General features: G+C 47.1%; 2 protein-coding genes, 1 long non-coding RNA gene and 1 other non-coding gene across 5 annotated transcripts; 2 read left to right on the forward strand and 2 right to left on the reverse strand.

Moving 5' to 3' along the window:
* Positions 1-12,297: 12,297 nt before the first annotated feature.
* On the forward strand, positions 12,298-35,592 carry ALDH9A1 (aldehyde dehydrogenase 9 family member A1). The gene is made up of 11 exons (XM_043568645.1): positions 12,298-12,549; positions 15,173-15,318; positions 21,041-21,170; positions 22,121-22,255; positions 23,796-23,992; positions 24,888-25,028; positions 26,946-27,134; positions 27,591-27,678; positions 30,148-30,289; positions 33,025-33,137; positions 34,909-35,592. Exons 1-11 carry the CDS (start codon positions 12,369-12,371, stop codon positions 35,001-35,003), a joined length of 1,557 nt encoding a protein of 518 aa, XP_043424580.1. The 5' UTR covers positions 12,298-12,368; the 3' UTR covers positions 35,004-35,592.
* Positions 35,593-42,517: 6,925 nt separating this feature from the next.
* On the reverse strand, positions 42,518-67,135 carry MGST3 (microsomal glutathione S-transferase 3). Of its 2 annotated transcripts, none has more exons than XM_043568646.1 (6): positions 67,008-67,135; positions 49,275-49,398; positions 46,878-46,951; positions 46,049-46,106; positions 43,676-43,748; positions 42,518-42,768 (listed from the first exon to the last, which is right to left on the reverse strand). In XM_043568646.1, the coding sequence occupies exons 2-6, from the start codon at positions 49,389-49,391 to the stop codon at positions 42,632-42,634; spliced, it is 459 nt and encodes a 152-aa protein (XP_043424581.1). In that variant the 5' UTR covers positions 49,392-49,398; positions 67,008-67,135; the 3' UTR covers positions 42,518-42,631. The 2 variants fall into 2 exon arrangements, with proteins under 2 accessions (XP_043424581.1, XP_043424582.1); XM_043568647.1 differs by lacking the exon at positions 67,008-67,135 and adding an exon at positions 51,793-52,027.
* Positions 60,420-60,505, reverse strand: TRNAQ-UUG. Its single transcript has one exon. It is a non-coding gene; the product is annotated as a tRNA-Gln (tRNA).
* A 130-nt stretch (positions 67,136-67,265) lies between the features above and the next one.
* LOC122476216 lies at positions 67,266-79,651 on the forward strand. The gene is made up of 3 exons (XR_006295420.1): positions 67,266-67,492; positions 67,983-68,067; positions 78,931-79,651. It is a non-coding gene; the product is annotated as an uncharacterized LOC122476216 (long non-coding RNA).
* The last annotated feature ends 43,524 nt before the right edge of the window (positions 79,652-123,175 follow it).

Consider the following 123,175-nt stretch of genomic DNA (forward strand, 5'->3'; position numbering starts at 1 on the left):
ATTATTAAATACCTCTATAGATAGAAACTTCCCCTCCATCTATGGGTTAGTTACATACAGAGTAGTAAACTTTTTTAGGAAAGGCAGAATAAAAGTTGACTGATTTTCAAAATAATGAGTTGTTCACTAGTATCCTATGGTGAACAGTTTCTGTGTGTGTGTGCGTGTGTGTGTGTGTGCTTAGCAGTTCATTGACTTAAACATACTTGATTCACTTTAATCCCCTGTAGTTATTTTTCTTGTGAATGCCGAGATCGTACCATTTCTAGCCAACGAAGAGACTTTCTAAGTTGGCTCCTGGGTCCATTTAGCATGACTCTGGTTGTCATTGGTGGCTTCCTTGCTAAGTGATATGACGAGATGTTTCTGAGCCATTTTGCATTTCCTACCTGACTTGACTGCAACGCTTTCGCCAAAGAGGCCTGGTTCTTTTTACTGGGAAATGGTATTTGGAGACTGTAATCAGAGCACTAAGGTTGTGCACTGAAACCGGGTTGCTCGGCTTCTAGGCTTTTTGTTTTTTTTTAATTTTTTAAATATTTATTTTTGAGAGAGACACACAGAGTGTGTGCAGGGGAAGAGCAGAGAGAGAGGGAGACACAGAATCCGAAGCAGGCTCCAGGCTCCGAGCTGTCAGCACAGAGCCCAACCCGGGGCTCAAACCCATGAACTGCGAGATCATGACCTGAGCCGAAGTCGGATGCCCAACCGACTGAGCCACTCAGGTGCCCCGGTTTCTAGGCCTTTTTTGTGGACTAAGATGGGTAATATGTTTTGTTGTTGTCATTTTAAGATAAAATACATCATGAATTTATACCGATGCCCTCCCCCCTACTTAAATTTAGGGCTTCACGGTTTTTACCTAATTTCTTTAATCTGTGTCTCTTTTATCCACATCCTAAGAATTCCAGTTTTGAGTACCAGAAATGATAGACTATCATGTCATTCATTAGCATAATCCTATAATATCTGCCAAAAGTCTCAGAATATCAGTACTAATATCACTTTTATCAATATGATTACTGGAAATAGTTTAAGCTTTTTTTTTTTTTTGTAAGGGTGGAATTCTTTCTTTTTTTCCTTTTCAAAATTTTATTTAAATTCTAGTTGGTTAACATATAGTGTAACATTGTTTTCGGGGGTAGAACTTAATGATTCATCACTTATATACAACACCCAGTGCTCATCACAAGTGCCCTCCTTAATGCCCCCGCTCACTTGTCTGTCCCATCCCCCACCCACCTCCCTCCGTCAACCCTCAGTTTATTCTCTATTGTAAAGAGTCTCTTACGGTTTATTTCGCAAGGGTGGAATTCTTTAAGATACATACCACTCTGGGTTCATAGACCACTGAGATTTCAAATCACGTGCCATAGTTTATGCCACCAACTGGATATACATTTGTATTCATTTATTTGATTTTCTTTTCAACTTTTAGGGCATGCTTTTTCATTTTACCTTATAATTATAAAAATGACATCTAATGTTTTAGTAGGTTTCTAGCCTCGCCCAAAAAAGCATATTTAACCTCCGTAGAGAGGGGGCACCTAACTCCCATCACCATTCTTCTTTTATGGCTGCAACCCCACTCATAAGCCACCACATGCATGGCAAGTGGGTAGGTAGAGAATATTGCCAGAAACAATTGTATTTAAGCCAGTGGTGGGGATGGCAGAAACAGCAGCAGCACGTATTTTTGCTCCCTTATTTTTGCCCGCACTTGCTGGGCAAAGCGAGGAGGTGTTTTGGGAAGAGAACACCATGTGCGGACGTGGCCAGCACTGACTCCTGCAGGTTCCTATCTCTGGCCCCCGGGCCCCCCTCCCAGGGAGTCTCCTTTACCCTGGCCCGTCCATCCTCCATCATCTGGCAGTAATCTTCCTAAAATACAAATCTAATTGTGAAATTGAGAAGTTGAATTTCTCCAAGGAAAGTGGTCCAGTGGCTCTAAGTAAACTTAAACTAATTGCCACGGAACCCGCCCCCCACCCCCCGCCCCTGGAGTCTGGGTCCCCAAGCACCCCCCACCTGATGCCCCTGGGCTCCAAACAGATTTATTTGGAAAATTCTTTATTTTTCACAATCGTTTTGGACTTTATTTCCTTTGTTTTCTCTGCCTGGAATGTTTTCTCCCTACTTCTATTACCTTCTAGACTCAGCTCAAGCATTACCTCCTCGTAAGTTTTCTTTGACCTTTACGTGGTTCGGTTGTTTCCCTTTGCTGTATCTCTGTTTGAGGTTTTCATGTATGAATCACTTATTAAAAATGGGCAAATGTCTGAACTTTCTAAGCCTTGGTTGCCTCATCTGGAAAATGGGGTTAATACTCCATTCACAATTCCCTTATCCAGCGTCCTCTCGTCCAAAGCATGCTGACTGATGCCCACAGCACACCGAATGCCCTTAGCCAGGCTTATGCGTCTCAGCTCCCGCTTGCAAATTGTAGCACGTTATTTGTTTTGTTCATTTTAATCATATAAATTGACAAAATATGCAAATTAGTGAAATATCAATGCAAAAACAATTGCATCTATGAAAACAATGGTTTGGAATGACTCAATAAAAGTTGTTCAAAATAATTGCTTTGACTTATTTGTGGGTGAAATAGCTGAGACTGAAAAAAGTAACAAAATTTTACAAATATTCAGTCCTTTTATATCCTTTCTTAGTGTTTCAGTTTGTATTCACATTAAAGAAATCAAAACTGGAAATCAAAGGTGATAGGTTTTGGTTTTAAAACATTTTATCTTAGGCGGGGCGCCTGGGTGGCTCAGTCCGTGGAGCATCTTGATCTCAGGGTCATGAGTTCAAGCTCTGCTTTGGGTGTGGAGCCTACTTAAGAACATTCTACCTGAGGAAAGCATCCACCATAAAGCTTGGGATTTTCATCATTACAAATTCTGTTTAAATTCTTCCAATTGTTAAAAACTTTGAGTTGCAAATGTTTGCTTCTATTGTATTACTGCTAAAAAAAGGTTGCATGGAAAAGAAAGATAATGATTCTTTGAAATAAATGAGGCAGGCATGATCAAAACAAAACCAAAACAACCAAACAAACCAAAGAAAAAACCCAATAGGATTCCAAACAATAGACTCATACTGAAGGAAAAGGCCATGGCCATACCTCAGGAATAAATGGGTACATGGGGTCCCTGGGTGGCTCCGTAGGTTGAGCGTCCTACTTTGGCTCAGGTCATGATCTCACGGTTTGTTAGTTCAAGCCCTTGTGCTGATGGCTAGGAGCCTGGATCCTGCTTTGGATTCTGGGTCTCCCTCTCTTTCTGCCCCTCCCCAGCTTGTGCTCTGTCTCTCCCCCACCCCCTACCCCCGCCCCAAACAAACAAAAATTGTTAAAGAAACAAATGGGTATTTATTTGTATATTTCAAGTTAAAAACTGCCTTAAGTATATATAATACTTTCTTTTGTGATTCCACTCCATATTTGACATTTTAGTCAAGTCAGAGCAACTCAACAGCACCATACTGGGTGCAGGGATTAATAATACATAGTATCCTCTAGAAGGATGAGCGGCACTAACGATTGTGTTGTATATTGCAATGGAGGTAGCAACTCAGAGAGAAAGAAACCACTGGTTGTTTTGGGGGAGGATTTGGGGTACTGGTCAGCAAAAAATTAGTCAAATAAAAACCCTTGCCTTTAAGGAGCTTGGAATATAGACAGGGCAGCAAAGTATGGTAAGTATTAGGAACATTACGTGTTTTAGGAGCTTAGAGGAGGCTGCCCGACAGATCCAAGAAACGTTTCTGAAAGAGGCGACAGGAGCCAAATTGTGAAGGATTTCTTGGCGTTGGCGGAGAAAAGACTGGAAGAAAAGCACTGGAGACAGAATAATGAACAAGACAGCAAGCAGGCGAGGAACAGAAAGCAGGAAAAGACGAGCATTAGGGGCAAGTGCAGAATTGACCAGCGATGAGGCCTCTTCATGGTAAGCTAAGGGATTTAGTTTGAAATCTCCAAGAAGCCTGTGATTACAAGCAGAGAAGTAACATAAGCAGATTTACATTATACGATCACTCTGGTGGCAGGGTGGGCATAGATCAGAAAAGGCAAGCCTTTGGACGGGTTAGGAAGCCAACCACTCGTCAAATATTTACTAAGCACCTACTAAGCACCTACAGATATTTACTAAGCACGGGATACTGGGGTCACTGAAAATACACAGTCACACTTTCATGAGTTCCAGTCTGGTGAGGGAAGTACATGTCCAGCGAATTGTCAGACAAGTTACCAAAATTAATTATTCTAAGTGATCACTGTGAATCGCTGTGAATCTGGCAGTGTGACTGGAGTGTATGTCTGCGGTCATTGCCCGGTATTCCTTCTTCTGATAAGTTTCCTGTAGGGAGCCATAGCTCCCCTACTCCATGTAGTGTGCCATGTCAGAAACGGCGTCCCTTGAAGATGGGCATAGGACCAAGGCCAGCCAAGTAGAGTACCCGATCCTCCTGGCCCCGGTGATTGGGCTCCAGACTGGGCATATGGGCCAAACAAAACCAATCAGGAACTACTCCGATATTTGACGGGTGGATCAAAGAAGAGAGAAGGCCTCTCACTCTTTTGGATCGCGAGCTGTAAGGGTACACGCTTGACCCATTCCCCATCATTTCTGATGAATGTAGAGAAGCAGAGAATGAATCCAATAGACATACAGAAGTAGAGCAGAGGTGGGGGGAAAGGGGGACCCTGACAACATTGTTTGAGCCCTAACTCAATTGTTTAGGTCTAACCACCTAAAGCTGAAGCCACATCTGAACGTCCGAGGTACACTGAAAGGAATATAGGAGGAACAGCAGCACACCTAGGGGAAAACAATGAATCCAATTTTGGGAGAAACAGAAGCTTGTGGGATAGCTAGATGGGAATGCCTAATGGCGTCTGGATCTAGGTTTCTGGCACTCAGGAGGGAAATCAAAGATGGAATCAGGGACCTGGGAGTCATCAAAATGCCAGTGAACGTTGAAGTCATTGGTTTGGGTGTGATCTATAAGGAGAATCTATAGATTGTGGAGGAAGAAGACCAAATTCTGGGGAACATTATCATTTAAAGGAAAAACAGACACAGAGATGTCGACAAAAAAAAATAAGAATAGTCAGGAGAAAGAGAGGCTCCACAAGCTGAAGATGAGGAACATTAAGATGTGGGCACCCTGGGGCGCCTGGGTGGCTCAGTCTGTTAAGCTTCTGACTTCGGCTCAGGTCACGATCTCACGGTTCGTGAGTTCAAGCCCCGCGTCGGGCTCTGCGCTGACGGCTCGGAGCCTGGAGCCCGCTGCGGATTCTGTGTCTCCCTCTCTCAATGCCCCTCCCGTGCTCACGCTGTGTCTGTCTGTCTCTCAAAAATAAATAAGCATTAAAAAATTTTTACAGGATGCGGGCACCCTTGGTTCTTACACACACTCCCCACATCCAATCAAATCAGCGTATTCTCTTGGCTTTGCTTTTCTCATTTCCTCTCCCCGGACTACCCACCTTGCTCCCCATCACCTCCCCCCAGGTTATTACATTTGCATCCTAACTGGTTCATTTGATTGCACTCTTTGTAACATGGCAACAATGCGAGATTCCTTTAAAAGTCAGCCAGGTTGTGTAACTCTTCTGCTCAAAACTGGCTCCCTGTGGTCGTTTACTAGAGCTCCTGTAATAAAGTACCGCAAACTGAATGGCTTAACCAACAGCAATGAATGTTTTTAAGAGTCGGAAATCTTTTCCTAGGAGATGCCTCTCCGGTGCTCACCGGCTGGACCTGGGTCACATGCCCACCCCCAGACCCACCAATGCCAAGGGGGATAAGACAACCCTGGCTGGCTCAGTCTACTCATCATTTGCCCTAGTTATGTGAGCTAGACTCTGGAGCAAAATTGGGGCTCTGCAAGTCTGGAAAAAGGGAGAAATGGCCTGTGCCTAGGTTGCGAATATTAGGCAGTATGGATGCTGATGTGGAGAGGCCATTCAAGGTAGAAATGGGCTGCCTGTGCGGGGCAATCAGGTCCTCGCTGGGCTGTCAGCCTCTTTGTATCTTGCTGGTTGCTGCCACCTGGCGCAGGGATATTTCTATCATGACAAATATCCACCCAGCCTTCAAGTTTTGGGGCACAGGATAAAAGCAGCTTGGTGGTCAAGATTTCAAAAAGGCAACAGCTATTTGAATCCGTTAACCACGTTCTTGAATTCCTTCTTTGTTATATGGGTTTGCTTTTTCTACTTTTCTAACTTTTATGCCCGGGCCACTCAACTTCCTGCTTGTGTGCGTGCGCCACCTTGTGACGATAACGCGCTCTGCGAGCTCGTTAAGGGAAGGACTGCTTTGCTCTTGGAGCCACCTGCCCGCTGTCCCCGGCAAGGGAGGCCGTGGGAATGGACCACACACACTGAGAGGATCGGTGAAGCATAAGACAGAGGCCTCGTAGATGCACGGCAGGTATATTTTCCAATTCTAGAACCTCCCCTCAAGCCTTTCAATATCCTTCCATGAAAAAAGAAAACCCGAAAACTATAAACAGGTTGGTTCCTCCCTTGACATGACAACCAGCCTTCAAAATAGGAGAGAAAGAGAGCAGTGGACCCAGGAGGGTCCCCCTCACCCTGCTGGTCACCTCGGTGTCTTTCTTCCTGTTTACATGTTCTCCATCCAGCCTAGCTCTGCCTTCTCTCTGTCACCTTCTTTCTGCTGCACGATTGTCTCCGCCGGGTCCTCTGCAGCCTTTGGTGCATCCGACAAAGGCTGTTCTTTCCCGACGCTCGACTACATCCTCAGTTTTATCATAGGGATGCCACTTTAACTAAATACTTCTTCGTGACAGAAATATAAGTATAATTGCATACATTTCTCTGATAACACGTGGTGACGCACACCCCTCTCGAGCAGAGGCTGCCGTTTCCCTGACTCTCCTACCTGGGGACCAGGAGGCCGGGTTGACAAGCCCTTAGCTACGCATGGCCCCATCCTTCTTTTCCCAAAAAGTCTACCTTCCTTCCAGCCTTACATCATCCGTCTACAACATTTTATCTCCTTTCGGAGAAATACCAATTCAAAACGTAGAACGTGGGTAAACATTTATAAAAAATAAAATGTATTTTTGTAAAAGGCAAGTGTCTCATGATTTCACTTGAATACGGAATCTAAAGAACAAAACGAACACCAGCGGAAACAGATCCGTTAAGCGTAGAGAAGGCTGTGGCTGGTTGTCAGAGGGGAGAGGGGTGGGGGCTGGGCAAAATGGGTGAAGGGGAACGGGAGGTACAGGCTTCCAGTTATGGAATGAAGAAGTCGACTGGGATGAAAGGCACAGCACAGGGAATACAGTCAACGGTATTGTGAGAGCATTGTGTGGTGACGGATGGTTGCTGCACTTGGCAGCCCCCAAATCAAATGTTTATAAAGATAGCAAAAATCTAGGCTCCCCCTGCTGCTGTCCTCCTATCCCTTCCTTTACTGCCTATTCCGAAATAACCGCTGTTAATACTTGTGTATCTGTGATGGTTTATTTTATGTGTCAGCTTGGCGAGGCTACGGTGCCCGGGGGTTGGGTCAAACACCAGTCTAGAAGTTGCCGTGCGGATATTTCTTAGATGTGATAAACACGTGCGATCAGTAGACTTTGAGTAAAGCAGATGATCCTTCATAGTATAAAGGGAGCAGGTGAGCACCTCATCAAGGCAGGTGAAGGCCTTAAAAGCAGACTCAGGTTTCCCAAATAAGAGGGAATATTCCTCAAGGGCACAACATAGAAATTCTTTCCCAAGCTTTCAGCTTGCTGCCCTGCAGAATTTGGATTCGAGACTTGCAACATCAACTCTTTTGTTTTTGTTTTTGAGAGAGGGCAAGTGAGTGAGGGGCACAGAGAGAGAGAGAGAGAGAGAGAGAGAACCCCACGAGGAGCAGAGAGAGACGGGAGAAAGAGAGAGAAGTGGGGCTCATGTTCACCTGAAGTGGGGCTTGAGCTGCCCTGATGAGGGACTTGAACTCAGGAGCCATGAGATCACAGACCTGAGCCAAAGTCAGATGCTTAACCAACTGAGCCTCCCAGGTGCCCTGCAACATCACCTCTTACCTGAATCTCCAGCCTGTCAGCCTGACCTGTGACTTTCAGACTTGCCAGCCTCCAGAACTGCGTAAGCCAATTCCTTAACCACCAACCCCCCCACCCCCGCTCTCTCTCTCTCCCTCTTTCTCTCTCTCTCCTATTGATTCTGCTTCTCTGGGAACCCTGACTAATAGAACACCTGTGGTGGGGATGGATAGCTGTCTCCCCAAATCCACGCTTTGCTCTCCTAGTTAACTATGAGCTGCAGTTCGCTGTGGCCATGCAGCTAAGTTCTCCCCACCGGTATGGAAAGAGAAGTGATATGAACCATTTCCATGCCTGATCCATCATTACACCTCCTTGCTCTTCCTCTTTTCTGGATGACTGACCGGGTGACACTGAAAGCATCCTTGGCACCCATGTGTTGAAGATGGCATCCTGGATCCTTTAATAACTGTGTGGAGCAGAGCCCCCTCCTTCCCACCCCGGCCCCACAGATCTTGAATGTTCTCACCTACGCGTCTCCGGACTGTTTGGTAAGTGGTAAATAAATTTCTACAGCTTTCAAGTTATTGCATTTTGGATGTGTTTACTAAGCTAGTTTCACATATCCTGACTAATTCAGAAGTTGGTCCCTTGGAGTGGAGTGCTGTGTAAAATAAACACCTAAAACATAGGCACTGGCTTCGTAGATGCACAGCAGAAGGTTAGGAACTGGTGTCACTGGCTGACCAGCTGGCGTATCCTCTGGTGTTTGGCAAAACAGTGGCAGGACCGTTGCTGTGGTGACTTGAGCAGATACAGTTCCTATGGCACCAGGCCTTTCTAGAGCAGGTGGTCGGAATGAGCCAGAATGTGTGAAGTGGCTGCCTCTTGCTGGGTATTACCAGAAGGAGAGGAGCTCAGACCAGAATCTACTGGTTTTGAAGCAGAAGAAGGGAGTGAAGAGTCCCGAAAGTTGGGGACCCTGTAGATATTGGAAAGCCAACTGCTTCAGTAGCATAAATGGCAAGAGGCAAGACTTGCTGGCCTGGTCTCAGAGGCGTCTCATTAAGCCATCTCAGGCCAACAAAGATCTCATTTCAGTCTTACCCAATTGTTCCGGGGGTTTTCAAGGCAGCTGCCACTAAATTGACAACAGAGGAGCTCAGGGGCCAGGAATTCCCTAAGTTATGAAACAGGTTAAAGGACTCCATCTGGAAAGGAACTCTGGGCGTGGCTCCTGACACGTGGACTGGACCGAAGCAAAGTAATGCCTTGTAAGTTTCCGAAGTAAGCTAGTCCTGAAAAACCCACCGGGACCTGGGCCTAAAAAAAGTCTTTGTTAAAATAAAACAAATCTTGCGCTCCCAAATTTGCAGACATCAGGCTGTGAAAGCTGAATAGTCCTCCAAGAGGGCTACTCTTGACCACCTACTTTAGATTTCTGCCCATCACAGGTTTTTAGTATTTTGATTAAGATGTGTTTTGGTGTAGTTTTTTTAGGGTTTCTTCTGCTTGGAGCTCATTGAACTTCTTGGATTGATAAATTTATACTTTTCATGAAATTTGGAAAAATGTTGACCATTATTTCTTCGAATATTTTTCTTTCCACCTCCCCCCCCACCAACTTCTGAGACTTCAGTTACATATATGTTAGGTCACTAGATATTGTCCCACAGCCCAGCAATGCTCTGTTTATTGTGTTTTCTGGTCCTTTTCCTCTGTTTCATTTTATTTATAAAAAAAAGTTTTTTTAATGTTTATTTATTTTTGAAAGAGTGCAGGCGGGGGAGGGGCAGACAGAGAGGGAGACACAGAATCCCAAGCAGGTTCCAGGTCTGAGCTGTCAGCACAGAGCCCAACATGGGACTTGAACCCACGAACCGTGAGATCATGACCTGAGCCGAAGTCAGATGCTGAGATACCCAGGTGGCCCTGTATGTTTTTCATTTTAGAGAGTTTCTACTGCTATGTCTCCAAATCCACTAATCTTTTCTTCTGAAGCATCTATTAATCTGTTAACTCCATATGGTAGATTAAAAATGTTCGGATGTTTTTCTTATATCTTTTTTTAATGTTTTTTTTTAAAGTTTTTTTTTTTAAATTTATTTTTGAGACAGAGAGAGACAGAGCATGAACGGGGGAGGGGCAGAGAGAGAGGGAGACACAGAATCGGAAGCAGGCTCCAGGCTCCGAGCCGTCAGCCCAGAGCCCGATGTGGGGCTTGAACTCACAGACCGCGAGATCGTGACCTGAGCTGAAGCCGGACGCCCAACCGACTGAGGCACCCAGGCACCCCTCTTTTTTTTTTAATGTTTTATTTATTTTTGAGAGAGAGAGCATGTTAGGGAAGGAGGGGCAAAGAGAGAGGGAGACAGAGGATCTGAAGCGGCCTCTGAGCTGACAGTAGAGAACCCGACTCTGGGCTCCAACTCAAAAGTTGCAAGATCATGGCCTCAGCCAAAATCAACAGTTTGACGCTTAACTGGGTCACCCAGGTACCCCTGTGGATTTTTCTTTTGATTGATTTTTCTCCTGGGGGTTGGCATGCATGATAATTTTTTATTGGCTCTGGACATTCTGGATTATACTTTTTTAGATGCTAGACTTTGTTGTATTCCTTTAAATATTTGGGGGTTTTGTTCTGGGGCACAGGTGATTTACTTGGAATTGATTAGATCCTTCTGAGGTTGGCTGTTTAGCATTGTTATGGCAGGCCCAGAGCAGCCACGAGCCTAAGGCTAATGTGACCCCACTATTGAGGCAATATGCTTCTGAGGACCCCGCACAACGCCCTGTATTATATATTTTAAATGTTTATTTATTTTTGAGAGAGAGAGAGAGAGTGGGAGAGGGGCAGAGAGAGATGGAGACAGAGAATCCCAAGCAGGCTGCGTGCTGTCTGCTCAGATGTGGGGCTCGAACTCACAAATCCTGAGATCATGACCTGACCGAAATGGAGAGTCGGATGCTTTACTGACTTAGCCACCCAGGCGCTCCCACGATGCCCTATATTATAAGGTCTGGCTGGAACACAAACAATGCTCAGTCCTGTAAGAGCTCAAGGGATTTTTCTGCTTATTATTTTTTGGGGGGGTTCCCTTGGTCCTGAGTAGTCTCCTCACTATTGAGTGATTACTATACACATCATTACTCAGCCTTCAAATCCAGGGCACTCCCTGCGGATCTCCGAAGCTCTCCCTTTGTATAGCTCGGTCCTTTTTAGCCGCCTTCACCCTCTTGAACTCTGCATTCTGTCTCCTCAGTTCAGGAAGGTGGCTGGGCCCCGTGTGGGTTTTCTCTCCCTGCACTGTGGCCTGGAAACTCTTTTTAGGCAGAGAGCTGGGAAACTTGAAGGGCTCGCTGCAGACCATTATTCTCCGTTGCCTGTCCTCCCCTATCTGTAAGTTGTTGTTTCCTGTATTTTGCCCAGTTTTCTAGTTGTTTAAGGCAGGAAGATAAATCTGGCTCCGTTATTCCGTCATCACTGGAAACAGGAGTCTCAACACCCACTTCAGATGAGGACCTGGAAGAGAGCAGGTAAGAAAGTACCACAGTCAGGGACTTAACGTTCTCCGGGCTCTGCCGACCTTCTTTTTTTCCCCCCCTTCTTATCTTTATTGAGGTAAAATTGACAAATAAAAATTGTATATATTTAAGGGGTTTTCACATATCCCTTGATGTTTTATGTATATACATATACACTGTGACATAATCACAAGCAAGCTAATTCACATGTGCATCTCACATAGTTAACATTTTCTGTGTGTGTGTGTGCAGGACACTGGTGTGTGGCCCTTCTGGCTAAGCAAGGGCCTGACCTGGTCCGCCCAGGAGCCTGCTGACCCCCTGCAAGTCTCCCAGATCCCGCTCCTCACCTGGGGTTCCGCCGGAAGGCCACCAGCTGCAGCTCGCCCCGCCTGCCCGCGGCCCCGCCCGCCCGCGGCCCCGCCCCTCCTCGGCCGACCCGCCTTTCGCCCTGCCTCCCGGCGGTCCGACCCCGCCCCTCCACCTCCCCGAGGGCCCCGCCTCTCGCCAGGCCTCCCGAGGCCCCGCCCCCCCAGGTCGGCCCCGTCCCTTCCTGTCGCTCTCCCGCCTTCCCCGAGACCCCGCCCCTCCCCGCCCCGCGTCCTGCTTCCCGGCGGTCCGACCCCGCCCCTCCACTTCCCCGAGGGCCCCGCCCCTCGACAGCCCTCCCGCGGCCCTGCCCCCGCAGGCGGCCCCGCCCCTCCCTGCCCCTCTCCAGCCTTCCCCGAGGCCCCGCCCCTCCCCGCCCCTCGTCCTGCCTCTCCGCCCCGGCGTGGCCCTGAGCTTTGGTTCCCGCGCCCCGCCAGTCCCGTATGTTTTTCCGAGGGGGCCTGGTCGCCTTCTCGCCTTGTGTGCGCGCCCTTCGGCCTGGTCCTGTCGCGGCCATGAACACTGGCAGTTTCGTTGTGTCGCAGCCGCTCAATTACCGTGGCGGGGCCCGCGTGGAACCGGTGGACGCCTCCGGCACCGAGAAGGCGTTCGAGCCTGCAACCGGTAACGGCATGGAGACCGGGCGGCGGGGTCGGGGGTGTTGCGGCGGGGGACCCGCGGGGGTCATGGGAGGGGACCGGTGGGGGGACGCGGCGGCGGGCCCAGGGGATCGTGGCGGGGGGAGGCTGGGGGGAAGCGGTGGGGTCCCGGTGCGGGTTGGCGCCTCCCCGTCCCACTCGTGGACGGACGTGTTCTACTGCCCTGAATCTTCATTTAGTGCTTTCTGCAAACGTTTGCCGTGACAGATGAGTGACGGTGTGGAAAATAGAGTTGTCTGTGCAGGCAGCTGAGGACTCCGTGCAAACACGAATGCATCTGCACAGGGACCCGGGGCGGGGGGGGGGGGGTAGGTGTGTGAGGTTGTGCCCCTGTTTGTTATTAACTTTTATTAAAACGTTTTTTAAAATGTTTAGTTATTTTTGAGAGACAGAGACAGGGCACGAGCGAGGGAGGGGCAGAGAGAGAGGGAGGCACAGAATCCGAAGCAGGCTCCAGCCTCTGAGCCCTCAGCACAGAGCCGGCCGCGGGGCTCGAACTCACAGACCGTGAGATCGTGACCTGAGCCCAAGTTGGCGCTTAACCACCTGAGCCACCCGGGCGCCCTGAAGACTAAATTTTTATTTTACTTTATATATTTTGAGAGAGAGCAAATGGGGAAGGAGCAGAGAGAGAAGGAGAGAGAATCCTAAGCAGGCTCCCTGGCGTCAGCCTGGAGCCCGACATGGGGTTTGAACTCACAAACCGTGAGATTACGCCCTGAGCTGAAACCCAAGAGTTGGTGGTTTAACCAACTGAGTCACCCAGGTGCCCCTGTTTTTTTTTTTTTTTTTTTTAAGTTAGAACTACAGTAATGTCTTCACGTGCACAGAAGAGGATTGGGATTTCTTGAAGGACGTTGGTGAAAACATGAGTGCTGAGAACAGAGGAGCTTGCACAGATGGCTCTAATGAGTGTGAATGAGAACTCTGTTGCCATCTCAGCCTTAAAATACTCCTGTGGGTGCATCAGACTTGGGAAAGGGAGGGGTGTCTGGGTGGCTCAACTGGTTAAGCATCCGACTTGGGCTCAGGTTACAATCTGGTTGTTGGTGAGTTTGCTTTGGGCTCTGTGCTGACAGCTCAGAGCCTGGAGCCTGGAGCCTGGTTCAGATTCTGTCTCTGTCTCCACCCCTCCCCCCGATCACACTTTGTCTCGGTCTCTCTCTCTCTCTCTCTCAAAAATAAATATTCAAACGAAGGAGAATTGGGAAAGGGGGGAAAAGCCCTGCTTTTATCCAGTGCTTCAAGTTGCCAAGCACAGTGCTGGGCCCTGGATTTGCTCTGAGAATTCTGAAGGTAACACAGCTAACGAGGAAGAGGTTTTGGTTTTGGTTTATGTTTGCTCTGCTGGGCTGTGTGGGATATTTGTGGGGAGAAAAATGTGAATGTTTTGTGCAAACCAGAATGGCGGGTAGCCAGAGACAAAACCGGGTTGCAAAGGACTGGAGAATTTAAGATCAACTAATGGCACTAAACCACAGAGCAGCAGTTAGTCTGAGCAGGAAGGAGCCACGGGGGTCCTCAGACTCTCCTGGGGGAGACCGCCTCTCCACCCCCATCCCCACACTTAAGAAGGGAAAAGAAAATTTGCTCTGTATTTTAATTGCCTACAGTGTATGTGAACTTTAGCCACTGCCTTTACCAACTAGCTATTCACGTTCTAACAGAAATTGCAGGCTTGCCAAAGGTCTCTGGACAGAGTCCCAGAGGTTCTTAGAGGGGGAGGGAGAAGGAACTGCTGATTGGTGTACTTCAAGAATTCAATGGGAGAGTCCGTCACAACCCTTGGCCTGTGGGGTCATGTTGCATGGAAATAGGGAATGACTTTAGAGTGATAAAAGGAGAGACGGGACTTTGCTATATTTGGGGGAAACTTTTTCTGGCGTTTAGGGTTATGTCTTCCTGATAACTGTTTGTTGATCGTATTCATCAAGCATCAGCAGGATGATACGATTTCTACAGAACAGAGCTTTTATTTTTTTTAATTTTTATTTATTTATTTAAAAAATTTTTTTTTCGACGTTTATTTATTTTTGGGACAGAGAGAGACAGAGCATGAACGGGGGAGGGGCATCAGCCCAGAGCCTGATGCGGGGCTCGAACTCACGGACCGCGAGATCGTGACCTGGCTGAAGTCGGACGCTTAACCGACTGCGCCACCCAGGCGCCCCGAACAGAGCTTTTAAATGAGAGTTCATAACCCCAGAAACCGAGTGCTTGCAGCCTCGATTTCACAAGACCTCGGAGATTCTCAAGTACTGTTAAAGAGAGGTGGCAAAACCCAGCTGCAAAATAGAGGACAGAGGTTCTCAACCCGGAGGCCATGCTGTGCTTAGGGCAAGGCGCCTGGTCTCTCTGGAATTCTGTGGTGTGGTCAAGTACTTTTTCCTGGACCGTAGTTTGCAACTTTTGTTAGATTCCTAAAGGATTCAGTCACCTCAAGATAAAGGAAAGAACTGCCTGGGGGGGTGGGGGGAGGTCATTAAATCCGACCACACTTACCAGCAAGAAGGGTCACTTACAGGGAATTTGGATACACAGTACTTTGAATGTGAGGCCACGTTGGCGTTACTGTCCTGTCCTCCTAGGCCGAGTGATCGCTACCTTCGCGTGCTCAGGAGAGAAGGAAGTAAACTTGGCTGTCCAGGATGCAAAGGCTGCCTTTAAAATATGGAGTCAGAAATCTGGCATGGAGCGTTGTCGAGTTCTTTTGGAGGCTGCCAGGATAATAAGGGTATGTTTCGTTAGTTTTTTTCTCTTTCACAAATGTCCCCTTGTGTTGCTCTGAGGGTTCTTTGTGATGCTTTGCACTTAGACTTTGATGCTCTGTTAGGTTAGGCCTTTTTTACAAAATGGAAACACCTTTTCTTTCTCTTTCTTTTTTCTTTTCTTTCTTTCCCTTTTTTTTTTTTTTCCCCATGGAGAGAGAGAGGGCGCAGGTGAGAGAGCAGTGGGGCTCACCCGGGTCTCCTACTCCCTGGAAGTGGCTTGAACTCATGAACGGTGAGACCATGACCTGAGCCGAAGCCAGATGCTTAATCAATTGAGCCACGGAGGAGCCAGGAAAAAACATTTTCATTTGATCACCTGGGTATATAAAGGACATGCTTTGGTTGATTAATTGCTTTCTGGACCTTGGCTCTCTGTGACCTCTCCCTTGTCAGGTTGTTTTCTCCATCTTTGTTACAATGTATCCTTTGCAGCTTGCCTCCTTTTCTTTTTAACTCTGTGTACTGGTTTCCTGTTTACTTTTTCCTCTGATGACGCTTAAGTTTTCTTTTTCAGATGCATTTTCTACCTTAATTGCCTGGGAAGATTTCATAGATTTATAGGTATCCCCCCCCCTTTTTTCCCCCAATTTTAGAGCATGGGAAGGGGAGAGGGGTGGGGGTGGGGGTGGGTGGGAGAGAGAGAGAATATCTTAAGCAGGCTCCACACTCAGAGCCCGCTGTGCGGCTCAATCGCATGACCCTGGGATCATGACCTGAGCCAAAACCAAGAGGTGAACCCTCAACCGAGTGAGCGTCCCAGGCACCCCTAGATACTCTGTTCTTAAAAAAACAAAGTTAAACGTTTTATAGTCTTTATAAGATAATTTTATTTAAGTTATCTTTAGGCTCAACATTGGGCTCGAACTCATGACCCCGAGATCAGGCATTGCATGCTCCGCTGTTTGAGCCCCTACACTTTTCACAGCCTTTAAAAGCAAAAGGACTAGGTGCTTATTACAGAAAATTAGAAAATTCAGAAGGATGTACACCAAAGTATGAATCGTGGTTATCTCTGAGCTGTAGAACTTGGGGTGATTTTTATTCTCATGAGTGTGTTAAGTCTTAAAAGCTGCGATGTGTCTGAGAATTCCCCTACTTGCAAAGATATGTTGCATATAGGGATACAGTAAAGTTTGGGTTTGCAAGCACAATTTGTTCCGGAAACATGACTGTAATCCAAAGCGCTTGTACATCAAGGTGAATTTCAAGAACCGTGGGCTCAGTTGTGATCATGTGTCATGTAGTACTCGAATTGCAAGACATCGCTGGTTTATCAAGTTGAAGTCTTTGGAGGTGTTTACTTGTCTTGCGGAACACTCACAGAATAAGTTATTCACGATCCAAAGCTTTAATTTGTTTTAGGAAATTAAGAAGAAAAGTGTGTGTGTGTGTGTGTGTGTGTGTGTGTGTGTATAGTGATGGAAGACTTGAGAGTTGCTGGGTCAGAGAAAGATACAGGTGATCACTCACAATAAAATGCAGTAGCCAGAGCGGTGCCTTAGCTCTAGTTTTCTGAGCCACAGTCCCCACAGGGAAATGCATTGAGCCAAACATCACTCTCTTGCATGCAGTGGGTTGCCCCATAGGACGGGAACCCTAAAGTTATGAGATTCCGTTGATATAGGAGCTGCTCTCACGTCAGTGCGTGTGTTCTTCTCTGAAGCGAGAGAGATTACTCTTTGTTAAACAGATCTCCAGGGTTAAGGGGGAAGGGGTTACTGGGTTTATTTCTCTGGAAAGTAAGCAGATGTCTCCAAAAAGGGGAAGCAGAGAGCCTTCTATCTCCTCACCCCTCCAGGCACCTCTATCTTTAGGGAAACACTGTGTCTGTTTTTCAAAGGCCTTTGCTTCTCAGTCAGCTTGCCAGGGTCATTTGCTCAGAAAGCCGGGGCCACAGAGATGTCAAAATGTTCATGGAGCATTTTCTCCCAACTAAGTATTTTCCCCTATTATTAAAAAATTAATTTTGGGGTGCCTGGGTGGCTCGGTCAGTTGAACATCTGACTCTTGATCTTGGCTCAAGTCATGATCTCCTAGTTTGTGAGGTTCAAGCCTGCGTTGGGCTCTGTGCTGACGGTGCGGAGCCTGCTTGGGATTCTTTCTGCCCCTTTCTTCTCCCCTGTCTTTCCCCTCCCCCCACTTCTCTCAAAATAAATAAATAAAAACATAAGTATTTTAAATTAGACCAAAAGCAATAAAGCAGATGATTTATTATTTTAGTTTTTCACCTTTTCTTAGCACATAAGCATTTAGGGTTGTGGTGTCCTCTTAAGAATTGACCCCTGGGGTGCTTGGGTGGCTCAGGTTAAGCATTCGACTTTGGCTCGGGTCATGATACCGTGGTTTGTGGGTTCGAGCCCCATGTTGGGCTCTGTGTGGACAGCCCAGAGCCTGGAGCCTGCTTCGGATTCTGTGTCTCCCTCTCTCTCAGCCCTCCCCTACTCATGCTCTATCTCTCCCTTTCTCTCAAAAATAAACAAACATTAAAAAAAAAAATTGGCCCCTTTATCATTATTAAGTGACTCTTTTTTTTTTATCCTGAATAATATCTAATAATATTCTTTTGCTCTGAAATGGACTCTGTTTGATATTAGTTTTCTTTTCCTTTTAACCTCTCCCCCTTTCCATTAATATCTGTGTTACTGTGTTAGTCAAAAATATATTGCTATCTTTTTGTAATGCTCCTGTCTGATGCTCATGCCCTATGCCTGCCTTTACCCAAAATTATCCTGTAACTGAACAGATTCCACCCTCTAATCATAACCTATAATCATAACCTTCCATTGTTTATTAGTTCTTCCCTTTCTTTTTTTTTAAGATTTTACTTTTGGGGCACCTAGGTGGCTCAGTCGGTTGAGTGTCTGACTTTGGCTCAGGTCATGATCTCACAGCACGTGGGTTCGAGCCCCATGTCAGGCTCTGTGCTGACAGCTCGGAACCTGGAACCTGCTTCAGATTCTGTGCCTCCCTCTCTCTCTGGCCCAACCCACTCACATTCTGTCTCTATGTCTCTCAAAAATAAATAAACATTAAAAAAAATTTTTAAGATTTTACTTTTTACTTTTTTAAAGTTTATTTATTTTGAGAGGTGGAGAGCATGACTGGGGGGTCGGGGGGAGAGGCGGGCGAGAGAATCCCAAGCAGGCCCCACACTGTCAGCCGACTGTCAGCCGCCGACGTGGGGCTCAAACTCGCAAACTGTCAGATCTTGCCCTCAGCCGAAATCGAGTCAGACGCTTAACCAACAGAGCCACGCAGGTGCCCCAAGGTAAAAATATTTTATATTTACCCACATTTTTACCATTTCCAGTGCTCTTCATTTCATTCCTTTGTGTAGGCCCAGATTTCCATCTGGTGTCATACTTTTTCTGCTTGAAGAAATTTCTTTAGCATTCCTTGTAGCACAGTTTTGCTAGTGATGTTCTTTCAGCTCTTGTGAGTCTGAAAGTCTTCATTTTGCTTTCACTTTTGAAAGAATTACAGGTATCTAATTCTAGGTTGACAGGTTTTTTTTGTTTTGTTTTGTTTTAGTTCTTTTTTTTTTTTATTTTATATTTTTTTAACGTTTTATTTATTTTTGAGAGAGGGAGAGGGACAGAGTGTGATTGGGGGAGGGGCAGAGGGAGAGGGAGACACAGAATCCGAAGCAGGCTCCAGGCTCCGAGCTGTCAGCACAGAGCCTGACGTGGGGCTCGAACTCATGAACTGTGAGATCATGACCTGAGCCGAAGCCGGATGCTCAACCAACTCAGCCGCCCAGGAGCCCTTGTTGTTTTAGTTCTTTAAATTAGGAAGTTCTAACTAAATTTCTGCTCATCTCTTCTCCTCGGGGCCTCCAATTACACATAGCCTCAGTGGCTTGAAGCTCTCTCCTGGTTACTGATGCTGTTTGGGTTTTTCCTGTTTTTTTCTCTCTGTGTGTTTTAGTTTGGATTATTTTCCAGTGTAACCAGTACTTTAAAACCTACTAACTGCAAGGGCACCTGGGTGGCTCAGTCAGTTGAGCCACTGACTTCGGCTCGGGTCATGATCTCTCGGTTCGTGAGTTCAAGCCGCGCGTCGGGCTCTGTGCAGACAGCTCAGAGCCTGGAGCCTGCTTCTGATTCTGTGTCTCCCTCTTTCTCTCTCTCTGCCCCTCCCCCACTCATGCTCTGTCTCTGTCTCAAAAATAAACATAAAAAAAAAATACTAACTGCAGAAAACCTGTCTCGGTGCCCACAAATCGCAGTGTCAGGCCTGCCCAGAGTATTTTCTGATCTTACTAGCATGCACTGGGCGGGACACCGTAGGTAGTGGCATAGAGGTCTGCAGTATACTTTGAAAATGTGCGGAGAAGGGAGAACACTCAGAGGGATGACCGCAGCCTGCTGGTGTTGGGCCCCGTGGAGACAGACGTCGTCTGTGTCCGAGAGCACAGGGTCTGGGCTAATTTATTTAGAACTTACCAGCTTCCTGTTTTAGAAATAGGTTTCGTGAAGGCAGAGAATGGATCTCTGTATTTTTTCTTAGTAATGAAGGTAGAATGACTCAGTCAAAAGTCTTTATTTCTCACGTCTTTATAGAAATATGACACGTTCAGATCTCACTGTCAGGACTTCCCTTTCCTGTGTTTCCTCTTGATTTTGATATTCCTGCTCCCTCTTCTCTGATATTTGTACTGTTGACACATGGCTTGGGATTAATTTCAGTTGCCATTTCATTTGCTTCTGGTCTGGCTCACTGCTTACCCATTTTAATAAGACAGTGCTACATCTTGTCATTTGTTTGATTCACCTTTTACGTGTGTTCACATATCACCCTCTCATGTATTTTACATCTGGTCCATGAGAGCAAATGTGTATTTCTTACATGCTCCATTCATTCGGTTCTCTCACCTTTGGGACAAAGAAAGGGGAAATTAGCTTATCTCTTGAGGTCAGTTTCCCAAACCTTTCCAGGCATCCCTGGACCATCTCCAGCATCTCTCAGCCACATAGGCTACACCTGGAACAGTATTTCGTAAGAGAATTGATGAGTACTGACCATTAGAAAATAATTATCTTGGGGCGCCTGGGTGGCTCAGGCGGTTAAGCGTCCGAGTTCGGCCCAGGTCATGGTATCATGGTTTGTGGGTTCGAGTCCCACATCGGGCTCTGTGCCAACAGCTCAGAGCCTGGAGCCTGCTTCAGATTCTGTGTCTCCGGCGCTCTGTTCCCCTCCCTCCCTCACTCCCTCTCAAAAATAAATAAACATTGAAAAAAAATTATCTCGTGATTTTCACCTGCTGCATGTCTTGGGGTGAATTAAAGCTGTGCGTGTAATATAACTTCTCACCTGCCAGTTGTGTGCGTAGCCATCGTGTGTCATTGGCTGTCGTAGTGATGGTTGTCCCTCACTCTATACGTGCAAACGTATATGTGCGCACATATACGTATTTATACACGTACACACATATGCTTGCTTCTCAAACCATACCTTTTCTAATTGATCTGGAAAGGGGGTATTGGTCTTAAATCTGTGACGATTAACTTGAGGGGGGCACAGGGCTGCTGTTGAGCGGTAAGCTTTCTCTCCCAGAATTCGTAGTGCCACTCCTTCTAAAGCGTGAGCTGTTTCTGTTTTTGGAAATTGGGCAGCATATTCTGAGTGTTGAATCTGTTGGGGCATATAAGAAGTCTTAAGTCTAGTCTTCCATTTTACCCAAAGGAACGGAGGGATGAAATCGCCACCATGGAGACCATCAACAATGGAAAGTCCATCTTCGAGGCCCGCTGGGACATCGACACCTCCTGGCAGTGCCTGGAGTACTACGCGGGCTTGGCTGGATCCATGGCTGGTAAGCCCCAGCTGGGCCTTTCGGGAGCCACTGACCGGGAGGCAGAAACAGATCCTAGTGGCGAAGGGGAGACGTTTGGGGCTTGAGACAGACCTGGCTTAAAATCCTGGGTTTAGCCACTCTCTGCATGGGTGACCCCGAGAATTACTTTACCTTTCCTTGTTGAAACTGGAGATGATAATCCCTGTTTTCTTGGGTTATCACAAGGGTTAAATGAGAAAATACATGGAAGGCACTGAGCATGGTGTCTGAGCTTCCGGCCAAGTTGTTGAAAAACCAAGAGTCAGTCAGTGTTCTCAACATTTACTAGTTCTACCTAGTTAGCAAAAAAGATTTTCTCGATTCTTCGTGAAGTTTACAGTAGTGGGTGTTGGATGGCTTCCCAGGACCCAGGAGGGCTGTGGGGAGCCAGAAGTCTGACATGTGGGTCCTGCTCTGGAGGGTCCCCTTATTTCCATCATTTAAAAAAAAAGTTTTTTTTTTAATGTTTATTTATTTTTGAGAGAGACGAGTGTGAGTGGGGGAGGGAGAGGCTGAGAGAGAGGGAGACACAGAATCGGAAGCGGGCTCCAGGCTCTGTGCTGACAGCTCAGAGCCTGACGTGGGGCTCGAACCCATGAACAGTGAGATCATGACCTGAGCCGAAGTCGGACGCTCAACCGACGGAGCCCCCCAGGCGCCCCCCCCCATCTCACTTCTTCAAGTTACTATCTGTTAGGTACTCTCCGGTTGTAGAGAATTATATGAAGTTGAGTGAACACGGGTTTGGAGGATGGAAAGGATTCTTCACTGGAGCGACTATGCAGAGGCAGCGTCCGCCCGGCGAGAATGAACAGAAGAGCGGAGACGGGGAGGAGGCCGGCGCAGTGGAGCACGGCTGAGCACGGCTGTGGGCGGAGTCTTGGGAAAGCAGTCCTGCATTCTCCGTGACGCCTCTGTTTTCCCCTCAGGTGAACACATCCAGCTCCCAGGCGGATCCTTTGGTTATACCAGAAGAGAACCACTTGGCGTATGCGTGGGAATAGGCGCCTGGAACTACCCCTTCCAGATCGCCTGCTGGAAGTCTGCTCCCGCGTTAGCGTGTGGTAAGAGTGAACAGTTCTTCCACCCATGAGCTGTCCATTCTGTCCCTCACCTTTTCGTGTGCGCGTGCACACACACTCCTTTGCACACTCACGCTCCACATCATAAGGGGCCTGCGTTGGGGCACCCGAGGCCCCAAGGACCTGCGTCTGCTCCCGCCCGGCCTCGTCGGGGCTTCTAGTGTATGTTATGCGTGTGGGTTACATCCATATTATTCCCACTTTTGTTTTTATTTTGTTTTTAAATTTTTTTTAAACTTTATTTATTTTTGAGAGAGAGAGAGAGACAGAGTGCGAGCAGGGGAGGACAGAGAGAGAAACACACACAGAATCGGAAGCAGGCTCCAGGCTCCGAGCAGCCAGCACAGAGCCCGACGCGGGGCTCGAACCCACAAACCATGAGATCATGACCTGAGCCAAAGTTGGACGCTCAATTGACTGAGCCACCCAGGCGCCCCTATTCCCACTTTTATATATCTTATTTTTGTTATGGAAAGGAAGAGTGTTCATTTTGGTCCTGGAAGTCTTCTATTTTACTGTGGAATTGATTTCGATTTGTGCTACTTGTAAGCTCTCTTCCTTTCTGGACAAGGATTGTGAAATGAACCTTTGTGTAGGAAGAGGCACTCGGGGGGCGCCTGCGTGGCTCAGTCGGTTAAGCGTCCGACTTCGGCTCAGGTCATGATCTCGCCGTCCGTGAGTTCGAGCCCCGTGTCGGGCTCTGTGCTGATAGCTCAGAGCTTGGAGCCTGCTTCAGATTCTGTCTTTCCTTCTCTCTCTGCCCCTCCCCTGCTCATGCTCTGTCTCTCTCTGTCTCAAAAATAAGTAAAACATTAAAAAAAGAGAAAAAAAGGAAGAGGCACTTGGGAGTCTGACTTAAGCAGAAGATACACTTGCTCCTTCCTTCGTGTCTTAAGAGAAATGGTAAGACTTCCTTCTCAGTGACTGGCAGGCTGACTTAGAAAGTTTTTCATACTGTTTAAAGAGGAATTGATGGGAAAAGAGGATTTATGGCATCTTAGAAAAATACAAGGTGTAAAAAAAGCGTTACTGAAAAAAAAGTTACTATTAGAACATTGTGTTGAAGTCGCAGCTTTTCTGGTGTTGCTGCCTCGTGTTCTTCTGCTTTTTGCATGTTCTCTTCTGAGCTGGAGCTTCCGTTTCGCGGGACGACTACAGCTAAGCCACTGGTTTGGAGACTCTCAACAAATTAACCCTTTCTGGTCTTCAGTTTCTACTTGTAAAGATTTTTCTTTCAGTTTGTTTTTGAGAAAGTGCGCGCACGTGAGCAGGGGAGAGGCAGAGAGAGAGGGAGGGAGAATATCAAGGAGGCTCTGTGCCGTCTGTGCAGAGCCTGACTCCGGGCTCAAACTCACGAACCGTGAGATCATGACCTGAGCCGAAACCAAGAGCCGGGCGCTCAACCAGCTGCGCCACCAGGCACCTGTGGAGTTGTTCTGGACTCGTCCTCCTGTCCCATCCTGTCCTCGGAGGATCACCAGTATTAAAAAACCTTTTGTTCTTGTGTCTTGGGTTTGTGCAGGTAACGCCATGGTCTTCAAACCCTCTCCCTTCACGCCGGTGTCTGTGCTGCTGCTGGCTGAAATCTACACGGAGGCCGGCGTGCCCCCTGGGCTCTTCAACGTGGTGCAAGGAGGGGCCGCCACGGGCCAGTTTCTGTGTCTGCATCGTGATGTGGCCAAAGTCTCCTTCACTGGGAGTGTGCCCACTGGCTCGAAGGTGAAGATAAAACCAGCATCGGTTCACACACACACACACGGCAGTGCCCGGCCGGCGTGGAATAGATGTCGGAGGCTCGTCTTCTGATCTGACCTGGCTTGAACTGGGAGGGGGCTGCCGCAGGGATTGGGGGCAGAGATCTGAAGTGTGTTCCGAAGGTGTGAAGCAGGGAGGGAAGTTCGTGGGACGATGAGGACCGCCGACCAGAGGGGGCCCCGCGGGGACGGAAGCCCTCACCTCCCGCCCGCGTCTGAGAGCGCAGGGTCTGGGCCGCCGCTGTGTCTTTGGTGTCTTAACTCATCAGTAGCAGCCACCTCAGGAGGGGTAGCTGCTCAGTTTATTTCAGATGTGTTGTTTTGACCTTAATTGAGTGTTAGCCTTGAACATAGTAACAGCATTAGGAGTTTCTACCCATGGCATGCAAATGAACAGTATTTTAAAAAAAAAATGTTTATGTTTATTTTATCTTTGAAAGAGAGACAGAGCGTGAGCAGGGGAGGGGCAGAGAGAGAGAAAGAGAGAGAGAGAGGGAGACACAGAATCCGAAGCAGGCTCCAGGCTGAGCTGTCAGCACAGAGCCGCATGTGGGACCCGACCCCACAAACCATGAGATCATGACCTGAGCCGAAGTTGGACGCCCAACAGACTGAGCCACCCAGGCCCCCCCGAATGAACAGTATTTTTAAAATGAATTCCCTCTTCAGAATGTCAGCTGCAGTCCTGTGGTTCTTTTCAGGTGTTCTGGAAAAGACTGTTCTAAACGGGTGAAGGGCAGAGTCATCAACCGGAACAAGGCTGGAGGTCCCGTGTAGTTGTCCCGGAGGCTCAGCTTCTGGTGGGCTTAGCCTGCAGTTTTATCTGTGCTAAGCTTCTGAATGTGTTTGTTCTTGTTAAGATCATGGAGACGGTAGCTAAAGGAATCAAACCCATTACCTTGGAGCTGGGAGGCAAATCTCCCCTGATCATCTTCTCCGATTGTGACCTGGAGAACGCCGTGAAGGGAGCGCTGATGGCCAACTTCCTCACGCAAGGCGAGGTGAGCACTTGTCCCCAGCCGAGGGGTGAAAGGAATCTCTTTCCTTCTCTAGCAGCATGTTTTGAAGCTGTCTGTTTCGAAGTAATTGCAGATGGACAGACAGTTGCACAGAGTGGAAAGAATTCCCAGGCACCCCTGACCCACGGTTCTCAGATGTTAACATTTTATCACGTTTCCTTTATCATTGTGTTTACCTCTGTACACCCGAAGGCTGGTTATTTTTTCCTGTTTGCTGAACGGTTTGAAAGTTTGCAGACGCAAGACTCATAACTTCTGTGGGCCTCTGTGCATTTCCTAGAAACAAGTGTGCTCTCTTGCGCAAGCACAGTGCTCTCAGCAAAATCAGTAACCTCACGTAGACGGTCTTCAGTCCACAGCCCCTCGTCAGATGTTGTCATTTGTTTGCCGGGAGTCCTTTTAGCGAAGAAACAGACCCCACACAACCTCTTCTCTGGTCCAAGACCTAATTCAGGAAGGTGTGTTGCATTTAGTTGTTGTGTTTCCATAATCTTTAGTCTGGAACAGTTAGCTCTTGGGTTATTCTCCTCTTTCCAGGACCTTAACATTTTTGGGGAGTATGAACTGTTTATTTTGTGTAGAATGTCCCTCGTGATGGTGGGGAGTCCGTCTGGTGTTTCCTTTTGAGTAGATTTAGGTTCTGCATTTTGGGCAGAAGCCACCACAAAAAGTGATGTTGGGTCCTCTTCGAAGGGCGGTTGACTTTGCCGAAGGCGTGTCTTCCTGGGAAGTTGCCGTGTCCTCCTCTGTGGTTCAGTCGAATCACACAGGAGACGGTGGCAGAGGCCTCTCTGCCTTCCCAAGCTGTCCCCCACTCATCTTAACACCCTTTGGTGATTTTTCCTGGAAGCAGTTTCTATTATGGTGGTCCCCAAATGGTGATTTTCCAATTCTGTTGTTCTTTCTACATTTATTAGTTCCAAGTCTCTACTGTAAGAGGGAACTTTTCCTTCTCCTGTGTTTTTCTTTTTTTCTTTCCCACTCATTTATCATTATGGACCATGGATTCTTTCTTCTGTGGATTATAGTCCATTCCTGTCATTATTTATTTTGATGCTCAAATGACTGTAGATCTGGCTTGTGGCAGCCCATTTCTGTGACCTTTCTTCATTATTCCGTGAGCATGAGTGCTTGGTGTATTTTTGGACATCAGGATCTACGGTTCTGATGGCATTGGAAGAGTATTCATGCTCATGTCTACAGGAGGGTCTAAATAGTCAGAATTGATTTGTGATTTTAGAGCCAGACATTGACTGTGAAATGCTTCAGGTTTTTATTAGGCTCATGCCCTTAGTTCTTGGTCGGTTTTCACTCTTCGTCCCCTTCTGCTCTTAAAATACGTGGCCCCATTCAGCCGCTGACAGGAGGCCGTAGGAGAAGTTATGTGGCTCATGGCACTATGAATGGCATTGAGGAAATGTAGACAGACAAAGAGACCTGACTTTCAGCTCAAAGCGCAGGCAGGTTTTTTGCTGATAGGGTGGTATGTGTGGTCCTGTTCAGTATGGGGATAATTTTTAGAGCTGGAACTAACCTTTTGAAAAGGTCTGCTGTCTCCTTTTAAGTTAAAAAAAATTTTTTTTAACGTTTATTTATTTTTGAGACAGAGAGAGACAGAGTATGAACGGGGGAGGGGCAGGGAGACAGGGAGACACAGAATCGGAAGCAGGCTCCAGGCTCTGAGCCTTCAGCCCAGAGCCCGAACTCACGGACCACGAGATCGTGACCTGAGCTGAAGTCGGACGCTTAACCGACTGAGCCCCCCAGGCGCCCCCCAGTGCTGTTTAATTCTTACCCTGGCCATTGAGGTAGTGGATTGTGAGTTTAAAACTGCCGGATTCTTCCCCCTTTTCCTTTTTCTTTCCTTAACACACATACACATTCATGCCTGTCTTTTAGGTTTGTTGTAATGGCACAAGAGTATTTGTGCAAAAGGAAATTCTCGAGAAATTTACAAAGGAAGTGGTGAAACGGACGCAGGGGATAAAAATTGGAGATCCCCTTCTGGAAGGTACAAGGATGGGCCCCCTCATCAACCGCCCACACCTGGAGCGAGTCCTTGGGTTTATTAAGCTGGCAAAAGAGCAGGTGAGGAACAAGCGGAGATGGCATGGGGCAGGGGGAGGGGAATTAGTCCGAGCTGCACGTTATGTGTGTCGCTCTCCTGCTGGCTCGCGAGGCCTCAGCAGTGCTGTGCTCAGTACCTGCAGTGGAGTGACCGTGCGTCTGTTCAGGACACACGTACCACTTCAGGACTGCGTGTCGGGGTTGTAAGTTTAACGTGAAATGTGGGGCGCCTGGGGGGCTCAGTCGGTTAGCGTCAGACTTCAGCTCGGGTCATGATCTCACGGCTCGTGGGTTCGAGCCCCGCGTTGGCTCTGTGCTGACAGCTCCGAGCCTGGAGCCTGCTTCGGATTCTGGGTCTCCCTCTCTCTCTGCCCTTCCCATGCTCATTCTCTGTTTCTCTGACTTTCAATAATAAATAAACGTTAAAAAAAAAAACAAAACACCATGAAACGTGCATTCTTTTTTCTTCTCCGGCAGGGTGCTAAAGTGCTGTGCGGTGGAGACGTCTACGTACCTGAAGATCCCAAGTTAAAGGATGGTTATTACATGAGACCTTGCGTGTTGAGTATGTCCTTTTCTTGTTGGCTTTTAAACAGTTTGAATTAAATATCAGCTAGAAAAGGAGATTTATAAAATACGTGTGTGGTATAAAGCAGGCATTGGCAAACCGTGTCCCCGCTGCTCAGATTTAAGGAGTAGAAGTTCTCCGTTACCTCCCGTGTGCCCTCCCTCTTGGACAGTCGTGTGCGTTGCTTTACCTGAGACTCAACTGGGTCTGAACCTGTTGTTCTGGAAGCAAGAAGCTCAAAAAAAAAAAAAAAAAAAAAAAAAAATGGAAGTGCATGTTTGATAAAAAACTAATGAGTTTCATTTTCTCAAGAAAGTTGATGAAGAGTAGGTTTTTCTTTAACTATATGTGTCATTAACAAGCCCAGTTTGTCAGTATGGCAATATTTTAAAATTAATGCGATTTAATAATTTTTAGCATCTCCTTTCAGTCTTCAACATCTCGTGGCGTGGACAGTCGATTGTAGGGTCATCCCGCTGTCCTCAAATCCACTTATTTCTTCCCACCTCAGAGGTGACCACTGCCCTGGGTACCGCTGTTCTTATACCTTCTTCTGTCCTTTTGCAGTATACGTTAGGATCCACGAATAAATGCCCGTATGTAAAAACGGTGGTAGTATAATAGGCTTTAAAAAACTATATTCAGGTTGAATTACATTGTGTGATTTCTTACGTCTTGTCTAGAGGATAGATTCAGCTTACTGTTGCCCTAAGGTAGACAGTGGGGTCATTTTGCAGCACTCAGTCATCTGATGGATTTTCAACCTTGAGCCCTTGCTAAAAAAAGAACCACTGAGGTTTGAAAGCTGTGAACCTAACATCTATAACATGGATTAGCTGGTCGTTATTAAGTGAACGGGAAAAGCTTAACAATATGTTTTTAACCGTCAAGGTTTAGGATATTGTTTCCAGTTGTAGCTGTTGTAAGTAAAACTGTTAAACGATACTATGTGTGGGATTAACCCAAATGTGTTAAGTATGCATTTCAGAAAAAGAAGGAACAGAGTATACATCAAACTGTAAGTAGTGCAAATAGTGTAGTATAAGATAGTATAAATATTCATAAATAGTATAAGTATTTCTCTGGTGGCGTGGATTAAAGATGACTTTTATTATAGCTTGTACATTTCTGAAGACTACAGACTTTTCCACAGATAACATGTATTTGACAATTAGGCAAAAAATAATTGGTTTAAAGGTTATTTTAAGAGAGGGAGAAAGAGTGTGAAGGGGGGAGGGCCAGAGAGACAATCCCGTGCTGACAGCATGGAGCCTGACACAGGGTTTGATCTCACAAACTGTGAGCCAAAATCAAGAGTCCGGCACTTAAGTGACTTAACCGCCCAGGCGCCCTTGGGACAAAATTACTCTTTTCTTTTTTTTTTTTTAAATTTTTTTTGTTTGTTTATTTTAGAGAGAGAGAGAGACAGAGACAGAGCATGAGTGGGGGAGGGGAAGAGAGAGGGAGACCCAGAATCCGAAGCAGGCTCCAGGCTCCGAGCTGTCAGCACAGAGCCTGACCCGGGGCCCAAACTCACGAACTGCAAGATCGTGACCTGAGCCTAAGTCGGACGCTCAACCCACTGAGCCACCCAGGGGCCCCAGGGACAAAATTATTCTTAAACAGGCTGTGAACCTAGGCAAAGAACAGGGAGCTGACCATACTGAACTTTATTCTAGTGCTTGCCAAAAGCCTGGTTTGTGGTCCATGATGTCGGTGCCACTTGGAAAACTTGTTAAAGAGGCAGATTTCCTGGCTCCTGCTCTAGACCGCTGAATGTAACTCTCAGGGACGGGGCCTCATGATCTGCTTTTCAATGAGCTCCCGATTCATTTTTACTCACATTAAAGTTTGAGAGTGACTCCAGAGTCTAGATTAACTTTACTTAAGGTTTGGGAGTTAAAATCTGGTAAGTGTTGTGTTTCAGGCAGGAACCTTGCCTTTCCTGTATGTCAGTTATCACTTCATCTTTGCATCTCCTTTGACTTTCCAACATAGAATTCACTGCAAACAGAGACCTATGGGGTTCTCAACTTGCAGGAGATAAGAAAATATTTTCTGGGACTGCTGGGTGATGCATTGTCCTGAGCCCTTTTCTGGCTAACGGTTTCCCTAAAAATTGTACGCGGATTACTGGTCTTCAAGGAATTAGGACCTAGTGAACCATCCTTACACACGGTACTAAGAATTATCTAATACATCCTTGAAGATAGTTCGGGTGTCCCCAAAGTACCGTGTGTCCAGAGTACTTTCCCTCCTTTGTTATACACAAGCTCTAAACCAGCTCTTAAGAGATTGTAGACTTGTCTTCTTTGCACATGTGTGAGGAGCTGGTTTTCACACTTCGGCTAATACAAAGCTGATGTTCACAGTAGGGTTCTTGAGCTGTCCTTACTGCCGTGTATTCGAGCATAATCACCCCCCCCCCCCAGACCATTGACGTTGGTTTTATCACCCTGTTTGCAGCCGATTGCAGAGACGATATGACCTGTGTGAGAGAAGAGATCTTTGGACCAGTTATGTCCATTTTATCATTTGACACTGAAGCTGAGGTTCTGGAAAGAGCCAACAATACCACTTTTGGCCTGGCGGCTGGTGTCTTTACCAGGTATGTGGGGAAGCCACCTCCGGCAGCACTGCAGGAACAGGGGCCCGCTCGGTCTGCTCAGAGACCGTTACTCTCATTTCCTCCCTGGAGTTCACGTTGTCGTCGGCGTTTTCTGTTTGCTTCAGGTGGAGTCAGAAGGTGCCAGAGTGGCATTTTGTAGTTGGTCCTGAATGGCCAGAGAACTGCTGCCGTTGAGTTTAAAGTGAGGTGCAAACATTGTTGATGAAAATTCTATCCCATGTCATTCATTTCATCGGACAGATATTTAAGGTTCCGATCTATGTGTCTGTGTGTCTATGTAAAGCATCGGGTCGGGTGCCTATTGAAAATGTACACGTCAGGGAATGTAGAAACCCGTAAGCATTTAAACGCTGGGCAGGAGTCTTCAAAAACGTGATTTTCAGCCTCTTGATAGTAGTTCCTAATCGGAATGCATTGTAAAATAGGTAGGCATTTTTTTGGTTGTTGTGTATTTAGGATATTGTTTCCAGTTGTCGCTGTCGTAAGTAAAATTGTGATTAATCTCTCTGTACATAAACTGTAACCACGATAACAAAAGAAAGAAGTGATTTGGGAGCCAGAATCTCCTTCAAAATGATGGCAGGTTGCTCGATTACATACAGACTTTGATTAGTCTTTGGTAGCGGTAGGAAGTTTTCTAAGACTACTTTACACTTGGAATCACGCTCTTTCTTTGGTGACAGTCGAGGTTAAGTGTTCTTTGTAGCTTCGTGGCGAGCAACCTGGGGAGGAAGACCGAGGTCCCCCCTTGAGGACCTGATGGGATAGCTTCTGTGTGAGCTCTGAAGAAAAGATCGAGGGGCTGCTGCTTTCTCGTGTGCCTGGTTTTGGGTAGGCTTTATTTTTTAGAGTAATTTCAGGGTCACTGCAAAACTGAGTGGAAGGCACAGAGGTTTCCCATGCACCCCCTCCCCCCAGCCACCTCCACTATCAGCGGCCCCCCACCCCCCAGAGCAGCCCGCTGGTTGTAACTGGTAAACCTACTTGGATAGATCGCCATCACCCAAAGACCACAGTCACCCTAGGGTTCACGGTTGGAGTGGTGCATTCTGTGGGTTTGGACGATGGATCCGCTGTTACAGCATCACACGGAGTAGTTTCACTGCCCTGTAAACCCCCTCTGCGGACCTGCTTTCGTGGTGTGAGGAGTGAGTGGGTTAAGTCACCCCAGCACAGAGCAAGGCAGTCATGAGGGGGGCGACTCCAGTGTGCTGCCACTTCCCTCACAGCCTTGCAGGTCGGTTCACGCACCATGCAGCATGTCCGCCTAAAGCGTACGATTCAGTGGTTTTTAGTGTATTTGTAGAGTCGCACAACCGTCGCCGTAATCTGATTTTAGAACTGTGAACCTCCCAGGAACACAGGGAACGTTCCCCGCCCCTCCCCGCGCCCCGGCCCCCCGGCAACCACTAATCAACCTCCTTGTTATCTGTGTAGATTTGCTTACTTTGAATGTTTTCTATAAATATGGCATCATACAGCATGTGACCTTCTGTGACTGGCTTCTTTGACTTGGAATAATGTTTTCAAGGTTCCTTTATGTCATGGCAGCTGTCAGTACTTGGTGACGAATGGTCCATGGTGGGATTCGTTTTGTTCATCCGTTCACCTGTTGATGGACATTGGGATTGTTTCTACTTTTCTCTTACTATGAATAATGTCTCCGCGAACACTCCTATCTTTGTGTGGAAATGTGCGATTTGTGCCGGGTGTATACCTAGAGGAGGGATGGGTGGGTGATTCTGCTCAACTCCGAGGCACCGCTAAACTGTTTTCCCATGTGGGGGCACCGTCTGGCGTGCCCACCGGCCACGCGGGAGGGTTCCAGTTTCTCCACATCCTGGGCAGCCCTTGTTACTGTCTGTCCTTTTTTTTTTTTTTTTTAAATGTTTGTTTATTACTGAGAAACAGAGAGAGAGAGAGCATGAGCAGGGGAGGGACAGAGAGAGAGAGAGAGGGAGACCCAGAATCCGAAGCAGGCTCCAGGCTCCGAGCTGTCAGCACAGAGCCCGACGCCGGGCTCGAACTCACGAACCGAGAGATCGTGACCTGAGCCAAAGTCCGGATGCTTAAACCACTGAGCCACCCAGACACCCCACTGTCTGTCCTTTTGACTTCAGCCGGTGGGTGGGAAATGGTGCCTCACTGTGGTTTTGATTTGGGTTTCTGGCAGTTGTCTTTAACACTTTCTTGATACTCTCCTTTACAGCACAAAAATTTTGAATTTTGACAAAGCCTGATGCTTTTATCTTTTTGTCTGTTACTTTTGGTAGCCTGTCTGAGAAGGCTTTGTCAGACCCAAGATTATGAAGATTTATTCCTGTTTTCTTTGAAAAGTTTTATGGTTTTTGCTCTGATGTTTTCAGGCCTGTGATCCATCTGAGTTAATTTCTATATACAGTGTAAGAAAGGGGTCTCCCTTCATTCTTTGTGGAAATGTGGGTAGCCTGTTATTCTAGCCCTGTTTGTGACAATGTCCCTTCTCCCCATTTGAACTTGCTGCTGCTACGTGTTTTATAGATGCTTTTGGATGAGACCATGAAACTCAAATCCTTATATCTATTTTTGCCTGGATGACGCAAGATTTAAAACACATCTTGAAGAAACAAGAATCCGCAAGGATCTCAAAACCTTCAGACCTGGCAGTCTACCTTTTCCGTGGAAGTCGCAGAATGAACTGCTTCGCAATAATACAATACACTGTGTCTTCACAGGGACATCCAGCGTGCCCACAGGGTGGTGGCCGGGCTGCAGGCAGGGATGTGCTTCATTAACAACTACAACGTCAGCCCGGTGGAGCTGCCCTTCGGTGGATACAAGAAGTCAGGTGAGGAGCCGGAAAGTGTGGATGCAAACCCAGCCTTTAGGGATACGGGTTGTAATTCAGACGGCACTGACCAGGTTTCTGAACATTCGTGTCTCAGAATCACCTGGGAAAGTATACAGATTCTGGTCCTCCCCCGACCTGCTGCAATGATCTCTGGGAATGGGAACCAGGCGTCTTCTTATTTTCCTTTTCTTTCCCCCAAAGCTCTCCAGAAGGTTCTAATGTGTATATAGCCTGGCTTGTGAACTGCTAGTAGGCATCTCAGAAGGGTTTCTCTTGTGGGTAGAATTACTCTTTCTTCACGGGCTCTGGTCGCTGGTGGCATAAAACCGTTCCTGGAGGCTCCAGACTTGGGACATTTGTTGTCGTCCACTGTGGGGGGTTTTTAGGTGGAAAGTGTCTCTGAGCACCTCAGAAAGCATACGTTAATTTGTTTTCTTTATTCTGCCAAATCACTAAAGAGCCCTCAGTCTAACATTGAACAGTTCGTTGTGGCTATCCTGGTTGTCCCGGACGCTGCACAGGGACGTCCCCCCCCCCCCTGCCCAGTGTTCCTGGTGACGCAGTCAGTCTGGCCCCCCTGACGGTGACACGGTGACCGTGCAAGTCCGGTGTGTGGAGGGGGTGTGGGGGGCCAGGACAGGCTCTCTGGAGCTTGTCGCCTGTAAATATTCGCTGGCTGCCCTTCCCTTTCTCTGGAAAGTGGTGTGGACGTTGCGGGGGCACCAGTCTGGGCGCCCGCCCCCAGCCTCTGGGCAGGTGTGTGTGTGGCTGTCCCAGCAGACACGTGAACCCCGATGGGCGCTCGTGAGATGCCGGGTGTTCGCTCGACCGTCTGTTTGGCACCTGGCTTGGAAGTGTCCCGGCACGCCCAGGGCCTGCCCGCCGACCGGCCTCGTCCCTGCACGGGCGCCACTGCGGCCTGGGAGTCCGGCCGCTGCTCTGCCAGTACGTGCTCTCGGCCGACTCCCCCCTCGGATCGGAACCCCTGGGTCGGTGCCCTCCGGCTTGTCTCCCTGGGCTGAGGTGAGAAGCAAAGGGGGCACACACACCTACCTAGCTCTGTGCTCAGAGGATAAGGGAGGGAGCCAGAGACAGTGAGGCCTTGCCGGGGCCGAGCACCTTTTCTTTTGAAGAGCGCCCCGCCCCCCCCGGAGACGTGTATTCTGGGGGACTGGGCCTTGCCCTTTGGAGGCAGAGCCTCCCGAAGTCAGAGGCAGAGCCTCCCGAAGTCAGAGGCAGGGGAAGGCCAAGCACAGGGTGCCGTCCTTTGAATGGGTGACCTTGTAACAGGGCAGGACTGGGGCTCTGAGCTGCCGAGCCACCTGAAGAGGCCCCCACCCCCGTGAGTCGGCAGGGTGTAAACAGCAAGCTGCTCTTAACAGATTTCACAAAAGGAGGGGTTAAAAGGCCTGTTGTGTAGAGTTCGGTTCTCAGCGAGCACCAACTATTGGTTGTCGTAGAGACTTTCACACTCGATAGGAAGGTCCGAGCGCTTTCACATCCCAACCCGGAGTAGTCGGTGCCTAAAATAAAGTTCTGTTGTAGGACCAAGATGCGGGTATTTCCCTGTCCCCGTCCCCGTCCCGAAGGCCAGTGGGTCACTTCTCCCGTGCCTAGCTGTACAGCTGATGACGTGCACTTGGGAACTTTGTCCCAAACCTTGTCAGTTCTGTGTTCTTCCCCTGAGGGGGTGACTGACTTTGGAGGTCCCCGTGACTTTTCCGGCCACCACAGTGGTGGCTCTTCCTCAACCTTCTCTTCCTTCCAGGGTTCGGCAGGGAGAATGGCCGCGTGACAATTGAGTACTATTCACAGCTGAAGACCGTGTGTGTGGAAATGGGTGACGTGGAATCTGCCTTTTGAACATACGTGGCGAGCCCCGTCCGCGTGGCCACGCGTGGAATGGGCGCTGGATCTCCAGGGGGCCACACGGCTGCCTCGGTTTCACACCCAGAATTGTGTCCCTCGGGATAAGAGAACGGCTTGGTGTTCTTCCTTCCTCACCTCTCAGTCCCCTTCCTGATGGAAAATTTGCCCAAGCGCCTTTAAGACAATCAAGAAAGTGGCGATTTTCTCAAAGCAGATTCCTGCAAAGTCTTTAACACGCTTCTGGAGAACAGGGAGAGGGACCAGGATTATACTTCGTCCCCGGGTTTGACCCGACAGCGCTCCTCCTCCGGCTTGCTTCAAAGTAGAGCTCGTTTCTTGCTCCCTGACAGTTTTGAGCTCTGGCCCCGTCGTGGATTGCATTGCGAGAGCTGACAGTCGGGATGGAGATAATAGCCAGGGTCACGTTCTGTGTGACGGTTCACTTGCCAAAGTAAGCCCTTTGTTTCCGCTCGGTGCTGGTGTCCAGTCCTTGAACTACAGCTTTCTCCCTTGATAAATGCAAAATAGTTGGAGGCTCCTGGGGCACGCTGCAGTTAAATAAATCACACCGCGAATCCTTTCAGCTTTGGGGCGCCTGGGTGGCTCAGTCGGTTAAGTATCTGACTCTGGCTCAGGTCATGATCTTGCAGTTCCTGGGTTTGGGTCCCACCTAGGCCTCTGTGCCCACAGCTCAGAGCCTGGAGTCTGGTTTGGATTCTGTGTCTCCCTGTTTCTCTGTGCCCTCCACCCCCACCCCCTGCTCGCACTCTGTCTCTTTCTCAAAAATAAACATTGAAAAAATCCCTTCAGCTTCATGTTTTAAAACTAAGCACATCTCAGGGTGATAGTAGTTCACAGAATAGGGGCCAAGGTTCAGTGTGGTAGGCAGGGGCTTTGTCCTTTGCACTGAGTTCACAAGGTCGGGCTGTACTTGCTGTAATGAAGGTTGGCGGCCTGTGGGAGCTTTTAGGCTCCATGTTCTTTGCACCCTGACGAGCAGAGGCTTGCGGAGCTTCTGACCACGGTGACTTCTCCCCCTGCCCCTTTCTCTTCCTTTGAGGGAAATAGTTGAAGTCTGATAGCTGCATTAGTCAGGGTTGTCTGGGAAAAGAGCACCGTAGAATAGAGTAACGGGACAGATAGGTGTATGGAAGGGAAGATTCAGTCAGAATCGGCTCATGTGACTGTGGAGGCTGAGAAGGTGCGCGGTCTGCCGTCGGCAAGGTGGAGACCCAGGGACGCCGGTGATGTGATCCGGTCCGAGTGTGAGGGCCTGAGAACCAGGGAGCAGAGGGTGTCCGTCGGGAGTCCCAAGGCCCAAGAACCAGGACGGCTCGTGTCCGAGGGCAGGAGGAGACGGACGTCTCAGCTCGAGCAGAGACGGGATTCACCTTCTCTCTCCACCTTTTTGTTCCGTTCGGGCCCTGAACAGATTGGGTGTCGCCCACCCGCGTTGGGGAGAGCCATCTGGCGTTGGGGAGAGCCATCTGCTTTACTCAGTTCACCAGTGCAGTTGCCAAAAACTTCTGGACAGATCCTCCCAGGGACACCTGGAAATAATGTTCTGCCAGCCGTCTGGGCATCCCTCAGCCCAGTCACGCTGCCGCGTAAAGGAGCCATCACGGTGGCCACTTTGGCGTAGCGAAGGGGTGGTGTTCCTCGCCAGGCCCGCGTCCGACTGTGTGTTGTGATGGGGAAGTGCCGCCGTCGTCTTGCAGGGTGAGGACAACTGATCAGCCTCTCGGTGGTTATTTGCACAGACGGCATGTCCGGGATACGGGCCAGGCCGCGTGAGCTCATGTCCTGACGGCCTTTCCGCAGTAGGAGCTGCCCGGGCGAAGACGGTTTCCTCTGTTCCTCGACGGCGAAAACAGCGGGGAAGGGGGAACCGGTATCTGAATCCTCGCTGTGTTCCTGCTGCCACGCCCTTCTCACTTAGCTACCAGCCCTGATGTTCCGATGAAGAAACCGAACTGGAGAAGCCTTGGTGGTCACCACCAGGTTGAGGAGCAGGACTCTGAGCCAGGTGGGTGGGAGTTCGATTCTTGGGGTTCCCGCTAACCTTCCCCGAGTCGTGGGACATACGTCCTGTGACAGATCACCACTGACTTCGAGACTTGGAGTCCCACGTGGTGTTGCTGAGGAACCAAGGTGTTGGCAGGGGCCACACCTCCCTCCGGAGGCCGCAGGAGAGAATCCTTCGCCTCGCCTCTTCCACGGCGTTCCTTGCTTGGCATGGCCCTAGTCCCTTCCTCCCTCCTGGGCCAACAGCTTAGCAACCCTCTACCTCCCTCTGCTTGCTTCTTACAAGGTCGCGTGCGACGGCCTTCAGAGCCCATGGAGCGTCCGGGGTCCTCACTCAGCTCAGGCTCCTTCCCTCAGTCACCTCTGCAGAGTCTCCGGCCTCAGGAGGGAATGTTCACAGGTTTCAGGAATTAGGACTGGGGGGAGCCTTACTCAGCTGCTGCACACCCTGCACCGTCCCAGGCGTGTTCCAGGATGTTCCCCAGCTATGGTAGTTGCCACAGTTGCCAGAACAGTAACACTATGTACAGAACACACTTCAGGCAACATGAAACCAGGAGGCCAGGCCTTCCTCTGATTTGGAAGAAGTCCCTTCCTCTAGTTAAAGTCCCCTGGACTCGTCTGTTTTCTCTATTATTTTGATTCACTTTTGAAAGTTCTGCAGAAAGCACCCTTCTTTCTCCTTCCCCATCTGCTCTTCTCTCCCGGGGGGGAGAGGGGGGGAGCTACTGTTAACATCTGGGTGTGTGTATCCTATGATTTTCTTTCTTTCTTCTTTTTTTTTTTTTAATGTTTATTTATTCTTGAGACAGCGTGAACAGGGGAGGGGCAGAGAGAGAGGGAGACACAGAATCCAAAACAGGCTCTAGGCTCTGAGCTATCAGCACAGAGCTCTATGTGGGGCTCGAACCCACAAACCGTGAGATCATGACCTGAGCTGAAGTCGGACGCTTAACTGACTGAGCCACCCAGGCGCCCGTCTCCTAGGATTTTCTTAAAGGGGTAACAGCAGACTAATCCTGTGTCCGCACGACCCTCTGAGCTGTCTGCTGCTTGGGACACGGCTGCAGCTTCTCGCCCAGTGCAGGGGTCCTGCCCAGTCCAGGAGCTCGTCAGCCACTGGTTTTACAATGGAGAGTGGAGCTTTTCCCAAAACGCGACTGCTCCTATCCAGAAGTTGTCTACAATTCCATAGACGCGAACTCTCAGAGCCCGAACTGTCACACCACCGAGCTCTTGGGAGGGACTGTGCGTAAGTGACCGGATCAGCAGGGCCGGGTTCACCTTTGCTGCTTAGTGTGGCCCAGGGACCAGCAGGCTCTGCTCCTTAGACCCGAGAATCTCTGTCCCCCCTCTCAGACCTAAGCATCAGAATCTGCATTTGAACGAGGCCCCCAGGGGATCCTTACGCACAGTAGTTGGCCAGCTGCTGCTCTGAGAGCAGTGGTTCTCCACTTGTGCACGTTAGAAGCGCCCCGAGAAAGCTTGAATCCGTCTGGGCTGTGGCCTGGCCATCTAGATTCTCCGAGGTCCCTGCCAAGGTGAATTCAGCAGACAGCTTGAGAACCACTGCTTTGCTGTTGTGCGGTGTGAGTACAGTAGCCCCTGGCCACGTGTGGTGACAACATTTTTTTTTAATTACAAACATTTTTTAAGTTTATTTATTTTGAGAGCGAGAGTGAGCAGAGGAGGGGCAGAGAGAGAGGGGGAGAGAGAATCCTGAGCAGGCTCCAAACTGTCAGCACAGAGCCCGACGTGGGGCTTGAACTCACCGCGAGACCATGATCTGAGCTTGAACCAAGAGTCAGAGACGCTTAACCGACTGAGCCACTCAGTGCCCCTACTTAAGTTTCATTAAATAAAAATTCAGTTTGTTAGCTGCTATAGCCACATCGCGAGGACTTAATGCCACGCACGGGTAGTGGATGCCGTACCCGGCGCGATGCAGGTGTGGGGTCTCTCCTTGGTGTCAGAAAGTTCTGTCGGACGGCGCTGCATACGAGGGAAAGAACCGAGACACCGTTCAGTGTTCGAGTGAGTTAGGAGACCACCTGTGGGGGCAGGTGCCGTGAGGGATGAAGAGAGAAACAGGGCCAACACCAGAGCGGGGACTCCTCAGACCCACTCCTAGAACTCAGGGCAGGTAACCTGGTTGCTGCCCTGATGAATGAAGCTTCACCAGCAGGTGGCTCCCTCGCTTCCCACACCTTGTGCAGCAGCATGCGGGGCACCGGCTCGTAACTGTCCTTAGACCCTCAAGGACTTTATGTGGTTAAGTGTTCTTATCCCCAACTTAGAGCTGGGAGAGCTGAGGCTCAGGGAGGCCAATAAACCTGCCCAAGGGCACACGGCCACCCGCGGCGGGGACACTGAGGTGCGGCGTGGAGAATCAGGTGTGGCTGTCTAGTTTCCATCTACCACGGAGCCCAGAATGTGTTGTCTGCAGAAATACACCAACTCTTGGGGCCCCTGGGGGGCTCAGTCGGTTGAGCGTTGGACTCTTGATCGCAGCTCAGGTCTTGATCCGAGGGTTGTGAGTTCAAGCCCCATGTTGGGCTCTGTAGAGTAGGAGTAGAGGCTACTTCAAAAAACAAAAAACAAAAACAGACTTTGCAGCAGTGAGTGGCAGTACTCAGACCAGATTTTCTTTTCGCCACAAGACAAAGGAATTTTACAGGAAGTAGCTTGCCAGACGTGGTCATTCACTCGCTCTCTTTTAAAATATAATTTATTGTCGGGGCGCCTGGGTGACTTGGTTGGTTAAGCGTCCGACTTCGGCTCAGGTCGTGATCTCACGGTCCGTGAGTTCGAGCCCCGTGTCGGGCTCTGTGCTGACAGCTCAGAGCCTGGAGCCTGCTTCCGATTCTGTGTCTCCCTCTCTCTCTGCCCCTCCCCTGTTCATGCTCTGTCTCTCTCTGTCTCAAAAATAAAAATTAAAAAAAAAAAATTAAAAAATATATATATAATTTATTGTCTGGCTAACCTACAGTGTGTAAAGTGTGCTCTTGGTTTTTGAGGTAGATTCCTGTGGTTCATCACTTACAGCACCCAGTGCTCATCCCAACAAGCGCCCTTCTCAATGCCCATCACCCATTTTCCCCTCCCCTCCCCCCCATCAATCCTCAGATTGTTCTCTGTATTTGAGAGAACAATGGTTTGCCTTCCTCGCTCTCTGTTTGTAACTATTTTTTCCCCTTCCCTCTCCCCCATGGCCACCTGTTAAGTTTCTCAAGATCCACGTATGAGTGAAAACATGATATCTGTCCTTCTCTGACTGACTTATTTCACTCAGCATAATACCTTCCAGTTCCATCCACACTGCTGCAAATGGCATGATTTCATTCTCGTTGCCAAGTAGTATTCCATTGTATATATAAACCACATCTTCTTTATCCATTCATAGGTTGATGGACATTTAGGCTCTTTCCATACTTTGGCTATTGTCGAAAGTGCTGCTATAAACGTTGGGGTACATGTGCCCCTATGAATCCGCACTCCTGTATCCTTTGGATAAATTGCTAGTAGTGCTATTAACGGGTCATAGGATAGTTCTATCTTTAATTTTTTGGGGAACCTCCACACTGTTTTCCAGAGTGGCTGAACCAGTTTGCATTCCCACCAACAGGGCAAGAAGGTTCCCATTTCTCCACATCCTCTCCAGCATCTATGGTCTCCTGATTTGTTCACTTTAGCCACTCTGACTGGCGTGAGGTGGTATCTGAGTGTGGTTTTGGTTTGTATTTCCCTGATGATGAGTGATGTTGAGCATCTTTCCTTGTGTCTGGTAGCCATTTGGATGTCTTCTTTGGAAAAGTGCCTATTCATGTCTTCTGCCCATTTCTTCACCTGAGTATTTTTCAGGTGTTGAGTTTGGTAAGTTCTTTATAGATTTTGGATACTAACCCTTTATCTGATAAGACATGGTCATTCTCCAGGGCAGTGATCTATAGGCTGGATTCTGCCAAGCCCTAGGTGCTGTTGGTGGGGGGCCTGGGGAAAGGCAAAGGCAGAGCTGTGGGCCCCCTACTCAATCACAGCACCATTTTACCTGGTGGGTTCCTTCTAAAACTTCATTGAGCCCATTCAAAGGCAGCAAAATGACTGAGATGGACCACATGATTTGAAAAGCCTCCCCTGTGCAGACTTCAAACAAAGGTGAAAATGCCACGTCGCCCCCAGGTCTCCCCTGTGCTGCTTCCCTGGCGCCTGGACTCGGTGACGAGAAAGGAAACCACCACGAGTTCTCCAAGCTGCGGTGCATCTTATTTAAAAACCAGAAAACAAAACCAAACAAAAAGCCAGAGTAGCCTATTCTAAATTCTTAATGCGTTATTTTTTTCCAAGTCAGGACCGAAAAAGAAACTCTGCCACTCATCATCATCATCATTTTCTAAATGACGTTTTAATGTAAAAACACAAGTTTCAGCTTTATGAAAACAGCCCTCATTTTTCTTATTTCGCTCCATGCTGGGGCAATCGTCTCATGAACTACGGTGGGCTATATGCCGGGACGGCCCAGTCTCCTCACCAGATGGCCGGATGGCCCCGGGGCGGGGCATGTGGCCATGGCTGACCAGAGCATTCCAGCCTGAAGGGACGCAGGAGTGCAATGGAAGAAGCATGGATCTTAGAGCCGGGCCTGGGTTCAGATCCCATCTCTGATCCTCGTGGGCTATGGAGCGCTTGAAATGTGGCGAGAGCAACTACAGAACTGAGTTTTGTTTTATTTACAGTTTATTAATTTGAGGGGCGCCTGGGTGGCTCAGCTGGGCATCCAACTCTTGATCTTGGCTCAGGCGATAGCTCACGGTTCGTGGGTTCGAGCCCCACATCGGGCTCTGCACAGACCGTACGGAGCCTGCTTGGGATTCTCTGTCTCTGCCCCTCGCTCCCGCTCTCTCTCAAATAAGCGTTTTTAAAAAAAGTATTAATTTGAATGTAAGTAGCCATGTCGCTCACAGCTACTACACTGAACAGCACAGGTGGAGACACTGTCCTGTTAGTGGCGTTCACGGCCATGTTCGCTCGGGGGACACCCTCTTGTTCTACCAACTGGCATCCCTCTCCAAGTCAACTAAACCTTCGAATTTTCCCCATTTTCTTGTAAGGTGTCTTTCTGCCTTTGGACCTATGCAATCAGATCTTATATTAAGTTTCATACTCTTAGTCGTAAATAGCTTCTCAGCAATAGAAGCAATATTGAATAGAAATTTTAAAAAATCCTTGTTCCCATACGTATTAGCAAGTGATAAGATAATCTTACATCCTTAGGCTAGAAGACTTCCCTTCCTTGAGCCCCAGCTTTTCACGGCTGTGGCAGGATTATGAACGTATTACCACAAGCAGACGTTTTCCTAACTTCACATAAACAAACCCCCTCTGGGGGCATGAGGAGGGGCGCTTACTATCCGTCACCTCTCTCGTCTAGTAGGAACGGGCTACTTCTTTTAGATAAAGACTCAAAAGGAAGCGATGGAGTCAGGTTTAGGTATGAGGCTGATGCCAGGTAGGTTTTTATTATATTTAGAAAAAAAAAAAGTAACTGAAAATAAAAGTCACTCAAAATGAACGAGAGTTTTTAAACAGCCTATGATTCTTCAATGGCAGCATTTGGACCCCCCGCCCAAGCCGGTTTTAACCCAACCAAGATGCTGGAAGGCAGAACACACGGTTGTGCCCAGCAGGCCAAGGAGGGCTATGGAGCCGATGGCGCCCCGACTCCGCTTGCTGGGTTCTGTAACAGAAGAAAGGGAAGTGACTGGGGGTGTCCCCGAAAGGACAGTGCTTCCAATATCCACACGCCACCCTACCTGAGGCCTCTCGGGTTGCACCTCAACTGTCTGGTCTCACGAGGTCAACCAACCTCTGGCCGAAAGCTGTCAGGATGTCAGATACTACATGCAAAGAAACATGCCACACAACTGGGGCCCCTGGGTGGCTCAGTCGGTGAAGCCTCCGACTTCGGCTCAGGTCATGATCTCACGGTTCGTGGGTTCGAGCCCCACGTCAGGCTCTGTGCTGACAGCTCGGAGCCTGGAGCTGCTTCAGATTCTGTGTCTCCCTCTCTCTCTGCCCCTCCCCCACCCCCCCACTTGCGCGCGCTCTCAAAAATAAATAGAAACATTTAAAAAATGTCACAAAAGTATTATTTGGACCTTAAAAAAACGATGGGATAATAATCAGAGCAACTTTGCTCCAGGACCTTTGGGAGTGTTCCCCCTTTCAAAAGCACAGCCAAAGGAATCTTCCTCCCCCTTCTCTCTCGGGCACACTACTGACAGGGAATTAGGAGCGGGGGCTCTGGAGTCAGGCTGCCTGGGTGTGAATCTGGCTAACTAGTGGGCACTGGTAAGCGCTGAGCCTCAGTTTCCCCATCTATACAACAGGATAATATCATCTATATCCTAGAATTGCCATAAGGTTCGACACCATACACAAAGGTCTTAGAGCAGCAAGTGACACAGAAAACGCTCAGTAAAAACAAGTTTTGTTACTCTTGAAAACTTAGCAAAAAGAAGATACCAGACCTTTCACCTAAATATCAAGTTACTTCCCCTTTTCTTAAAGCCCTGCTAAGAAGCAAACTAGAGTCGCATAAGATTTGAAATTTGTTTCCCTGGCAGACGGCCGTGCGCACTTACCTCCTGTGTAATAACCATACGCGTAGAGAACTCGTCCCACGATCCAGGCCAAGCCCAAGCCGGAAGCTACACGCTAAAATAGAAGGGCTGTGTTAGGATCAGCATTCAAGAAACAGCCACATGTTCTTTAACATCTAGGGTTTTGATGGCACAGTGTGTTAAGAAAATAGTACTTTCCCGGTTATGGGAAGATACCAAACTTCGCGTGAGAGGGATGTTATTTGTTTCGGGAACATCAGAGATTTGTGATCCCTCTACGAACCCCTCACGGACAGGGGAGAGGAGTGCCGGCCTCGATGGAAAGAGCCCCCCCCCCCCCGGCTTGCCCTGGGGCACACACGTGCTGGAGCACAAGAGAGGGAGAGGCAGGCCTGGGGCTCGAAGGGTGAACCCCAAGCCCGGTCGTCTCCCATGGGGCTGTGAACAGGAGGCAGCCTGGGACCCCTGCCCCCGCATCGCTCCGTGAGGCTCCCCGCCGGGGTCGGGGGGGTTGGAAGGGGGCTGTGCTGCGGCCGCACAGGGGCGAGGGGCTCCGCTAGAAAAGGTGGACGTGACGTGTGGTGCCGTCACCCCAGCACAGGAGGTGTTGGGAGGGGGAGGTCTTCCCCTTCCCATTACGCCTGAGAGAGTAAAACTCCTGCAAGATGAACAGTCCTACTGGGCACCATCCTGGGGTGACCATTAGGTCAGAAGGAGTCTGGACAAAAAGGGAGGCTGTGCGGGAACGTGCAACATCGCTCGTCACGGTCTCCAAGTGCGTCACTGGGGGCAAGGTTAGTAGCTTAGGACTTTGTTTGTTTAGTTGATTTGGGGTAAAGTTCGCGATCAGGTGCGTGAAACCACTAAAAACACAAACCCCAGGCCCGTAAGTCACCACGTGCAAGCTGGTCTCTGCCAGGTCGTGCCAGACTGTAAGGCTGCAGAGTTACCATCAACTTGGGACCCACGTACTCGTCGTCCTAGCAGTTCTCAGAGTATTTTAAAGACCGAAGCACCGGGAATGGCGTCTGGGGAAGAGGGACGGGAAAGGGGATGCGGGTGACAGCGGGTGACGCCTAGCTGGAGAGACCAGCTACTCTATTTAGACGGGCTCGTCCAGGCACGTGCAAGGATTGGGGCCCCTTAGAGGCACAGGAAGAAGTGTCTTCTCTAAGACAGCAGACGTGTCTCTGAAAACAATGAACTTCAAGGCCACGGACTACAGGTGTGCCATTCTGGGAGCTTCTAACAAAAGCACAAGGCCCTTCAGGTACTGACCAGAGGCTCACGGAAGGCTGAGGACCAGAAATGCAAAGTGTCAGCATTCTGGTCAGAATTAAGGGGAAACTAGGGGCGCCTGGGTGGCTCAGTCTGTTGAGGGTCCGACTTCAGCTCAGGTCACGATCTCACGGCTCGCGGGTTCGAGCCCCGCCTTGGGCTCTGTGCTGACAGCTCGGAGCCTGGAGCTGCTTCGGATTCTGGGTCTCCCTCCCTCTCTGCCCCTCCCCTGCTCACTCGCATGCTCTCTCTCTCTCTCTCTCTCTCAAAAATAAACATTAAAAAAAAAAAAAAGAATTCAGCGGAAATTGGTCCCTGAAAGGGAACCTCGTTCTGTCCAGGGCAAGACCCACTGGCACCTAATCGGGCATAGACACACCTGCTTTATTTAGGTTAAGGTGAAGTGCGGAGCGTTTCTCTGGCCGACAAGGCTCCGCTCGCCCCTGACGCCACCTGCCCTTCTCCCTGTTCACCAGACAGACCCAGTGGGCTCCTGCCTCAGGGCCTCGCCCTCGCTCTTTGTCTGGAAGGTATCTAAACACCTGCAGCACCTACTCCCTCACCTTCTTAACGTTTTGCTTGACTCTCACTTCCTTTGCTTAAATGTCACCTCCGCAAGCAGCACGATCCTCACGTGACCACCCTGGTGACAGGTGTCTCCCGTCAGCATCACCTTCTAGCCTAATCACATGCTGTACCCATTTGATTTCTGTCTGTGACCCCAACTAACAGTAAACCAGGGACCTTTGCCTGTTTTGTTCACTGTTGTAACCCCAGGGGACCAGTAAATGCTTGTGGCCAATAACAACTTCGGACACGAACCCTCCAGAATCAGACAGACCTGGGTTCAAATTCGGATTCTTCTATTCTGCAGGTAGCTCTTTGCCCCGTGACAGTTACACAGTCCCCAAGAGGTTTCTCCTCACCTGTCAAAAGTGGGGAAAATTCGCCCTACTTTAAAGATTAGCTTTGTAAGAAGCAGCTGAATGCAATTCTTTTAAATAGACGTCGGTGATGTTCAGTACGCGTTCCTTTCCTGCTGTCTCTTCCTTAAATAGCGCAGCGAACTAAATCCAAACAGATGAAACCCCCCCCCCCCACCCCGGAAAAACTTACCGGGTGGTAAACACCTCCAACAGCTAGGAAAAATAAGAAAGGAGGATACACTTCCAACCTGGAATAGACAGAGAACTTTTTTAGAAGGGGCCCCCCTGACTTACGTCCTATAAAACGAAGAGCCCCTTACTAACTTGCCAAGTTAGAAACCTGAGAGTAATACTGAACATGGAGGAGAGAGAGCAGCCCCACCACCAGGATCTACCCTCTCTTCTCTGCGTGGGAGTAAGGGTAACTCAGAACACCCTGGGCAAAAGCCCTGGCTCTAACACGCCCACGAGGAAGGTCTTGGAGAATTTCAGTAGATTTCCTTCCCAAGCCCACAGCTGCCCCCTCCCCAGGGCTGGGAGATTCAAGCTCATCTCTGATAGGACAGCTTCCAAATGCTCTAGATGGACAATGCGATGCAAAAGACATTTTTGAAAAGATCATCCAGAACCTCGCTATGCTAACAACTCACAATATTTAATCTGCTCACATACATATTTTTACGAGTCTTTAATAGTTTTTATTTTTTTAATTTAGTTATTTTGGGGGGCGGGGGCAGAGAGAGAGAATCCCAAGCAGGGATTCTCCACACGGTCAGCCTGGAGCCCGATGCGAGGGCTCAAACTCACAAACTGTGAGATCATGACCTGAGCTGAGATCGAGAGTCGGATGCTTAACTAAACCACCCAAGCGCCCCTTTTTACGACACTTTCAGCGAGGTGCCTTACTATGATCGTTCTCACAGCTGCTACTCAGCACACAGTGGAAAGGCCGAGGCGCTGGGCAGAAAGCACGTACTCTACAGACACCCCCCCCAGCACCCGGCAGGGCCAGCACTCACGTGTTCTGGTGGGCGCGCTGAATGCAGTTGAAAAGGTGCCCGTTTTCAGGGTCCGTGCTGTACATGGTCGGATACTGTGAAGACAAAGTCCGTGTGGATCAAGTGGTCAAGAGTAGCACTCGGTGTTGAGTTACAATCAACCCTAAAAGATAACCTATCCTCAAGCAGCTTCTATTATGCCCTTGACAGCTGATCGCTTTCTGCTTAAATATCTGCAGGGAGAAGGGTCTCAACTCCCAGAAGCAGATCCGATGCATTTCTGTTAATACCCGGTGCGAGGAATGTAGGTCTGTGCCGTTAGTTGCACAAGGGACGGAGGCAGCGCGTGTTGCAAACTCCGTGCTCTTGACATGGTGCCATCACGGGTGAGTTTCCAGTACCTCACAAAGACACCACAGGGAAATAGCTCCTTCCCCAGAGTGATCCAACGCCACAAGCTTTTAAGTTTCCTTAATGGGGGAACAGTAAGTGTGTGAGCATTTTCATGGACATGTCCATTAAAAAAAAAAACAAATGAAAATCAATATATGAAAACTTTAAAAGAAGCTCTAGTCAGAGAGTCTAATTATAAGTTGCTAAACAGAAATAGACGTTTAAATGTGCTCACCAGGGACAACCTCGGTAATTATCCCTTTTAGATCATCTGGAACTACATAAAGGGAGCATTTAATAGAGCTCCTTTTTATGTCCAGTGTCTGAGCTCAGGCTAACCTCCGCAACACATGCTTCTTCACTATTTGGGAAACAAAATCACCTTAAGACATCACTTTTATTTATTTTATTAAAAAAAAATTTTTTTTAATGTGTATTTATTATTGAGAAACAGAGACAGAGCATGAGCCATGGGAGGGGGAGAGAGAAGGGGAGACATAGAATCCGAAGCAGGCTCCAGGCTCCGAGCTGTCAGCACAGAGCCTGACGCGGGGCTCAAACCTACAAACCGCGAGATCATGACCTGAGCTGAAGTCAGACGCTTAACCAACTGAGCCACCCAGGCGCCCCAAGACATCACTTTTAAAGTGGCACACCAGGAAGTACTGTTGCCATTCAGCCCTCTCTAGCTTATTTTATTATTTATGTAAAAAAAAACACCCAGGTATGATGGACATACCTTATATTAGTTTCAGGTGTATGATGTAACGATTCGATGTATGAATGTATTGTGAAACGATCACCATAGTAAGTCTAGTTACTGTCTGTCACCCCACAGAGTTGCAGATTTGTTTTTCTTTTGATGAGAACACTTAAGAGTCGCTTTCTTAGCGACTTTCAAACATGCGATATAGAAAAATTAATTATAGCCACCATGCTGTACATTTTAGCTTTTTTTAGGTTCCATATGTAAGTGAGATCATACAGTGTTTATCTTTCATTTATTTCACTTAGCATAATGCTCTCAACGTCCATCCATGTCACAAATGGCAAGATCTCATTCTTTTTCACGCCTGAGTGGTCCACTGTGTATATATACCACATCGTCTTTACCCACACATCCACCGATGGACACTTGGGTTACTTCTGAATCTTGGCTATTAGAGATAGTGCTGCAGTGAGCATGGGGGTGCACATATCTTTTCGAGTTCATGTTTTCACTTTCTCTGGATAACTCCCCAGAATGGAATAGCTGGATCATACGGCAGTTCTATTTTTAATTTTTTTTGCGGACCCCCCATACTGTTTTCCACAGTGGCTGAGCCAATTTACGTTCTCACCAACGGTGCGTTCCCTTTTCTCCCCGTCTTCACCAGCTGTGGTCATGTCTTGTCTTTTTGAACACAGCCATTCCAACAGGTGTGAGGGTGACAGCTCCTTGTGGTTTTGATTTGCATCTCCCTGATGATTAGTGATGATGTCGGGTACCCTTTGATGTACCTATTGGCCACTGGTATATTTTCTTTGGACAGATGTTTGTTCAGGTCCTCTGCCCGATTTTAAATTGTGTTGCTTGGTTTTTTTGCTATGGGCTTGTGTGAATTATGTATCTTGGAAATTAACCCCTTATGGGATGTATGATTTGCAAATAGTTCCTCTCATTTAGTAGGTCGCCTTTTCAGTTTGTTGGCAGTTTCCTTTCCTGCACCGAAGCTTTTTGTTTTGATGAAGTTCCCCCTTGTTGAACCCTCTTTAGAAAATAACTCTTCCCGGCACCTAGCTCCAGCCAAAAGCATCCTGTTCTTGTCCCAGCACACCTGGTCTTCCAACAGGAAAGACAAAGCACAAACAAGATGGAAATTCTCCCCAGCAGGGCCCCTCGGTTCCCCGCCTTCCTCCTGCCAGAAAGGGGCAGCGTTTCCAACGGGTGTAGTTCAACTGCCACTGCTGACTGCTGGCGTCGCCCCTCTCCCTCCACAACTGAAAACAAGCTCTAGCCCCAGACAAGTCTACGTTCCCACTCACCTCCACTTTGTACTTCTTTCGGGCCTTGGAAACGTTGATGGCTAGATGAGCTACCATGATAAAGCTGGCGGCACCGGTTAGAACCACAAAACCATACTCCTTAGAGAGGACGGCCATGTTGGCTCTGTGGAAAGAAGAAGACATTAGGATACCAGCCGGCACGGTAGACCCCCACAGAGGGAGGCCTGGAGCCGTGCGCGTCATTACCTGCAAAGGTATACCTAGACCACCAAGGTGTGAGTAAACAAGATGTTCCTAAGAGGCAGATGGAGACGTTCCTGTGTATCACACAACAGAATTTACAAGTTATTCAGGTCTGGGGTGTCTGGGTGGCTCAGTCAATTAAGCGTCTGGCTCTTGATTTCAGCTCAGGCCACGATCTCACGATTCCTGAAAGTCCGGCCACCCCCCTCTGCCACGGGGCTCCGTGCTGATAGCTGGGAGCCTTCTTGGGATTCTCTCTCTCTCTCTCTCTCTCTCTCTCTCTCTTTCTCTCTCTCTCTCTCTCTCTCTCTCTGCCCCTCCACCCCAAGATAAATAAACAGACTTAAAAAGTATACGATCACAACATGTTCCCTTCTGATGAACGTTACATTTACGAGATGTAGCTATACCTCTGCAGTAGTCATTGCTATAGAAAGATATAGCTGCTAAAAATTATGTTTTTGAAAAAAAAGCTTAACATGGCAAAATCCTAAAGGATATATTCAACTGTAGAGAGGGGGTATGGAGGGAGGGAGGAGCAGAGGGGGAGAGAGGGGAAAGGAGGGAGACAGAAGCAGGATATGAAACAGGAAGTATACCACGATTCCAAGTTCTTTGTTGGTATGTCTGTTGGCATGGGGGACACTGTGAGGGCAGGGGGTCGGGACTCCCTTTGATCCTGGGGCACACTCTGGTATAGCAGCGGAGGCATCACAGGTAGGAGACCCAGATCTAGTGCTTTGAAAGCAGAGCATGGCTTTGGAGCCTGTCACGCTGCGAAGAGACCCAGCTCTGGGAGGCTCAGGGGAGCCCAGGCTGTTCATCGAATCCTCACTCCAAAACTAGCCTGTGACATGTTCTGCTGCCTGCAACTCCTCTTGAAATGCATCAAGAGGGGCGCCTGGGTGGCGCAGTCGGTTAAGCGTCCGACTTCAGCCAGGTCACGATCTTGCGGTCCGTGAGTTCGAGCCCCGCATCGGGCTCTGGGCTGATGGCTCAGAGCCTGGAGCCTGTTTCCAATTCTGTGTCTCCCTCTCTCTCTGCCCCTCCCCCGTTCATGCTCTGTCTCTCTCTGTCCCAAAAATAAATAAACGTTGAAAAAAAAAAATTTAAAAAAAAAAAAAAAAGAAATGCATCAAGAAATGACAATATAAACCAACAGAGCTAAATGTTAACTATGGAACCCAGGTGGTGGCTATAAGGATGTTCAGTGTATAATTCTTCCAACGTTTCTGTGTATTTGGAAAATCTCCCCATGGAATGCTTGGAGAAAAAGCGAATCTCAGCATTTTCAGTGTTCTGCAGTCTTAGCTGTGTTAGCCACTGTTTTGCCCCAGAAGAAGAGAGAAGAAACAGACTGGCCGTCAAGGAGAAGAAAACTTGGCAGCTGGGAGGAAACCCTCATCATCTCAAGGTAAACTCGTGCTGCCCCCCAACCTCTCTGAGTTTTGGTCACGGGATGGAGACGGGCGAGGACAGGCAGGACACAGGGAAGAGGCAGTGCTTCCTGGGACCCTTACTGCCCACCCACCGTGCACGAGGCTGTCCCAGGCAAGCAGCTCCTGTGTGTTCTGCACTCAGTTTACGACGTCCATCTCGATGACAGGCTCGCTGCAATCTCGCCTGTAAGCCCGGGAGGGGCTACCGAGCCCCCAAGGTGTTTCCAGTCACCCTGACCATACGGTGAGTTACCCCCGTGTCCAGAGAGTACCCAGAGGTGAAATCATGTGCCCAAGGTCTGAAATGGAAAGCATCAGAGCTGGGTTTCAAATTTAGATTCCAATTTGGTTCCAATGTCCCCTTTTAAGCCCATTTGCAAACTGAGAAGTGTCCCAGCACTTTCCTCAGTGTGGGATTTGGGGGCGCCTCAGTGGCTCCGTCGGTTAAGAGTCCAGCTTTAGCTCAGGTCACGATCTCGCAGTTCGTGGGTTCGAGCCCCATGTGGGGCTCGGTGCTGACAGCTCAGAGCCTGGAGCCTGCTTGGGATTCTGTCTGTGTGTGGCTCTCTCTCTGCCCCTCCCCTGCTTACATGCTATCTGTCTTGATCCCTCTCTCTCTCAAAAATAAACAAACATTAAAAAAAAAAAACAACGTTTTGCTTAGGTCTGAAAAATGACATTTGGGGCTGAAGTCCCCAAAAGTCTGTCCCCCACCTGCCACGATCCACGGTTCTTACCAGTGTCCCCCTCCTGCTCTCTTCACGGAGCTGCTCCGGAGGGGCGCCCACCCCACCTCACCCGGGTGGGGGACACACCCCCAAAAGCCGTCTGCATGACTCAGCATAGGAAGGGCCTCCTGGCCACCATGTCCCCACCACCAGGTATGGCAGCAGCAAGCAGTCAGGCTGCCCTCCAAACTTCCCTGCTCTCATTCTCTTGAAAATTAGTTGCTTCCGAAATTCAGAGTCAGCTTGCGGAGGAAGCTTCTGTACTAGTTATTAAAATAAAAACACAGGGCGAATTCCAAACGCCTCTCTGAAGATAAAAATGACCGAGCCTTCCAATCTATCTGATGTCCGTTGAGTTCAACACACTGAGGCCAAACAGGTCACTGAAAATGAAGCTGTCACTCGCTCTGTCAGAAGCCACCTGTTTAAGGACAATGAAGGAAGCACACTTGGCTTAGGTCACAGTTTGCAAGCTGAGAGGCCTGGACCGAGAACCCCATCTCCAGAGCCTTTTCACTTGGCAGAAAAGGAAATCGAGGTTCAGGTGGATGAGAAGAGAATGAAGACCAGAGCAGGTTTTGGAATTCTTCTCCGAATGCTCAGGCACAGGCAAAACGGTAGAATTTCATGGCTTAGTCACTGACCTTGGAGTTTCTGGTTTGCAAGGGCTTGGGATACAAGCGGCTGAGTGGCAGGACAGATAAGCACCTCTTGGCTGAATGCTTCTGTGGCAAAGCAAGGAACACTCAGGCGACTGCTCAAAAATTCACAATTAGGAATTAATATTTACTACTGAGGTCCTCTTGCAAAGGATACGTGCAATCTGGGAGTTTAAACCTAGTAGGCTTTCACACTCTAGTGAAAGTTACCTTCCCCCCCACCTTGCTACGCTGACTGTGGTATTAGGGAAAAGGGGGCAGGCAGAGCCGGGAACACAAAGTACCTCCGAAGGGCAGAGAACGTACAGGAAGGGGGACCCAGAGTCCAATGCTAGAGTGGGTGGCTCGCAAAAGACCACATGATCAGCTGTGGGACAGTGAGTGTGTCAGACGGGAGGAGAGTGCCTCCCCTCCCTGAGCCTCTCCCTGCAGGAGCCCTGGACACACCTGCAAAGGCGCAAAAGCAAAGTCCAGGAAGCCGCCTGTGGGAGGGGCCCTCCTGACACCGCCTCACGCTCCCACGGAGTGAGGACCCCCGCTTCATACAGCCTGGCAGTCAGCACTTCCAGCACCAGCTGGTGTGATCGGGGCTAGACCAGACAGCAGCCAGTTACAAGCTCCCATGCGGGGCGACTGTGTTTGTCTGGCCTCTCCACACCGGGCACAGCCTGTGACTATTGACACCTGCAGAATAAACAAAGCAAGCCGCAACTCCAGGTGGCTTTTGGGAATCATGCCTCCAACTCACATAATGCTCGTCGCCTAGCACAGAGCCAGGCATCCAGTAGGCGCTTAAGCAATTCAAGTTTCCTTTTGTTCCCCTCACAAGTATCTACCGAAACCTCTGAAGCAGAGAAAGAGGAGGTCAGAACACAGAAAAAGGCTCTGTCCCCACTGCGGTTTGAAAACAGAAATCCAGTAGGGACTGGAAAATGGGTAAGGCTTGTCCTTTAAGGAGAGAATCAGCTTAATTCACTTAGGGTTCAAAAAAAAAACAAACCAACCCCGATCTTTTGCTGAATCCTTCTATTCGGAGGACTCGAGGGCAGAGACGGACGTTCCCACCCCTTAAAGATTGGCCTCTGTGGGCTCAGGTGCAGGTGTGCGCACTGGTGAAGTGGAGGCAGCTCAGTTCACAGTGGCCACACCCCAGGCAGCGGCAGCCACGCCCGAGGCTGTCCCAGCCTGGAGCCAGCAGATAGCCCCAGGGCAGTGGCTTTGTGCGAACATTCAACATTTTGTTGATTACATGCCTGCTCTGTGTCACCAGCAACCCTTCTTTTTTTTTTTTTTTTAATTTATTTATTAAAAAAAATTTAAAAAAAAAATTTTTTTTCAACGTTTTTTATTTATTTTTGGGACAGAGAGAGACAGAGCATGAACGGGGGAGGGGCAGAGAGAGAGGGAGACACAGAATCAGAAACAGGCTCCAGGCTCTGAGCCATCAGCCCAGAGCCTGACGTGGGGCTCGAACTCACGGACTGGACCGCGAGATCGTGACCTGGCTGAAGTCAGACACTTAACTGACGGCGCCACCCAGGCGCCCCTAAATTTTTTTTTTTAACATTTATTTATTTTTGAGACAGAGACAGAGCATGAATGGGGGGAGGGCCAGAGAGAGAGGGAGACACAGAATCTGAAGCAGGCTCCAGGCTCTGAGCTGTCGGCACAGAGCCTGATGCGGGGCTCGAACTCACGGACCGTGAGATCGTGACCTGAGCAAAGTCGGACGCTCAACCGACTGAGCCACCCAGGCGCCCCGAACCAGCAACCCTTCTATTGAGGCAAGAAGATGAGGTTGTCTTGGGAGTGGGAGCTCTGCCCTAGATTTGGGTCTTTGTGGCACCAGATACACGGCACGTGGTGCCCAACCACCAACGCAGGTATGGGTTCCTTTGCAACCCACTTAGCTGTGTAATGGCATTTGTTAATTGTCACCCTCCAGCTGAATACATTAAAAGTTATGATTTGTATAAATAGAAATTTACTTAGGTACGTATTTAAAGGTACCTAGTTTGCACTATTACACAGAGGGGGAAGTGTAAAATAGAACCATCTGGAGAGCAGCCTAACAACGGGCATGTTCTTGACATCGTTTGTGCCTTTTGATTCATGAACTCCACTGGGAACGTAGCTGGAGGTGACAATCAGAAACTCAGACAGATTTGGTTCAAAGGCATTCACCTGAACAGTATTTATAACAGCAGCGACAGAAATGGCACAATGACCAAGCAGAGAGGACTAATTAATGCACCCATAATATAGAATATTGTAGAACCATTAAAAACGGTGCACACACAAGTAAAGATGTTGAAACAGGCTTAACATACAGCATGTTACGTTAAAAAAAAAAAAAACAAAAAACCTCAGAAAGTGTATACAGGAGCGCCTGGGTGGCTCAGTTGGTTATGTGTCTGATTTTCGCTCAGGTCATAATCTCAGGGTTTGTGAGTTTGAGCCCCGCATTGGGCTCTGCGCTGGCAGTATGGAGCCCCCCTGGGATTCTCTCTCTCTGTCTCAAAATAAAGGGGTAAACTTAAAAAAAATTATTAAAAAGAAGTGTATGTAGTATATAATCTTAGTTTTCTCAATAACAGAAAATATCAAAATCATAAGCATAATTATTTCTAGATGCGTAAATTACAGATTTCCCTTTGTACTTTTCTATCATTTCCAAAATGAGCAGACACGTACCAAAAAAATTCTACAGAAAGTGGCCTGACAATTAGGAATTGAGAAAGCAGAGGAACAGGCAATATGTTACGAATCCCGTCATACCGTCCTATGTGGCTTCTAGGCTGACCCTTGTCACTTACCTGCTCTGTGCAATGCACGGGACAGGGCTGCAGTTGTGGAGGGACACTGAACTCAACCTGATTCTCACCTTCCTAGCTGTTGTGTCCTTGGGAACATTCCTCCCTGCACTTCAGCAACCCGGGCTTCCTTCTTCCTTAGAGGGAGACAAGGGTGGTGCCCACCCACCTCTGTGGGTGTCTCCAGGAGGAAATGGGGAAGCCATTAACGCTCAGCAGGATGCCTGACACGTGGTAAACTCTCAAGAAGTGTTCCGCATCGGGTTATATCACATATGTTAATGTTAATTTTGCCCTGATTCAGTTAGGAAAGGGGATGCTTAACTAAGTGGCAATATATGTTTAAGAGTTTATAATTTAGGGCTGCTATTTTAAAACAGCAAACTACACTTAAAGCGATATACGTTCACTTCTTGTTCTGAGCTCTTAGACAGCTGTGTTAAAATCTCGGAAAAGCAGGAGGTATTCAGGAGGAAGTAGGTTTGCAGCGCTGACCGACCGACCGTGGAAATCAGCAAACCGTAGTCATGGAAACCCTCATCGCAGCAGCGGGAGAGGCTCATCCCTGTGTGGGTGTGAGCGGGCACTCACTTACTTATTCAAGTTTACCACTCACAGGTCCAGTGCTGGAGATGAAGAGATGAACACACCAGACTTTGGTCCCTGCCCTCATGAGGCTCATGTTCTACTGGGGGAAAAGGCAAATATAACACGTACCCAATTCCAGATTCCCCCCTTCCTAGCAGTGATCGGAAACTGGGGACGAAGGGGCTCCTGGGTGGCTCAGTCAGTTAAGCGGCTGACTTCGGCTCAGGTCATGATCAACACCGCTCGTGAGTCCGAGCCCCTTGTCCGGCTCTGTGCTGACAGCTCGGAGCCTGGAGCCTGCTTCCGATTCTGTGTCTCCCTCGCTCTCTGCCCCTCCCCCACTCGCGCTCTGTCTCTGTCTCTCTCTCAAAAATAAACATTAAAAAAAATTAAAACAATAAAGAAACCGGGTACAAAAATACCCTTCAAAATGAAAGTGAACGTCTTGGAGAAAGGCAGAAATAGGACAGAAGCGTTTCTGTTCTTCCCTCCCTTATGAGTGTTTCAGAGGTGTAAGCTTTCAGTTAACTGTTTCCGGAGAGTTCTGGAGATGAGTCAAAAGAGTTTTTGAAAGAATATTAACTTGAAGGCTTAAAAGAAACCAGATTTTATTTTTAATGGAATTACTTATCACTCATGTAAAAGCAGAGATCCTTTCGGAACTTTACTCCTAACAGACTGTTTTCTGATTTGTCTGTTCCTATGGGAAAATCCACAGGAGCAGAGACAGCAGGAATTCTGGAGTCAGATGGATGTGTGTTCAGACACTGGCTCTGCGAGCTTGGGAATGTTATCTAATTTCTCTACAAAACGGAATACTAACTACGTACTTCACAGGATGGTTTGAGGAATTAACTGAAATGAACTAGGTAAGCATCTGGTATGAGCATTTAATAAACATGGGTCCAAATACGGAGGCATCTTGTAAACACTGCTAACTGTGCACGTCTGCCCACGTAAGTAACACTTCCTAACTAAGGAGATACTGATTTTTCTACAAATCAGTTAAGGTACTCCGACTTAGAAACTAGTGCTGGGGCGCCTGGGGGGCTCAGTCGGTTAAGCGTCCGACTTCGGCTCAGGTCATGATCTCACGGTGTGTGAGTTTGAGCCCCGCGTCGGGCTCTGTGCTGACAGCTCAGAGCCTCGAGCTTGCTTTGGATTCTGTGTCTCCCTCTCTCTCTCTCTGCTGCCCCCCACTCATGCTCTGCCTCTCTCTCTCTGTCTCTCTCTCAGAAATAAAAATAAACCTTAAAAAAAATTAAAAAAAAAATTAGTTCTGAGACCATTTGAAATAGATTCGAATTTGGCAAAAGGCTGTTCTCTGTAGATTCCCAGTGTGGACAGCATAATGTGTCTAAGAACACTTAATTCACTTAGTCACAACATGGAAAGCACTCACTATATGCCAGCACTGCAGAAGTGTGGGGGACACAGCAGTGGACAAGATGGGGTCCCCCTCTCCTTTAAGGAACCGACATTCTAAGGAGGACAGAAGACTGACCGGAAACATGCCAAGGGGTCAATAAATATTTGAGACATTTAAACTTACACAATCTCATATGTCAATTATATCTCAGTTAAGACCAGGAAGACCTCCTTGCTAGGGCACCATTTGCAGTGACGCAGGAATGAGGAAGAAACACCAACAGGACATTTCGGGGGTGGGGGGGCAGGGAGAATATTCAAATCAGAGAAAGCAGCCAGTGGGCGCCTGGATGGCTCAGTCCGTTAAGTGTCCGACTTTGGCTCAGGTCATGATCTCAAGGTTCGTGAGTTGGAGCCCCGCAACAGGCTCTCTGCTGTCAGCACAGAGCCCGCTTCGGATCCTCTGTCCCCACCCCGCCCCCCCACCGCTCCTCCCTACTTGCGCACTCTCTCTCAAAAATAAATATTAAAAAACTAAATAAATTTATTAACAAAAAGAAAAAGCGGCAAGTGCAAAGGCCCTAGATGAGGGAAAGCCCGGCACACTGGTGGGCCAGGAAGGCAGCCGGTATGGCCGGGCCCCAGGAGCTGATGGGAGTGGTAGGAGATGGGGTTAGAGAGGACAGACAGGTCTGGATTATGAGATGGACTCTACGAGCAGAGTTAACAGCCATCACCTGCTGGCTCTCCCTCCAGGGACTAAGCTGAGAGGCAGAGAGGAGGAAAGGTGTGAGGGAGCCTGTTATGTGTTAACAGAGGAAGTGTCACCTCCCAAATGCTCTTGGCTTTGGTGAGTGGGACCCCTTGACAGCCAGGTTTTTGTTTTTGTTTTTTAAGTTTACTTATTTATTTTGAGAATGAAAGAGAGTGTGAGTGGGCAAGGGGCAGACAGAGAGGGAGAGAAAATTCCGGCGCAGAATTCCCGTGCTGTCAGCGCAGAGCCCGACATGGGGCTCGATCTCACGAATCGTGACATCATGACCTGAGCCGAGGTCCAGTCAGACACCCAGCCGAGCCCCTCAGGCGCCCCGACAGCCAGGTTTCAGGGCAATGGTAGAAAGTGGATGCCCATGTGTCGAGGGTTAAGAAGCAGTCTGTGAGGCAATACATCTCCGGCAGCCCTGCTCCTAAATTTGTTCCCGCTGCCCGATCCTGGTCCAGTGTTAAGTACTCCCCCCTCCTCCATGACACCTGCACTCCTGACCGACCCGCATGGGCTGCAGGCTTGCCTTTGAATGTTTGCACATTTGTTGCGCGCTCATCAGTGAGCTATTATAACATGTACCTTGCATACTGATCAATGAAAATAGTACACATTTCCAAATATGCTCCTTGAGGGCACAGAATCTGTCTCCTGCTGACGTCTTCTACAGTTACTTCCATGAAGACGGAAACTCGATACAGTGCTGTCTTATGTTCTAGGTCAGTGGTTCTCAAACTTTAGCAGCATCAACGTCACCTGAAGCGTTTGTTAAAACACGCCCCACCCGCAGGTGGGGTCTCAGATCCCGCGGGGCTTAATGGGGCCTGGGGATCTACATTTCCAACAAGTCCCTAGACGATCATGCTGGTCAGGGACCACATTTTATGAACCACTGTTCTAGGCAAAGATACAGTTTTCGGGAGGTGTTGATTTTATCCAATCCGAAAACCACTGGTAGAGTTCTGTCTTGGCGATCCTATCTTGGCGGTCCACATTCTACCAACATCCTCGGAGGCTCGTGAGGGGCCCCCTTCTCTACAGCATCCTTAAGAACCCGACGGGCTGATGAGACCAGAGGATGTTCACAATCACACACGGAGGATGTGCCTGTCAGGAGACTGCTTTCTTCTTTCAGCTTGAACAGAGGGCTCAGACCAAACCAACACAGGTAGGGAAGACAGCTCAGTCTCTTCTGAGACTTCTCTTGTGAGCCTAACCTGGGACAGCTCGTAGATTCCCAGATCTCTCTTTCATGGTCATGATCGCTTGCCCGACCAGATTTTCCCACCAGGCAAACGAGTCAGAGTTGAACCCTCTTCATCTTTCGAGAGTGGTGGTCATTATGGTCCAGGATGAGCTCTTCAGATGATCGCTTCCAATGTCACGGGTCAAGCGTCCCGCAAATTCTAAACAATCGGCAACATGACTTCAGATGAAAGGCCTATTTAAGGATCCAGTGGGACCTCCATCTAACTCCCCATGGAATTCTTCATCCCATATGGCCGAAATAGCAAAACGGGGAATAATATGATCACTGCATCCTGAACGTCTACTTTAAGACCTACTGCTTCTCCTCTGTCAGGCCCATAATAGAGTTAACATAAATTAACAATGTCCGTAATGATCCTACGTGGTCGTTACTGTCATCATCCCCGTTTTACAGATGGGGAGACTGAGGCAAAGAAGAGTTCAGCAACTTGTCCAAGGTCCCATAGCCAGTGAGTACGGAGCTGAGGTCTGAACATAAGCAGACGGACAGCGAGGTCTAGCTCTTTGCTACTACAGCCCTCTGCTGGGTTTGCTCCTTACCAAGGAGTTCGATTGCTCTCTCCCCCAGCCAGGGAGCAATGAGGAGGGTCACTTCTGCAGAACTCCCGCTCAGGGGCAGGACTGGAGCTGCACTGCAGGAGCAGAGCTGGGGAACAGAGCCAGGGCACGAGAGCCCAGGAGAAGGGAGAGGTAGATCCACGATCTTTGTCATACTTAACAGACAGGATGGTGTTAGCTGCGAAGACAGTTTTACTTCTTCCCTTTCCATTATGGAAGCCTTTTTCTTTCTTTTGCTTGCTTGCTCTAATTAGTGGCTTTTTTTTTTTTTTAAAGTTTATTTATTTACGTTAAGAGAGAGAAAGCAAACTGAGAGGGGTGGAGAGAGGGGAGAGAGAGAGAATCCCAGGCAGGCCCCACACTGCCAGCATGGGGCTCGAACCCACGAACCGTGCGATCATGACCTGAGCCCAAATCCTGAGTCAGACACAACCGACTGAGCCACCCAGACGCCCCGGAACCAGGACAGTGTTGAACAGAAGTGACATCTTTATCTTGATCCCTGTCTTAGAGGGGGAAGCATTCCAGCCCTTCATCATTAAATATGTTAGCTGTGAGTTTTCCATAGATGCCCTTTTTGAGAATACTGCAGAAACCTAATTATTTCTAGAATATATTAAAAAAAATTTTAATGTTTATTTATTTTTGAGAGAGACAGAGAGAGAGAGAGTGAGTGTGTGTGAGCAGGGGAGGAGCACAGGGAGACGGGAGACACGGAATCCAAAGCAGGCTCCAGGCTCTGAGCTGTCAGCGCAGAGCCCGAACGTGGGGCTCGAACCCACGAACCGTGAGATCACGACCTGAGCCAAAGTCAGACACTCAACCGACTGAGCCACCCAGGCGTCCCTAGAATATATATATATTTAAAACAGCAACACTTGTATTTGTAGCTATTTTAATCTATCAGAGTATTTAATAGGTGAACATGGTTTTTTGAGGACATATCAAGGAGAGGAAAGAAAACTGGGAACAGTATTTTAAGCAGGTGGGGTATGGGCCATGAGGCAGCAGAAAAGCCCAGGGGGAGATTAGAGAACAAGGGTGCCCAGCGCCCTGGTAACTGGTGGGGCCACGGGACAGTGGGGGGCAGGAGCAGGGGCAGCACTGGGGCAACAATGATCAGTGCAGCCAGTGAGCGGGCACCCAGGCGACTTTAAGAAAGCCACAAGGCACCCCTGCAAAGGCTCCCCTGGGAAGGGGATCAAGCTTGGGTTTAGAGGAGAAGACGCGCTCCATGCTAGTGCCTGAGTTAAGCAACACGGATTTTCATTAGGACATCTGCCCGAGGTGGTCCCTTGAGGAATTTCCCAACAGACTCGCTGGAAACCTCACCACCCCAGTGCTTACACGCGGTTCGACCTTCCTTCCAGTCCCTGCTGCCGCCACCCTTCCTGCCTTATCTCACTGGGGCAGGGGTTCCTCCAGTTACAAGGATTACCCAGAACACGTCCTGAACCACATTCATCAGAAGGCTCCTGGGGTAGAGCTCTCTTTCACTACTTACTCAAGTCCCTCTGGGCGGCCAGCGAAAATCCCCCAGGGCGCAATCAACACGGTACAAATGGGGCAAAAGGCAGGCTTTACAGATTTGGGAACCTGCCTCAAATTATTGCTTCTGAGCCATGAAGTTACATTAACTTATCTTTGCTTAAATTAAAAAAAATGTTTTTTAATGTTTATTTATTTTTTAGAGAGGGAGAGATAGAGCTTGAGCGGGGGAGGGGGAAAACACAGAATCTGAAGTAGGCTGTAGGCTCTGTCAGCACAGAGCCCGACTTGGGGCTCGAACTCACAAACCATGAGATCGTGACCTGTGCCAAAGTCGGAGGCTTAACTAATTGAACCACCCTTAATTGCGGCTCTTAATTTTTTTTTTTTTTACTTTACAGAGAGAGAGAGAGAGAGAGAGAGAGAGAGTGAGTGTAAGAAGGGAGAGGGGCACAGGGAGGGAGGGAGAGGGGGAGGAGGAGGGGGGGAAAGAGAGAGAGAGAGAGAGAGAGAGAGAGAGAGAGAGAGAATCTGGACGTGAAGCCTGACATGGGGCTCCATCCGACAACTCTGGGATCATGACCTGAGCTGAAATCAAGAGTCGGACACTCAACCGAGCCACATGATCTTTAGCTAAATGAAATTAATTAGATTTAAAAAAGGTTTTTTTTAATGTTTATTTATTTATGAGAGAGAGAGAGAGAGACTGAGAGAGAAAGAGAGAGAGCAGCATGGAGTGAGAATCCCAAGCAGGCTCCCTGCTGTCAGCCCAGAGCCCGATGCGGAGCTCGATCTCCCGAACCGTGAGATCATGACCTGAGCCGAAATCAAGAGCCGGACGCTTAACCAACTGGGCCACCCACGTGCCCCTAACTGTCTTTTTTAAGGGAGAAAGGATTTCACCTTTCAGCTTTCTCTTTGCCCTCAAACGAGCAGATAAAAGCCAGCCTGGACCATGGTAACCCCTACTTCCATTCGCAAGACCCTTCTCCTCAAATTGTACTGTAACTTCTCAGTGGTGTTCTTTTTTCTACACGCACGAATGGGACGAAGATAAAGCACTCCCAGACTGACTTGGAGCTGTTCCCCAGCCTTTCCTTACAATTCTCATTTGGCTCCCTGTGCTATTAATCCAATCTTCCTTACATATGGCCCCCTATCTAATGTGGCAAAGGGCACCATTTTCACAAGACTAACCCCAAAGACGGTGACTTTAAGGGCTGGTCTGATCGTCCCAAATGGACTTCCGTAAGTCCCCGATGCCGGAAGGTGGTTCAGAAACCTCTGAGGCCGCGCTGGGTGTCTGCTTAGCCTGCTTCAAGTTCCCCCGGGTAGCTGCCCGGCCTCCCCTCTGCCTCTAGGTGTTTCTACAAATGAACGGTTCTCCAAATCATCTCAGGCAGGGCAGCTGACCCCTCCTGAACCCATATAAAGCTCAAGAACCCGGAGGGAAACAACACAAAAGGCATCTCCTGTTTCCACGATGGGAGAGAAAAGAGTCACAGGATTTCTTTTCGTCCATCCTACACTTTCAAAGTGCCAGTTCTGGACGCTTCTACGTTAAACAGATGATAAGGTCTGCGGGAGTGTCTAAGTTTCACAAGATGGCTAGATTTTTTTTTTTAAGTGCATGGACGTTTAAGAGAAGGAATAATAACCCAGGTGAGGAAAAATACTGCCCACGGCTGCATTGCACATTTGGTAGATAGGTCTCCGAGGGCTAAACGTGAAGTTAGCTGAACGGGCATACCATTACGTATCCAGCACTCGGTCATTAACTCAGTGAGGGGAACAGCAGAGGCAGGTCAGAGTGGTACTTCCCCAGCATCTCATGTTCTTCGATTCCTCGTCAATGTTCCTGGGTGGACATTTGGAAAGTGGAAGCTAGCTATCAGTGAGCAGGGTAGAAGATCTGTGCCCTTTAAGAGATAAATGTGTTATAATCCAAATGTATTCAGCTTTATAGTTAAACGGCCACTGTCGGTGCTGAAAATAATTAATACCTAACTGTGCCGACCGGGAGTGGGGGAGGGCGGGATCAGCGTGATGGCCAAGTTCCCGGGAAGAGTTCTGTGTGGGGCGAGTCTGCACGGACACAAATAAACCCCAGTAAGGCCAAGTGGGCTAATTATCCACTGTCTTCTCTGGAGTCTGACTTCTGTACAAAAAGACACTAAAGACACATGACTGAATGGAACTGAATCTCCCCTGGAAGAAAAAACTGTTACTTCAGCTCCTCAGGAATCTAAGAAGAGTAGACTGTAACAAGACAGGGCAAATTCTAGGTAAGCCTGCTGGTGTGATGGCAAACCTTCTCAGATTCTTGACACAAAAGGCTCTATGGGGCGAGCGTTCCTTGATGTGTCGGCACCTCACCCAGAAGCCCTGGGTCATGCCGGCCCATCTGGAGCAGAGCCCCCTGGGAGACGTCATCCCAGCGACAGGCTGCGGGACATTTCCCATGGTCTGAAGGCACCGACTTCAGAGGACAAGGGAAAGAATGAGGAGAAGCCATGGGACACACAAGAAAATAAAAATCTCGTAGCAACTCATTGTGGAGCTGATTTGATTAAAGTCAATGTAGGACAAACCATTTCACCTAAATGGAACGCTTGCCTTAAGCCCACACCTACCACCTTCTTCAGTATTGCTTTGGAATGATTCCTTCCCTGAATTATCCCCCACTACATACTGACAATGCGTGAGGTGCGCAGGGCTACGAGGGCAATCGAGACTCAGAGAGAAGGTCTTGACCTTCTAGAAGACACAGTGAATGGATGGAGACCCCATAGAAAGGACCATGAAGCAGGAGGGTAACAGATTGAGAGCAAGGCTCTGAGGACATAAACTGTGACGTACGAGAGAGAACACAGGGAAGGAAAACAGCAAGTACACAACAGACAGAAGGGGAAGCTGAGCATCAGAGAGGTTAAGTAATCTTGCCCAAGGTCACACAGCCATCGCAGAGGAAGCCTGACCTCATACACAGCCAGACAGCCTGGCTCCTGAGTCTGTGCTCTCAACCCTTGCCTATACTGCCTCTTAATGAGAATGGAGAGCAAGTTTGACCGCACCTGATCTCTTTTGCAATTTTTCTATCTCCCCCAAACTGTCTCCGGAGCATAAAATATATTCATAGGAATAGAGAGCTAATAATTAACTCCAAGTCTTTGACTGATTAAAGCCTCAGAACTTTCTAATTGGAAGGAAAAAAAAAAAAAAACTTGGAAAAGATCCAAAAAGTTACTTGTTTTTAAATTTCTTTTAATGAACGCAGGCACTGCCGGATGACAAGAGGAGAGATTACAGGAAGGGAAAACTTCCTCCGCTTTCAGGTGCACAGGTTTGCAAAGGAGCAAATCAACAGCGATTGGCACTTTTCATATCATGATTTCTACGTAACCTGTGCCTTAACTGGCATTACATAGGAACTGAATGGAGGTCATGGGGAAACTAAGCCCTGACTTCCACAAGAGGAAAACAAAAATCTCGAATGAGTCACCATGACACCAGTTGGATTTTCCATCACAAAAAAACTGGGCAGACTGTAGTTAATTCCTAGCAGCTGCTGGGCCCTTGCTAGGGTACCAGACGTTCTGGATGAAGGAACCCACCTGGGCTGCTGGCTCCTGCCTCAGACGGGAGTCTACCTCTTTGTACCTAACAGTACTTAGAATGAAGCTTGTGCCCAAACCATCCACGTTGCTCCGGCTGGAGAAGTAAAATACCACTTATCAAAAAAAGAGTGAGCTAAGGCACCGACGTATTAGAACCCGAGTTCCAGTTAATGAACAGCTCAGCTCTGGAAAGAGCTCAGAGGGTAAACGGGGACTTAAAATCTCAAATGCAGCAATCCCTTAAAGGTATTTGCAAATGTTATTTGGAAGGTCATGTAATTTTCCCGTCTCCTCGTTGCTGTTTTTCTCTTCACCAAGACGGATAGGTAGGTAGACGCTGCAAGAGACAGTGAGGGAAGGAATTCTTCCACAGTAGTATCCTAGCCTTACTGCTGAACTCTTCTCTTTCAGGAGGATGGTATACTCATAAGTAGTATTAATGAATTCGGCTGCGTAACTGTAGCAATATGGAGATTCTTTTAAACATTGCTAAAAAATGGTTCGTGGTCGATTGTGGTTCGCAGCGGTATTCTGTATACAGATTCAGAATATTTAAATATAAATATAGGGAACAATATGTTTAAATACAGCTACCTGTGCATGCAGTAGGCGCTAACTGCATTTTGACAGCTTGGTCATCCACTTCATTCCAGATTGTTCCAGGGGCTTTTCAGCATGTCTCTGGATAATGGGGTAAAGCCCTTTCTTTCATGGATGTTCAGTCCCTTTGCTGTCCTCCAGGTTAGGAAATTCCCTTTCATGACTGTGTCTCTTCAGGACTCTAGGCCAGCAGGAGGAAATCTAAATTAGGGGGAAGACTGTCGTTCTCCAATTTTGTTCCCTCATCTAAAGCAGCCCCTGGCGTGCACTTTCTATAGCTGGCCACAGTATCCCTCTAGCAGATCTGTTTTATATATAGTAACATCGGTTCAGGGAAAAAAAAAAAAATTGCTCGACAATGTTCTATTTCTGTAACACTGTGTCACTTTGGAAGCTTAACAGAACGTCCTCCCAGGGGTAAAAGTACTTCTTTGGATTTCAGGTGTTAGTTTTAGTTAATTTAGTTACATTGAACTGCGGTGAGAATAAACATTCTTGAATCCCTGACTAGGATACTGTGCTCTTAATTACTGAATTCATTAAACTAAAACAGCCTTGGAACTCTGACCAGTAACCTTGGGTGAAACTGCAGGCTCCCGGTGACCTACAGATTTCCCAAGAGAAGCCCTCGCTGCAGCTCCCACGCACAGAGGAAATCTCAAACCTGCGGCATTCCCACACGACCACGCCTAGGACCACAGCACCCGCAAAGAGCCATACGTCTGCACAGCAGTTGTGTCCTTCCCTCCAGGACTCCTTTTCTCCAGTCGAGGGATTAAAGCCCCAACTCCTTTCCTACATACCCTCTGGTCTCAGCTTTTCCTTTACCTCCTGTCCCCACACCCACTTGTCTCAGAAGCTACAAAGTAGCTTGTAAACTCGTGGCCCGAAAAGAGGGATAGCACAAGCCACAACTTCGGGGAATGACTCACTAGTGAATTCTCCAGCCCCCTTTTCACCGCCCTGTAGCTGCCCCACCGCAGTGGCTCTGGGGCTCCCTGCAGTGACACAGATAAGGAGGAAAATGCTCTGAAACCCAGTGCAGAACCGTCCATAAAGAGTCCTCTTCCCCTGCGGAGTCTCCTGCTCTCAGGCAGCGGTAGGAAATGACCCACTTAAGGGTTCCAGTACTAATGGCCAAACGTTTCGATGAGGCAGAGCGAAAACAAACTCAATTCCCTGGGAGGCTCTCCCCGAGGGTTCCTAGCAACACATCCGCAGCAGGCGCAGGGCTCCCGGGGCACTTGTTACCGATCGGGCCTGCACCGCCCACCGCCCCTGCAGTGTCCTGTCCGCCCAACCTCTGCACCAGAGGGGCACTTGGCAAGGTCAGGTGGGCTCTGGGAGGCAGAAACAAGGAGCGCCGGGTCTGCACAGCCCCGGGAGAGGAGGAGAGGAAAGGAAGGAACTGAAGGGCTGACCTTGAGAATCTCCCTGCCTGACAGCGAGGTGGGCCCCATTTCGACGCTCCAAACCTATTCCACCAGGGGGGAGGATGCAGGGATGGTGGAAGGCAAGGGGAATGGAAAGGTAGACAGAGGTGTACAGACCAGAAGGGGGAAAAGGAGGGCGTCCCTAGTCAGCTCGGGATGGCAGAGGGGGCCGGCGCTCCTCGCTGTCCGTTGGTGTCGGCACTCACCTGGATCACCTTCGCTCGGCTGGTGCAGACCTGGTGCAGACCGCAGCTTTGCAGCGAAGTGAAAGCGCCGCGCCCTTGGCCACTGGCAAGGAGGGGCGTGGCCGGGACCAGGCCCCGCCCCCGCCAGAGCCCCCGCGAAACCACGCCCCCAGGGCGGGGCATCCGGCGCACCTTCTGAGTGTGGGCTCCCAGCCCCAGTTCAGTGCTTAGGCCGCGGAGACTGAATTTTCTGTCTCCTTACGCCTGTCCACGCATTTACCCCACCTACTCCCCAAGCCGTTTATTAGTCCCCTTCCGCAAATGGCTCCGTGGCCGCGTTCCCAAACTGTCCCGGCCAATGTACACTCTTCGGATTGGGGTTGCAGAACAGTAGCACGTGAATAATTTGTCCTCAGCAGAGCCACCGTAGCTTGCTTCTAGGCGCGTGCGCGGCCTGTGCGGCGAGTACGCGGCGAGTGGTAGCGCCCCCGCGCCGGGGTCCCGAGGTGGGTTGGCGGTGCCCGGCCACAGTTCTGGGACGCGGCAGGCGCTCAGTTGCTACACTCGCCGATGAGAGGATTTAGGGATGTCGGGGCCTGTACGTTTCCCTCGCTAATAAGTATTGCTGTAGTCAACTTTGCGGAGGGCGGAACGGAGCCCAGCCCGCGTGGCGGCCGCATCCGCCCTCGCCCGCGGCTCCCGCCAGCCGGCTCGCCTGGGCCCGCCTGGCGGGTCCGCCTCTGGGAGCGTCATTGCACCGCCTCGGGGACCCACAGCCCTTCGGGAGTGTGCACGGGCCCCTGTTACGCTCTCGTGCGCAGCCCTGGAGCGGGCTCGAGGCGGTGAGACCCCGACAGGCCTGCAGGCGGGGTCGGCCCAAAGGGGTAGAACTTGCTTCTGAGTGCTGTGAACTCAGCCGTAAGAGCCAACCCCACGAGGCACCAGGGTCTCCAGTTCTCGCGTGTTTTAAGTGCGTCCCTCTCCCCTTTCCTCTAGATGCCCCACATATCACCAGTGGCCACCACCTCTGCGTCTCCCCTTTAGGAGAGTGTGCTTGGGAGCCGAAGGATTCCAAGCCAAGGTATGGAAAGGCTGGAATCTAGGTTGGTTTTTTTTTTTCCTTTCTTTGTTTTTCCTTTTTATTGTGTCGTCATGTCCTTAGAGCTCGAAGTCTTCTGAGGGCTCCTAAAATCTTCATTGGTGTTTCACCGATTTCCATTCTCATGCTTTCAACGTCTTAGGTACAAGAAGGCCTTATGTTTTAAAAGTTTCTGGGGGCGCCTGGGTGGCGCAGCCGGTTAAGCGTCCGACTTCAGCCAGGTCACGATCTCGCGGTCCGTGAGTTCGAGCCCCGCGTCGGGCTCTGGGCTGATGGCTCAGAGCCTGGAGCCTGTTTCCGATTCTGTGTCTCCCTCTCTCTCTGCCCCTTCCCCGTTCATGCTCTGTCTCTCTCTGTCCCAAAAATAAATAAACGTTGAAAAAAAAAATTAAAAAAAAAAAAGTTTCTGGTATGTTGGGTGTAAAGGGCTTGTTTTGGTTGAACTTTGAAAAGAAGAAAGTCGGAAAGCAGTGGTGGGTTAGTAAGGGAAAATTTCCCCCCTTGCTGGTATAGACTGTGTTTTTCCCAATTTCTGTATTGAAACCTAGTCCCTAGAGTGAGTGTTTGGAGATAGAACCTTTGGGAGGTGATTAGGCCATGAGGGTGGGGTCCTGGTGAATGGGATTAGCGCCTTCATAGAAGACCCTAGAGAGCTCCCTTGGCCCTTCTGCTGTATGTGAGGACAGAGCAGACCTCACATATGAGAGAGTGAAGTCTGTGAACCAGGAAGCAGGCTTTCATCAGACACTCAATCTGTTGGCACCTTAATCTTGACCTTCTCTGCCTGGAGAACTTAGAAAAATAAGTTTTCCATGTAAGCCATCCAGCCTATGGTATTTTTGTTACAGCAGCTGAAACTCAGTAAGTTGCTGTTGATGGTTCTGTAAGCAGAGGCAGCCTGAGGTGGTAAAAAGAGTGAAGAACCAGAAGCATTCATTCTGGCCCCTTCCTTTCTCACTTATCTCTGACCACAGACAAGTACTTCACTGCTGAGGACCTTCTTTTAAAAAATCTCATTATAGGGGTGCCTGGATGGCTCAGTGGGTTAAGCATCCAACTCAGGTCCTGATCTCAGGGTTCATGGGTTCAAGCCCCACATCAGGCTTTCTGCTGTCAGTGCAGAGACCACTTTGGATCCTCTGCGCGCGCGCGCGCGCTCTCTCTCTCTCTCTCTCTCTCTCTCTCTCTCTCTCTCCCCCCGCCCTTCCTCTTGTTCTCTCTCTCAAAAAATAAATGAGCATTTTAAAATATTTAAAAAAAATCTCATGACAGGTGAGGCTTTGGTAAGGGGGAGGAGGTAGAGCTGGCTTAACCAGACTTTGTCGAAAACAGAAAACCAGTGGAACCAAAGATTACAAACAGGAGTGGGGACTGTAGCAAAACAGAACAAAAAGGGAGGGGAGAGGAGTGTCAGAAGAATGCATGAATGACTCATTCCTGTGGCCCAGCTCTCTGGAAGTCCCCTGGGTTCCTGACCTTTTTATGAAGCCTGTATCTGCAGGCCGTCACTGACTCTGTGAGCCCCCACAGCCTTCTAAGAACTGTCCTATTCAGCAAGTTAGCCAGTGGCCGTTTCTGTTTTCATGAAGAACCACTTAACTGCGCTATGGGCTTCTCACAGGGTCTCCAAAGCTGCGGTCAAACCTTTATGCATTTCAGCAAAGGACATTATCTAAATAATGACCTTAACTAGAAACGTGGCTTCATTTCTTGCACGTGGGGATTGGCTAGAATCCCAGAATAGCCATTTATTTAATGGCTATGTGATTCTGGGGGAAATTATACAAGTTCTCCGAAATTCGTTTTGCCCTTGTAGATAGATACAAAACTGGTATAGTAACACCTATTTTGCTTGGCTTGTTAGGAAGATAGCACAGAGTCTGGGAGTACTGTAGGCGCTTAATAAATGTTGTTACTGCTACTGATTCTTGATGCAGGCACCCCAGACAGTCTTCTTACTAGTCCCTCTGCCTCAGTTTGGGCCTTAAGTATCCTCTGAGCTGGACAATTACAGTAACCTTTGATGACTGACCAGTGCCTGTAGAATGAAAGTGCAGACTCTCAAACAGGGCATTTCAAGATCCTTAACAGCCTAGACGCAAACTACTTTCCCAGAATGCTCTCGTTTAACATGAATTTAACAAACCTCTAAGTGCCTAGTAGAGGCCAGGCACTAATAGAACTTACATCCTAATAGGGGAAACTGTCAATAAAACCAGTATAATTACAGATGGTGACTGCAGTTTCAATGAGGCATGGGAAATTGCTCTCTCTTTTGTGCTGCTGCCCCTCCCACCACGAAAACAGAGCGTGTTCCAGGAATCCCTTGTTTCTTCCCTCTGAGTCTCAGAATGAGAAGCATGGCTTGCAGACCCAAACCTGCGTTGCAGTCCGGAGCCAAACTGGGCTGAACTCAACCAAAGTTAGCGAAGCCCAGCTCAGTCACAGACGTGTGTGAGCCATAAATATTGTGAATCACTGCGAGCTTGGGTTTGTTATTGTAGTCAAACTGAAATAATACAGAGAGAACCAAGAGCCCTTGCTTGTGGACTCAACGTGTGGGTAAGGAAAGGAGAGAAGTCAAGGCTTCTGTTCTGAGCAATAGAATGGAGAAAGGCATCACTTACCAAGGAATTACCACAGTAGGTAGAGGAGATGGGTGGGGGCAGGAATTTGGGTAGGAGAGTCAGGTTCAGTTTTGGACCTCTAGCCCGGGTAGGCTAACAGCTGCTGGACAAATAGCTTTAAAATAGGAATGGCTGAACACAATAGATTTTTCTTTTCTTGTTCACAAAGCAGTTCAATGCGGGTATTCAGAGAGTAATGTTTTATGCATTTATTCATGAATCTAAGCCCTTTCTATCTTGTGATCTGCTAGGCTCTATGCCTTCATCTAGCATCATGGGAAGCCAGGAAATGCTTAGTTGGGTGCATAAGATGAGGATTTAGGAACAATTAGCCAGTCTCTCTAACTGCATTTTATCCTGAGATGCCTCTTAGATATTTATTCAGATATTTATTAGGTATTTATTCAGAAGATAAAGAGTTGCTAGAAGAGTTTAGCTGTCAGGTCTGAGCTTTTGGAAATCAAAGATCTATGCATGGGTTTTATAGTCACATGTAGAGAGAATAGAATGAAGTTCAGGACAGATCAGAGGTCCCTACTATTGGGTTTTCCAACATTTAGAGGTTGGTAAAGGAGGAACAGCAAGTAATATATCTAATGGCTTCCTCTTCTGTTCATATTCCTCACGCACCACACTGGCTCTCATTTCACCGTCCTCCAGATTTACCCAAAAATCATGCGCTGCCCTTAACAGATGATCACTGGTCCCCCCTCTTCCATTTCTGCCATATTTTATATCCCTAAAAATCCCAAAGAACAATCTAGCCAGACTTGTTCGTGGCTAGAATGAGCGTGCTCAGGAATGTTTGGCTCTTCATTAATGGTAGCTGGTAAGGATTCTCGGGCTACCCTACATTCCTTAAATTCTCTCGTAGTTAGGTGTGGCTATCTCCAGGTGACAGTTCTCCCTCGAGGAATGTTTTAGGTGAGTTCTCTCAAGCTGGTGGTGAGCAGGTGGAGGCCAGAGTAACCTCGGGGGCCAGAGCTGTCAGCCTGGGTCCCTGGATGACCACGCAGAAGACAGCTTCTCACCGACGGGGAATCGCTTCCCCCCAAACGGGGAATCGCTTCCCCCCAAACGTCACGTGAACGTAAAGGTTTGCTTTGCTTGAGCCGTTTCATTTGGTGTCGTATTGATGATAGCAGTTTAGACTATTCTAAATACATAGAAATTAGAACCAGGAGTGGAGGGCTGCCATAATAAAGATCCAAAATAATGTATCATCAACTTGGTATCTGGGCACCAGCCAGTGAGGCAGATCCTTGTCATGCTGGGGAAATAGAGTTGGCAAAACACTGCCCGAGAGAGCCAGGAAGGCAGATACAGATTCCTCTTGAGCCTATAACAATGGGAATGGAAGTTGGAAAGAACCAGAATTTTAGGGTGAGTTAGCAGCACGTTGCTGCTTTTAGCAAGGTACAGGTCCAAACCCTTTGGAGCCAGATGCTGTTGAGAATTCAAAATTTTTCTAAATTTAGGAAGTTAAGAGGGCAGATACTATAGAGTGTAGCACAAAACTCCCCAGCAGAGTCTGGGATAGCACCCCATAATCAAGCATATTCTTATTTCTGCAGTGAGATGCATGGTTATTCACACGAGCAAGGATAAATAGAGATTAAAAATAACCCACGCCAATTTAGGTCGAGTTTCACCGCCATGGAGTTACAGGAATGAGCTACAGTAAAACTTATTTTTCAGAGCTTTTTGGGTTTCACATTTGTGGATAAGGGGTTGTAGATCTGAATTCTTTTTTTAAATGTTTATTTTTGAGAGGGAGAGAGAGAGTGTGAGCAGGGGAGGAGCAGAGAAAGACGGAGTCAGATCCTGAAGCAGGCTCCAGGCTCTGAGCTGTCAGCACAGAGCCCCATGTGGGGCTTGAATTCACGAGCTTGAATTCAGATCATGACCTGAGCCGAAGTCAGATACTTAACTGACTGAGCCACCCAAGCTCCCCTGTGGACCTGAATTATGAGATGTGTCCAGGCAGGAGCTGACTCATTTTCAAGCAGAAAAGGACCAGATGGGGTAGGAAAAGTCCAGAATTGGAGGCATCTCTGGATTATACCTCAAACTGCAAGAGACAAAACTGTCCTTCCTCAAAGGCCACCGCATTAAAGCTTTTCAGTCCAAAGGAACCCAGCTCTGAGGGAAAGATCAGAATACGGGTATCGCCTTCCTCCTATGTTTGTTTCAGATGGTTTTGAAGTAGCCTCCATAAATTAGAAAAAAAAAAAAAGTCTATGAGTAGCTGCAAATCTGTATTTCTCTCTCTTTTTTAAGTTTATTAATTTATTTTGAGAGAGAAGTGGAGGGAGGGAGGGAGATTCAGAGAGAAAGGGAGAGCGAGAATCCCAAGCAGGCTCCATACTGTCAGTGCAGAGCCTGACGTGGGGCTCAAACCCACAAACCGTGAGATCATGACCTGAGCCGAAGTCAGACACTTAACTGACTGAGCCTCCCGGGTGCCCCTGTGTTGATCTCTTTATATAAAATTTTGTTAATACAAAGGGGTTTCTCCTATACTCACAGTAGTTAGCTTTAAAAAAAAAAACAATATAAAGTCTTCATAAACCTTTTCATATCAGCACTTAGAGCACTAGCTCATTCTCTTTAAAGGTCGCATTTTACTTCAGAGGATGGATGTACCTATACTTTGTTTAGCCAGCTCCTTGTGTAGTTGGTTCCATTTTTTTTCTCTCATTATGAAAAAGGCTGCAGTCAACATCCTAGAAGAGTTGAAGAGACACCTGGCGACTTTTGCCAGTATATTCTTAGGGTAAATTCTTAGTGTTGGGATGGTTGGGTTAATAGGTCTGTACATTTTATTTATTTAAAAAAAATTAAAATATTTATTTTGCGAGAGAGAGAGTGTGAGCAGGGGAGGGGCAGAGAGAGAGAGAGTGACAGAGAGAGAGAGAGAGAGAGAGAGAGAGAGAGAGAATCCCAAGCAGGCTCTGTGCTGACAGCACAGAGTGATGTGGGGCTCGAACCCACGAACCGAGAGATCAGGACCTGAACTGAAATCCAGAGTCAGACACTTAACAGACTGAGCCACCCGGGCGCCCCAGGTCGGTACATTTTAAATATCGAAATCAATTGCCAAATTTTCTTGCAGAAAGAACTCATGAATTTGCACTTTGAGTCCACGACAGCAGGCAAGAATGCGCATGCTCAACCAGACAGGTGAGGTGTGGGGCAGTGGTGTGGAGAGTGTCCCAGCCTCTGTGGCTCCGATCAGCAGCCCTGCTTTCCGTTCTCATGGGAGAAGCACTGCATCGCTTTGTCTTGGTTCTCATTTTTCTTGCTTTGGTGCAAGCCTGGGAAGGATTACCCATCCACCTTTTTATTTTCTTGAAGCTGCCGGCATATCTTTTGCTTATTCTTCTATTTTGCACTTGTTATTTGAAATTATTTTGTCAGCCCCAGTGAATTTTAGGCCGTATTGATTGATTGAAGAGAAATTTCATAAATGTACAATTTTGTGTGGTTACATTTATCAGACTTCTGCCTTACAGCCCCTTGGCTTTGCTTTCCTTCTGGGAAAAGCCTTTTCCACTCCAAGATCGAATATGTAAATTATTCACGCTTTATTCACAAATTATGTGGATATATTTTATTCAAAATCTTTGATCCATCTGTAATTAATGTTGGTATAAACAATAAATTATAAGCCCAGCCTCATATTTTTTTAACAGTTCTTCAATTTCCCCAACACTATTTTATTTATGCCACTGACTAGATTACCTGTAAATCCACTAATCAGAAATGACACCTTTAGTATGAACTAAAATGCATGCATATTTAGGTCTGTTTCTGGATTCTTTATTCCGTTCCACTGAGGTCTTTTTCTTCTCTAGTAATAATCAATTTTTTAAACGTTTATTTTTGAGAGAGAGGAGGGGGAGGGACAGAGAGAGAGGGAGACAGAGGATCCGAAGTGACCTCTGGGCTGAGAGCAGAGAGTCCTCTGCTGGGCTTGAACCCACAAAGCATGAGATCATGACCTGAGCTGAAATCAAGAGTTGGACGCTTAACTGACTGAGCCATCCAGGTGCCCCACCAGCAATAAACAATTTTAATCATGGCAGCACTCTCTGGGTTTTTAAAAAAGTCATCTCTGGCACCCTCAACAAGGTCTGTAGAATTGGGGATGGGGAATCGGCTGGCAAGACTGGTGGTGCCCATGCCAAAGAATTAGCCAGTCAGGACAGCTAGGGTTGAGGATTCGACCTTTGTGGTTGGTGTGTTTGGTGAGACCAGGGCCAATGGCTCAGCCAACGTGGCTGGGGCTGCCAGGGCCACGGCCAAAGGAGACTGTGCGAGTGGTCAGGAGATTGGTTACCACTGGGGAATTGGCCAAAAAAGTAAAGATTGAGAACAGTGGAATCCAGTTTCTCATGATCTGAGAAGGAAATTACAAAACGTGGAAAAGCAGAGGCTGGAGAAACCCCTGTGGTGATGGTTTGGAGTTGGAAATGTTTGTGAACCCATGGTTGTCAGTATGTGTAGATAGACTGACATAAACACACATTTATAGGCAATGTGTATGTGTGTTCACGTATTTTTAGTTCTGTCTCCTGCGAGGGTGTAGAAGCAATAATATCCCAGTAGCAATGAGCATAACCAGTGCCCAGATCTTGGTTTCTATTTTCTTTAATGTTTATTTATTTATTTTGAGAGAGGGGTTATGGGTGGGGGAGTGGCAGAGAGAGAGAGAGAGAGAGAGAGAGAGAGAGAGAGAGAGAGAATCCCAAGCAGGCTCCACACTGTCAGTGCAGAACCAAAGGTGGGGCTCAAACTCACAAACCTTGAGATCATGACCTGAGCTGAAATCAAGAGTGGGATACTTAACTGACTGAGCCACCCAGGTGACCCCCAGATCTTGGTTTCTAAATACCATTTTCCACTAAAAAGAACCAGGGGTCTTTGGGTAAATGGCTGATTCAAGATATGGAAAAAACAAGTACAGTTTGAGCCTCAAAGATATATTTGTGCCAGAAAGTAAAAATTGTTCAAAGAGTAATACGGGGTATGTCATAAGGACGTAAGAATCAGCTTAAGGGAGCTTCCACTGGCTAAGTCTGGGAAAATTCAAGCAACAAACAAATAGTAATAGTAACAAATATAATCCACCCAATAAAGTAGAAACCCATGAGTCCATACTGAATCAGTCAATCAATAAGAAGGGAAAACTGCACAGTATGATACTAATTAATAAGTGCAGAGGGAATGATAGAACTAGAAGCATTTTGCAATCGTTATAGTAATAATTGATTCAGGTCAGATTCATTAATGGATGCTAAATCCAGTGGGTGAATGTTTGACGAGGGACCGAATATTTGCCTAATTTCAAAGTTGTCTCCACACAGACGACGCGTTAAGTGTTTATTAATTAATGGCAAAGACTTCCCAGTTAATTTTACCATAGAGAATTCTGACAGACACTATCTTATAAATGTTAAAATACCACCAGTATTGGGATAAATAGACAGTGTGGACTTGCTGATAGGCTGCCGTTAGAAGAACATAGCATCACTTTTGGGGTATTTCTACCAAGAATATATGGTTTGCATGTAATTAGAAGGCAATATCAGATAAATCCAAACTGTGGGACTATCTTACTCAGCTAGGCTGCCATAACAAAATACCGTAGACTGAGTGGCTGAAGCAACAGACACTTATTTCACGGTTCTGGAGGCTGAGATCACAGTGAAGACTTCCTGACTCGCAGACGGCCATCTTGTCACTTTGTCCTCACATGACAGACAGAGAGAGAGACAGAGAGAAAGAGATCGAGACAGAGACAGGCAGAAGGAGAGAGGGATTTCCCCCTCTTCTTATAAAGGTACTAATCCCATAATGAGGTCCCCCCCCCATGACCTCATCTAAACCTAATTACCTCCCAAAAGCCCCATCTCCCAATACCATCACAATGTGGGTTAGGGTTTCGACATACGTGTTTAGGGAGCATACAAACATCCAATCTATTAACAGGGATTTTCTACAAAGTAACTGGCCTGTTCTCATTAAAAATGGTCAAGGCCACAAAAGATAAGGAAACACTGAGGAACTAGAGGCTAAAGACACATGACAACTAAGTGTTAGGTGTGATCTTGAATGAGATCCTAGACCTATAGTAGATACTATTAGGATGATTGACAAAATTTGAGTGGGATCTGTGGATTAGATCAAATCAGGCGAGCTCTGTTTCTAGAGGCACTTTCCTGTTAGCCTGGACCAAAGCCAACAGCCGAGCCTGTGGTAGATGGCTTATGGAGGGCCCACCTGGCTGACCCCTGAGGGTGGGCTGCAGGAGCCCCGAGTGATCCCCAGCTGGCAGCCAGCAAGAAAACAGGGACCTTGGTCCTGCAATGGAAAGGAGCTGAATTCTGCCCCAACCTGGATGAACTTGGAAGAGGACCCCAAGCTCCAGATGGGTCTGCAGCCTGGTCAACACCTTGCTTTAGCCTCGTGGGAAAAGAAATTTCCGTTGTTTAAGCCACCGGGCTGTGATGTTCTCTTATGGCAGCTCGAGCAGATTAATACAGTGGTGTACCCAGTGACGCGTTGACTGGTCAGTCTTCTCTAAATAGTTCAAGTGCGATCAAAGTGTGAGAATCTAGTTTGCAGTGACTGTATAGACAGCGGCCTGGCTTCAGAAGGAAGGAGGGACTGGGTGGAGTAGGGAAAAAAAAAATTTTTTTTTAACACATCCAAAGAATGAGTCACTCCAAACAGCTCAGTTTTCTGAAAAGCTGAATGCATAAAAGCACTTAATATCCTTTAAAAAAATTATTTTGAATGGGCAGTTATTTTTACAGTCTTTGTTTTCTTTTTAGTTTTAAGCTTTTGTAAACAGAGTCAATGCACATTATTAAAGTCAAATGGGGGGAGGGGAGAGAGGGATGGAGAAAGGGTTATCATGAAAATGCTGATTCATCTATGAGGTTGTCTCCTGCCTCAACTCGTCCGGTCCCCAGATACAACTTTAAACCTTTCTATTTTTTTCCCCTGTGGTGGTATCTCCATATTTCCCAACAAGAACCTTACACCATTTTTTAACTGTGTCCACTTTACGCCTTGCCATCCTAGTAGGAGAGGAGTTAGTTCACCTCCATCACCTTTAAAATGTGTTCACCACTTACCCACCTTCCAAAATGGCTCTAACTCCCGTCTCAGTTCCTCCACTGTAATCGAGCGTCTTTAAGAGAAACATTGAAATCTCGACCTCTTGGTGCACAAACAAGAGACAGTGTTTAATTTCCCATTGTGAACCTTGATGCCTCTACTGCCTTCTGCCCCTCTTTACTCCATTTTCATCCCCCCGCTTTTTTTTTTTTTTTTTTTTGAGACAGAGACAGAGCATGAACGGGGGAGGGGCAGAGAGAGAGGGAGACACAGAATCGGAAGCAGGCTCCAGGCTCTGAGCCATCAGCCCAGAGCCCGACGCGGGGCACGAACCCACGGACCGCGAGATCGTGACTTGAGCTGAAGTTGGACGCCCAACCGACTGGGCCACCCAGGCGCCCCCTTCCTCCCGCTTTTGACAGCTATAGATTTATTTGACAAAATCCAGATTAATAACATTCTCATTTTGTTTTGAAACTACGATTTTCCCATAATTTATCTATAGTTCAGTTCTACAAGTCGAAAGTCAATAACTGGTGTTAATATTATGATGGTGTAAATTCTGTTTATGACAGAAGCAAATACTGTGTTGGGCTTCCTCTCTCTATTTCACGTCATGACCTCTCTACCTCTTAACGATAATGGTGTTAAACTGGAATATAATGAACGTGTGTTAGCATTCCTTCATAAGTCAGCATCATAATTGTGAACCCAGGGGTGCCTGGGTGGCTCATTCGGCTGAGTGTCTGACTTCGGCTCAGGTCATGATCTCACGGTTTGTGAGTTCGAACCCCATGTCGGGCTCTATGCTGACAGCTCAGAGCTTGGAGCCTGCTTTGGATTCCGTGTCTCCCTCTCTCTCTGCCCCTCCCCTGCTCACACTCTATCTCTGTCTCAAAAATGAATACACATTAAAAAAAGTAAAAAATAATTGTGAACCCCAAATACTTTGCTTGCCATAATCTAGTGATGTCTTTCTTCCACTATAAATAATAACTACTATTTATTGAATACCTACTATCAGGCATTCTGATGTGCAATATTCTTGTTTTATCTTAATAACAATCCTGTATTACTCCTATTTTTACAGATGAGAAAACACAAGATAAGTAGCTGAGAGGACTGAATTTGAATGACAGACTGATACCAGGTTGGGTTGACCAACTCATCCCTGTTTGCCTGGGACTTTCCAGTGTTAGCATTCAAAATCCTGTGCCTTGGGGATCACCTCGGGCTCAGGGCACCTGGGATCATTGGTCATCCTACAAGTCCAGACACTCTTTCTCTTTCTTCTTTTGAAATTATTAACCACCACCACCACAACAACAATATTAGTAATCAGTCATTTCCATGGCTTGGGGTTCACGGCTCTTCTGCTAATGGCTTGTCTGAACTGGGAGTTGCTACCAAAGCCTGGATTGATGTCAAGACTGGAAGCATCTGCAGGGCTGCATGCCACTTATTTTTCAACATATTGAAAGATATTCTTCTCTGTCAGGCTCTATTAGGATGGTAATTTTTCTGTATGGAGCATGCTTTAGGGGCTCCCTTTGCTGGTTCCCCCTCACGTTCATACCTCCACTACAGGAGCACCTCAGAATTCACCCCTCAAACTGCTTTTCTGTCTGCATGCTTGTATGGTGTCTCATCTACTCCCATGACTTTAAATCTCATCCATTTGAGCTTATGAATCCTAAATATACATTGTCAATTGGGTTCTCCCCTGAACTCCTGACACAGATGACCTATTGGACATCTCTTCTTAAAGATGGAATAGTCACCTTAAAGTTAAAACATCTCTAAGTGACGGGCGCCTGGGTGGCTCAGTCAGAATCAAGTGTCTGACTCTTGATTTCAGGTCATGATCTCACGGTCTGTGAGTTCGAGTCCTGCATTGGGCTCTGCACTGGCAGTGGGGAGCCTGCTTGGGATCTTCTCTCTTCCTCTTTTCCTGCCCCTCCCCTCCTCATGCTCGCTCTCTCTCTCTCTCTCTCTCTCAAAAAATAAATAAACTTAAAAAAAAAATCTCTAAGTGGATTCCTCACATTCCCTGGAAAATTTGCTTCTCTCACGGTCTTGCGCATTCCCAAATCCTTCCAGTTGTTCAGGCCAACTTTAGAGCATCATTGACTCTTCTTTTCAACTCTCACACTGTGTAAAATCTAGCAAATGCTCCAAAATGCACCCAGAATCTGACTACTTCTCACTACCTTTGCACTAAGAGCACTCTGGTCCAAGCCATGTCCAATGTCATTTAGGGCAATAACAGCCTCTGAACTGGTCACCTTAATCCCACTCCTGCCCATCTGTCTTACGTAGTCTCAGTAAAAGTCCAGAGTAATCATTTTCTTATTTTTATTTTTTATATTATTTTATTTTTTAAAGTTTTATTTATTAATTTTTTTTATTGTTTACTTTTGAGAGCGAGAGAGAGAGACAGAGACAGAGCAAGAGCAGGGGAGGGGCAGAGAGAGAGAGGGAGACACAATCTAAAGCAGGCTCCAGGCTCTGTGTTGTCAGCACAGAGCCCAGCGCAGGGCTTGAACTCCTGAACTGTGAGATCTTGACCCGAGCTGAAGTCGGATGCTTAACCAACTAAACCACCTAGGTGCCCCCAAAGTTTTTATTTAAGTCATCTCTATACCCCACTTGGGGCTCGAACTCACAACCCTGAGATCAAGAGTCGCATGCTCCAAGCAGGCTCCAGCCGGGCACCCCCAGAGTAATCCTTTTAAAACACGTGTTTTGTCACCCCCTGCCCAAAGCCCACAGATTGCTCTCTGTCTCACCCAGAGGGCGAGCCCAGCGCTCAGGATGGTCTCGTGTTATGTGGTGCATCAGCCTGTCGCTGTCCTGACTCCCATCTCCAGTCACCTGGCGTCCTTACTCCTTGAAACTCCAGGTATGGTGTTTGCCATTCTCTTTGCATGGACAGGTACTCCCCAGATTATCTGGAAGCAGGCCTAGCTACATACACTGCAGTGCCCAGTACAAAATGCAAACGTGGGGCTTCTTATTTGAACTTCATTAAGATTTTCACGACTGTGACAGCAGAGCCCAAGCCCAGGCACAGGGCCCTTCTGGGCAGAGTCTGGAAGTTTCCCTCCTTCAACAGCTTCAGGACTTTGTTCAAAAACCATCATCATCATTTTTTTTTAAGCTATTTTTTTTAATGTTTATTTATTTATTTTGAGAGAGAGCAAGCCCGAGCAGGGGAGGGGCAGAGAGAGAGGAAGAGAGAGAATCCTAAGCAGGCTCCACACTGTCAGCGCAAAGCCCGATGTGGGGTTTGATCCCATGCACCGTGAAATCATGACCTGAGTTGAAGTCAAGAGTCAGACGCTTGACCGACTGAGCCACCCAGATGCTCCCAAAACTCATCTTCTTATTGAAGCCTCTCGCCCTGATCACCGTGTTTAAAACCTTAGTACCTACCTCTGCACCTAAAACTCCTTATATACCCTCCGTGATGTCCTCTTCCTCGTGGGTGTTTCTTTTTTTTTTTTTTTTTAATGTTTATTTATTTATTTATTTATTAAAAAAAATTTTTTTTTTCAACGTTTATTTATTTTTGGGACAGAGAGAGACAGAGCATGAACGGGGAAGGGGCAGAGAGAGAGGGAGACACAGAATCGGAAACAGGCTCCAGGCTCTGAGCCATCAGCCCAGAGCCCGACGCGGGGCTCGAACTCACGGGCCGCGAGATCGTGACCTGGCTGAAGTCGGACGCTTAACCGACTGCGCCACCCAGGCGCCCCGAATGTTTATTTATTTTTGAGACAGAGAGAGACAGAGCATGAACGGGGGAGGGGCAGAGAGAGAGGGAGACACAGAATCGGAAGCAGGCTCCAGGCTCTGAGCCATCAGCACAGAGACCGACGCGGGGCTTGAACTCACAGACCGCGAGATCGTGACCTGAGCTGAAGTCGGACGCTTGACCGACTGAGCCACCCAGATGCTCCCAAAACTCATCTTCTTATTGAAGCCTCTCGCCTTGATCACCCTGTTTAAAACCTTAGTACCTACCTCTGCACCTAAAACTCCTTATATACCCTCCGTGATGTCCTCTTCCTCGTGGGTGTTTCTTACCCTCTAACACACTATAGTTTACTCACTTCTTTTGCATTTTTTCTGACCTCTCCCTGGATTGGAATAGATGAGACCCAGGGTTTTGTCTTGGTCAAAGCTGTTTCCCCTGCACCTAGAACAGCGCCTGAAAGAAAGAAAGAATGGGGGCGCCTGGGTGACTCAGTCAGTTAAGCCTCTGACTCTTGATTTCAGCTCAGGTCATGATCTCAACAGATTGTGAGATTGAGCCCTGCATCAGGGTCTGGGCTCACATTGCAGACCCTGCGTGGGATTCTCCCTCTCTCTCTGCCCCTCCCCCCACTCACATACTCTCCCTCTCAAAATAAGTAAATTAAGAAAAAAAAATGAATGAATGAATACGTTGATTTTGCAGTCCTCTGGTAGAAAAAGCCAAGCTTTGAAATCCGTCCTTTAGAGGGAAAATTCCGTGGACTTGCAATAGTTGTATAAAAATAACACAAGTCGCTTCCATTTACTTCCTTTTTTTTACCCCAGGACATGCTCGGACCACAGAACAGCTGGGCCATCTTGCCTTCTAGAATTCAGGCTCTCCACACAAGCTTTGTCCTAAGCACTTCTGCCTCTCCTTTTAAGGTTCTAAAGTTGCCATTGTTTTGAATCCTTCTCTCTTTTTCCCTTTGAAAAGTAGTGTTATTGATAATATTATGGTTTGGAATTCACAAGTTATGAAAGTGAAAAGCCTTCTGTCCTTGTTTGTCCAGTCACCTTGCCCGATCCCTTCCTTGGAAAAAACCAATTATCTTTCAAGCCCCCTGTGAATCCTCCCAGAGATATTCTATGCAGACACTGTACTAATAAATGCTAGTGTGATGTGTAGGTATGCTGCCTTCATTTTTCATGAAATGGTTCGAGAATAGCGTATGAGAACGGGGCCATTTCTGTCTGTCTCCATTTTGATTGAGGCTCCAAGACCCTGGTTTTGAATACTCCTTGTTTCTCAGCAAGATGGCAGGGGGCCTTTGCAGTCCTTGGAAAAGAGTCCTGAAAACTGGTTTTGCAAACTTGGAACCTTCACCATTTAGGCTATAAGAGAATCTGGAAAGGTCAAGGTGGAGTCAAGATTGATTAAGAGCTTTTGCCTTGGACTTTGAGTCCGAGGTGAGTCACGCCTATTCCCACAGGGAAGCACGCTTTTCCCTGAAGGTGGTTCTTCAATGGAGGGGAGTGGCTTCCACACACAGGGGGCGATGGCCATGTCTGGAGACATTTGGAGTTGTCCTGACTGCAGAGAGGCTACAGGTATCCACTGGAGAGAGGCCAGAGATGATGCTAAATATCCTGCAGGGCACAGGACAGTCCCCACAAGGAACACCAAGTACACAGCCTCAAATGTCACTGGTGTCAAGGTTGAGGAACACTGACCCAAGGAGAGGAGCTGCTTTGGGACCACTTGAGGAGTGGGGAGATGTCTCTTGCAGTTGGTGAACACAGGGAACCACTGTTTGGCCCATATGTGTAGGCGCTGAGGCTGCCTTGCTGTGTTCCTGGTGCAGAGGTGAAGTGAGGCTGCTGAGTGGAGAGGGCAGCCTGTGCTCCCGGCACGTTTGATAAGAGGGAGCGTCAGGGGTTCTTGTGGAACGAGATAAGGACTGTGATGGCAGAGCAGGACTGCTACGTGGAGGGAAGAGTGAGCTCAGCCGGGGCTATGGAGGGAGGAAGCCGTCATAAGTACTAACCTGTGCCAAGGGAGCCACGGGGGAGATACATCCAGTTGGGATGGGGAGAGGGGAGATGTGTGTGGTTGTCTTTGAAACACCTCCCAAAGTGCTTCAGGAGAGAATGCGTTTGGCTCAAACCCCTGGAAAGCCCAGCAAGCGTCACATAAAAGTTTGGCTGTCACTGCGATGGCACACAGAAAATAAAATGCTCACAAGAAAGACCCTATTTGATTTGGCCCCTCTGACCTCCCTAATTTCATTTTCTCTTATTATTTTGAGCCATGGTGGACTTCAGGCCTTTCCTCAAACGCACTGGGCCTGCTGTGACCGCAGGGCCTTTAGGCTTGCTTTCCTTACCACCTAGCATCCTCCCCCCACCCCCCATTTTTGCATCATTGTTTCCTCTCTTTGAGTCTCTGTGCACAAGTCCCCATCTCAGAGAGGCCTTTCTTGAACAGTCTATCTGAAACAGGCAAATCTCTGGTTAATGTCTCCTGTGTTTGCTTAATTCTTAATCCCTAACCTTTTATGATAACGTATCCACTTACTGTGTCTCTTCTCCATTATGATGTAATAGCCCAACAGGAAGACACTTGATCTGTATGTTCCCAGGGTCTAGGGCCATCTCAGCGTTTGGTAGGTGTCCAATAGATATTTAGCTAGTAAGTGAATGAATGAATATTTGAGCAATGCTGTTGTGGTTTGCTGAGCTGTTTGATTTGGCTTCTGATCTGTGAGTGAGTGGAGTCTCAGCCCTGCCCAAAGACAGGCTCTGGGCCTGCCCCCTCTCTGACTTGTTCTCCGCTGTCAAATTCCCTGGCCCTGGAGCAAAAGACAGTCATGCAGGGGAATAGAAAGACCAGGCCGCCCACTTCACACAGCTTTTCAGATAAAAAGCTAGTTAGGACCCTAGCTGTAGTCACCCCTCCCTGTTTAAAGACCCAAGTGAAAAGTTGTGAATGAAAAAGGGAGTAATGACCACCTGTGTCCTTTTATTTTTTTTTTTAAGTCAAGTATGTCTGTTTTGTTTATATTTTAATTCGATACAGGCATATTTTAAAATAAAAAATATTGTTGCTGTTTTGGGAAACCTAAACGAGGGGCACAATGGAGTAAGATTGTCCCCAATTCTGTTAGCAGGCATTATTATTTTAACATTTGTGGTACACTATTGCCATCTTTTTTATCCCATGAATATAGAAGAAAATATATTTTTAAATGATATATTAAACAACTTATCAAAATGGCATATACTCCCAAGTAATGTCATATTTTATGGATGTATATTGCAATGTTGTATGATGGTGACCCCTGTTAATTGTCTTCTAATTCCCTCCCCAGTCCCAACAAACAAAAGCTGCACACACGAATCCTAACTGTTATCTGTGGGTCTATCCACTTATCTATCACTGCATCTACGTATCTATGAGTTAATATATCTGTTATTTATTACCTTTGTATGTTTTATGTTTTTATCATTCTATGTTATCCTTGTATCGATATACTCGTCTTTCTGTCTATCTATCATCTATCTATGTATGGGTCTTTCTCTATGCATTTATCTCCCTAGGTATCCATATAGGTATCTGGGTATCAAAGTATCTATCTATCTTTCTATTTATACGTCTATCATATATCAGTGCTTTTATGAATCAACCAGTTATCTATATATTTATCAATCTGTTATCTATCTTTGTATCACTATATATGATATATGATAGTGATATTTGATATATATAGTGATATATGATATCACTATATCATACCTGTTTATTTATACATAAACGTGTGTATATATATATATATATATATATATGCATATCCGTTATCTGTTGCTTATCTCTGTGCCATTCTTTCAGTTTTATTTACAGGACTTTCTTTCTGCCATGCATGCTTTGGCACCTTGCTTCTTTCACTTAGTGCATCTTAGAGATCTTCTGCGCGAGCACTTCAAGAGCTATCTTCGTCTCTTCTTTGATGATGCCATTGTATTCATCATAAGGATGTTCCAATAATATGTTTAGAATTTCTTTTATCCTTATTTTATTGTGCTATATGGTGTACACACACACACACACACACACACACACACACACACGACTTAGATCCTGCTCAGGTCAAAAAATAGAACATTGCTACCACCCAAAGGCCCCCAGTAGACTTCTACTCAATTACAGCCTTATCCTTACCTAGTAGAAGTCACTCTATCTTGATTATTGTGATAATAATTTTCTTGCATTTAAAAAAAAATTTACCGTTACGGATGCATTTCCATAGAAGGTGGTTTACTTTTCTGTTTATGAGCTTTAGTTGGATGGAACCGTACTTCATGAGTTTTGTTGTTTCTTGCTTCTTTTGCTCAATGTTATATTTACGAGATTGACATATGTTGTGGCAGGTAGCTGAATGTATTCATTTTCATTATTCTATAGTAGAATTCCATTGTGTAACTTAATCCCACTTAAAAAAAAACCCAATTCTAATGATGGTGGACATTTGGATTGTTTCCGCTTTTGGGCCTATTGTGGAAAATGCTTTTATGAACATGTTTATTGAAGTATTTTGATGCTCATGTGTACCAATTTTTAAAGATATATCTCTAGGACTTGAATTTCTGGGTCAGGGGTGCATCAACTTCACTAGGTAGTACCAGACTGTTTCTAAACATTAGCACCCATTCTCCCCACACCCCCAAGAAGAGGACACTTCCCATTTGCTCAACAACCTTGCCAACATTTGGCTTCGTCAGACATTCAATTATTCTTACAAGTTTCTTGCTGATGGACAGTCTAGTCTCTCTCTCTCCTTTTCTCCCCCTTAAAATTTTTCTTTTCTTCTCCTCCTCCTCCTTCTTCTTCCTCCTCCTCCTCCTCCTCCTGCTCTTCCTCTCCTTCTCCTTTTTTTTTTTTTTTTTTTTTGCTATTACAAACAGTATAAGGAACCCAACCTCATAGACTCTCCTGGCAAGCTTTTGTAAATATGCCTAGAGTATATCTCTTTCTTGGTGGAAATGCTAAGTCAAGGGGCTGTAAATATTGATAGCTATGGTCAAATATTCCTCCCCATGTTTATATCCCTCACTTTATGTTCCCACAATAGGACACGAGAGCCTAGTTCCCCCACATCTTCAACAACATTGGCTGTCCTTAAATATTAAGTGTCTGCCAATTTTACAGCTCTTTCGTTTTGTGTTGATTTGCACCTGTCTAGTTATTAGTAAGTTTTAATATCTATTCATTTGGATTTCATGGCTGAAACTCCTTTTCTTTAAAAACTGCCGGTTCTTATCTTTTGCCCGTTTTCATACCGTTTTGTCATTTTTGTCTTACCAGCTCATACATACTTTTTATCAGTTGAGGACATAAGCCCTTTGCTGCCAGATATTGTTGTAGCTGTCTTTTCTCGTTTAACACTGGTCTTTGGACTTTGTTTGGGCTACTTTTAGTCCATAAAAAACACTGTGTATTTAAATTTAACCAATTGTTTACCTTATGGCCTCTCTGTTTTTATATCCTTCTTAGGAAGACCTTTCCGAACGTGCACTCGTGCTTTCTTTTTGAAATTTTGTGGTTTATTTTATGTTCAGCTCCTTGACACGTGCTACATCTTTGATAATTTGGATTTAAATCTTTGAGGCGCCAGAAAGGGAAGGATGCGGCAGGAATCCAGCTTTTCCTTGCTAACAATTTGTCAGCGGATCCGTGTTTTTCCCCCTCCTTGTTTAAAATGTCACCTTTACCAGAAACTAAAATGCCATATGTATTTGGGTCTATTTTTGGATTCTCTATTTTGTTTCACGGATGTCTGTTTTTTTTCCCCCCAGCATTAAAACAGTTTTACATTTTGCTCACTGCCTGAGTTTTACTAAGCAGAAGCATTCTTTTTCCTCAACCAAAGAGTCAAAGCTAAACTCAGGCACAAAGCATACAGGCAGTGGAGTGCATCCGAGCAGGGCTGTGTGGAAGGAAGGTGAATGTGTGGCCACTGGCAAAGGGTAATGGGTTGTAGGTGCCAGGCGTACAAAGGTGTAATGTTCTTGTAGATTCTTGGTTGGGAAGGAATGCTCTGTGCACACATAAAACTGCATGTTAGGCAAATAATACATAACCGGCCCAGTATCTTGGGGCAAAGTCTGATTTCATTTGAAAGAAGTCGTGTACCTAGTGACTCGCTGATTAATTATTCTTAATTTAAGTGGTTAACAGTGCAACCAAGCTGCAGGCATCTGGTTTCCCGTGGCTGCGGGAAGGAGGCGAGCAGTGACCTGCTTCACAGACATGGGAACTGATGTCGTGAATCTGGCTGCCTTCCGCCTTGGAGAAGTGGCTCTGTTTTCTGGAAAGAACAAGGCCTTTAAATAACCCAATATGCTTTAATTTTACTATTTTGGATGGTTAGCTCTCTCACAGGCACGGCAGCCATCCTTCTCTCATTTGTAAAATGTTCATGACCGTAGTTCAGGCACGGTTGTTAAATAAATGAGGTAGTACAGGCAAGCCACAGTCCCGGGGCCACCTGATCCTTCTGGCCTGTCTTGGAGCAGCCACTCTCGGACTCTTTTTATATTTGATTTTTCTCATGGTTGCCTCCTTACCTCTGTGTATCATATGTGTGCTGCTCCTTGATACATCAATTTTAATTATTATTATTTTTTATATTTTTTAAGAGAGGGAAAGGGGCAGAGGGCAAGGAAGAGAATCTTTTTTTTTTCTTCCAATATTTGTTTATTTATTTATTTATTTATTTATTTATTTAGAGACAGAGAGTGTGAGCAGGGGAGAGGCAGAGAGAGAGGGAGAGCGAGAATCCCAAGCAGACTCTGCACTAGTGGAACCCCAATGCGGGCTCTATCCCATGAACCATGAGACCATGACCTGAGCTGAAATCAAGAGCTGAAGGTTTAAGTGACTGAGCCACCCAGGTGCCCCGAGAGAATCTTAAGCAGGCTCCACGCTCAGTGCTGAGGCCAGTGTGGGGGCCCGATCTCACAAACCGTGAGGTCATGACCTGAGCTGAAATCAAGAGTCAGATGATGCTTAACCGACTGAGGCACCCAGGCGCCCCTGGACATTGCTTCTTGACTGTATGGTATGACAGTTGACCTTCATCATCCTGAACCCAGGCCCTCCCCACACTGTACAGTTAAATAACCTTCATCCTTCTTCCATGAAGAAGCCTGTGTGCTGTGTGCTCCAACCCTCTTTGCTGGGATGCCTTGTGCCCTTTGTTACATGCCCCTCTTCGGAATCCTGGCTTTCCATGACACTCTTTCCCAGGGCTTAGCCTTGATGGTCCTAGGACATTCATGGAAGTTCAGCCATGGTCCATCTGCAAGTCCTCGGTGCCTCTCCCCTACCCTGCTGAGTGCTCCACGGCGCTGGGGCCTGACCTGCTCCGACTTCTCTCTCTCCCTCATTGCTGGTGCCCTTACTTCATCAGTGACCCTCTTTTCACAGCAGCCACTTACTCAGGCTCTGGGCCAGAGATATTCTCCTAACCTTTGTCCCCAAGGCTCTGTGGTTGGCCTTAATAAGATCCATTTTGAACATGCCTAGACCCTTCCAGTGCCCACAGCCTGGGAAGTGATCTCATCCCAGGAGGTGTCTGCTTTGCTCACTTAGCATCATGCCCAGCTGTGTGAGGTGTGAGCTGCTGGAGCAGCACCCCAGGTGACCCTGGTGACACTGGACCATCCATCAGTCTTGTGGGAACACCTGTGAGAGGGAGGGAGGTGGATCGCTGTGAGAAAACAGACTGATGGGCGGATTATTGACCGATTATACTAAGCTGCAGCTTAGTGGTGCGGGGTCCTAAGTTAGAAGTAGGAGGGGCACCAGGCAGGGTTTTCAAGGGGAGCTCCCAGGGCACACCTCCTTTCTAGGGGCCAGCATGCGGGCTCTGAAGGCCATGGTGAGCCACTCCCAGAGATATGGACGGATCAGAAGAAGGTGATGCTGTCACAGGGCCAAGGGGAGCCCATGCGGTCCCCCAAGAGACTTACCGTTCAGGAGGGAAGAGAGACTCGTAAATAGGTAATGACAACACAGGTAGTAAATGTTCTGGAACGATGCCTTGAGAGTGTAGGCATGGGACTCAAGGCACCCTGCCAGCTCTCTCTCCCCACTTTCTCATCCCTCAGGTGTTGAAAGCCCACGGGTTGCAAACCCAGTTTTCAGGAACCTCTTTTCTGGGCCAGCATCAAGATGTGGGAGTGGTTGGTTCGAGGTGAAAAGACTAGTGACATCTATTGCCTCCCGGAGGACCTGGTGGCTGGAAGGCAGGGGTGCAAGGAGAGTCTTTCTACCTGTGAAGGTTTTGAACTGGAAGCTTCTATTGCTTACCCGTAAGTGTAAATTTACTTAAAAATACAGCCACAAATTACCAAAAACCCCTTTGAAAGTGCCAGGTAGGGGACCTCAAAAGGGGAGGCAGGGTTGCATAAAGGAGGAGCTGAGTGAATCGATTCAGGGTCTGGACACATTGCAAGATTATCAGGGAGACCAGTACCTGCAGGCACATGCACGTCCCGGGGCGAAAACCAAACCAGATTGCAGAAACTTGTGCTGTTTTCACACAGATGTGGCAAGTCCCTGGGATTGGCCTTTAAAACCGGAAGCTCTTCTCACCCAGCGACGGGTCCTAAAGTTGGTGTCATACTAAATTTTCCACACCAATGTAGACAGGATGGGAAGGGTCTGATTGGCTGTTTCCCAAGACATGTGGTCTGCAGCATTGCAGGTCCACACTGTTCTGAAGGCCGTCGGGGCTCGGGTATCTGCTGATCTCAACGTAGCAATCGTATACTTGATCAAGACTAATGAAACCTAATCTGTGAAAACAGCTGGGGTTATACATCCAATCTTTTTGGACCACTTTCTCATGAGAAGAAATAGATTTTACATTGCAACTCAATATACATGTTCATACACAGATAGACATGAAATAAATTTTCATAAAATCATACTTCATTTAATTATGTCGGATGGACTAAATTTTCTGTTCTATTCTTTCCTATTTGATATTTTTATGTTTTTGTTTGTTTGTTTGTTTTTTACTTTTTTTATTTTAGAAAGAGAGAGAGCATGAGTGGGAGAGAGGGGCAGGTAGAGAGAGAGAATCTTAAGCAGGCTCTACATTCAGCATGATCCTGACACAGAGCTCGATCCCATGACCTTGGGATCATGACTGAGTCAAAATCAAGAGTCAGATGCTCAAGTAACTGAGCCACCCAGGTGCCCCTCCTGTTTGATATTTTTAAAAGCTGGTCACAGCCCCCTAAACTGACTTCATGGTCTATTCCGAAAAGTTTGGAAAATCCTGAGCTGGGACAGGTACATGTATACTGATTCGTGATATAAGAGATATATTTTCTGTTAGGTCCCTGTCAATAAAAGTTTGAAAAACATCACTAAGTCATGTCCCTAATATTTAAATTTGATCTTGTCAAGATCTCTTCCATTTTGTTTGTTTGTTTGCATTCAAGGGACTCAGTCTTAGGGACCTGGGTGGCTCAGTAGGTTGAGCATCTGACTTTGGCTCAGGTCATGATCTCATGGTTTGTGGGTTCGAGCCCCGTGTCAGGCTCTGTGCTGACAGCTCGGAGCCTGGAGCCTGCTTCGGATTCTGTGTCTCTCTCTCTCTCTGCCCCTCCTCTTCTCACGCTCTGTCTCTCTCTGCCCCTCCTCTTCTCATGCTCTGTCTCTCTCTCTCCAAAATAAATAAACATTAAAAAAGTTTTTTTAATAAAAAGTAAAGGGACTCAGTCTTAGAAATATTACAAAAAATGCAGACTCTTCCAGTGCTTTATAAAAATTTGTTTCATCCTGAGTTTTATGGATACTACAACTTTGCTTTTTTAGAAAAAGTTTTATGACCCATGTGTGCATCCCTGAACACTAGAGTTTAGTTGTTTCAGTTTAAAAAAATGATGTCTTTTAAATCTCTTTTAATCTATAACTTTTCCCCCACCTTTTTCTCCCACCTTGCATTCTATTTATTGAATAAACTGGATTGCTTGACTGATAGAGATTCTTATAGTCTAGATTTTGCTCCTTCCATCCCATGGTACACTTTAGCATGCTCTCTTGTCATCTGTCTTTCCTGTAAATTGGTAGTTAGATTCAGAGTTTTGATCGGGTTCAGGTTTTATTATTATTATATTTTTGGTTAGAGCACTTTGTAGATGCTATAGTGTTCTTCCATCAGCCAGCACATAAAATGTTTACTGTTTGTGTGCATGTGTGAAGTGCGTGCATGTGTGTGCACGGGTGTACATGTGTAGGTCTGTGCATGTGTACGTGTGTAGGTGTGTGTGTGTGTGTGTGTGTGTGTGTGTGTGTGTGAGGTTAACTACCACCGATGCTCAGTGTACGTCAGGAGTCACAAAAGGTTATTCTAATCTAATCACTCCTTCACTTATTAGTTCAAATACATCTATTAAAAGAACTCCCTTCTACTATTTGGTTACCTAATAATACAGTTCACATAGGAAAGGCAGAACAAACATCCAGTTCTTTCCCTTTATTAACCATTTCTCAATAATATGTTGCTCCCTTATCATCCATCAAAGATGATCAAATAAGGGAATTTTAATTTATTTATTGTTAAAGTTTATCCATTTATTTTGAGAAAGAGAGTGAGCAGAGGAGGGGTAGAGAGAGAGGAGAGAGAGAGAATCCTGAACAGGCTCTGTGCTGTCACTGCAGAGCCGGGCACAGGGCTCGATCTCACAAACCGTGAGATCATGACCTGAGCTGAAATCAAGAGTCAGATGCTTGCTTAACCTATGGAGCCACCCAGGCGCCCCATCATATAGGGTTTTTTAAAAAGTAATTTAAACCCATGGATCTAAACATATCTGATGCATTTCAGTTGATTGCAATTATTTTTTTCTTGATGCACCAATTATTCCTTCTTTACCAATGAGTGGCTCCTGAATCCTGTTTAAACCACTCTAATGGGCATTCATAGCTTCCTTCTTTTCTTCTTTTTTTAAACTTTTTAAAAGTTTTTTATTTTTTGGAGAGACAGAGAGACAGAGCGCGAGCAGGGGAGGGGCAGAGAGAGAGGGAGACACAGAATCTGAAGCAGGCTCCAGGTTCTGAGCTGTCAGCACAGAGCCTGATGTGGGTCTCAAACCCATGAACATGACATTTTGACCTGAGCGGAAGTGGGATGCTCAACAGACTGAGCCACCCAGGTGCCCCTATAACTTCCTCATTTTCTTTTTTCTTTTTTAAACTTTTAAAATGTTTATTTTTGAGAGAGAGAAAGAAAGAGACCCAGAATCCAAAGCAGGCTCAAGGCTCTGAGCCATCAGCACAGAGCCTGATGCGGGACCTGAACTCAGGAACCGAGGGATCGTGGCTAGAGCTGAAGTTGGACACCCAACCGACTGAGCCCCCCAGGTACCCTGTAACTTCCTCATTTTCTATGAGGTGTTCCAGACTCATCTTTATCTTTCCTGCCTCAGACCCGGAATCAGCCATTTTTTTCCAGAAGCCATGTTTTTTTTTTTTTTGTTTTAGTAGTAAATATATTTCAGGACCACAATATTGGCACTAGGAATGTTCACTGATACTGAGTTGACCATTTTTATTGTGGACTTTTCAGTGGACAGAGCTAGGGAATATTTTAGATAAAATAGCTCACAAGTTAATACTGACACTTCTCTATTTCTTTTTTTTAAGGTTTATTTATTTTGAGACAGAGAGAGCGCACCAGCAGGGGAGAGGCAGAGAGAGAGGGAGAGACAGAATCCCAAGCAGGCTCTGCACTATCACCGCAGAGCCCGACGCAGGGCTCGAACTTACAAACCAAACTGCGAGATCATGACCTGAGCTGAAATCCAGAGTCAGAAGCTTAACCGACTGAGCCACTCAGGTGCCCTGATACTTCTCTATTTCAAACTCAGCATCACAGCGTTTTAACTTTGTCTTTTATATTTGTGTCACCTTTCTTTGTGACCAAGAACCTCGGTTCTCAAGAATGGGGGTGGGGGTGGGGGATAATAGGATCATGTGACGTAATCCCTCATTTGTCTTTCATATGCTTCATACACAACAGTCTCGCTGTCAGTAAAGTTCTATCAAATATTTCAGCCTGGTCTCAAAGATGCTGTATGGGATTAAGGGAGGGATCTTTATTCATGCTACTGACACAGTAGAGACATTCCTGCCTCCCTGAGGCCAGTATGTTGGCCGTGTCCTGGGATTCAGGGAAATGGTTTGGAACCATAGAAAGTGGCCGGTGGCAAGGCTGGGACAGCCCATGAAGGAATGGAGATGGTTGGCCTGGAATTGGGTGACACAGGAAATGAGACAAAACTTCCCAATTCTACTCTATGGAAACTTTATATTATGTAGGTGAGGGCCCCTGAGCCAGGAGACATTTTATTACAGTTACTGCCAAGTATTTGACCAAGGCTCTCGGTGTCTGCTGAACAACCACAGACACGGTATCTTGCTGAGCCCTGATACCCGAGTGGGATTGAGGTTCTCTGCGTCTCTGCTGCTTGATCTGCACAAAGCACTTTTGACTTCTGTTCTCTCATTCCAGGGTCACGTTCTATCACAGGAATAACACGAGGTTACGATGAAATCAATTTAGCGTATTTATTTCTCTGGACGTAAAATCTGCTTTCATATTTCCATGTCTCTGCTTGTCTGGTTTTCTTGAAGAAAATCTCTTTTCCCGTCCTGTTGCCATGTCTGAGCTCCTATTAGTCCCCGAATCTCTCACAGAGGGGGCTCCCTGCCCCTTTCCTCGGGGGTGGGTGTGCATGCAAGCAGCACCTGCCTGGAGAGAGGGGGTTCTCAGATGGTGTAGAGGGCACAGGCTCACTGTTCTGTCTTCTGGGGAGTGGCTGGAAGCAATGTGCAGGGTCTCAGGGACACTCCCCCAGGGCCTTGGAGGCGGCTGCATTCCACTCCTAGGGTTTGCTCCTGTCCCTCAAGGAGAAAACAAAACATGCCCTTCTTCTCCCCACTTCCCAATGTTTTATTCTTACTTAGCCCAGCTTCTCCCCCCTCTTTGAAAGAGATGGGTCACTTTTTATCTGAAGCGGGACAGAGTGGGACATCTGTTTAGACTTTGCTTTGGGGGCGTATTTATGTATTTTTAGTTACACATCAGTGAGCTGTATTTTCTAAATGAATCTACGTTTGGGATAAGCCCTGATGCAAACTGAGTTTTGAAGAGGGTAGACGGCAAAGGTGTGGTGGCTGACGTGTTCCTGGAGCCAGCGGGGACTTTCTACAACAGGCTTCATTTTGAGGAAGACGGGGAAGAAGATAACTCTCCATTCGAGATGTCCGAGCCTCCCGGGGGGCTCCTCATCCACCCAGATGTGGGGACAATCAAGGCAGAGTTCGGGGTGCCATGTAGGGTTGCCTCCTTCCAGAGTGGGACAGTACCCAGGGCTTTGCAGAGAAGGCCCCTGGTGGTTTGGTGGTTCTCTCCCAATTTCAATGCCCACATCTCTGTCCTCTGTAAAAGATCATATCATCTGAAAAACTCAGGGTGACGCCACTCAGGAAATTTGTGAAGGTGACATAAAGCATGCCAGCAGCTTTAAGCGGCACTCCCAGACCCTAACCTGATGGGTGAAATGAGGGGGGAGGGGGAGGAGGGGGTCGGGCTGCCCCCTGCCTTGCTCAGCTTCCACTGGTCTTGCAGATTTCACTGGAGGAACCGCTTTCCAGAAGCAGGGGGTTGCCGAGTACAGGCCAGCAATCAGGGTCAACCCGGAGAAAAGGAATCCACCATCGTAACCATGGGAACTGGGACATTACGAAAGGAAAGAGGGACTGCGGGGGAAAAGGCCACAGATAGTGGAATGCGGAAGAAGACACGAGTGTTTGCAAAGAGAGCTTTCAAGGGCATCAATGATGGGCCCTCGTGCAGAACGGAGTCAGTCGCTCATCATCCTGCGCCACCGTGTGGCCACTGTGTCACTTCCCGTCAAACGCTCCACCTCATTCGCTTGGTAGTTCATGTTACCCCGCCCCTTAGAAAGTCACTTGACTGGTGCCTACAAGCAACACTTAATTTCAGTGGTGGCTCTCAGGGCACTGATTTTTTTGCGCCCATCGCGCTCTTGGCTGCACTGGAGCATCTGGTCGTGGAACACCGACAGCTACGGGGGAGCAAATGGGGGACGCGTGCATGTCTTTGCTGCTGCTGCTGCTAGGTCACAGAGGAACTCCTGTCGGGGAATTTCCAGCATCAGTGGTGACGATTCATATGCACCCTTGTACTGTAGTAGAAATGAAAACGGATTCCGATGCTTTCTCTACAGTTTAAGCAAAAGCTTTCTGGACACCAAGTACCTCCTATGGCAAGAAAGTAGTGAGAGAAAAAAAAAAAAACCTCTTTAGAGGCCTGATCTATACAAGGGAAGCCGTTTTAGATGTCTTTCTAAGTCGACATGACTGTATGTAAACTTCGTTCAAACCCAAAGCCTGATTTCCGGCCCCACCACGCATGCATTGTACATCTGCTTTGTGAAGAGTAGCCCAGAGGAAAACCATCTTGTCCTTGAAATAGCCATCACGGCTCCCGCTCCCTGCTTTCCTTGATGATAAAACCCATGACTCCTGCCTAGATGCTAATCTCTAGTCTTTTGAGCTTCTCCAAGATGTAAAAAGGCTATAACCCCCTCAAAACTCTTGATGCTCCAGAGCACTTTCCTTCTTGTGAAGAATGTGTTTTCCGGGCAGCGGTCCTAACTTGGGCTGAAATAAAACTCTCTTACTTTCAGAGATTCTAAAAGGTTTGTTCATTTGGTGTCGACAAAAAGAAGACGTGTGAGAAGTCCCACGCCTCACTGTCCGAACCCGGAGAACGATTCTGTCAGCGACGCTCACGGGGGGGCGGCACACCATTGTGGGTGTGGGATCATGGCTTTATGATAACGACACTTAATACGTATGGAGCACTTCCAATTCCAGGTCCTGTTTTAAGCACTTCATATGGCTGACCTATTTAAGTTTCACAGCAACCCTATGAAGTTGGTTCCATTCTGCCCCTTTTACAGACAAAGAGGTGGAGGCTGAGTCCCTTAGAGTCTCCCAGACAGCAGGTGCCACAGGTGGGACCTGTGCTCATGACCCCTTGTGTGCACAGTCTCCCTCAAACCTGCACTCGGCTTAGGACATGGGGTACAGACCTGCCTGTGAACTTCGGGGGCTTCCTCTGGGTACCCTATTGTTTCTAGAGTAGTCTGCCCTACGCAGCTGTGTCTCCTGACCAGGTGTTTTTAAGGGAAGGCTTTCACTTCCAAACACTCAGAATATACTGATTCAGGAATAAGTGTGTGTGTGTGAGGGGGAGTCCAGAATATTGGACATTTAAAAAAAGGACGGAAGAGCTGGAGTTGGGGAAGGTAATTCCTATTCTATTCTTTCTTCCCGAAGGCTTAGCAGGTAGGGAGCCATTTACATGGATACGAGGTGAAATCAAAGAACAGCGCCACCAACCTGTCCATGTGGGGAAATGATACTAGGATCTAAGGCCAATAGACCTGAGGTCTAGACATTAACGGTCTTCCTTGTATCCTCAACTGGCTTGAAAACCTGCCGCATAATTCATCTAAATACTAACAGAATGACATCAGTAAGGTGGGTCAGCTGCACGAAGAGGGGAAAGGAAGAGTCAGGAAACACTAGAAGCTAGACAGCTGTCACATTAGTTGTTAGAAAATTAAAGAGAGCCAGCCTGCTGTTTCCAGCGCTCTGCGCTCTGATATCCAATTTGAGAGCTCTGTAAAGAACGAGATGCTAGACTCCTAATGAAGACAGGTCCCAGCCTCTTGAAATTCAGAAATGAAACAAGAAATTCCTGAGGAACAAATGAAGAAGTGACTGGGCAGAGCTGCTCAAGGAAGTGAAAGTTAATTATAGCAAAGCTGGTTTCATAAGAGAGGACGAAGAGGTAAGTAGCACTGGTGTATCTCCATAATGGAAAAGAGGGATCTTTCCTTTCACTAATAATGTTCCTGGAAAAGTAATTTTATGTATAGCAAGCTCAGAATCACAGCAGCCTCTGTGGAAATCAGAAACAAGCTTGGAGAAGCAGTAAAAACAATATAAGGATGTGAGCCAGGGGATGCGACTTTGGGGGAACGGACACAAAGCCTCCGCAGGAACGGGACATCTGGGGAGACACAGTGTCAGAAGAGAAGGGAGTGGGTGAGTGTACTTTGCAAAGTACAAAAATGTCACACATGCGGAGCTTTAAAAAAAAAACACCCCACCATTGTTATTCCTCCCAGAACAGGATGCTTTCAGAAGAAGGACACAAAGTCTGCAGGGCTTAGAAGCACAGTGCCACTTGGCAGGTGCCTTTGATGGAAGAAACTCAAGTGAATCTAATAAAGGATTGACTGTGTTCTGAGATTGTTCTGAAGCTTCTTGAGGACAGTACGGTACACACTCTGAATGTTGATGGATGAGAATTCTTGCCCGGTCACCCAGGCATGCTTGGGTTCTCCTGACTCAACCCTGAGCCTGACAAACACACCTCCTGGATTTTCAGGGGCAGCACTAACTTAGATCAGCCTCAGCTCTCTCCATAAGTAAGCAGCTTCTTTTTTTTCTTTTTTCTTTTTTCAGGTATCCTGAGGACGGGCCAGAAAACACGGTGAGGTACCCACCGAGCAGAGGCTTAGAGACTTTTCATTTTCTTCTATTTTTTTTTTTTTTCTGACTCACCTGTTCCCTTTCTTCTTCTAGAGTTTTCAAATACTTCCCTTTTCTTCCCACTTTGTTATCCCCCGTTATCTTTGTCCAACCTTTCTTCCGGAAGCCCTCGTTCCTTTTAGGAGGTCTCAATGGCCTGCAGAACATCAATCAGCTGACTGCCTTCACTGTTTTGCTGACAGTATTTTCCTCCTTTGAAAAACAAACAAACAAACAAACAACCAAGCATTTCCTTCTTCAACTCGGAAAACTCCGAGCCCACACAATCACAGACTTTCATATGACCTGCTGCAACTGTCCCCTCCCAGGGACGATTGTTATTATCAGAATTAACTATTGGGTTGTTCTGTTTCCCTGCCTCAGGGAGCAAGCCGGAGACTTGGTGTAGGCCATCTCAGCCAGGAGTGGGGCCCGCGGGCCCTTCCCACATCCCAGCATCCCGCCAGGGGGCTCTCTCTTCCTCGGGTTCCCCTGAAACCGCTCTCGTCGCCGCACAGGACCTCCTGATTGAGGGCCCCTACGCTAACTGGAACAGCGCGCATTCACCACCAGTCTCCTTCCTCTAGGCGCCGCGAGCGCGCTCCCACCTGGGGTCCGCCCCGGTGTTTCCCCAACCCCGGCCCCTGGAATCTGACCAATCAGCTTCGGGCTTGCGTAGCAGCGCCTGATTGGTGGAACACGGAGGGCGCCCCAGAGAGGGCTGAGCTCATTGGACAGCTTCCCCGCGCGTCTATAAAAGGGTCGCGGCCACCACGCGGGTGAGCGCGCTGGAGGGTTCCTGGCGGCGGGCGAGAACGCTAAGCCTCGCGCCTCAGAGCCCCGGGCCGGGCCTGCCAGGGTCCCCTAGACCCCAGGTCCCTCACGCCCTTCGCACGCGAGGATGGGATGGCCTCCTTCGCCTCTGTCTGTCCGCGAGAGGAGCTCTACCTCTTGGCCTTTATCCCCAAAGAGAACATCCACTTGCTTTGACTTGGACGTAAGAAATATTTTTCGCTTATGGGTCATTGTAATTGTTCAAGTAAACTCTGAAAACGTTGGCAGTTATTCTCACGTGGAGAGGCTCCTTCACGAATCCATCACGCTGCGCAGTGGTGTACCCATGCGTCAGTAGAGGCAGAAAGTGAAGGAAGACACCAAAGTCACTAGGTGGGACTGGGGCTGGCCACCCTAGGGACATTCCCCAGCGGCTCATTCCTAATCGCCTTGGTTTAAAGACAACACACCTGTTTTTTCTCCTCGGAGGGTGGAGGGTACTGATGGTGGAGAAGAGGGATAAGGGGACAACCAGGGAATGTGGGCACATGGGTATCCTCAGTGTACACAAATGTCCCATTCCTAAGAGCGGTTTTTAATTTTATTCCTATGTCATTTTTTTAAAATTAAGGTTTTGTCATTTTTAGAGCACCTTTAGGTTCACGGCGCAGTTGGGTGTGGAGATTTCCCATATACCCACTGCCTTCACACATGCACAGCCTCCGCCGTTTGCAACATTCGTCGCCAGGGGGTACGTTTGCCATGGTTGATAAGCCTGTATTGAACATCATCATCATCCAAAGTCCATCATTTACATTAGGGCTCACTCTTGGTGTACGTTCTACGGGTTTGGACAGGTGATGTATTATTTAGCAAATAACCCCAAACCAATTGGATCCACGTTTGTGAAATAAGGTTAATAGTGGTCGACCCCAGTTTGGAATTTTTTTTTTTTTTAATTTTTTTTTCAACGTTTATTTATTTTTGGGACAGAGAGAGAGACAGAGCATGAATGGGGGAGGGGCAGAGAGAGAGGGAGACACAGAATCGGAAACAGGCTCCAGGCTCCGAGCCATCAGCCCAGAGCCCGACGGGGGGGGGGGGGGGGGGGGGGGGGGGCTCGAACTCACAGACCGCGAGATCGTGACCTGGCTGAAGTCGGCCGCTTAACTGACTGCGCCACCCAGGCGCTCCCAGTTTGGAATTTGAAAGCAAGAAGGAAAAGGAGAAATAGGACTGTTGAGTAATATACTGGTTTTCTTATGCAGATTTGAAGGCAGTTCCGAGAGTAATTCCGGAAGCATTCCGAGCAATATGATAGTGCCACCTGGGAAGAGATACATAGTGTTCCACGGGGACGCCTTTGAACGCAGGCCTCATTTGGATGTGTAGATTTCTGATAATCGAAATTAGTCCATCTTTCCTCCCCCCCCCCCTTTCTTCCATCTTTGTTTCAGTTTCACAAAAGATTTAGGGATGTAGCTTAATGACTGATTTCAATTAAAGCTACTTTGAAATGTGGAAATATATAAATGTGGAGTTAATACTATGATTTTAGGCATTGCCAAATTTATTCCCCAGATTCTTGGTGATCACTGACTACATCCTGTAATACTCAGATTAAGACAGGGTATAGGTATGTTACTGAAAAATTATGTAGATCAAAATTGAAATCGTGGGACAAAATGTTTTCCTGTTGACCGTGAATTGTTATTTGGGAAGTGCTTTAAAAATCTCTATTTTGAAATTGTAGGGATTCCTAGTTCTCCCTTAAAATTTTTCTAGTAATGAAATGTATAGATTGAACCACACGGGATTGCCAGGATTTTGGTTTTATTTGGTCAAAATAGTAAAAAACTGGCAATTTTGTGTGATTCAACCTAATATCTGAATAGGAAAAAATTTACTTAAAAAGAGGTTGAAGTTAATTCTTTTTTGATATGGATGATTACCTCCTAATGTATTGATTTTATAAGTTAAAATTTTATATATTGAGTTTACTTACAGCAGGAACCATTTAAAATTTACCAGACTTTTCTGTTTTGCACATGTGTGGTATGATATCCTGACTAGAAATTCAGGAATTTAGGGGCAACTAGAAACCTTTCAGCACATGTCTTTCGCAGCATTAACCACAATCCTCCCTGACAAGTTGGAGGTTACTGACTTTGAAACATAGCCAGTTGCCGAGAACCCAGTGTGTATTCTTTCCATGACCCTTAAAAACTGGCCTGTTTCCTATTAATGATTTTTTGTTTTGTTTGAGGCATGCTGTGGTCCAGTTTCCTGGTTAATTTCCAGATCTTCTGCCATTCTTCTTGTACAACTCATTTTCTTTGTGGTGGGTCTCACCCAGAGATACCATGTATAGAAAGGGGGCTTCTGGAAATTATCATGTTTCAGCAACAAAATTGTTTAAACATCTGACTATCATTTACAACCAACATCTCTGGTCTGATCCATGGAAAATATCACACATAGCAGAGAAAATTGAGAAGAGCTGGCAGAAGATCTCTGTTGAGTTTGCTTTGTGGACTGTTCAAATGGACTCCTAGGAGACCTCAGGCCAAGGGTATTTCTTTTTACTTCAATTTAACTTGTTGGGTGTGTTCCTTTCTGTGGAGACCAGAGGATCAGAGTCTGGTTTTGAAGGTGAACTTGAGAAATCAATTAGCCCAGCCTCCCCCTGTCTGGAAACTCAGCATCACGATGGACACAGAGCCTGGTCCAAGGCAAGAGGAGGCTCTTCAAAATTGTTGGGCAGGCAGGGGGCATTCTTGTTGGCCCTCACCCTTGCTGATGTTCTAGTCCCAGGTCACTATTTTTTTTTTTATGTTTATTTATTTATCTTGAGAGAGAGAGGGAGAGAGAATTCCAAGCAGGCTCCATATTGTCAGTGCAGAGCCTTGATGTGGGGCTCAAACCCACAAACTGCAAGATCGTGACCTGAGCCGAAGTCAGTCATTTAACCGACTGAGCCACCTCGGTGCCCCCCAAGTCACCATTGTTCTGAGGGCCCTGTACAGGAGGGAACTCCTAGTGGTTTGCACCAGTAGTTTGTCATCCTGGAGAGCCATTGACTAGACCTGTCCTATAAATCTTTGGTTGGAACTTTGAATATATCTTGTTTTTAGGAGTTCATTGGCTTGTCGATTTCTCTAAGGCCATTTTCTCCAGGTTTTTTTTTTTTTAATTTTAACATTTATTTATTTATTTTTGAGAGACAGAGACAGAGTGCGAGTAGCAGAGGGGCAGACACAGAATCTGAAACAGGCTCCAGGCTCTGAGCCATCAGCACAGAGCCCCATGCAGGGCTTGAACCCATGTATGGTGAGATCATGACCCAAGCAGAAGTCAGATGCTTAATCGACTGAACCACCCAGGCATCCCTCCAGGGTTTTTGTTGTTGTTGTTGTTGTTGCTTTTTTTTTTGCTGAGATAAGGAAAAGCTGCCAAGAACCCTTAGTCAGTTAGCCTGGAGGGAACCTTGGAAGCTGAATTGCTTTCCTCTTAAGGTATGACTCGTCTTGCTCACGATGAGATTTCCCTCTACTTTGAAGGTGTTGAGCTCAACAGGGATGAGACGATTCCACAGCTTTAGGAACACTGGTAACAGCCCTACTTTCCTTGACATAAGATGTGAAGTTCTTTGTTGAGCCCTATTGGGCACATGCTCCTAGAATATAAATTACACTATTATTAATGCAGTTTGCAGGATAAAAACTTTGGGATAATTAGTGAACAAGTCAGTCACCCGTAAGACACACAATCAGAGCAAATCTGGCTTCATTAGTTTCTTCACAACGTGAAACTCCTGGTTAATAATTATAGCTGTCTTAATTGAACATCAGGTGGTAGTTTTCTATCAGCTGAGGAAGAAATAGATTTTGGTTTCATGCTCTTATCTTGTACTAATTAAGGTATGAAATGTCTTTATTTACAAAAGCATGTTTGCGTGTCTTTAATTTTTTTTTAATGTTTTTATTTATTTTTGAGACAAAGAGAGACAGAGCATGAGCAGGGGAGGGGCAGAGAGAGAGGGGGACACAGAATCCGAAGCAGGCTCCAGGCTCTGAGCTGTCAGCATAGAGCCCGACGTGGGGCTCGAACTCACAGACCGTGAGATCATGACCTGAGCCGAAGTCAGACACCCAAGCAGCTGAGCCACCCAGGTGCCCCTGCGTGTCTTTAAATGAGTGCTAGCCAGTAGAAATGGAGGACTTTCTGCATCTGTGGTTTAACATTTTCTAGTAGTCCCATTGAAAAGTAAACAGGAAACAGGTGAAATTTATTTTTAGTGATAACTATTTAACTTACTATATCACAAATATCATGTTACCATGTAATCACTATAAAAATCATTAACGAGATATTTTGTATTTTTATTTTTGTATGAAATCTTAGAAATCCAGTATATATTTGTCCATGTAGAGTACATATTAATTTGGACCGGCCACATTTCAAATGCTCAGTCACCGCATGTAGCTAGTGGCTGTTGGACTGGACAGTGCAGCTTTAAACTGAGATTGTATCTGTAGTTAGGCAGAGGATTTTATAGGGGAGAGAGAAATGGGCAGGAAAGAGAGAGACGGGGAAAAAAAAGAGTTCCTCTGGATACGGAGATTCCTTGGCACCAGATTTCCAAGAGTGTGCATTCCTCTGTTCAACATCTAACCTTTAAACCGAAAACATTGACTCTTTAACACCCCAGCAGGAGATTGTGATTACAAGAAGAAAACAATCTTGTAGACTCAGTGTCTGCCCTAAACAAGTTGAGAAGTGAGAGTAGGTGGTTGTGGTCTGATGGAATCCGAATGGGCTTTGGGAACAGAACAGGTAGAATGGAGTTCAGACCAGCCCTGCTGTGTCTGAGCTGTGAGCTTATGCACGTCTGTAGCTTCTTTGGCCCTTACCCACTTTAATAATGGGCACAAAAGTGCTAGTCTTGCAGAATTTTAGTGGGGATTAAATTAGATTCCTTATAGGACTGTACTTCGTGCGGTCAGTGTGCAGTATGTGCAAGTCTCCGGGTGTTGTCTGCCTCTGACTCCATGTATTTTTCCCATTAGGGCACTTTGCTCATCTCCCTTCGCTCCTTCTTTTAAAGTCTGAACGGATTTCCTGCTCCACATTCCCAGAACCTCAATTTCTGATGCAGCGCTGAATCATAGGCCTGCTGCTGTTGTGATTATGGTATAAATATCAGAAACTTATTGCTGAGGCACCAGTAATGATGGCAACAACAATTCGGCTACTGTCCGTTCCAAATCCACGTGAAATGTTCCATTAAGTCACTCCAGACTCCCCGCAAAGAGCAGCAGTACTTCTGTTTTTGGCCAATGGGTGGTAGCATTGTCTAAGCCACTGATCTCTGAGCTGCTGGGTCTTCAGGGTTAGTTTTCCTTTTTTTTGTGCTTTGCCAATTATCTGCGGTTCATTCCCTCAACCTGGAAGAGAGGGAGCTTTTCATCAAAAAGTCTAGGACTCTGGAGTACAATGGCAGCTTCCAGAATGTGAGAGGAAGGCCAGGACACAGAGCTGCTGTTCATTCAGACACTGGGGGAGACTGCTCAGGTCCAGAGTCAACGTGTCTGTCGGGGTGGGTCCAGGGCAGGAGTCTGGGAGGCTGATGGGCATCCAATGCTGGTCCTGTAGGTTCACTGTGAGCACTGGGAAGTGACTTTATCACTTTCATCCCCTTATTAGGGGATCATCTTTGAATTAGGAGGATGTGCTTTAAAAATATTCTGCTTTTTATTTTTTTCTTTTAGTATCTCGTCACCTGAAATTTGCCATACACGCCCCTCCCCCCCAACACCCACTACAATGCCGGTTTGGCTTTCTGAATACTAATGTTTAGGCTCCTCGTTACTCGACTATTTGAATTAAAGGGAGTCTGATCATACTTGCAGACTTAGACTTCTTTCAGACTTTCCTTTACATTTCCTGATTTTTGTCAGGTGGCTGATTTGGTATGGATCAAGAGAACAACATTTGGAAAATGCAGAAAATCACGAAGAAGAAAATAAAATCCAACCATTGGCTTTAAAAGATATGTGTGTTGGGTAATAGGATAGAAAACTATTGGTTGTTATAGAGGCATGGACTAAACCAGAAAAAACTTCTGAATTGAAGTCAAGCTACATGCATTTTATGATTAACCCTGCTGACAAAAGAGGGGGGGAACATGAAGCATCTAGGATTATCTTGTTTTGTCGGATTATTCAGTTATTCACTAATATATGAAATCATTTAAGGACCTTCTGCGTGCTGATCAGGGAGAGGGGAGTTAAGCACTGAATAAGACGGTTTTTTGCCTGTAAGCTCCTTACAGTTTCCTGGAGAAGAGAGACAAGCAAGTCAAAATCCCAGTGTGGTGAGTACCACAATAGGGGCACACACTTTGTTACAGAAGCAGAGAGAAAGGCATTGAACTGCCCACTGGTGGCCAGGAAAGGCTTTATAGGGAGATGCCACAAACCAAGTCTTTTTTTTAAACATCTTTTTTTTTTCAACGTTTTATTTATTTTTGGGACAGAGAGAGACAGAGCATGAACGGGGGAGGGGCAGAGAGAGACGGAGACACAGAATCAGAAACAGGCTCTAGGCTCTGAGCCATCAGCCCAGAGCCTGACGCGGGGCTCGAACTCACGGACCGCGAGATCGTGACCTGGCTGAAGTCGGACGCTTAACCGACTGCGCCACCCAGGCGCCCCACAAACCAAGTCTTTAAAGGCAAATAGATTGGGCGTGGGAGTCGGGAAGAAGGACATTTCAGGCAGAGGAAAGAAATGTGTAAAGACATTTATATTAGATTACTTGATGTTTGCAAGGAATGGTAAGCACCTTTGTATGAAGCGGGGGCAGAATGTGTAAATATATGGGGCAGGAGAGGGAGGGGTGGGAGATGAGCTTGGACGGGGAGGTGGAGGTGAGATAACAATGGGCGTTTTATGCCATGTTGAATCCTTTGGAATTTTATAGGATTTGATGAGAAACGGATGTTGGGGGGGAGGTAGGTGGGAACGATATGGGTTGAGTCCCATTAGGCTATGGATTCGGACGACTGGATGAATGTTTGTAACAAAGGGTTGTGGGAGGTGAGAAAATGGTGTAGTCGCTTTGACTTCGGGGGATCTGGCCCAGGGACGCCTGACTGTATGGACCTGCCCATCAGGAGAGAGATTAGATTTGCAGTTACACATTTTGGTTAATAATAATTACCATTTACTGAAGACTTGGGATGTGCCAGATTCTGTACACACTCTCACCTTAAATCCTTTTAACAACCCTATAAACACATTTGGCACGTGACGAAGATCAAGATACAGTGACTTGTCCAACATTGGCTTGCCCAGCAGGGGGTGGAGCTGGGATTTGAGCCCATTCTGCTTTCAGAGCCCGAACGCCCCACCACGGCCTTCTACAGCAGCCGCCTACACAGAGGTGAAGTTAGACAACAGCACACAGGCCTTTCAGGGACAGGATGGAACATGAGAGAAGGACTAAGGGGGGAGCTCTGTGGAAGATGCTCGTGGGACAGGTAGCAGCAGACGAGCTCACAGAGCCCAGACTGGAGTTGCCTGGAGGGAGGAGGAAAACAAGGAAAGCGCATCGTCCAGAAAGCCAAGAGGAGAATTTCAAGGGGAGAGGGGTCCATGGTGGCAAATATCACAGGGGGGTGAAGTAACCGGACTGAATGAAACCGTTGCTTTTTTAATGTTTACTTTTGAGAGAGAGAGAGAGAGAGAGAGAGCGAGCGAGCAGGAGAGGGGCAGAGAGAGAGGGAGACAATCGGAAGCAGGCTCCAGGCTCTGAGCTGTCAGCACAGAGCCCGACATGGGGCTCAAACCCATGAACCATGAGATCATGACCTGAGCCAAAGTTGGATGCTCAACCGACTGAGCCACCTGAATGAGACCTTTGTATTTTCCTCTGAGTGTCTTCCTGGCACCAGCTCCACAATGCCATCTGATGGCCAAACATAAACATTTAGGGGCTCCACAAGCTTTGTCACCCCCTAAGTTGTGTTTCTGTTGATAATATGACTATCTTCTCAGACATCCAGAATGCATACGTCAGGATGGTCTTTGATGTTCTGGTCCCACATGACCACCGATGGCAAATCCCGTTGACCCTGACTCAACCTTTCTCTTGCCTACCTCTTCCTCCTCACACCCTCTCTGAAACCCCGGATCTTTTTTTTTTTTAATCTACACCATCCTATTTCTATCCTGACTTGTCTGTTTGCCTCTGGTTGCAGTTTCCTCTAATCTATGTTCTGAAGTCTCACCGCGCCACTCCTGAGCTGAGAACCTTCAGTGGCTTTTCATTATTTACAATACAAATTCCAAATTCTTATTGAAGGCCATCTGTGAAATAGTTATAGCTTACTTTCCTACTTTCCCCCCTCTGCTTTATACGCCTCGCAACGTATTTTCCAGCCAGACTGAAAAATGTCTTGTTTTCTGTGTTGGCCTCCTCAGATCCATTGGTTAGGCCAATCTTTCCAGCTGGATGCACTTTTCTTTCATCTTTCAGGTTGAAATCTTACCCATCCTTCAAAGGTCATCTGAAATACTCTTTTCTCTGTGAAGCTTTTCTTGACCCCTTCCACCAGGAACGATTTCAGGTTTCTCTGAGCTCAGATGAGTATGGCACTTTACCCCTCTCAGGGCAATAACTTTCTGTGTTTTTTTTTTTTTTTCTACTTTCTATTATATTTTTATTTTCTTTATTTTTTTGGTTTTGATTTTATTTTTGTTTTTGTGTTTGTGTCTTGACTTAGTTTTTGAAGGCAAAGTCTATTTCTTACCTGTTTTTCTATTCCTCATTTTGCTTGTCACATGGGTGTTTTATAATAAAGATGTTTGGTTTAGTTGAATATTTATTGAATGGATGGATGGATAACTGACATTACTGTCAAGATTTGTGCAATCTCTGTATATTTTATTTTTTAATGTCAATGTCTACAATAGAAGGCTTAATTATTAATCATATATTAAGTATATGTGATTCTTGAGGTATGCTCTAAAGAACTAAATTTTCCTATTGGGGAAAAATCTACTGGACTTTTGTCTGGAGCATCTCAGCATCCTATTAGGTTATTCTTGAGTCATTTAATGTGATCACCTTTTTTTTAAAGCTTATTTATTGTGTGCGTGTGTGTGTGTGTGTGTGTGTGTGAGAGAGAGAGAGAGACAGAGAGAGAGAGAGAGAGAGAGAGAGACAGAGAGAGAGAGAGCAAGAGCGCAACTTGGGGAGGGGCAGAGAGGGAGAGAATCCTAAGCAGGCTCTGTGCTGTCAGCACAAAGCCCAACTTGGGGCTTGATCTCATGAGCCGTGGGATGATGACCTGAGCTGAAACCAAGAGTCAGATGCTTAACCGACTAAGCCACTCAGGTGTCCCATTATGTGATCACTCTTTGAAGGTGGGTAGATAAAGGAAAAGGAAAAGGTACTTCTTTGGGGATGGCATCCTGGGTCTCTTGGAAACGCCTTCATGCTTAGTATAACATTTCCAGGTTTTCCCTTGACTCATAGACGAAACCGGATTAGAGAAGCAGAAGCCATAGCCATGACGCTGGACCCAGTTTGGTGGTGCCTGCCTGTCCTGCTTGTGAAATTCAATCTGGAGTGTGGAGTTTCCACAGCTGAGCCTATTATCCCATGGACAGGTCTCTTGAGCTTTCTCTGCCTTTGAGAGTATTGTCTTTTCTTAGCCACACATGGTGAGCATCATGTTAAGCAAAATGCAGGGAACTCAAAGGAGGGATCAATGGAAAATGTCTTATGGTGTTATGTTTATTTGGGTTTCGTTGTCAAGTTTAAGTCTTATAATTTGAGCACATGATCAGTTGGAGCTCTTAGTTTCTTACCAGCTTGAGCAGAGTTAAATGCCTCTTTGGGAATGGAATCCAGGTTTTCTTATATCCTTTTTAGCTACTGTTGTTGATGATGGTGTGGATAATCTAAGGGAAAACTCTCACGTAAGGAGATCCTGGGGTTATCCAGAATTTGGGAGTGCTTCAGACAATCCACCTATTTAAACTTGAATGTCCTACAGAAGATAGCATATCTTCATTATAGAAGACCCAGGGAAATTAAATTTGTTGCTGATTATCTGCTGGGCATGGAATCTGGCAGAGAGCAATTCAGTAATAGTCTTATTAAAAATCTCTTCCCAGCTGCCTCTCCTCATCTTTCTTATACATCTTCTTCCCTCAGTCCAGTGATGAGCTAGCCAATAGGAAGTTGTGAATCAAGGTGAACGCTACATCTCCATTAAAAGGCAGGGCTCCTCCAATCCAGGGTTGGGGGTGGGAAAAGATACCCACCGCCAGCTGCCTTTCTGGAGTAGGAGCTCCAGACCAGGAGCAGCCTGGTTCTTCTTTGACCTGGTCCATAGGTACCTATATACCAAATGTGAAGCTCAAAAATAAAGAAGGTCCTATGTGCTACACCCTCCATTAGCTTGCATATCACTTTGTGGTTGCGTCCTCCCTTTCTTTGGGCCCCTTTCACCCAAGCTCTGACTTATCCACACCGGCACCTTTCCACATAGAACCTGAAGGGATCACTTTGGAATCTTTTTCACCAGAAGGCATTGGATCCACAGAGGCTCACAATCTTTTTCATCTATTTTAGAAGGAATAGATTTGGTATTTTTGTGTAAGCACTCTAGTGACTTTTCCTTAATTCTTTGTTCCTTTGGTCCTGGGTTCCACGCTTTTGTCCCTTCTAACTTAGCCCTGTTATAATCTGTGTCTGATGCCTTTGCCTGCTATTCATTAGAAACTTGAGGACAGGAGAATCTTGATTTCTAGAATTCAAAATGAATAGGAGTCTCTTTTTAAAAGGGGATCAGGTCAGAAATACCTCTTGTGCTATGGATAAGCTATAGTTTGGAAATTTTATGTGGAGTGTGAGTCTGAGAATTAGGAATTTAGATTTAGAATTGGTGGTCTAAAGATTTTGGCTTCTGCTTTATGGAATTCACCCAAACAGGTTGGTAGAATCAGGTGACTCACGACACAGGCGAAGGTAGCTAATCTTTAATATCCTAGCCAAGATTGTGAAGAGTGACAAACTTGGCAGATGGTGACTACATTTATTGTGGTGAGCACTGAGTAGTGTACAGAATTGTCAAATCACTATATTGTACACCTGACACTAACATAACATTGTAGGTCAACTCAACTTCAGTTAAAAAAAGCAAATAACCAAAAAAAGTCTATTTCAGAAAAGTGGACAATCTGGAAAACAGGCCATTTTATATCTCTAAGTATCTTCTTAAACCTTCTGTAATGATTGAGAATGGTCCATATATAATATCCAAAGCAGTGCAAAATATTGAAGCCAGCAGAGGCACCTGGGTGGCTCAGTCGGTTAAACATCAGACTTAGGCTCGGGTCATGATCTCAGGGTTCATGAGTTTGAGGAGTATGTACTTCAGAGTTTTCTTGTTATTTCTTATGACAAAGCATATTTTCTCACTTTATCATCATCATCATGTCCTTGTGATGAAAACATTATTGTTATCGAAATTTTTTAAAAAATTTTTTAATGTTTATTTATTTTTGAGAGAGAGAGTACAAGCAGGGGATGGGGAGAGAGAGAGAGGGAGACACAGAATCCAAAACAGGCTTCAGGCTCCGAGCTGTCAGCACAGAGCCCAGTGCGGGGCCTAAACCCACAAACCATGAGATGGTGATCTGAACTGAAGTTGGATGCTTAACCGACTGAGCCACCCAGGTGCCCCTTCCCAAGTTTCTTAAAATTCATTTTCTTATTTTATTTTATTTTTATTTATTTTCTTTTGGAGAGAAAGAGAGAGAGAGAGAGCACATGGGTGGGAGAGAGGGGCAGAGGGGGAGAGAGAGAGAGAGAGAGAGAGAGAGAGAGAGAGAGAGAGAGAGAGGGAGAGGATCTCAAGCAGGCTCCACACTGTCAGCACAGATCCTGATGCAGGACTTGATCCCATGACCCTGGGATCATGACCTGAGCTGAAATCAAGAGTCAGGCACTCAACCAACTGAGCCGCCCAGGTGCCCCACCATATATATATATTTTTAGTGTTCATTTATTTATTCTGAGAGGGTGAGAGAGAACACGTGTGAGAGAGTGTGACTGGGAGTGGGGCAGGGGCAGAGAGAGAGAGGGAGAGAGAGAATCCCAAGCAGGCTCTGCCCTGAACAGCATGGGATTCGATCTCAAAACCCGGGGATCATGACCTGGGCCAAAATCAAGAGTTGGATGCTTAACCAAGTGAGCCAGTCAGGCGCCCCACTGTTACTTTATTTTATAGATAAAATACTTTATTACTTTACTTTATTACTTTATTTTATAGACTGAGGCCAGAAAGTTTAGGTTCGTTGCCCCAAGTTCTCACACACAGTGACTAAGACAATCCAGGTCATCTGACTTCGGGTATCATCCACCTCCTATACATTTAAGTCTATATTTTGGTGGGCAAGTGAGATAAAGACGGAAAAAACCTACAACGTGTTCACATTCAGAAGCTTTCCTTTTCCCCCTGCCTTGCAAGAGGAAGTGGGCTTCTTGGATGTGTGGCCGCTTTTGCTCACGATGTGTGGGATCACATCTTAAGGAGGCAGTGGGGCTGAGGGATGGGCCCCCTGGCAAGGGCACAGCAGTCCTCGAGGGAAAGAAGAGCATTCCAGAAAGCAAAGCCAGAAGGGGGATGACAGCAAATGCCAGCCGAGGTCTGAGAGAGCGTGTTTGGGCAGAGGGGGAGTGTGGGATGGCACGTCTGTGCTCTCTGAGAGAGAGAGTAGGAAACGGATAGGGAAAGACAGTCCTGAGAAGTTTTATGATGATGATGATGATGATGATGATGATGATGATGATGAATGGAATGCTCACTGGGTGTCCTTTAAAGAAAATTCCAACTAAGATTTTAATTGCTTTTAAGATTTCTTTGAAGGCCGGTTTGTTCTTTCTTTGGATTCAGCGTCTCTCCACAGCTTTATGGGTGTTATAAGAGCTAAAAGCCCAAGACGTGAGTCCGGGTTTTCACTCTCTCCTGTGCAGGGGAAAGGGGGCCAACAGTGTGCTTAGTCCCAGCTCAACAGCAGCAACCAGAACTTGTAGAGAAATGGGCCAGGGGAAGCATCCCCCTCACTTCCTCAGCTCCGTTGGCGGAGGTCACAGACAGGCTTGAGGCAAGAACCTCCCTCAGAGTTGAATTCTGAGGGTCTTTACTTCGGAAGTCCTTATTTTCTTCTTAAACCCAGGAAATTCTTCTTGGTGTTAATAGGATCCTTCCCTGATTACATAATGATCACAAATATCACTTTATTCACAGGAAGAGAAGTAGCAAAGCTCTAAAGGGAGAATTATTTTTTTGCAGTTTCCCCCCATTTCATCGCTCGTGGTGAGTAAGCGTGGTCTTATGACTCAATTCCACTGGTGTAATAGCCTGGGCGGCAGTGCCGGCCACGGGTCGGGAGCCAGGGATGGAAATGTGCTGGAAAAGTGCTGCCTTAGCTGAACTGCTGACCTTGTCCCAGGAGAGGATATAGTGCGTTTCAGCCCAGTCAGGGTTGGGAATAGGAAAATCTGAGGCCAAAGGTAGACTCTGGCATATGACTTGTCTGGGCACTTCGGGTCTAATTTTGCTGAGAATTGGTATTTTATCTGCTGGTTTCAAGGCTGTTGGTTCACGGACAGGACATCGATTAGTCACTAATGTCCAGAATGGGGCATCCACGTGCTGACTGAGAGAGCAACACCCTGTAGTTTGAATGCGAGTGGGAGCAAATACTTTTTTCTCTTTTTAAATGTTTATTTTTGATGGAGAAGGAGACAGTGCATGAGTGAGGGAGGGGCAGAGAGAGACAGACCCAGAATCCAAAGCACGCTCCAGGCTCTGAGCTGCCAGCACTGAGCCCGACGCGGGTCTCGAACTCACGAACGGTGAGATCACGACCTGGGCCGAAGTCAGACGCTTAACCGATTGAGCCACCCAGGCGCCCCATGGGAGTAAATACTTTTCTTTCCTGTCCCTTGAGTGACTTCTTTCTGCGGCATGAGGCAAGTGTGCTTGCCAATGATGTACATTGCTTGTTCCAAGATACTGCTCAGTGCTTGATTAATACTGTAATTACAAATATTTGTAACTGGTAAGGACGTAAACCTTCTGCCCTTCGGTTGCGTATTTAGTGGCAACTTCCTTTCCCCTAAAATGACTCTTTCAAAAGGAATTGTTTTCATTTGGCTAAATAAACTTCGGTACGTGAGTTTTTATTTTTTACCTTATTTTTTTAAGTTTATTTGTTTACTTTTGAGAGAGAGGGAGACAGGATCGGGGGAGGGGCAAATAGAGGGAGAGAGAGAATCTCGAGCAGGCTCCATGCTCTCAGCACACAGCCCGACGCGGGGCTCGATCCCACAACCCTGGGATCATGACCTGAGCTGAAATCAAGAGTCAAGACGCTCAACCGAGTAAGCCACCCAGGCGCCCCAGTACGGGAGTTTTTAAAAAGTCAACCACATTGCCTTATGGTCTCACCTGTGCTGTTCATTTTTGCATGAGAGAGGACTGTTTGAATTGCAAGCAGCAGTTAAAAAGAGAAGTCGAACTAGCTAAAGTAAAACTTGCAGTTTAATACGTCCTGTGACTGAGGACAATGGATACACTGGCAAGGCTTGATGGTATGTCAGGGGCCCGTCTCCAGGCGCCTCTGAGCTCTGCCCTCCTCCTGGTGGGCTGCGGTTTTTTCTGTGTTGGCAACACAGCAGCCAGCACAGAGCTGAAGACGTGCGAGTCACTGGAGCGGCTTAAGTAATTTGGAATTCATCTGCCGGAGCCTTGGTTTCCTCATCTGGAAGGCAGAATAATACCTCATCTGCAGGGTAGTGTGCGAATATTTAACGAGCTTGGGCAGGTGTGCACCTCTGTGGCTGAGACCGTGGGTTCTGAAGTCACGTCTGGCTCCACCACGTATTACGTTCCGTGTGTGAAATGAGGTGCTTTTAGTACCTGTGTCATAGTGTTGCTGGGATTTAAAGTGATTGTGTGTACGTAAAACCTCTACTAGGGTGCCTGGCACATAGATCCACTCAAGAAATGATAGCTGTTATTTAAGTAGACTTTTGAAACGTGACCATTGATGGTTGGAATGGAAAAGGTGAGCTCAGTCATAGCAAATGGCAAGAAAACGTCATGGACAGCGATTCATAAAGGGGGCAATTTGGGTTTGCACAGCAAGGCAGACACCCACAGATGGTCTGGGGAAGAGCCTGTCAGTCAACCAGGAGGTCAGCACCTTGGGAAGTTCTGTCTGGAATGCTATGACTTTAGAAGTATGCTTTTATTTTTTTATTTTTTTAATGTTTATTTAGTTTTGAGAGAGAGAGACAGAGAGAGACAGAGACAGAGAGAGAGAGAGGTAGGAAAGGGGCAGAGAGAGGGAGACACAGAATCTGAAGCAGGCTCCAGGCTCTGAGCTGTCCGCACAGAGCCCGACGTGGCGCTTGAACCCATGCACCGCGAGATTATGACCTGAGCCGAAGTCGGACACTTAACCAACTGAGCCACCCAGGTGCCCCAGAGTATTCTCTCTCTCTCTTTTTTTAATAAGCAGGGGAGGGGCACAGAGAGAGGGAGACACAGAATAGGAAGCAGGCTCCAGGCTCTGAGCTGTTAGCACTGAGCCTGATGCAGGGCTTGAACTCACAATGCCTAACTGACTCGGCCGCCCAGGCACCCCAGGAAGTATTCTTTTTGTAGAATTACAAATTAGAGTCTATCTTAGTGCTTTATACTTGATCAGTATTTGTTGCATTGACTTGAATTGCCTTCAGAGTCAGAGACTGTCTTGTTAACACGTTTGATGGTGGGAAATCTTCCTTTTATCAGAGCGGATTCTGTAATTCAGAGCCAAATCTAATGAATAAGGTGGGGGGATCAAGCTGAGTGGCTCTGATTCAGATTGTTCAAAACCCCAATAAACTAAACCAGAGTGATTATTTTTTTTTCTCTGACTTAAACTGGCTTTTTAAAAAAGTGTTTTGATTTATTTTTGAGAGAGAGAGCATGGGCAGGAGAGGGGCAGAGAGAGAGGGGGACAGGGGGTCTGAAGCAGGCTCTGCATTGACAGCAGTGAGCCCGACGTGGGCCTCAAACTCATGAACCGTGAGATCATGACCTGAGCTGAAGTTGGACGCTCAACCAGGGGAACCACCCAAGCACCCCTGACACTGGCTTTTGAAAACAATGGTATGAGTAGAAAGTTGTAACACTGTAAGAAATCAGTTTCATAATTTCACATTTTACATATGGAATATATTAACAAATTATGGAATGCTTCTGCATTCTAGGCATGATATTCAGTGCTGGGGTTACAGAGATCAGTAAGTATTAGCCCTTGGGGAAACCATTGTCCAGTGGGGAGAGACAGCAGAAGATCAGTCATCAGAATGTGGTGAGATCAGACCTGTGGAGCTCATTCAGTTTCTGTGAGCAGTCACAGGCGGTGGGTATGGTTGACGTGGGGCAAGGGTCTGGGGTCTGGGAAGTTTTTAAAGTAGAGGTGATGCTTGAATGGGATGTTGAAGGGTGTATGTGGGTTTACAAGAATAAAGAGGGTATACAGGTGCGTGTGTGTGTGTGTATGCTTCTGATAGAAATGCATGTGGGATAGCTTGGAGGCCATGATGTCAGGAGAATGTTCTAAGGAATGAGTAAGATCAAACAGACGAAATGCTTAAGGGCACTGCAGTTTTGATGTCTAACTAGGGTTAGCACTCAAAGAATACTTCTAAGAAGTCCGGTCTTCAAAGTCAGCCAACGAAAGGCAGTGAGCTGCGAGGCAGCAGTGGGTGCTGCCCGATGATCACTGTCAACAGTCTCTTGAGGGTTTTAAGATGAGTCGCCTGACGCTTCGTGGGTTTAAGTAATTTGCCTAAAGTCTTGTGGCTGCGAAGAAGTGGGAGTGGGATTTGAATTGGAGTCTGCCTCGCTCCGAGAACCGTACTTTACTGTAAGTGTCGTCTCATCTTTATCTGATGGCATAAGAGTTCGCGCAGCTTCGGGCCCACCAACCCGAACATGAGATTGTTTGTATGGTCTGTAGCTGGAGACGAAGGGGCAGGTCCAGGCGTTGAGCGTGTGGACTGACCACAGGCAATGCTCACACTAGTAGTTTTCGGACTTCAGAGTGCCCCAGATTCCTTCCAGGCAATTCCTCTGATGGCTTCAGTTCTGAAGTCCCACTTCAGAGAGTCTGTCCTGTTGCGAAGCGTCTCGGGCGATTCTGATGCAGATCGTATGTGATTCACGCTTTGATGGCCGTCCCCCTGAATGAACGTCTTCTGGGAACGTGGGTATCTCTCTCCCTCTCTTCTTCCTTTCTCTCCCTCTCTCTCCTTCTCTCTCTCCCTTCTCTCCTTCCCTTCCTTCCTCTCTTTCATTCTGCCTTTCCTTCCTTCTCCCCCGCTCCTCCCTCTTTTCCTTGCTTGCTTCCTTCCTTGTTTCCCCTTTCTTCTGGGACTTCTCTTAATTGGGTTCCAATGACGCAAGGAGATCACTCATAAGTACTATTCCCTCTCTTTCCAGCAAGATCGTCTGTTCCTTGCAGGCAGAGATCCCACGTCCGTATGCCTTTTGCAGACACTCACCTGGGTGTGCTCCCAGGGATGAAAACATACACTGGGCACCCGGTGACACAGTTGGTCACTTTACAACGAGGCATTTTGAAACAGGTGGTTAAGCCAAGGAAGGCACGCTCAGCAGTTTTTCATGTCGTCTCTGTGAACTGCCTGTGTACTTACCTCTCACGGTCTCTGCCTTTCCTGCTCCTCACACAATTCTGGAGGGTCCCTGATGGGAAGGACACAGACTGATGCTTAGCAGCGATTCCTTGCTGGTCCAGCCCTCGCTATTTCCCACAGCCCCCGGCCAAACCCCACCCCCTGGAAGTCTCCAGACCTGTGCTTCCCTCCTCATACTCGCTTCTTCGGATGCCTGTCTTGTCTTGCATTTCTGAAACGGGAAATCCCGCTTGCAGCTGGCTTAATATCTGGGGTACCCCCTCTTTCTGGGCCATGGCGTGTCAGAGCCACGTGGATGGTCTGACCTTGTCCCATTTGGGCAGTTTTCTCCTCTGCGCCCTGGTGACAAAGGCCCGGCATTCCTGGCATAGTGGATTCCGTGCGCGGTATCACACAAGTGATGGATTCCTGTCTGTTTCTCTGCTGTGGCCTGGGTGCCCAGATTCTGAAGTCAGGTTACATGGGGTCCAGCTTTGCTTGTGGACTGGGAGTGTGGGCATGTTTTAAAACTCCTTCAAGCCCCCATATCCTCATCTGTAAAATAAGGTGGTTGTGAGGTTCAGAACCAAATGATGCTCGGGAGTGCCTGCTTTAGGGTAAGCACTATTGCAATGATTGTTATTGGTGATAATTTTTTATTGTCCTTTTATGTCCTCAGTTGAAATTCTGTCAGTCTTGCAAAGCCCAGCTAGAGCTGTGCCTCATCCGCAAAGCTTTTTTGTCCACTCAGGTCCGCAGACAGCGCTGTCCTACATTCTCATGATCACTCAGGTCTAAGATTAATGTTTGATTGCCTTTAATATTTAATACTGTGTTCCTATTGCACTGGGTCCTAATTGGTTTTATTCTTGGTCTTGAGAAGTTCTTAAATGTGGCTAATAAAGACTGCCTTTTTCTTTTAGCCTCTCCACTTCTGGTTACGTAATTACATTACCTCTTCTTTCAGGTGTTATGATTAAGGATGTACGGGTCAATTCCCTTAACATGAACCCATTTGGGATAAACTCATATACACTGGCAGCATCTACACTGCAAATGACAGTATCCTGGGGTCCCACGTCGGCTGGCTTTGTGCCGCTGCTCTTACTAGATAAGGAGAAGGCCCTGGTTCAGGGAGAAGTGTTTTTAAAAAATTTTTTTAATGTTTATTTATTTCTGAGACAGAGCATGAGAGGGGGAGCAGCAGAGAGAGAGGGAGACACAGAATCAGAAGCAGGCTCCAGGTTCTGAGCTGTCAGCACAGAGCCCGACGTGGGGCTCGAACTCATGAGCCGTGAGATCATGACCTGAGCCGAAGTCGGACACGCTCAGCCGACTGAGCCCCCCAGGCATCAGGGAGAAGTGTTGTAAGGCTCGAGTGTTACGGATGGAAGGAAGACCTTGTTTTGACACCATTTCCTTCTGAAGTTGGTAACTCTGAGCCCTGGATGCACCGGAGAATCACTGCAGAGCTTAAAAAAAATACTGATGCCCTGGCCACATTCTGGGCCAGTCAGATCCAGAATCTGGGGAGGTGAGGGGGGGTGGGGGAGGGGGAGAACAGGGGCGGGGCAGGAGCGAGATGGCAGAGGTGCCCAGGTATATAGTATTTTTAAAAAGCTTACCAGCAGGGGCGCCTGGGTGGCTCAGTTGGTTGAGCATCAAACTCTTGATTTTGGCTCAGGTCATGATCTCATGGTTGGTGAGTTCAAGCCCTGTGCCGGGCTCTGCATCTGACAGTGTGGAGCCTGCCTGGGATTCTCTGTCTCCCTCTCTCTGCCCCTCCCTTGCTTGCTCGATCTCTCTCTCAAAAATAAATAAACATTAAAAAAAAAAAAAAGCTTATCAGGTGGCTTTATGATGCCGTCCAGGTTGAGAAGGGTGGAATTGCTCTAAAACCAGGTTCTCCAGCCCCTCCGCCTGGTGAATGGGCTTCGGTTTTAGTTACATGCCTTCATCCTGGTTTTCAGGGATACTGGCTACAATTAGCTTGCAGGAATTAGCTTTTAAGAGAGCCTAGATGTCTTAAGGGTCCAAACCATGCCGCAAAAGAGCGTTTATTATCTGAGAATGCCTTGCAACCAGGCTGCTCACGGACACTCAGTGTGCCTAGGAATAGAATTTTCCTTGCCCTAGGTCACTGGTGCCGTGGCAGACAAGTGACAGGGCTCCCGTAGGACCTAAAGTATTTATAGCTCTTACAGTATTTCCACAAGGTGAGCTTTGCCGCGGAGGCCTGAGTCGGGGCTGCTCAGAGTCACTAAGGTGCAGGAGTTGAACCCAGCTGCTGCAGGAAATAGCTCTTAGTGCGGAGAGAGGGGCTCAGGTGTCCTTGGCCGAGAACAGAACGCGGGGGAAGCTGTGGAGCAGACCCATCTGGGATTCCTCCTTCACCTTGTGTGAGATATTTTGCACAGGAATTGATTAAGACCTCTTAAAAACTAGAGGTTTTGAAGTATAATTTACTTACCATGAACTTTATCTGTTTTAAATCTACAGTTCAGTGAGTTTTAGTAAATTCACAGGGCTGTGCAGCCATTCCCACAATCCAGTTTTAGAATATTTCCATCACCCCAGAAAGATCCTTGGTGCCTGTTTGCAGTCAGTTCCTGTGCCCAGTTCAGATCCAGGCAACCGCAAAGTTGCATTCTACCTCTATAGTTTTGCCTTTTCTGGACATTTCACGTGAATGGAGTCATATGATACGTAGTCTTTTGTGCCTGGCTTTTTTTTTACTTTAGCATAGCAATTCCGAGGTTCATCCAAGTTGTGGCCTGTGTCAGTATTTTTTTCCTTTTTTTAAAGAAATTTTATTTTTTAAATAGGGGCGCCTGGGTGGCTCAGTCGGTTGTGTCCGACTTCGGCTCAGGTCATGATCTCACGGTTCATGGGTTCGAGCCCCGCGTCAGACTCTGTGCTGACAGCTCAGAGCCTGGAACCCACTTCGGATTCTGTGTCTCCCTCTCTCTCTGCCCCTCTCCTGCTCGTGCTCTCTCTCTCTCTCTCTCTCAAAAATAAATAAACATTAAAAACGTTTATTTTAGAGGGAGAGAGAATGCGAGTAGGGGAGAGGGACAGAGGGAGAGAATCTTAAGCAGGCTCTACACTCAGCGTGGAGCCAGAGCCAATGAATAATGACCTGGGCAGAAATCAAGAGTTGGACACTCAAGGTGGGGACCACCCAGGCACCCTGGTATTTTGTTCCTTTTTATTGCTAAATAGTGTTACATTGTATGGATATGCTACATTTTATTTATCCATACTCAGTTGACTGAGGTTTGGATTTGGATTGTTTCTACTTTGGTACTTTTATAAATAATGCTGCTGTGAGCACTCAAGTTCAAGCTGTTGTATGGATGTATGTTCCCATTGCTCTTGGAGTGAACTTCCTGGCTTGCATGGTAAATTTATGTTAAGCTTTTTGAGAAACTGCAAATTTTGCAATTCCATCAGAAATTCATGAAGGTTCCAGTTTCTCTCCATCCTCACTAACCTTTGTTATTACCTGTCTTTTTCATTCCAGGAGGTGTAATGTGGGTTTAAGTCCACTGAATCTTTTTTTTTTTTTTTTCTATTTTGAATCGTGCTTTTGGTGTCTTATCTAAGAAATCTTTGCCTATTCAAGGTCATACAGATTTTTCCCTAGATTTTATGATATTTTAGATTTTCTTCTTAATCTTTTATAGTTTTAGCTTTTACATGAGGCTTTGATTAATTTTGAGTTAATTTCTAAGTATGGTGTGAGTAGGAATATAATTTTTTTTTTTTTTTTTTTGCAGGTGGATATCCACATGTTCCAGTACACTATTTCAAAAAGATGATCCTTTCTCCTTTGAGTTGCCTTGGTGCGTGTGTTGAAAATCAATTGGCTGAAAATGTAAGGGATTATTTCTGGACTCTCAGTTTTATTGCATTGATTTACATGTTTCTCTTTATGGTCAGTACCACACAGTCTTGATTACTGTAGCTTTATGATAAGTTCTGTAATTAGGAAGTATAAGTCCTCCAACTGTGTTCCAAATTGTGTTTTGGGTGCTCTAGGTTCTTGGCATTTCTCTGCAAATATTAGGACCAGCTTGTCATTGTCTGCAAAAAGCCTGCTGGGATTTTTTTTTTTTTTTTTTTTTGGATTGTTGAATTTACTGATCAATCGCTACCTCAGTGATATTGAGCTGTCTGATCCATGAATACAGATCTCCATTTATTTAGATCTTTAATTTCTCTCAACAATAATTTGTAGTTTTTGGTGAACAAGACTTCAATCAATATTTTTGGAGGGGTCCTGATAGGAAATTTCTTTTTCTTCCCTTCAGAGATCTCAATGAAAACAATGGAGGGGGTCACAGCTTAGCAGCCAGGAGCGGGAGGTGGGGCGGAGAGTGGAAAAGGCACCAGCTTGGGTGACGGGAGGACCGGCTCTAATCTGGGGCAAGCCATTTCACCTCTCAGTTTGCTGATCCCTAAAATGAGTGTAATGTAGTTTGTTCTGCTTCAAGGTTGTAAGGTTAGAGGTAATGTGGGGAAGGAGCTTGGAAAAATGTTGTCTGTCCTATGATGAGGCTGATACGGCCATTAAAGGGGACACGAAGAACTAACAGAAGAAGATGCTCTGAGAGACCTCATTTTGGCCACTGAGTCTCTTTGCAGCTCGAGGCAGAGGCCAGTGATCCGCAGCGAAGTGAACAGACCATCTCAGTTGATCGCCAGACAACTCATTGAATTAGCTACTTTCATCCACATTTTGCAAAATGGAAACTGATGTTCGGAGAGGTAAAGTCAAGTTTCCAAGGTCACAGAGCTAGTAAGAGGCAGTGCAGGATTTAAGCCCAGCCTTGTGTAACCTCAGTGCTTCTGCCTTTCCAGGGCACATCACCACCCTCGCTATCACCACCAGCTCCCATCAGGGAATCTACAAGGCAACGTTAAATCTCAGGCACAGCACAAAACTCCTCAAAGGATAAATGAACACTGATAAGTGGTTAATGTATCTTGCTTATCTTTCGTTCTTCACATGTTAAAGGTTTAGTTTTGTCTCAAGATTCGGGAAGGCAGATGTGATTTCCATCACCAAGGATTAGGTGGGAAAACCAAGCTGAATTCGTAAGGGTTGATCATAGTGAGCTTTTATTTATATTTTTTATTTTTTATTTATTTATTTTTTTTCAACGTTTATTTATTTTTGGGACAGAGAGAGACAGAGCATGAACGGGGGAGGGGCAGAGAGAGAGGGAGACACAGAATCGGAAACAGGCTCCAGGCTCTGAGCCATCAGCCCAGAGCCCGACGCAGGGCTCGAACTCACGGACCGAGAGATCGTGACCTGGCTGAAGTCGGACGCTTAACCGACTGTGCCACCCAGGCATCCCTATTTATATTTTTTTAAAGCTTATTTATTTTGAGAGAGATAGAGACAGCACCAGTGGGGGAGGTGTGGAGAGAGAGAGATTGAGAGAGAGAGAGAGAGAGAGAATCCCAAGCAGGCCCCACATTGTCAGTGCAGAGCCCAACATGGGGTTCGAACCCATGAAACCGTGAGATCCTGACCTGAACTGAAACCAAAAGTTGGATGCTTAACCGACTGAGCCACCCAGACGCCCCAGATCATAGTGAGCTTTTAAAAAAAGTCACTTGGGTTACGTGGCTATATAGATCGAGATGAAAGGCAACCTTTGTTCCCAATGTTTATTGTGATCTGACTTGAGCTCTGAGTTGCACCTTATAGCTTCCATTTTCTCAGCGGTGATAGCACTGGTGAGAGGAAGGTGGAGTTTGTGGCAATGTGAAATTTCAGATTCAGGGTTACAGATGTCCTCTAGCTGGCTCCTCTGGGCTTGCTCAACAGCAGCATATGTACCCACAGATGCGAGTAGACCTGAGCCTACACGGATGGGTCACCACTTTTTTCTCGCTTCCCACGCAGGAGATCTGGGTCTGCTTTCTAGCAAATCCTTTAATATGGCAACATGGAGAGTGCACAGGCTTTTGGAATCAGACGAATTTTTGTTCCATTTCCACCATGCGCTAGTTTTGCAATCGTGGGAAATGGGCTTAAATGATCTGAGCCTCAGTTTGTTCATGTAACATGGTGCAAATAATTGCCATGGTGATTACAATGAGACAAAGTCTGTACTTTGCTTATTAGTGGCAGATATGTAATATGTTCTAGACAAAGAGAGTCCTTTTGCTCTTTCTACTGGAGTTACACATGATTAGATTTAATTGTAAAGAAATCTCACTATGGACAAGTGTATTAGTCTTCTTTTGCTGCAGTAACAAATAGCCCCCAAAGCTCAGTGGCTGAAAATCACGTACACTTAATTTCTGGCTCATGTTATCTGAG

This window comes from Prionailurus bengalensis, chromosome E4 (genome assembly GCF_016509475.1).
Source record: "Prionailurus bengalensis isolate Pbe53 chromosome E4, Fcat_Pben_1.1_paternal_pri, whole genome shotgun sequence".
In the NCBI taxonomy this organism is placed as follows: domain Eukaryota; kingdom Metazoa; phylum Chordata; class Mammalia; order Carnivora; family Felidae; genus Prionailurus; species Prionailurus bengalensis.

What these genes read in the sequence shown, in the direction of transcription:
- MGST3 (XM_043568646.1), bottom strand. Translation starts at nt 49,391, where the DNA reads ATGGCCGTCCTCTCTAAGGAGTATGGTTTTGTGGTTCTAACCGGTGCC. An exon ending in GAAAGAAGTACAAAGTGGAG is followed by an intron (nt 46,952 to 49,274) that starts GTGAGTGGGAAC and finishes TTGTCTTCACAG; the next exon opens with TATCCGACCATGTACAGCAC. An exon ending in TTGGAGGTGTTTACCACCCG is followed by an intron (nt 43,749 to 46,048) that starts GTAAGTTTTTCC and finishes CTTCTATTTTAG; the next exon opens with CGTGTAGCTTCCGGCTTGGG.
- ALDH9A1 (XM_043568645.1), top strand. Translation starts at nt 12,369, where the DNA reads ATGTTTTTCCGAGGGGGCCTGGTCGCCTTCTCGCCTTGTGTGCGCGCC. An exon ending in GGCGTTCGAGCCTGCAACCG is followed by an intron (nt 12,550 to 15,172) that starts GTAACGGCATGG and finishes CTGTCCTCCTAG; the next exon opens with GCCGAGTGATCGCTACCTTC. An exon ending in TGCTCCCGCGTTAGCGTGTG is followed by an intron (nt 22,256 to 23,795) that starts GTAAGAGTGAAC and finishes GGGTTTGTGCAG; the next exon opens with GTAACGCCATGGTCTTCAAA.